The sequence below is a fragment of the Dromaius novaehollandiae genome, chromosome 1, assembly GCF_036370855.1.
Source record: "Dromaius novaehollandiae isolate bDroNov1 chromosome 1, bDroNov1.hap1, whole genome shotgun sequence".
Classification (NCBI taxonomy): Eukaryota; Metazoa; Chordata; class Aves; order Casuariiformes; family Dromaiidae; genus Dromaius; species Dromaius novaehollandiae.
Genome location: NC_088098.1, coordinates 86,732,247 through 86,876,425, shown reverse-complemented (window position 1 = coordinate 86,876,425; position 144,179 = coordinate 86,732,247). Strand labels below are relative to the sequence as shown.

General features: G+C 40.4%; 1 protein-coding gene, 1 long non-coding RNA gene and 1 gene segment (V, D, J or C); 1 reads left to right on the top strand and 2 right to left on the bottom strand.

Moving 5' to 3' along the window:
* Positions 1–810, top strand: part of LOC112990858 (uncharacterized) — a 10,005-nt gene extending 9,195 nt beyond the window's left edge. For all 3 annotated transcript variants that reach the window (XR_010391220.1, XR_010391222.1, XR_003261175.2), the window contains one exon: positions 1–810. This exon is cut by the window's left edge and continues 2,169 nt beyond it. This is a non-coding gene — a long non-coding RNA (uncharacterized LOC112990858).
* A 26,384-nt stretch (positions 811–27,194) lies between these two features.
* Positions 27,195–103,646, bottom strand: LOC112990866 (ephrin type-B receptor 5). Of its 2 annotated transcripts, none has more exons than XM_026112886.2 (17): positions 103,531–103,646; positions 86,231–86,465; positions 75,316–75,380; positions 73,946–74,642; positions 52,140–52,295; positions 49,621–49,959; positions 38,573–38,697; positions 37,368–37,530; positions 36,390–36,504; positions 33,407–33,462; positions 33,173–33,292; positions 32,523–32,770; positions 31,367–31,582; positions 30,095–30,244; positions 29,750–29,943; positions 28,377–28,532; positions 27,195–27,731 (listed from the first exon to the last, which is right to left on the bottom strand). In XM_026112886.2, exons 2-17 carry the CDS (start codon positions 86,322–86,324, stop codon positions 27,623–27,625), a joined length of 3,003 nt encoding a protein of 1,000 aa, XP_025968671.2. In that variant the 5' UTR covers positions 86,325–86,465; positions 103,531–103,646; the 3' UTR covers positions 27,195–27,622. The 2 variants fall into 2 exon arrangements, with proteins under 2 accessions (XP_025968671.2, XP_025968670.2); XM_026112885.2 differs by lacking the exon at positions 103,531–103,646 and adding an exon at positions 102,516–103,349.
* Positions 103,647–136,942: 33,296 nt separating this feature from the next.
* Positions 136,943–144,179, bottom strand: part of LOC112990859 (T cell receptor beta constant 2-like) — a 10,435-nt gene continuing 3,198 nt past the window's right edge. The window contains 4 exon segments of the C gene segment in view: positions 136,943–137,603; positions 138,247–138,353; positions 138,768–138,785; positions 139,102–139,437. Of these exon segments, the coding sequence occupies positions 137,577–137,603; positions 138,247–138,353; positions 138,768–138,785; positions 139,102–139,437 (488 nt within the window).

Genomic DNA, 144,179 nt, shown 5'->3' with positions numbered 1-144,179 from the left:
AAAAAAGCATTAGAGCTTCCCTTTACCCCTTTCTTCTCATGCAGCTCTGAAAAGTTGATTCACCTGTTTTCCAGATCACTAAACATATTATTTAGGAAGAGAAAGACAGAGAAGGGGTGTAGAAGAGAGGGATAAATCCAATCAATTCCTCAGTTGAGTGAATGGAAGCTTCTAAAGAAGCATGTTCTAGGTGAAGTGAAATTGCTAACATCCAGTGTTCCCAGTTCTATGAGTAACATATTAAGGGAAGTTGTTTCCAGCTTTTTGAGGTGGACAAGTCTATTTGAAACAAATTATTGGTTCCCTTCCATTGTATACTTTGATATGATAGGCTGAATGTCCAGTTTGCAGTACAGGCTTAAACTCCACTTTCTTGGATTTCTAATATTTATTTAATTCTCTTAATTAGCATATTTTTGGAAAGTAAAATATTTGGAAGCCATTGACATGGATTGTGTTTAACTTGAATTTCATTAAAATGAGGGTAATTTGGATTGGGATGTGCATATCAGAGAGAGGAAGACATCACTAATAAAAAGAAAGCAGCTGCCTGGAGTCTGGAACATACTATCTGCTTAATATCACTTAGCACTCAGTTGTTCAGAGTATGAAGTTAGCACAAACAACATATAAAACCAGAACAAAAATGTTTAAATAGCCAAGCTATAGAATCACTCGGGTTGGAATTTGGCTTGAGCACAGAATTTATCCAGTTATTTCTGCAAAAATAAAATATGTATTTGAACCTGGGAGTCCTGTTTTGTAAAGATTTCCTCATTGTTTTCTGCAAAAATAAACTCCTGTGTAAAGGGTTAATGTGTATATTCTGTTGATGAGAAGGTTAAAAGACAATATAACTAATATGATTGTCCAAAACAGAAGGCAATAATTTTCTCATAACTGTTTAATACATTACTGGAAAATGCATCATCTAAAATTAAATAGGATGTTTGTCAAAGTAGTTTGGCCTAGCTATGCAAGTTAGAGTATGCCAAGCTTTAGGCAGAAACTTTATTTTACTTAAATAAAATTCTGGACAAAAAATCCTATTAATGTTTAAAAAAGAAAATAATTTCTTTTTGATTTCTATGGAATTTAGCATGGTAGTGCTGAAAGTTAATCCTCACACTGTTTTTCATAGTTATGTTGGACTGTGCCTCATAGGCCCTGTGCCAAGTAGTATGTACTAGGTTCCAGACATGCCATTGACATCTTTAAGAATTTTTGGCAAAGTCTGGCTTCATTTATACCACATAATAGCAGGCATTACATGCCACGAGTGTTATTCCACACCTTCCATACCTACCAATCTTTCTACAGAGTATATGGCCCTCTCTCATTGACTTTATGAATTCCCTTGTGACCATACCACCACACACTACATAAAGGGCCATGCTCAGTGGTTTCCCTGCTGAGCTACATTCTTTCTTGCTGGTGCTGCTACCCGTGCTCTTTGAGGATTGGGCAATGGGTGGTCTCGGGGAGCAGGAGACTAAAACAATCAACAAAAGGTTAGGCAGAATGGACAGTTATAAACTGTCCTTCATGCTAAGCCTTGAGAGAACGAGGTCCTTAGCTAGCACATCAACTATCATCTACCTTCTTACCTTCCTTCAGTTGTTTGCATGACTTGTGCATGCAGCCCAGACCAGCCTCCTCATTGCTCAATGAGAGTTGGACTAGAGAGACCACTGTCAACTCTTGGGACTATATCATTTCTCTTTAGCTGGGATGGCCAGCAGTGGGTACAAAGCTTTATCAAGAGATTTGTGCTTGAGGTTTCTATGAGGACCTTGAGTTTGCCTTGCAGCACTAGTACACCACCTTCACAAGTTTTAGGCTTGTACTCAAGAGGGTTATTATTACTGTGTGGAGCCTGACCACCCACAGCTGCTACGAGTATGTCAAGAACGTGTTTGGAGTCACTGCAACTACTCTACATTTCTGTGTGGTTTGCATCACTGGTATTCTCCAGCTTGTCAGAGGGTTTGCCTGGCATGCATTAATCTCCTATCCATAGATATTCCATAGCTAGGAACCCAGATCTGTTCATTGCCCTGGGTATGGGGTCTACAACTATGTGAATCCTAAGGATATTGCTTCCTGGTCCTCCTAGCCCTGGTCATTTAGATGACCAGGGAATCTTCAGAGACACCAGATAGAGTGGCTGAATATATTATTTCCTTGCTTTTGGCAATTTAGCATCTTCCCCTATGGACAGGTTCACACTCTCATTCAGGCAATACAAAAGCCCAAGGATTCTCACCTGCATCACAGTTGATTGCAAACGAATACGTATTCAGCATGGATAATCAGGGAAGTAGGGTTCTGACACAAAATAGAGTGTAACTGCATCCCAGATCTCTGACACATTGGCCTAAATATGTTTTCTTTTTGGATAGAATCAAACTTCTTAACTCTGTGTCAGAAACATGACTCTGATGCAACAAATGTAAATTCTCTCTTGGGGGCCTGAGACCTCTGCTTCTGAGCACAGGAAGGCTGCAGCTCTTATAAACATCTGCCTTATAAATGAATAAAACTTTACATTTGCTAGCATGTAACCATCTATGGTTGAGGAATTAAGAACAGTTTATGTTGTTCTGTTATTGCTTCTGAACCAGAACTGTTTCGTGGGAAAGCATTAGTCCATCAAGTATGCAGGACATGGGAACTTACCACCTTTCCACATTACAAACGAGGATTAAATAATTTTCTGTTTTGAATGAGCATTTTCAGCAATGACTATCTTCATTTTCAACTGATCACATTTTCAAAAATGATGCATGTGCCAGCTCCTATGCATTCTGATGGAGAGCTTACCTGTAGAGCAATAGATATCACCCACACGGAATAAATCTTACTCCTACCTGCAAGGAGGACAAGTCCACTAACTGTCCCTGATACTGTGAGTCATTGCAGAGAAGCCAGACAGCAACCTATGCATGTCATGATTAGTTTCAGTCATCTGCCTCATTCCATTCTGCCACTGCCACGGAGGTTATATTGTGTCTTAAGTGTCTTGAGGACAAGCCAAAATCCTCTGCTTGTTTATGTACCTGAATTTTTTAGTTATGGAAAGATGTAACATGTTCTATCCAAAGGTGGCAGGATTTTTTCAGTGGGTGAGGAACTCTATAAATTTTTTTTCAAAGGATCCTGGAGTGCCTCAGAATACAAATCATTACATAGAACAAGACATTTGTCCAGGGGGATCACTAAATTCTGATGTTCATGGGCTAAACTTTTTGGCTTAACTTTGAGAAGCATACCCTTCCTCCATCTAAGCTCTACAAATAAATAATAGAAAAGGTTTGAGGCATGGACTTAGCTTAACAAAACACACAGCCAAGAACCTACAGACACCTACATAGCTTTTGAAATACTCCTTGTAAGCCAGACAGTTGTCTTTCCATCAGAGAATATAATCTTTCAGTGGCTGCCTCTTGTTGAAAAGCTAGTTATGAAAATAAAAACAGAACAATTGAGACTGGAAATAAAAATACTGAATGGGCTGCAAGGAGTAACACGTAAAGAGATTTGGAGCTTGTTTGGTTACAAATGATCTCTGGAGAACAGAATACATAACTAGGAGGATATAATGTATGTAAGTACTTAGGGAAGGAGGTTGTACTGTGGGGTTCAAGGACCAAACACATGGCAGAGATAAGGAAAATGGAATAAAATTAGGCAAAGGAGAAAGGCTGCTTTTTTTGTATTACAGGAGCTCTGTTAGCCAATAGGGTAGTCTTCAAAGGAAATGAGGGAGACTTGTTGTCTGAGCCAGGGTGGAGTCAAGCCTGGGCATGAGAGCAAGGTGTGTAGTTTTATGGACAAACTCTCTAAAATACAGATGTAGCACTTGCTTTCCAGGGTTGTGAAACTGATCCCGTAAAGACCGTGCACATTTTATGCTTAAGGCCTGGTTTACACCCAACAGAAATGGCTTAGCTAAAGATGAGACTTTTGATTGGGTTAGATTGATGTTTGTAGCTGTTTGTTTAAAAGCTAATACCCAGTTCAAATGAGTTGTATTTAATTCAAATTGCCTCATATATGTCTTCTCTAAACATAAATTTGCATTGATACACTTTAAAGTGAGATTATGTGTTTGTTTTATTAAGCCAGTGCAAGCGTGTATGGATAATAAAATGTCATCCCTGTTAAATATGAGATAAATTTCTAGAAAGAGTTTTAAGCCAATATAAGAGTCTATAGACAAATGTTTCAGGGTGTCCAAGAAGAGATATGACATATACTTTTAAACTAAGCATCAAAATGTCACTGTAAAAATAGGTGTGCTTTTCTGTCAAGGACTTAGCATCGAAGTTGGACTGTTTAAAAATAAAATCCAAACTTTCCTACATGCCACCTGGATACACTTGTCCTGTACTCTGAGTATAGTTGAAATCTCTCCTGCTTACCTGCTATCAAAAATTGGCTTTCAGATCTGTTTTACAGGTCAACTGTATGCAAGCCGGTTGTTCTTTGCAACCTTATTTGTACTCATGTACTGAGCAAGACTTCCATATCAAAAAAATTCACTCTCAGGCAGTCATGAATTTCCTCAATCCCTTCTTTTTTCCACTCAGATCTCTGCTGCTACCTTGTGGTCATTTAGTAGGATAGGTTTCTTACATTTATATTATGTTCTTATCACAAAACTGTTTTGGGATCTTATAATAATAATCCAGATTGATAGTTGCAGAGACACAAAAAGAGGAACTGCCTTGACTTGTCATTTGACATAGAGGCTTCTGTGCTGAATCACACTAGAGGTTTCTCAGCTCAGCAGGTTCTTTGCAGATTTTACTCTTAAAAATAAAATAGATTAGATTATTGTTCCTATCTCAGACCAAATTAATTACATTTATTTCTTTAAAAAAAAAATCACCTCAAAACCTAACTCTTGAGCCTCTGCATGGAAAGCAAAATGCAGGATTCCTCTTTGGACAGTTAGCAAATTTAGGAAGATTTATTAGTATTAAAATTATTTGCATGCACCTGAGTTTTTGCATCTGTCTTTGCATTTCTTGGAAGTTGTGTAAAGGGGAGACTTGCCATTCAGGCCAACAAGACATTGTGTCTGCCCATGTATGTTGCCCTAGATGCACTTTCTGCCTTCTGGCAACATAGGGGCAAAGTACTTAATCTGTACAGTCTTCTCAGCCCAGAGGGAAGAAAGAAACACAAGTTTTGTGCAAAATAAGTGTACTCCTGTGAAACAGTCAAATAAAGGTTTTGTAGTCTGGAGACATTCACATCCATCTATCCACATCTGGTGCCTTTTCCATCTGGCATCAGATTGGCTACCATTTCCATGCTGGGTTTGTTTTCCCAGGGACAGTATTACTAAGGCATGGTATTACACCAACCCTTTGATGAAACCAAATTAAAGCACTATAATATTAAACTAGTTAATATGTGTATCCTGCTGCAAAATCTGGGCAAAATCCAAACTGCTTAGCTGCCTGTGCTGAACAGAGTTATATGCTTATCTTTTGCAGAGCATTGTTCTTACCAACAACAAACCTGTCAGTCTAGGATGCTGTCAGGCCTGTCCCACCTGGATGTCATGAGGCAGTTGTTTGGTGATGGATGGGTGAATGCAATGGCATTACTTCTGAGACCACCATTGAAGTTTTTTGTCAAAAGATGTGGCTTTTCTACCAGCAGAGAGTAGATCCCCTATTTGTTCAAATGAAAGCAAGGTTGGGCCGTGGGACTTTGGGGGCCTGAAGTTTTATCATTGTGACTTTGTTACAGTATTTAAACAAACACACATGCAATGACAGCCCTCAAATCTGGAAGGGCCATCTGGCAGGGTTCAAGTTACTGAGTCAAATTCAAAATACAACAACCTTCAGACTGCTGTTGTCACTGCTTATAAAACTCTGTCTTCATATTCCAATTGTTTGTAACTACACAATGCTTAAAGTGTCCCCTTTCTTCTTTCTCAGCGAGATATTCATGATGCTAAACAGCCTAAAATGAAATTTTAAAGCCTTTCATTAAAAATTTGTGAAGATTAAGTAAATCCAATATCTCTTAATTAAAATGTTAATGAAATGGCCATAAAATGTATTACATAGTATTTGAAATAATTCTTAAAGCAATGTACGTGTTCTGGGTGGATATGTGCACAAAGGACTGAATGATTGTATAGATCTAGGACACTTGTCTAACAGGACTCTGGTAGAGTATGTATGCACATGCACTGCTTGTAAGGTGGCTAGAAATTAAGAACTTACTTTCTGTTATTAAGAAAGTAAGCTTACTATTAGTGGGCTAAAACTCCAGGAGGATCCATCTACCCACTGGAGAGTAGTCCATAACTGGTGGACACCAAATTGAACATGAGTAAGCAGTGTGCCTTTGTGGCAATGACATTTAACTATATACTGTGTGCAGTATTAGGAAAAGTACAGCCAGCAAGGCAAGGAAGTGATTATTTCCCTATAATCAGCACAGATAAGGCTGCAGCTAGAAGATTGTGTCCAGTGTTGGCCTCTCCAATGGGAGATAATGATGAACTGGATGGAGGAAATACAGTTAAGAACCACTAAGATATTTAGAGGGCTAGAGTGCGTGGTATGTCAGGAGAGGCTGAGGGTAGCTTGGAGAAGAGAAGTCCAGGGCAAATCTAATTGCCTTGATCTAAAACCTAAGGAGGGAAGGATTTACAGAAAAGGAGGAGTGAGACTCTTCTCCGAACAACACAGCAAAAGCAGAAGAAACAACAGGAACAAGTAATACTAAGGGAAATTCTGATATGACATGAGGAAAAATTTATCCCCGCACCGAGGATGGTTCAGCTCTGGAACAGGTGCCCAGAGAGCCTGGGAACTCTCAACCCTTGGACATATTCAGAAATCACCTGGGCAAGGCCCTGAGCAACCTGATCTAGTTTTGGGATTAATCCTACTTTTGAGCAGGAGTTTGGAGTAGAGACCTCTAGAGATCTCTTCCCCCCTAAATATTTCTATAATTCAAACTAGAATAAATTTTCCAGTCCTCCCCACCTTTTTTTTTGAAACTTGTCTCTAAATCAATTTTATGGGCTGTTTTCAAGTAAAAAACCCCCAACTTTGTGAATGGTTAAATAAAATGATTATTTCAACAAAGAAATTCTTTACTTATTTTGATTAAAAATATACTGAAGAATTTCAAAGAAATGAAATCTAATTATACTGAGAATTTTTCATGATAATTTTCATAAGTTTAACTTTAAAATGTTATTACGTGTGAAAAGTGTTGAAAGGCTTTGATCCACCTAAAATCCCCAAATAATGCAAACCCTTGCAAAGATCCTTTTACAGTCCCTTTTTGCTTCATGTTGTTTGGTTTTCTTCCGCTTTGCAGGTGGCTTTTAGAAAGAACCCGTTTCTTGCCTCCATGTGGATGAACCAGTATTATAAAAATGAGATACACATTTACAAAGAATAGGGAGAAACAGCTCAGTCAGGTTGTTTGTGGTGACGTCAGTCAATGCCTTTTGTCTTAGGCCAACTCTCTTCCCTCCTATCAAATCACACAGTAGAGAGATGCTCGTTAGTCTTTAAATAAGGCAGACAGTGAGGAGCTCAGGGCTGTCCTCTATTTCCTTTGACTGGCCTAATTTCGTTGGTAAGGTTGTTTTCTTTAGGCAATTCCTGTCTGTGGAGGGAGATGGTAATACATTCTCAGCCTCTTGATCTGAACTGTGCATGGTACTTCCATGCTCCAAAATATTAGTGCTAATCTGTAGGGAGGTTGCGGGCAATGGAGGAAGAGGCAGAAGAGGAGAGGGAGAAACTCCCTCCCTTTGCGTCCTTCCTACTTTTCAAGAGAAGAAATAATCTCAGCTCATGCCTCACTAGACTTATTCTCATTCCTCCCAGACAGGTTTGACTGATTTATGGATTGATTGACTGATAACATAATGGCAAGTTCACTAAACATAATGGCAAGTTCACTAGAAATTCATATAGAACTGAGTTACTGGCCAATGCTGCCCAGTTACTCATTATAGGATATCAAGATGACTCAAGCAATGGGGTTCTGACACTTCTCTTGGAAGGTTATGCCAGTATGAAAGCTTCTTGATATTTCATGGTTATTCATTTTTCCATATCTGAAGCTCTGACAACAAGGTCTCTCTAGTTGTTTTCACTGCTGGTCTCTGCATGCACTAGAGTCTGTCAGTACACTGTAGAGTAAGACAGTTTCTAAAACTGTTTATATGAACAAAGACCATTTGAATGATTCAAGAGGTAGTCTGAAAATGTTATGGGGTGAAGGAGAAAAATCACTAGGAAGCAGTGATAGGAAGTGAGGCTGTATTTGACTTTTCAATGAATGATGGATTTTTTTCGATTGCATTTCAGGCACCATGTTGATCACTGCTCCAAGTTCCAAGTGAGATATTTTGGCTCTGAGTTATTGAGAAGATACAGAGAGAGCTTTACAGGGACTTGCAGCACTTTGGAACTTACCAGACATGTTTTGTACCCTATTTGTTATTGTGCCTACAGTTCTTCAGGTTCTAATTTGTGCTATAAGCTGAACATATTGATGTGTTTATGTACTGTGACTAATAAATGTATTTGCTTCTATTTCCTTTCCCCACTATATTTTTCATAGCACAAACACAAACACCCACTTACTTGTTTTCACTGTTTTTGTTAGTAAAGCCTGGGCAAGGCGATGCAACTTATATTTGTCAAAAGGTAGAAAAGTTAGTACCCAAAGCCCTAGACCTTGGTATTTGGAGGAAGACAGTAAATTAAAAAGCTATCTGAACTAAAGAGATATATATAGAAAGGACTTTTCCCCTAAAGGAGCTCCTAGTGCTTTTCAGTACTTTTTCAGGAAGTACATGTTTATGAAATTAGGCTGATTTATGCAGGCACACACACACAAATCTTTAGCACTATTTGTTTTTATGCCCTTTAATGGAAGACATATGTCAGTATTATTTATATACTCTCTTTGTATATGTGTATATATATGTATGTATCTATAAAGTTAGATGATATATGCTATGCATATATATGCAAGTGCATGTGTTAATATACATATTATTTAACAAACATGTTATGCATATATTTATATATGTAAACATATACTTTTCATTAAATAGGTATAACCGAAAGAATAGTGCTATGAATGCACAATAACTATATGGGTATTACCTATATGTACATGAAGAAACAGAAATTGTTTAGAGTGGCCTGAAAAACTACAAGGAACTAAGGGAAATAATTAGACAAAAAGAGAAGATTCAGGTGGGATGTTGGGAGATCCTTCTGCACAATTATAACTCTATAATGCTATGGAACACTTACCTGAAGCACAGAAGCCTGATCATTTGCAATATAACTGCTCTGGACTTCAGAAATGACAGAAGGTATGAATGTGGATTATCTACAGGAGATTTGGGCGGCTGGAGATTACAATGATGTGCCATTTTTGCAATTTCAGGCTTCTCTGTACATTTTCTTCTCCTGAGAGGGAAAAGACTTCTTCCAGCTTGGCTCTTTAACCATTATTTTCTTCCTGCCACTCCATGTTCAGATAGTTAATCAGCCTGTATTCAGCCTCCAGTTTTCTTCCTTATCTCATATTTAGTTTAGAATTCAACTTTCATAAAGTCATCAAATTCACTTTAATCTCAGAGATTTACTGGTTTCACTGCTAAAATTCCAAACTGGTTGGTCTATAGTGAGATTCAGGCCTTCCATCTTATTCTCAGGCTATTGGGTGACTAGAATAACCTTCATAATTCTTTGTAGGGTGGCAATCTTTTGTTTTAGTATGGAAAAGCAGATGATCTGCTGGCTGGGTCTAGGGGATATTAGCTAAAGAGGAAAACCATTTTTTTTTCTTCCTCATTATCTGCTCTGTGTCTTCACAGAAAATTGCAGATGACCTGACCCATCTTGAGGATTGGGAATTCCTGTTTGGGAGATCAATTAATTTGGGATTATTAGTTTTGCAGAGAATTTACAATGTGCTCAGAAACTTTCTAGAGTTATTTCTGGAGGGAACCTAAATGCAATCAGAATGGCAAAGCCACTTGGCTCTTGTCTCTCTGCAATTTCTAACTCTCCTCTGTTAGATGTAGAGTAACCTCCAGTGTTCCCTGGGCCATCTCCCTTTCTTGGATTTCAGCCAGCAGCCTCAAGCTGTTTCATGCCTTGCTCAAGTCTTCCCCTGCTTGGTTTATCTACTGTACATCTGCATTTGGGATAGGAGAACGTTTTGGATATTTCCCTGACCAGAAACTCTCTAGGGCAGCTACTATATGGTGACTCACTCTTATGATTTCTGTTCTCTTTTTCTAGATTGACCTTGCTCCTTTTAGTTATAATTACTTTTGAACAGTTGAACTACAACTGAGAACCCAGAAGACTGGCATCTATCCCCAAGATAAACATTGCCCAGAGAGGGACAATGCAGATTTCCAGCCTACTAAGTATTTTGTAAACATTGATTCAATACCTTTAGTTAATTCTTTGCTTTTTGTAGGAGCACCAACTGACAAGACTGGTGATTTTTAAGGCTCGATCACCATTCCTGAGGAACATTCCTGAGTAACCTGCTAAACCAAGTAACATTAAATTATTTCTTAAATGTCATCTATTACTGGCAGTGTGTGAACTCACTGTTCCTTCTACGCTTACCTCAGGCAACTACAGGTTGAAGGTACATCCTAAAATGATATGTTGTGTGATATTTCTTTTTCAGTCACTGCATATCTTGCCTGCCTTCTGCAGCTGCAAGGCTGCAAGCTGCATCTCAGCCTAGAGTTCTTATCTTGATTTGTGGAAAGATGTAACCAACTTTCTTGTTGAAATATTATTCCATGCTGCTCCTGAAGGACACAGCTAGACTCTGCTCTCTTTCTTGTATGCATTGCTGTCCATTCCTAATCACCGGAGTCACCGGAGTCTGTGTGGGTAGAGAGAGGCAGTAAAGCTTTCAGAGCAGTCTCCTTGTCCATGGGGTGCACAGAAACCAAGCCAAAACATACAAAGTGAACTTGCAAGACTCAGGTGGAAGGGTTTCTCCCACCTTTTTCTAGAATACTTAATTAGGATCCCACTTCCCACAGTTGATTTAAGAGAAATGATGATCCCCATGCTTTCCTTTAGTGTTTCATAAATGTTAACAAAGCTTGAGGCTAGCATCCAACTACACACATGTGATTAACCTTGTTTTCTTCTGCTCTAAGCAGCAGTGGAACAGAGGTCCTGGACTGTCTGTATTACCCACTGAGCGATTTAGGGACTATGACAACGATCCTAGTCTGTCTATCTTTTTAATAAAGCAGATATTATGTGGCTCATAAAGCTGAGCAGTGGATAGCACTACCTAAGATGTTACACAGTGCCAGGTAATGCTGGGCAAGTGTACACCGTAATATATTCAAGTACACTTCAGTCCTGCTCTGCATTCCTCCTGTTCTTTCATCTTTGGTTTCTACATGCCTTTTGCAGATGTAGGTCAGCAGAGGGATGTTGCACCATTCCTAATTTAGTTCTTTGACCTCACACAGCTCCAGTGTAATATCTGTTAGCAAGATCCTCTGTTATTCCAACTTTGTCCTTTCAGCAGGTCTGCCAGTAACTTTAGGCTTGACTTGTCAATTTCTTAAGCACAGCCTGATCCATTAAAAGCAGATGGAGTGGTTTTCATTCTCTCTTTATGAAGTGTGATGCTGCATGTTGTTAGTACATTTCCTTAGGCTATCACCTTATTTAATTTTAAGTTAATAAGCTGATGAAGAGGAACCTTTTTCCTTTTTTTCATTTTGACAGCCTAAGCTGACTGGCTGCATATAGGAAGAACTCCTGTGGCTTCCAACATCAGAGATAATTACAATGGGCATGCAGACAACTTTCATTTTTTTCTTAAAATTATTTATTTCTATTAACGATTATGTCTTTATCTTCAAACTTTCCAGAAGGACCATTATGCATTGTATTCAGCTGAAGCTCCCATGCTGGGATGGAGCAAGATGAAATGTTTGAATATTTATTTATGATTATTTTTCCACCCAAGTTTCCTGGTTAGAGCAGAGGGATGGGAGTCAAAGAGAAAGTGTGTTCTGCCAGTGTATTTCCATCTATCAGAAAGAGAGGAGTGTGTTACTGACTTCTGTCCTTTGACAAAAATCAATGATCTAGTCTACATGAGACTGACTGACGAGACTGAAATTGGAATGGAAATCTGGAAACAATGCATTGAATTCATGGAGTTCCTGAATGGAAGCTCAGATGTAGCCTGCTGGAAAATGCTGAAGTCTGGCAGTAGAGGAACTGAAGATAATTTGACACCTGTAACAAAGTCTAGTCAAGTACAGTAAATGCTGCGCAATTACCCTGGAATCATGAATTACCATCTGAGTCAGAATTATATTTCCTTTGTGAAATTTTCACCAGCTCTCCAGTGATTTAAAAAATGAACTGTGGATCTTCTGGTTATGCAAAATCTCTGATCTTTAAAAGGTGGGTCATTCATGTATGTGTCTTGACATTTTTCAAGTGTCTGTTATCTTGAGAACAGAAAACTCTAACTCATTTTGAAGTCTGTTTTGCTCATGTAGCAAAATTTGCTTCCTCCGAATGCTTCATTTGTTGTAAGGCTGTGAATGGGCAATTTTTATTCTTCTAGGATTTGGGAATCATCCCTGCTCCAGGCCTCCAAGAAAATGATGTCCAGGCTATTCAGAAACTTTTTGCTGGTAAAGCCTGTGGTACTCATCAGAGAGGTAGGGCCCCTTCTTGTGCTAGCCTTGTTTGAAACACCTGTGAGAAGAAAATGTCTGGGGCCTGCATGTTTGGACAATAGGCACATAGCTGTATCTGTAGCAGATAATGAACTTGCCAGGGTGGAGTGGAGATGGCTGGATAATGGGGATTCAACACTGAACTTGTTAATTTGATATTGCCTCTCTAGGTGCATTGGGGGAGACAGCCTGTCATGTGGCTGCCTTGTATGATAATGTGGAGACTGCTCAGGCTCTGATGAAGGCAGCCATAGAGCTCGTCAATGAAGTAATGACACCTGAGCAGTATGCAGGTAAGAATGCTGAACTGAAAAGACATAGTTTCAGAACACCCAAATGGTCCAGACTGGTACAATATCTGGGTCCATTTACAGATGTATCCAGGATCCAAAGCAGCCACTAAAAATGATGTACACAAGGAAGTTATATTTTATTGTCTTTTTACTTTGTTGCATGACAACTCTGGATACTCTGCTTTTGCTCCAGGAAGAAACCTGTGCTGATCTAAGGTTGAAAAAAATAAGGAATATAATCTAGTGATTTGTGGGGGAAACCTGAATATTGACAATTTCCAGGTCATTTCCCTGCAAGACTCTGCATTTCTTTGGTGCCTCAGTTCCCCCATCTTTAAAATATCATGAATTTTTTCAGAGCCATAAATAAAGGCCAATGAAAAATTTTATGAATTAACATTTAAAAAATTCTTTTAGATACTTGGATAGAAATTGTTACAGATGTGTAAAGTTTTTAGAATTTTACACTTTTACAGAAGTGTAAGTTTCTGTTAAAGAAGCATAGAAGAATAACTGGAATAAACAAAGCACTAAAACACTTTAATGAGAGATGCTGAGAGTGAATATTGTTCATTCTGAGTGGCAATTCTTTCCAATGTTGTAGTATCTGTCTTTGGGCCAAGACAAATCAAAGACTGCATGGATGAAACATGAGGCCAGATCCTGTGCTTCTTCTCATAAGAGAAAATCCAGAATGTCTTCTACTAAGTCACTCCTAACAAGTGAATGAGATGAAAGTTTGAGCTGAGGATTTCAAGAAAGTCTAAAGAAATTAGGCACTTTGTCTTCACAGTTCCACGCATATTTGATGTTGATTCCCATGGAAATCTTTGAAACTCCTATATTTTCCCAAGCAGCTCTCTCAGTTTTTCACTAATAAAATATCTCTCTCTGCGTTTCTAATTGTTGAAGTGCCTCTGGCACCCTTGGTATGATGTGGTGGACACCAAGGAGATTGTCTGTGATGTGTTGCAGAGGAGACTGCTCTTCACATTGCTGTAGTGAAAAATATCTTCAGTCTTGTGAAGGCGATAGTAGAAAAGCGGGCTGATGTAAACAGTCCTCGGGCCACTGGATATGTTTTCAGGAACAGCAGTTACAGTCTCCTCTACTTGTGGACTAAACTGCTGTGATGTCTTTTTCTTTGACATGCTCAGGGTTTAATAAGCTAGCTGGGTATCTTTGCATCTGTTTTCCTTTTCTTCTTTCTTTCTAGCTATCTCTCCACTGAATAGCATGTCCATAATTCCTTGCTTCAGAATTGCCAGAGAAGGCAAATCTTGTTGGAGAACTGTGCTCCAGAAAATCAGTCTTCATTAAAAAAGAAAAAGGAAGAACTCTTTAGTCCCCGTACTAAAATTTTCCAAAATGGAACGAATTGTTACCCATGGGCAGATGCCTGTCAGAGCCTGCAGATGGCGTGATACAGTAAAAGGAAGTGCCAAACTTTAATCCTGGGCATTAACTCCAAAATATAATGATAACGATACTGTCAAGAACTGTTAATGACTTCACTTTCATCCACTACAGCAGCTTCTTAACTTATCTGAAACTTCATACCATGTTTTCCCATGTGCCCAAGAGCATCAGCTCTTCCATACCAGCAATCAAAAACTTCAGCAACCACAATCGAGAGTGCAGTTATGCAACACAATTCTGAAGCATGTGGAAAGTAATACCAAACCAAAGCCAGCATAATAATGAACAGAAGAACAAAAGGGCAAGCTGTGCAAAAATCTTCTTTTTGTTGAATGAAGTCTTTTTCTTAAATATACCTCTTGTTCTATGTGCTCACACATGGTGTAAGGTAATAGCGTAAGGTAATATCTGATATCAGCCAGAGCTTCACAGTTTGACCCTTAAAATAATGCAGAATGCTTTGTGTCAATGATATGTTCATTCAAAATATATCCATCTCAAAGAATATGATATGAAATATCTACCAAATTTCTTATCTACTGTTTTAAAATTAAATAGTTGCCTCAGAATGCACAGAGACTAGTGATTTAGTCATCTGTCTTTCCAATTTCTTTCTCATGTAAATGAATTTGTTTCTCTTGTTCTCTCTGATAGTGTTCATGTCAAGTCATCTCTGCTTTTTTGAAGCATATGGAAGTTATGGAGAGCAAATTTTTAAAAAGATCCCAGGAAATCTAACAAAAAGTAAAGGAGTGAAATTTAATAAGAAAAAGTGTAGACTGCATATTGGGAAATATTTCTGATAGCAAGTAACTCAGGCTATGAACTATTTACCCTAGGAAATTAACAGCCATTTCAAAGCACAAGTCACTTAAAAGTAGGACAGACAAAGTTCCTGAAAAAAATAAAAAAGTAAAAGGAAGTATATGTTTAGCTGACAATAACTGAGGCTCTCTCGACACAAAAACTCTATCCTTCTGTTGCAAAGAACTGTCTCTGAATTGTTGGAACTCCTCTGCTGCCAGGATTTAGCAAGACAGAGAAGATGAGATCAGAGTGGTGGCTTGTTGCAGGAAAGAGAATCATTGTTTTACTGTACTATTCAGTTGAACTCCCTTCAAGAGCAGAAAACCTCTCCAGGACAGATGGGAAAGACCTCAAGACAGGAACTGTTATTTTTCATCTCCAAATTCTATGATCTGCTTTTCATGTTTCTTCTCTCTTTAAAGTTTAGGTTTTCTCTTAAGGTATACTGGATTGGATTGTCAGTTGATATAAACTGGAATAGTGCAATAAATGTCATTTGTTGATGTATACAAAAATCTAATCACTGTATTTAGGAATTGTCAATGTTACTATCTGTGACTGTAATCAAATGTGTTTAGAAAAGAAATTTACTACCACTGAACCTTCAATTCTTCTTCAGTCAGAGATCTGTGATGTGTGTATATATATATGTACATATATACACACGTATGCGCGTAAGCATGCATGCACTCTGTGGAAGGATTCTTAGGACACTTCCATTTTTCCCCTGATAATACTAAAATCCACTCCTACCGAAGACAGCATCACGGATCTTTCAGTCTCAGAGTTTTCAATTTTCCATTCTAAATCTGCTGCTGAGCAGATTTAACTCAGATTGAGAAAGCAGCAATGCTTCAGAAGAGGGTCACTAATCTCTCCATGCACTTCCTTAATAAAAGTAACAATTGAGAGAATTAGACATTTTCCAGACGAAACCTGCTAGAGATGGTAGGCTTGCTTACTTCCTATACTACTCTTGATTACTTCACTATAAATATAGTGACATATTATTGAAGCAAAGGTACTTCAGGTGAACTGCTTTTCTCAGGAAAAAAAATCATCTTTGTGAATAGCGCCAATATGAGATTGATGCACTCCTTTACATCCTACTCACACTCTAAAATGGAATTGAAGTGGGATGTAGGCCCTGCACTGCTTCCCTGTACACAACGAACTTCTCATACATGAATGCTAAGTAGGTACATCCGCTCAGGTTCCATTTTGCCCTGCTAACAGTGATCATAAGTAGGAGTTAAGTTTATAAATAGGAGCAAAGAATAGTATAAAACATTCCTCTCCCTTTTTGTTTGTCCTTTCTGATGTCTAGGTAATATCTGATGATAAGTAAGTCTTTTCTTTGTTATCCTTCAGTTCAGCTTTAAGGTTTATATTTCATTATATGAACCAATCATCCTTTCCATCCGCTTAAAAGCAAGGGGGGGTGCTTCTTCCACTCCTGTCTCCTTAACGAGCACTAAGATGAAAGCCTGAGAAAAAGCGTGTTATAAATTATGACTCTGGTTGTGCAGACTATCTTCACCGCTGCTTCTATGGCACCGCCTTAACCACAACTGTTTAGCCCTGTTTTTGAGGGCTTTGCCGCGTTTTCAGTCATTTTAAAGCTATAGGTCCAAAGTAGTTTCTTAGTTTCAAAAGTCTTTGTGAATTTGCTCCATGCTGTTTCAAAGTGATTCTTATGTGCTTCCTGCCCATCCTGGAAGGTCTTCCTACTCTCTCTGCCTTCTTCTCTGAAGTACATACATTCCATTTGCTCTCCTTCACTCTAAGATTCTTGTCAAAATCATTTTCTGTCTTTCTGAGGCAATCCCTCAAGATTCCTGTGCTACTTTTGCTCTCAGCAAGTCATTTTGGGATGCTGTTGTGGGAATTTTAAATGAAGTGGTGTTGGGTGGGCAGAGACACTTTTTCGACATGCAGGTTTTTTCTGACTTTTTACATTATTTGTTTAACTTCATGTTATCCCCCCCTCCCTTTAACTACTCTTCAGGGGAATACACTCCATCTTTTGCTGCCTGTGCTGGGAGTGAGGAAGTTATATGGTTACTTACTGACATCAGAGCTGATATCAGACCACAAGGCTCCTTGGGTAAAACTCTTCAGTAGCCTCTTTCAGTTTTACTTAGATGATGTGCTGTCAAACAGTGTATCTCCTATTCTCAGACTGTGACCACAGTCATGTCACTTTAAGAGTATTGAAACATGAGATTCAAAAAGTCAAGTGAAAAGCAGTGAAGAGGGATGGCCATGACTTACACATAGCATATGGCCCTTCCATAAGAATATGGCCTATGTCACAGAATCACAGAATCATAGAATGGTTGAGGTTGGAAGGGACCTCTGGAGATCATCTAGTCCAACCGCCCTGCTCCAGCAGGGTCACCTAGAACACATTGCCCAGGATTGTGTCCGGACGGCTTATGTCCAGGCTTATGGAGACAATCTGTAGGGAACACAGGGCACCTGAACTCTCCAGTTTCCAGAAGTCCAATGTCTGTTGATGTCCAGTGCCGTTGTGAAAGAAACCCTTGTATATTTGTTTCAGTTTAGTCAAACCTGTCCCCTATGGCAAGGCCCAACACTGTAGGGATATGCATATGAAAAATAATGCCAAAGACTGGAATTTCAAAGTTATAAACCCTGCCAATGGAAATGCTGGAGGGGGGAAATAATCTATGCTGGAGAAGCTATGAACCTGGAACTGGCGGGACAGAAAAGTGTTCTGCTCCAGATTCCTATTCCTAAATCAGAAATGAAAGAGGCTTTTTCACTGATAGCCTATCACACCCATTCCAGGTAAGCAACAAGCTACCCTTTCAATGATACTTTTTTGTATGCTGAAGGCCTTTAGTTGGCAGCTGCTGTCATGTTTTCAAGGGGATGTGTTTGTAGCGCACTGGGGGGGATGCAGAGTGCTAACAAATGGCTCTTTCTTACTGGAGCTGAGTGGGGACTACATCAGAGTCTGTCATTTCTGAGATGAGTTTTGTTTTCTTATTGTTTCACAGAAGATCCCATTTTCTGTCTGATCTCTATAGGGAACACTGTTCTCCATACCCTCGTTCTTCAGCCCGGTAAGACCTTTGCCTGCCAGATGTACAACCTCATCCTCTCTTATGAGAAATACAACATAGGACTGGAAGCCCTAGACCAGATTCACAACAACAACGGGCTCATTCCATTCAAGATGGCAGGGATAGAAGGCAACAGCATGGTGAGTATGTGCATAGCATTCAGCTTACCTAAAATTATTGTCACCCTATCACCTCCTGGACTGAAGGAGTTGATTGATTACCTTAATATGAGACCACTTAGCTACTGAAATGCAGCTGTCCAAGGGAAAATGTGATGAGACTGGACCTGTGCTGATACAGAGAGAACTTCTCAGCTCCTACATCATCATTAGCATGTTACATCATATGGAGTATCAGAGTATTGTTCCATCAGAGCAAAACAGTAGGATGCTGAACTTGGGAGCCTTGAAGACGCTAAGAAGGGCCCACTGAAGAGGCCATAGACATATAAAGGAAGCATGTCTACCTTGTCCTAAATGTTTGGGCTAAAATCTGATGCTGTAGTGTACGGAGACAATCAGGTTATGATGGCCAGAGACATGATAACACAATCTTCCCCCTTCCCCCCTTTTTCTGTTAGCTCTTTACATCATCTTCCAGACACAGGACCCTGATGAACTGGGCCACTTCTGCAACTATCCAATGGCACTTTTTAGCATCTTTGTGTTCTTCCTCACCATCACTGATGGACCTGCCAACTATGAAGTGGACCTACCCTTCATGTATGGCATTGCTTATTCAGCCTTTGCTGTTATTGCCACTCCCATTACGCTCAACTTGCTCATCGTCATGATGGGCGAAACCCACCGGAGGGTTGCCTGTGCATGGTATGAGCTTTGGAGAGTACTGGTGAGGAAACTATCCAGCTATGTAACTTCCTGTTGTAAAGAGTGTGTTGGAAAGAACAGACAGCTTGTCAGGTCTGGAAGGGGTGGAGTCAGGGACCCATTGCATCTAAGTCATGTTTATTTGAGAAGAATTGTGGATTTTCTTATGGAGGGAAGAACTGAATTCTTATGAGTGAAGGTGGGACCTCACCAGATGAGCAGTACATGTAGATATTTCATGAATTCAAAGGTGCTTAGAAGGGTATATCGTATTTTGGATACATTGGTCACATTGCAGTTATAAGAACACTCTCCTGTTTCTTCCATTTCCCCATCCCTCAATGCCTGGCAGATATTTATTTACTTACTTATTTAACTACTGCAGATTGTTGCTACTATGGTCATGTTGGAGAGGAAACTCAGATGATGCCTGTGGCCTCACTCTGGAATTTGTGGCCAAAACTATGATCTGGGGGGACAGGTGGTATCTCAGGTAAGCCCTTTTAAATTAGACAACTAAACATGGTAAATTCACGTGTGTAAACTTATTGGGGAAGACTATTCTACCCTGTTCCAACACATCATACCTCATGAAAGAAACCTCATCATGCAGGATATGGTTGTTGGAATTTAATGTAGAGTTCTGAAACCTGAGTGTGGGCAAGAACCGGAAAAAAAGTTATAGGAATAAGAGCTTTAAAAACCTTGCTGCAATTTATTTGGTCCCACTCCCATACCCTAAGTGGAGTATTTTTATCTATAGTTCACCATGAAGTGAGGAACAGAGTCCAGCTCACAAGAGGCTTGAGTAAATGTCTCAACATAAACACATCTCATAAACCCTCATTGTTAGAAAACCTCTCTTCACGTTTAATCTTGAGCATCATCCAATTCTTCCTCACTTACTCCCACTCCTGAATGCTTTAAACAGTCCCTATGTCTTACCTAAGCATCTTGGAATGATACCCAGGTGGCATAGAAACACCAAATTATTTCATGTTGTTTGAGCTCGTCAAACAAGGTAATCTTTTATATTACTTTGTGACTTTATATTACTTTTATATTACTTTGTGATAAAGGGTGGTTAATATATAATAAGCGATATTGTTGTTCTCACACCCTGATCACAGAGAAGCATGCATGGAAAACAACATTATGTAAACTAAAACCAAAATCAACTGGAATAAATTGATCCTGAATGAATTTAGGCTAGCAACTAAAAGTAAGACTTTAACAGTAATAGTGCTGTGACCCACTACAACATCAGGGTTAAAAGAAACAAAAATTACTTTTAAGGTCAGAGTTATTCAGTTTATAGATGGGATCATATAAAATGATGCTCAAAATAGCAAAAGATTTATTTGATGATCCAGGAAGTCCTGGTAGCCTTATACGTGTACATTTTTAAATTCTATTAAAAAAAGAAAAAGGAGAAAAAGCATATCTTCAGACTTTCTGTGGAGAAGGCATCATCTCACAGCCATGAGAAAAGGGAGCATACCTATGTTGGTAGTACTAGAGGCTAACTTTACATTTCAGCTGCCTATTGCCCTGTACCCTGACAGGGCACGAGAGAAGTCACATGAATGGTTCATTGATTTTAAGATGTATATTCTTGCTTAATAACTTAGTATTCTTTCCCAGAGAGATCTAACAAGCATCCTAAATTTGAAGAAATGCAGTTTAGCAGTCTGAACAATAAACATCATATCCTTACTAAATTCTGTGTGCATGAAGTTAAGCAGCTGTTCACATCAACTTATGTACATTTCCTAAGCGGACATTTAGATTCGTAGTGGATAGGTTTGATTGACTGATTTTTCAATTTGCAATAATATTTCTCCAATCAATTAATTAAATTGGTCCTCAGTACAAATTGCAGTCAACCCACCTGTACTGCAGAGTACTGCTATTTTTACTGTAGTTCTCTTCAGTGGGGAAAGCCATGTTTGTTTCTGATGATGATCATTGTTTTTATTCTTTAACACTTTATTTTGCTTCTCACTGTGTTTGAAAATAGATGCAAAGATTTTGCTCTGTATTCTATAATAGCCTCCCCCCACTCATATTAAACCAAGCCCTGAGAAAATTGCACCCGTTCCAGAGGAGAAACCTTTTGGAAGGTCTGTAGAGATGGCAGATTATAATAAAAGCAGTTTTGCAACTTAAGTTATAGTAGAAGCCTTAGGATACATTCTAAATATTGTCCTTTTAATAAGGCAAAACTAACAGATCTATTTTTAAATAGCTTCTTTTAGTGCCTTTTCATTCACATCTGTAAAACTAGCTGATTTTTCTGAATAAAATATATTTTCTTTCCTTTTTTTAATCTTCTGTTTGATTGCAAAGTCAGAGTGGTTCAAAGTGGATTAGAGTCTATTCTTTTGTAAATGGTCGATCTGTTACAGATGTCCAAATGTATGGTCAACAGTAGATTTGCATAAAAGTTAGCAGAATGTAATGTGAAGACAGGTGGGTTGCATGGATGTAACTAAAAAAAATCTAGTTTTAGCCTGCAGCATGTCTAATTTCTAGTGTCATTGTAAGCTAGAAAGAGTCCAGCTTTACTTAGTTTGGCCTGACTTTAAAGGATTAGTTTTCAGAAGCAAACAGTTTATCCTGGTCAACTAAGCACACTTGGTCTGCTATCAGAGACATAATAAACTGCCCTAAATTCATTAGTAATTGAGGCATAAGTGCCAACCCATTATACTCATATTTGGGACAGTATCTGCTCCTAGAGCAGTTGAAGAAAAGACCATACTACTTTGATTGTTCAGGGAACAAAGGCCATGGCAGAAATTAGAAAGCTTGGTATTGTTTCAAGTTGCATATACCAACTGAGAATATTTCAGGAGAGGAGTTTTCCTTTTTCATCACCTAGAAAAAGGAGATAAGATATATAAGCTACAGGACTTATCCAGAGTGGTTAAGCCTTCTTTTCTGTGCCTCAGGTAGCAGGGTACCAGGGGGAGTAATTCCCCTCTAAACAAGTCTGAGAGCTGCAAAATGACAGGCTGTAGAATTGGACACAGCTAATTTCATATTATCTCAGTGGAGCAATTTCACTAATACTGAAGTGGAACTGTTTCATACACAGAACGTTATGACCCTGAATGCCAGAGCAAAATGTAAATGCCGGGGGAGGTGCCATTTCTTCAGTATAGGGTTGGAAAGCAGAAGATTGTACTGTATTTCTTTAGTAGGACATGAAGTTTGCCCTGCTGTGCTACCTTTTAACGATATTCAGATTCAAAACTACATGTGGTCTACTGTCCTTAGGGTGCTCCTTAGTTATGAATGGTTGGCAGTGTGGGATGCATGTGAACAGCTCATTGCTTTGCCTCCTCTAGCCTCAGCTGGTTTCAGGGAAGCAAGAACTAATTGTGTCCTGAACCTAAAGCTGTTGCTTAGCTCCACCTATACGTACAAGGGCTATGTAGTGACTGCAGAGAAACTGTGCCAAAGGCGAAATGGATTCAGGATTGTTACCTTCAGTTATACTACGCCTGAATTAGAATCACTGGCTGCAATCCCTGACCAAAGGAGATCTAGCATGAGGGACAGCCTCACATTTGTCTGCTAAGGCGAGTTCCTTGGTGCTACTCATCATTTCTCACCATACACAGAGGTTTCATTCAGCTTCATAAAATCTGAATTGTCTTGGGCTAGAGGAGCTACAGCAGCTTCTTTCTTTCTAGATAGCCCTAGATGCTAAAGATATTTATGATATTTATACTAAGGGACAGATGATACTCTCAGCTCTCCATCAAGAGCTATGTAGTATTAGCCAGCTGGGGCTTCCCCCACTAGCCCTAGTATAGTACTGTCACAGTAAGCACTAGCACTACATCCTCAAACTTTAAAAACAAAAAAGCAGAACAAAAAAGGGACACTAAGGGCCCATGTAATCTGTACATGCACTTAGGAGATGTGCTTGCCATAACCACGGAAATCACTGTGTAAGTCATACCATCAATGAGTCTTTCTGCAACATCATTTCAGGTGTGGGTGCAAAAATCTTAGCTTAAGAGCTTGCCTTCAGATACCCTGGGTGGGCATGGCCTACTTGTGACATGAACAAGCTGTGACTTGGTGAGGCAGAGATGGACTGACATGTAGCTCCCGACTCAATTTCATTTGGCAGCCTAAGTACAGTAGGTGAGAACTTACTTGGCTGATGTACTCTTTGGCAGCGTGATATCTGAATTGTCACATTGCAGCAGAGCCAGTTGTCTGTTTGGGAGACTGTCCAGTAACAGATACCAAAAAGGCGAGTGCAAGGAATCTCATCAGCAATAATTATGAAAGAGTGTGCTCTAAGGGGAAGTTTCTTCCTGTCTCCAGATAGTGAAAAATTGGTAGGAGAGTTAAAGCAGGAGAGTTTTTAGTTTTTGCAGTATGTTCTTTCCTACTACAGATGTGACTTTTCTGAGTTCCCATACAAATGCCTAATGCCCTCACAAAGGTCTGACCCTTGATACTTGTGCGCGTTACCCAGTCTTCTTACCATATATTATAGATACCATATGGAGTAACTGTGGGCAGTAATTTGTCATTCTGATCTCTCAGCTTCTTATCTGGTAGGGGTTATGAACCTGTAACAGTTCTTTGCATTGTTTATCACTCTTATGGTGAAGGATGTATAGACAGATGTGGTGGACAAATGAGTGAACTTTTACCTTAAACATTTCTTGGATGCTACCAAGGGGAAGGTCTCATCTGCTGTGATCCCTGAAATGGTCTCCCTGCGACCACCTGGGACACACCGAGCCTACGCCGAACCAAACCATTCCTCATCACACCCACCGTGCACTTCTTGGAATCAGGTGGAGACTTTGGGACTTGGACTGTATAAAAAGGGGACCCAGCTGCCACCAAGCAGGACCCACGTAAGATGAAATGGGGCCCCTCCCACCGCCAAGACACCCAGGGTGAAGAGGACCAATGGGAAGCTGCTGGATCCACAGGTGTTGATCTCTCTCCCCTCTCTTTTGATGAATGTTGATAAGATCTGTTCAAAACGTGCGCATGGGACTTGTTTATCTAGTTCAAGGAATCGCCATCGAGTTATCATATTTAACCACATGCCTTGTCTTTCGTGTTAATAAATCATAAAACTGGTTGGCTGGTGTCCTTTCACCTTAATTCAGTCCAAGAGCATCACAAACTTGGTCGTTGTTCCCAAGGGGAGGGAGGTCGTCCTAAACGACTCTTTTCAGGCTGCAACAACAGATAGCAGGCTCCTAGGTGAACCCACTCCTTTTCCTCCTTATTCTCATCCCCACCTGTTGAGGGTCCTTACATACTGCAGGAAATCCTAGTTGATGTCTTTTGGAATAGAAGGTAGGATTTCTGCTTTCACATGGGGCTGAGAAAAGTGAGATAAAGGCATTGGTAATACTATTGCCATGACTGCCTTTTCTCCCTGCTTGCAGAGCCAAGGAGAAATGACAAACAACACCAGATGCATTGCTACACAAGAGTCTTTGCATCCCAGGTTATGGAAGACACTAAGTACTACGAAAATAGAGAACCCTGAGAATAAAGATGATGGAGACACCTGCAGAAAACAGTCATACTTTTGCACTCCATCTGTGACCCCAAGCCTGTCCCTGTGCAGTTCTAGCCAGAACCAGGACATCTTGAAACTTGACCTCTTAGACCAATTGCAGGGCCATTTCAACCTGGCCTTAGAACTTGAGGAAGAGGAGGTCTACAGTGTCTGATCACTACTTGGCTGTCTCTGTATAGTGAGTAAATCCCTTTCCTGTGACTGTAAAAAATACTTTATCATATCCTTGATATGCAAGAGTAAATGTCCTATTGCCTACACTCCCACCAAGCAGCGTATTTCATTACAGCTCCCTCTAAAAGGATAGTAAACCTCACTGGTATAGGATTCAGACAAGGCTTCCATTTTGTCTCCCATTGCATGAACAGCTCCTGCATGTACTTTCAGCATGTAAGCTTCCACTAGCCTAAAAAGAGGCCACAGGACTTGAACTATGTCACTAACTTCTCCACTAATCTTGACCACCCAATATACAGAAAACATAGCCTTCTGTGTTTCCCTACACTGCCTTCAGTAGTATTAGAATATGCTCACATACAAATGAGCATACATGCATTGGTCCTCTGGTCAGTACATACGGAATACATACATATAATACATATGATGCTAGAGACTGCAGGTTCCCCTCAACATCTTGTGCTGGATATGCTTTCTGAAGAGGATGGCACTTACTTGGCCTCAGATGCTGTAGGTGGAACTGACAGTCAGCATACATGTAACTGTGGATTTGTGAGTATTACAAGTTCCTAGAAAACCTTTAAAAAACAATAGACTGATTTTCTAGTGGTGGACTGACTCCAGTCTGATGCTTCTTTTTTTTTTTTTTGTATCTTCACACTCACTTTCTACTGATGTGAATATTTTGTTATTCCTTCCCTGGATTGTTTTTATACTCTTTTATATCCTGAAAGAATGCACTTCTAGTCTCCCTCTTCAAGTAAAAAAATAAAAATAAAAAATCATGTTGTTCTTATGGTGCAATAAAGAGTTTGAACTGTATTGGCTATTCTAGTGCAACTGTTGTGGTGCACCTCCTGTCATATTATGGGACTCTTCATTAACTATTAAGTGTGTTCTCTCAGTCTTCAATTGCTAGATTGACTGGAGCGGGGGGGTTTAAATCCATACAGGAGTAGTATCTGCAGAAGTCGTGCTATTCTAACACTGCCTGGCAGCTGGAGAAATACAAAATGGTAAGTTGATGACTAGTTCACAGTGGGCCAACAGATGGGTACAGATCAGAATAGCCGGGGTGACTCCCTCTCTAGACACAAGGACAACAGCTTTTTATGCAATGGCTTCATGAGGGTCTTGCTTAACAAGGCCATCTCCATTTCCTTTCATATGGGTTGGTGAGGTGGACAATTGCATTATTTATGAGTCTTCCTCTCAAGTTCAGCTTCATGTTCTTATACTCCTGCACAGAGACAAAGAAGGTCTCTGCTCTGCTCCTCTCCAAAGCAGACCTCTCCTTAAGCAGGTACTAGTCTGTCTGAAGGAAGACATAACCTATGTCCTCTGCTCTTCCTCATACACCACAACCAGAGAGCACACCATATGGTTGATCTGGAGGACATTCTTACTCTTTTTAAGATCTGAACTGACTGGATGGACTGGTATCTTTCTCTGAATAACTGATTGCTTTTGATGAGAACTTATGAAAGAGGTTCAACCTCCCTTGATCCAATGGTATATTTGGATTTGAGTATTGCAGGTCTGCACTTTCTTAAAAAATAATATTCAACACATAGTCTGTGCCCAGTGCTGCTCAGTTCATCAGTATTTATTTTAGGGGACTAGCTGGAGAGGGTGAGAAAAGAAGTAAGCATTTTTCAATAGTAAAGGGCTTCAGATTTTCCAGTCACTCTCTTCAGTGTCCGTAATGGGATAAGAAGAGAACAACATGACCCACATTCTGGAGTGTTAGATGACCCAAATTCTGGAGTGTTAGAATTTCCATCTTTCCTCCCAAATATAGGCTGGATGGAAGAAGAACCTACCTGGTTTCTCTCTCCAATAGCCGACAGAATAAGGATGGATTTTGGGACTCCTTACTGTTTTGTTTTGTCCCTGTCCCAGTCCCAGTCCCAGTCCCAGTCCCATAGAGAGAGCTGTGTAGCACCAAGGACTTGCCATTTCTTGTCTCAGCACAGTGGTGTAGTATATGTCCCTCCTGGATCATGGAGTAGATTCAAGAACTGTGCATGAAATAGCATGGAATTTTGAGCCCATTCCTCTCAACCTCTGGAAGAGTTACCAGATGACATGTTTCATCTCTTAGCACATAGTGTGCACTATCTGGAACTTGAGTTCCCCATCGAGCTGGCATAGCAAATGATAGGCTGATGCCCATCACCATCTGATTTATAATCTCACAGATCAGGATGACATTCTTTTAGGAAAAAATGGTAACTTTTGTTTGCCTTTATTATGTCTCACAACTTTGCTGGGCTCCCAGACACAGAATAAGCCTACTCATGGTTTCAGAAAGTTGTCTGATCCCCTTTGCCACAAGAGAAGAGTCAACAGGTGCTTGTGATCTGTCCAAGCTATTATTACATTCCTCCCCACATTATTTTAACTTTCCCTCCCCCAACCCATTCCCGGTATACTACATCAGCCACATTTAAATGCCATCATTTATGCAGCTCTGCTCTCAAACCATGGCAAGACTTTGTTTTTGTTACTGGAATGAGACATTCAATGCACACTCTCTGGCTGCATTAAGCCTCCAAAAAGCATCTTGCCAACTCCTTTTCTTAAACCGAAAATCCCTTTAAATAAACCCAGAACCTTCGCCAGAGTTTGAGACAGGTGGAATGAGGATGGTGTAAACATCACACTTCAACTGGTTCAAGCTGATTCAAATGGATTCGCATGAGCTGGATGCTGTTTAGAATCTTTTTCTGGTGACCAACCAGGGTGATGCCAATTCGCTGGATATCTCTGCAAGAGAATGGAGGGTGTGGAAGGTGTTAAAAATGCGCTTCTTGTTTTGAACAGTCCCAGTCCATCTCCCTGTAGCTCCGTATCAGTTTGTGTGGATTTCATCTTTGTGGGAGAAAGAGTTGATAAGGTTTCTGCTTTTGCTTTGCAAATGTGAGGTGGGGGAGTGGAAAGAGGCTATTTTAGACTCATCTTGGTAAGTTATGCTACAATAAAAAGCAGTGGAAGAATGTTCCTGCTCTTGGCTCCTGTCTTCTACATAACATTTCAACCCAGTATATGGCATAGCTGGTTCTACACATTCCCCTGAAAATGGTAATTACCTATGGCAGCTGTCATGAACATTTTGATATGACAGTCTCTCCATAACACTGACAGTATGTTTTGTAGTGTGCATGGGACCTCTAACAGTGCTTGTAGAAACAGACTGAAAATGTACAGCTGTATGCAGGGTGTCCATAAGCCTAAAAAGATGTAAGAAAGAGTAACTACTTTGGTCTGGATTCCCTCTCCTTTCTCATGTGTATGTTTTCTCCAGATAGTTCTTATTCCGTATCTCTCAGCCTGCTTTTGATTTGCAATAGGGTGTTTTCCGCACAGAAAACTCAGTGTCTGTTATTTTCTGCTGTCTGCCCCTCTACTTACTCCAGAGTCATGCGTGATATGACATCAAATGCGATCAGACCAGCCTCGTCGAAATTCTCCTTGTAACAGCCCATCTTGATGGCATCCAACCACTCATGGGCACCGCTGAGTGAAGGGAAATCTGGAGGAGAGTTGCTCAGCAGAGGCTGAGATGGTCTGAAAAAGAGGTAAGTTCTAAAAGCCCAAGTTATCATCAGCTGACCCCACTGTTAAGCTGAGAGTTAACAGAAGGAGAGAATGCAATCTCAGAACAGCACAGAATGATGTAAGAGAATGGTATTTGTTCTTCATGCCCTGACTTCCAGAGTCCCAGCTTGATGTCCTGTTTCCAGGATACCTGTCTTCCCATTTCTGCCTAAAAACAATCAACCCAACCTAAGGACCTTATGCTTTCTTCCCATTTTATATTTTCTCAGGCATGTTCTCTTCTTGTCACCCCAGACCCTTTCCACATTTTCTGGGTCTAGACCTATCTGCTGAGAAAGAAGTTGCAGTGGGGAGGTTTCCAAGGAGAGAGATGACACCCTGCATTTGTGACTCATTCCTCTTCTCCAAGATGTTCTCCTTAGACCAAACAGTAACCTATGAGAGAGGAAGTGGGTCTTCTGGGCTCCAAAACCCATCTAATCATAACATAACAGTCAAAGGGCAAAGAAACCACTGTTTATAGATGGCATTTGCTGTTTTCCCTGCCCTCTGAATGTGTCCAAAAGCTACAACTCTCTTTATGTCCTAGTTTTTAGTAAACTGAGCACAACTATGCATTTCTCCTCTCCCCCAGCCACGGACTGCACTGCAGTGGGCCAAGGTTTTATACCCATGGAAAAAATCCTCCAGGGGAACAGGACATACTTCCATCATTAGCCTGACAGCCATCCAATCTTGGTTCCATTTACCCCCCCTAGAGACTTCTACTTTGCTGAACTTCGACCTCTGGTTTCATCAGGCTGCAAAATGCAGATGGGAAAATATGGGATGCAAGCTGCAGTTCTAATTACAGTTTTAGTTACAGATTTCCTTTCCTCCACAAGCTAAGGTCTTCTTGTCCTTGATCACCTCTTCTAACACCTTGTGCAGCTGCACCCACAGCTGTCCTTCCCTTCATCCCCAAGGTCCCTCAATCATGTTCATCCTAAGTGCACCTCATACTCAGCACTCACAACTCCTAATTCATCCTGATCACCAGCTAAGTGAATCAGATTATACAGTTCTTCTTCCAATCCCCTCCCTCATTTTTTTTTCCTTCCTGATTGGTCCCAGTCTCAGATGAGAGGGCTAGATAAAGACTGTATAGCCTGATTCACTGTCATCTTCTCCTCATGATGCCTACCCAGAGACCAGCCCTAGTATTTTGCACTAAATCCTCATCTTACCTGCTGCTCCCAGTGCCAGTGGCTTTGAGTGCTGATGGCTTGCGGATCATTTTATCTAGGGCACTGACTATTTGCTCAAATTTGGGTCTCTGGACCCGCTCCTTCTGCCAGCAGTCAAGCATCAGCAGGTGCAAAACAGTTGGGCAGTCTGGGGGTGGTGGCAGGCGATAGTCCTGGTCAATGGCATTTATTACCTGCAGGTAAAGAACAATGCTTGATCATGGCTGGGGGGAAAAAAAAAAGGACAAACAAACTGCAGTCACTGGGCTGTGTATGACATTCTGCTACTCGAACTGATACAGAGGAGAGAGGCAGATGAACGTTCTCACCACTTCCAAAACTTACATCCTGATTGGACATGTCCCAGTAAGGCCTCTCGCCATAGGACATCACCTCCCACATGACAATGCCATAGCTCCAGACGTCGCTGGAGGAGGTGAATTTGCGATACTGGACAGCTTCAGGGGCAGTCCAACGGATGGGGATTTTGCAGCCCTAGAGAGCAGTGGGAGAGCAATCAGAAAGTTAGTGAGATATGGACTATTTGAGGAGGTGACATTACCAAACTGCTCAGAAGCCAGCAGCATGGCACAGCCCTGAGCACAGGATGCCATCTCCATTAACATTGTCTTGTAAATATTGCTGGTTTAAATTCAAGTTATGTTTAAGGTCTCTATCTTGTTCTACTGAGACATGCAGATGAAGAGCTAGGATCAGCCCCCTGACTGCTGTAAATTCCATGATTTAATGGAATTTAACCTTTAAAATTCTGGTGGCAGATAATCTAATGTTCCTGAAAGTCACAAGCATTAGGACACCTGCAGTCGTTTTAGACAATCCCAGCTTGTAATACCAAGGAGAGCTACACTGAATGACTAGCATTAACTTCTTCATCTTTCCACCTTAACCTCTTTGCAGTTATGACCTGCCAGATGGAATATAATTCAGATGATGGTTCTTCTAAGCATATACACTAAAACTTGTCTCCCCCTTCAGCTACTGGATTCTTCTTCTCCCCCCACATACCAAATGCTGGTTTTGACCTGCCTGTTATACTCCTCCTGCTTTTGTGGTATACATAACGACTGACAGAACTTCATAGGCAGTAAGTTCATTTGATGGTTGGTTGTAAGCCCCTCCAAGGGATATATCTGATGGGTATCTTGTCTACAGGAAAAACCTACTCTTTCCTCAAAGAGTGGTAGTATAGGACTTCAGTCTCCCCTGCAGTCCTCTATACTGTACTTCATGTAAGCAATCAATGAAAGGGAAGATAACACCTATTTCAATTGATGGGGTTTGTCCTATTCACCATCATTCCACAAAGAATTGTACTGACATCTCAGTTCACATGGCAGAATGGATAGATTTTCAGTTATTCTTGTTCTTTGCTGATTTGGAACACACAACCCCAAGGTGAAAGGCTCCACCCCACTTTTCTCTGGTCTCAGGATGAACTAAAAAGGGTATGCCAAAGAATTCTGTACCACAATCTACTGAATGTTCTATGGGTATGAAGAACACACAAAGGCTCTACATAGATCTAACCAAAGGGAAACACAGGGCAAATTTAGGCTTGGCAGCACAGCAGTAGCTCTCTCCATAGTGGTAACTCACCAGAGCTCCAGTGTAGGTGGGGTTTGAAGCATCATCTTCCAGAAAGCGGGACAGACCAAAGTCTGAGACCTTGCACACAAGGTTGCTGTTGACTAAGATGTTACGTGCTGCCAGGTCACGATGCACATAGTTCATGTCTGAAAGGTAGCGCATGCCAGCTGCAATCCCTCGAAGCATTCCCACCAGCTGTAGCACACTGAACTGTCCTTCCTTCTGCTGCAAGTGAGGAGGCAGATAAAGGTTTTTATGACTACAGGAAATGAAACCAACAGGGAATAGCAAAAAGCAATATAACAAGGTGGATTTATGAAGTTAGAGTACATATGTCTTTAAGTTAAGCCAATCTCTGAAGGTTCAAGGACAGCAAGTAAGAAAGGAGGATGGGCTGCTTAAGGCAAAAAATCTCCAATGAAGTCAGACATCAGCGATCTACTTCTGAAGACAAATCTCATCTTGTGGCTATACTGTCTGTTAGCATTTTGTGCCTAGAAATTCTGTGCCTTTTTACCTACTGAGTTGGCTAAATGAAGGGGGGCAATCCATAGACAACTCTGCTCTTTACAATGGGTTCTATGCAATTCTATACATTGGTTCATGTGCTCTTCCAAATGTACTTGCCAAAGTAGTTGTGGTTGAATCAGGATCTGATTCAGTAAAGAAAGAAATGAAAGAATCTGCACTACAGAAATACCTGTATTTTTGTTTCATTATTAGGAAAAAAAAAAAAAAGAAACCGAGAGTGCTAAAAAGCTCTACAGTTAATGGGAAGTTTAATTACTTGAAGTCACCTGAAGACATTCAGTGGAATAAAGCCTGGAAAACATTACTAGAAATGCAAACTTTGGAGCATGCATACAGTAACCGGAGGGCCATGAGCAAAGGAAAACAATTTAGTATTGGTTATCAATAAATATGTGAGTTGGAGAGGTCTATCAGAGTATAGAGATTTTATATGATGAGTTAGCATTATCACTATGTCGGTCCAGCAAGCATTTAATCTGATAACTTGCTAATATTTCTATTGCACCTGCAGAGAGCAATTGAGATGTTACGGAGACAGGGAGGAAGAGGAAGGACAGATGAAATTAACAGATCTGAGAGTGGCACAGAGCAAGATGAAGAAGGAACAGTTGTTGGGGACTCCAGCTTGTGGTACCCTGAGGAAGGAATCCAGTGATCCATTCTCCATGAACTCTGTGACAATCATGACTGGTCGGCTCTTGGTGACCACACCCTCCAGGTGGATGACATTGGGATGCTCAAACTGCCCCATGATGCTGGCCTCGCTCAGGAACTCCCGCCGTTGTTCATCTGTGTAACCTGACTTCAGGGTCTTAATAGCTACTGTGTATTCACGCTTCCCTGGGGGTTTTAGGCGCCCAAAACACACCTCTCCAAACTCTCCTGCCACGGAGGGAGAAAACACAGCTCAAGTAAGACAACACAGCAGAGAATTTTAGTTTTGTGCAGTAAAATGTTCTAATATGAAAAACTCCAGGCACTACTGGGGAATAGGGTTACTAGGCTGTTACTGAAGGCTCTGAATTCAGCCAGCTTGGAGGCTACTGTGATACATCTTCAGGGTTCAAATGAGGCACCCTGGATCTTCTCAGGGCGTTTTCAACTTGCCTTGGGCCAGCATCTTAGGTTAATTAGGTTAAGGTGGATTTGGGTAAAAGTGTAGCCTAGCTATCCAGAGAGACTTGATGTGTCAGCAGGAAGGGTGGGGTCCATTTCAGGCCAGCAGGGTCTCTGCTCTCAAGGTAGATAAGAAGGCGTTTCAGAACCTGTAGTTTCTCACGCTACCTGATCCAATGACTTCCTCAATCTTGATTAAGGACACATCAATCTCCTTGGCAAACTCTCTAACAGCTTCGTTGGGATCTTCATAGGTTGAAGGGTCAATGTAATATTTCACTCCAAGCCCTGCAGTAAAGAAGACAGTCCAAAACATCACGAGAGTCAGCCCTTGAGAAAAATGGGTGCTAGTGAGTCCTGAAAAGAACAGGCCCTTGTCATCTGTTCCTCAGGAACACTTACCTCGTGCACTGATATACTGCTGCAGGCGGTCTGTGTATGGAGTCTCTCGTCTTTTACTGCAGGACATAAAGGAAAAGAAAGTCAAAACACACAGAGGAATCTCCCATAGGAGGCTGGAGTAGGCTTCTCAGTGCAAGGCTCAGACGATCCTTGAACTTCGGGATGGAAGATGGGTATAAAGATCCCAGCCTGCCCATCTTTCATTAGCAATGCAATCTTGTTTTCTACATGGTAGTTTTTATTAACACTGTGTGCAACCCCAGTTTAGATAGGTCAGATGACAGGGCCTCCAACACTATCCTGAGAAAAAAAAAAAAGAAAGAAAAAAAGAAAGAAAAAAAAAGAAAAAAAGAAAAAAGAAAAAAGAAAAAAAAAGAAAAAAGAAAGAGAAAGCCCTGTAGTTTAGCATTAGTATTTTGGAAGCTTTCTTTCTATGGAGGCTAAATTTGCCATTTAATCTCATTCAGCTGCTACAAATTATTCCTTTTAATACCAACCTAAGCCCTTTCCTTCAATGCCTTTTAATTTCTTCAAGAACATTCTCTTTTTAAGAGCCATTTATTCAAATTTCACGTACTTAATGTGTTTAATTTACCCCAGAAAGTCTGATTCTTTATTTCACTCTTTGCCTCTTAACAGCATTTACTTTGGTTAACCTTTGCCTAAATGTGGTACCCAAAACCAAACGCACAGAGCCATATGGACAGAAATAGGTTCCATGATGTGACCTCTGTGTGCAGCTCAAAACAGGCATGATCTTTATTACTGTAATATTTTTTACAAAGATGCATCTGATTTCCAGTCAGCACAGGTGCTTCTCAGCATAGGCTCTTCTCAAATGTTGTCATCCTATTAAACGTGTGTGATTCAAGATATTTTTCCCACATGAGCTAGCTGTTTTCCAAGTTTCATCCTATTCTTGGCTTGCTGTTAATATTTTCCATTTTCCAAGTCACTTTCTTTGTTCCCAACAATGTTTACAGTGCTTTCCAAAAAAGTATAATTCATGCAAGTTTACATGCTTTTCTAAATCGTATTAATTAGACTAGATCCCAAATCAAACCTATGGTATCCTGCAGTATCCCTGTGGTATCGCTGGGTTCATGTCAACTCATATGCTTTGCTGTTTAATATTCATCTCATGGTTACAGTTCTCCAGCCTCTTTTGAGTGAGCACAAGATCTTCTATTTGCTTCAGTTAGCATCTGAAATCAGAATTTCCTGAAACGTGATGTAATTTGGCTTTACTAACAGGACCAAACCTATCATTCTGCAGGAAATTTTGTCCATTTTACACACTTCTGAGGATTTTTTTCTTAAAATTCTTCTAAAACACCATAAATGGAGTTATTTCTACCTTAAAAATCTGTTCTTTTTACTCTGGGAAGAAATTGGCACGGGGGCCTTTACCTAAGATCTATAAATTCGCTATTGCATCTGGCAAGTCAGGTCTACATTAGGTTTTTTCCTAGGTCACCCATCACTAAAACAAACAAACAAACAAATAATTAGCTTAAATAGATGTCTTTCACACTGTGCATTGGCAGGACACTGTGTACTAACCATTTGCAAAAACAAGCTAAAATTATTGTATTTATTTGTCTCTAAATACATTCAACCTTTTAAAAAGCTCTTTTTATATGGCCTTCCTCATTTCCTACATCTTCAAACTTACTCTTCTAGACAAATTTAAAATACGAATTTGTTATCTCAGCTCTTTCTGGACCACTGTTGATTGCACATGCTCCCTCATGTATAAATGAATCTACTTTTTAATGATCTATCTTTTGTGTATCTATATTTACAGAATCCCTTTGACACCCTTTCCCAATGCAGTTTTGGTAATATTAATTCATTCTAGTTTAGGTTTAGGGTTTTTTTAGAAAAATATATGCTTTATTGAGTTGTGCACATAATACCACATTTCCAGCTGTAACAAGAAATTATATTTTAACAGTTCAAAGCTACAGAAGGAGGCAACAATGTAAACATAGCAATATTTGATAACTCGCATCTTTCCAGAAAGAAAAATAATAAAATAGAATATATACAGAAGAAGAAAACAAATACAGAAAGGGGGAGAGAACAACAACCCCCTCCCTCCCCAAAAAAAGCTAGACGTCGCTTTTTAAACAGTTTATGAACTTCTTTAGCTCAGCAGAAGGGAAAGCTAATAAGTCCCTCCTGCTTAGAGGCAGAGCAGAGCAAAGATACAGAAATCCACTATTGACAATCTAAGGGATAAAGTTCAAAAATCAGTAAGTTCAAGAAGTGGGTGATGACTGTTTCTTTTCTTCAACTGTCAAAAACTTCCATTCCTTACTTTTGTACCCCTACACAGCTCTGTGAGTGACCCTTATTTCTCTTTCTGCCTTTTAAAAATTCTGTCCTTCTTTTCCATCACAGACTATCTCTGCATTGACTTATCTTCCTTTTTTTCTTTCCAAAATGGCATGTGTTATTTGCATTTTTCAGCCTAGATTTTATCTGAGCCTGTGTTTCATGGAACCATCTGGGATGTACAGCTTTTTTTTCTTCAGCAAATGATCTATGGTCTTTCATCATTCTTGATTAAAAAATAGTTTGCAGCTTCTCAGCATCTTCTAAACAAGTGGGTCTAAATGCTTAGGCCACCAGTCTTTCTTCACTATATTGTTTCATTCTCCACTTGCTTGCCTATGACTTAATTTACAGTCCCTTTCTGAAGTAATTCATTTAAACAAATTTTAAGCACTAGCTTTAAAAAGCTCCTAGCTACCTAGCCAAGTCTCAGCTAAGTACATGAGTGTTTTACCAAAGGACAGGCACCTCAGGTGGGAATAGTGAGGTAGGATCTTCCTTTAAATTCAGAATATGGTCTCAAGGGCATTTGAATGAATGTTGATCAGGCTGTCTTGCTTGAGACAGGATTATGTAGCAGGGGTAAGTAAGTTCCACTTTCTAGGGTGCAGGCACTGGCACATGAGCAGGTCAAGGAATTCACCTCTTGAAGATGATGGCAAGGATGGCAATGGCAGCAATTACCAAGAAGGCTAGACCACCAAGTGCTGAGCCCACGATAAGCGGCAGTCGGTCCTGCACCATCTCCAAATGCTCCCCTAGCAAGGGAGACACACACACACACACACAAAAAATGCAGAGGACAAGGGCTGTTAGAGTTTCCCTTCTACTCGGTTAGGTTTCACCCATAATTCCATTCCCACCAGTCCTCTGCTTCCAAGGCTATTCCTGGTCTCTCAACATATACTTTATTTGATTATTCTTCTTTCCCGTCAGTCACTGTGCTTCTCCAGTGCTTCCCTTTCCACCTCTGAAAAGCCAGTGTTCCCTCCAACCCTCTTTTCCCTCCCCGATCCATTGATACCTGACTAGCTATGTTAGTACAAGCAACCAGTAAACTTGGTCTGTGAACCCACTGTCTTTTCTTAGTTTAGCTTGTAGATGATGTACATAAGTACCTTTGACCCAGACCAAAGCTTTCACAAGATGACGTTACTCTTCGCGTGAATGGATGGGGATACTGTTGGAAGGCAAGGTTCTGTGTATATGTCCCTGGGGTCCCACCTGTCCTTGCACAAAACGTTTAAGTGTAACGTCCTGTGGCAGGTGGAGGCCAAATCACAGCAGAGTATAGCACTGTGTACTGTAACACTTTCCTAAAGAGAACTGCTGACACACTCCCTTCCTTCCTGGCCAGAGGCACAGAGGAATATGAAAACAAGGAGTAGGAGTGGGGAATATGGAGGTACCAAAGACTAAGGGTGTGTAAACAAAGTGCTCTGACGGCGTGAGGTTTCTGTGACTGGACAAATTTGCATATGAAAATCATGGTATACAGAAACACAACATGAGTGGGAGTGTCAGGTAGCAGTCTTCTGGAGCATAAAGTAATATACTCAATGGCACACATAAGTGAAAAATTGAGTTTGTGCAAGTCTGAGTACAAAATAGCAGCACTCACCTCCCATTAGAGTCTGGAAATACATCTTTCCACTGTATGGCCCATAGCCCACTGCTGTTCTGGCTCGTACTTGGAAGGCATAGATCTTGCCTGGACTCAGATTTGAGATGGTGGCCATGTTGGTCTCACTAGTCAAGGTCAATGAATTATCCTCCTCATCTGCCTGCAAATGCCAATGACCAGAATGGAAAATGAGACCTCTGCCCACACCACTGGCTCATCAAGGAAAGCTAGATTTCATGTGGAGCCAATAGTCCTTGATTCTCCCTCTCCCACCTGCTCTTGCAGACCTGGGTTCCTGCCCTCCATTCCCACAGGTCTGCCAAAGCCCTTCAATCCTGATCTAAACAAAATGAGACACAGAAGTATCTTGTGCTGCGGTTCCTTGCTAAGAACATACAAAAACATCCCCTAACCTGTCCTGAAATTTTGCTGTCTACAAACTGCAAGCTCATCCACTCTCCTTGATGAATCCAGTGTGAGAACATGTGTAATATTACATCCAGGAAGCTGCTGGACATGTTATAAATTAGAGGCAGCTTTACTGCTAGAAGAAACAGTAGCCCTGCATAATCCTGCACATATGTGGAAATGTGTTTGAGCAGCCCAATGGACCTCTTCCCTCAAACCAGTTAGACTGGGAGTCATGAAAGATGTGGGTGAAAATGAACTTCATGTTTGCCGCCCTGTAATTCCAGCACATAAACATGTGACTGAGACCTGCCACTTAATGAATGAAAGAGTGCACTTCTCCCCACTGAATTTCTCAGCGATGTTTCTCCAGGCATATATGGGGACACAGGACATCACTTCACAACCCATGATAAAATGTTGCAGTGAGTCCAGCTCCAGCATACACCACATTTAGAAAGTTCAGCTCCTTTTGCTGTTGCCTGTATCAACCGACACTAAACTTATTCAATTGTTTTAGCCACAGCTTTTTGCTTAGCTACATATGTCTTCTGCTTTTTCTGTCTGCATCACTAGATGGTTCCAAGCTGGGAAATGCAGATGGATGGATGTTAGATGACACATATATTATACATTTCAGTGTTTGCTACTGTGCACCCTTCCCTCAAAATTGAAGCACTTTTCTCCACCTTATTCATCCTAATCCAGAGGGACATCTCCCAGACAGAAGATTTTCCTGTTCTTTCTTGCATTATAGCTATATAACAGCCTGCATTGCATCATTCTCTGCTCACCTTTTTGAAGTAGCGAAGCTGGTAATCCAGGATGATCCCATTAGGTTGGTCTGGCTGAGGCCAGGACAAAGTGATGCTACTGGTCGTGCGACTCACCTGATGCACCATAGGAACTGCAGAGGGGACTAAAATAAAAGAAAGAGAGATTGCAAATGGAAAACCTTAATGAGGAATGAGGAATGATAATTGAATATTTACTATGATATGCTAATATGCTGGTTCATCCCTTCCTTTAATTTCTCTTAATTTACATCATGAAGTACCTAATAAAATAGCCCAAAGAAATCCAAGTACAATTTCATTCTTCTGGGAGATAGAGTCACCTACAACTTGGACAGAAAATGAAGAATCCCACAGTCAACTGATAGTGCAGATGAATTTTAAAATGATCTACAATGTAATTGGGACATTATTCTGGTCTTAAAATTTGCAATTTGTACATGCAAGTTAAAATACCACCTTTGACATTATGTTCAGTGACACAATCCTGTTCTGGGATGCCCCTCTCGGATAACAGTGTGAGAACTGTAACAGCAAAAAGAAAGCACAACACCTCTGTTCTGCTTCTCCATCATATTATAATTCTTTTTTCCTTGGAAAAAAATGAGGTTTGGGCTGTCTAAGAAATGGAGCCTTTCATTTCTAGATCACTGTTGCAAACTAAAAGATGAAGGAGGATGAGAACACTGGTGACTTAAGAGACAGACGTTGAAGCCTTTCTCAGTTCGCTGATCCCAGTTCAGCTGTTGATCCCAGAGAACGAATGCATCTTGCGTTCCTATCCTGATATTCAAGACTAGATCCTGAATCCCAGGCTAATCCCTCGCATGACATTTGCCCAGATGGCAAAACTATGTGTTTTTTCTATTTATTCTTATATTGCCTGCTAAGTTTCTATCTTTTGGAGAATGGGCCAGCCTGGTATACTACCCACTTGGAGCTGCCACCTCTCATGATTCCATTATGATATTTAGTGCCTAAAGTCTGTGGCAGATATTAATTATTGTGGGAAAAATTCAGCTTTCTTTTTTGTCCAAAATAAGGATCTGGTCCTCAAACATAAAAGAGAACTTTGGAAGCATGCACCTAAAAGCAAGTAAGACCTTTGTGTCTATTACTTTTAGAGATCTTTTGATTCACTTTAAGCTAACTATTCTAAAAATCTGAAAGTCACTTCAAGATTTTGGGACACATGGAATTGCCACTACTTCTCACTACTCTGAAATTCATTAAATCAGGAAGAAGAAAACAAAACATTCTCTTGAAGACAATAAGCTAATATGGTTAATGATTTCAAACACTGCTTAGTGAATTAAAATATTAAAATTAGAGTAACAACCCAACTACTTTTTTTTTCTTTTCACTTTATTGGTGTCCTAGAGGCACCAACACCATTTACAGGTTCTGAAGTCAACTGAAGTAGGTAGTATTCTTTACAACAGGAGGCCCTTTGCTGAAGGAGGGTCATACTTAGTTCCTCTAAAAAAGTTCTCAGAGTGGGAAAGGAGATGAATAGATGTTACAGCCACTTACTAGTGAAGCTTTATGGAGAATTAAAATCCACTTCTGCAAAAAAACATCCATGATTTTAGGAACACACACACTCCATATTTGGGCTAAAGCTAAAAAAAAAAAAAAAAAAAAAAACACGAGTTTCTTCGTAAGAAGAGACTTCCAAACAAATATTTCAGGACAATTGAAAGAGGATCTTTCAGCTTGCCTTTTCAGTCTGCCCATGGAGTTGTTCTCAGTTTTATTTTCTCCCTGAAGGCAAAATGTCGTGTTGACATGAGACCTCCAGGTAGACAGCTAGGGAACCCTCATTTCCATTTTCCTAACGGAAGTAACATTTTCAGCAGCATTTAAATCTTCAGAAAGAAGTATACCAATGAAAAGTTACCACCAGCTCTGCTAGTTTTGCACAAGAGACTGAAAATTCCTAGACAGGAGGAACAAAAGGCAAGGACATTTGGCAAGTGATCAAAAACTGCAGAAAAACATCTTCTCCCTTCCTAATTGTGAAAAAGATAAAAGGTTTGCTTTTAATAATGAGATACAATTATTCTGGAAGTCACAACTCAAACATGCTCTAACCAGGTCAGTCAGGTGGGAAACAGTTAAATACATCAATGAAACAACAGTGTGAGTTAAGAATAACAAAAAATATTTTCTCATCCTTACTCCTTTTATTTCTTACAACCACTTGAGTTTTAAACAGTTTTGCACAACTGCTTCACTTTTTCATTACGATGTTGCTGACAAGGATAGAAGAGGGCAACAATTAAACAAGGTCTTATGTAGAGTTTAAGACATGAATGAAGAACACTGTATTCAGATAATAGTGTGAGGAAAACAGGATAACTGTCCAGTGCATATTTGATCAAGAAAGATTCCACTATGTTGTAATGCTTGTTAAAAGGTTGACATCTTTCTGATGGGACATACCGGACATACGGGAGAGGGAGGGGTGCAACCCTAAATATGCAGGTATACTGCAAAGGAAGAGCCCACTTCCTTATTCTAATTTTGACTGAAGATTTTGCAGAATGATCAGTTAAATGTACTCTCTATTCCTGCCCTCCACCCTCTTTCCATTAGTCCCCTTTCCACCCTGAACAGCTATTTATTCCTACTCTCCTCATTTCTTCCAAAGTCATGCTTTTCCCCCTTCTTGAAAGGCATATTCAGGATGCTTAACATAAACTAGTGGTATTGACCTATATTTTAGTCAGTACATATCCATTCTGATATTAGCATATACTATCAACTCTCAGGTACCCATGAACAGGCTATCTTTTGCAAAAGGTACAGAGACATCTGAACTGACTCTATGTAAATGACAGTGCAGCAAAGCCTGCACTAGAGCAATGATAATAAATGGCATTCTACCCAGACGTGCTCTACACACAGAAACAGGTTACATCTAGCAGAATCAGAAATACTGGGAAGCATAAGAAAAAAAAATCACTGGAGTGGCTTTAGCCTGAGTTACAATGCGTGTATCTCTTGACCATGCTCCCCAGCATCCTAGAGTGCCCCTATCATCCGGGTTTGTCCATTACTCAGGCTAAACATGGGGTGGATACCAGGAATAATCCTGAGTCTGCTGTATTATAGGTGGTCATTTTAGTGACGTGCATCTAATAAGAAGATATTTCTTAAGACAAAAAGCATAAACCAGCAAAAATGCTCAGTAATAAAAGTATGAATTAATCCAAGACTAAGTGTCTTTAACCTACCTCTGAGACAGAGTTTTTAGACTTTGATACATACATTTGACCATTATTAAAGGGTAAAACCCTCCCACCAGCTCAAGTGAGACCTCTCCCACCACTTCAAGTAAAAGTTATACAAATTTCTGCTTTCAAAAAGCATATATCAATATTAAAGTGATTTGAAGTGTGAACATATTTCTGGGTGGAATAAGAACATATTTCCTGTCAAGGTTTTGAATAAAATTCCTCTCCCAGTAATAAATCATGGAACATAAAGCTGAAGGTTGTATGCCTTAAGCCAACTCCCGAAGTACCCTACCTCTGCTGACACAGACGTGCTAGATGAATGTTTTTCTTTCTTTGCATGCAGACTGTTAACACTGCTTATCACAGAACATTGGTTTACAAGCTTGTTTCATGTATATGTCTCGAGTTCTATGCTGATTTGTCAGTTCCATGCCATTTTGCTTTTTACACGTAAGGTTTATAAATGGAGACATGCTAAGTCTGTGTCTAATGACACTTAGTTAATTGGCTGAGAGCTGAAATCACAGGGTCTGATTTTATTATTCACTGAGTGGAAGCAACATGTTGTGAGATCAGACTTCTAAGGAAGACTGGAAATGTGAGTGCTTTTTAAATTTTATTTGTCTAAGCATATATATGGAAAATTCTTGTACATATAACATCTAATGGAAGCTGTAAAGAAGTCCAGCCACTAGGTAAATATGACTCCCTGGTTCTACTTTTGGCAGACTGTGGGTTGCAACTCTCCCACATGGGTGGACATAATACAATAATTTCCCTGGATCTTTTCTAGTAGCATATGGGGGTGGATTTAGGATATTTAGAGTACCTTGAATATGGTGCATTCTCTGTGTTACTAATGTTTGACAATTTTCTGCTTTGCTTTCTTTTAATGCTGATGTCTGTGACAGTAGTATCTGCTCAGATCAGCAACATGTGCCTGCAACCCTAAAAATCTACAGACCGGGGAAGGAAGGAAGCTGAAGGGAAGGAGGCTGCATCCTCCTTTGCTTCTGCTTCTTCGTTGTTGCACAAGAAGAGCAGACTGCCAAAGACCCTTGAGAAGAAAAAGTGTTCCTTAGATTTAGGAAGTTCATTGGAATAGATCTTCACTTGAATCAATATATCTGCTCCCATTTAACCTTTATGGATATAGCTGGAGTTACACAATGCAAGTTTGCTTTAAAGACTATGATGAACTCCCTCAGCATTTTCTCCATCACCCAAAGAGGCCATATAGTTAGGGTTTGCAAGCACTAAGTAAGAGAACAAGTCCAGGAGAGATTTAAGCTTTTGATGGGAGAAAAGTGGGAGTTCTGCACTGTTTTTAGCTTCATGAATGCAATTCACCAATAAATAAGTGTTTAGGAAAAGGAAAACTTTTTCTTTTTTATTACATTGTACTGAAGATACAAAGAAAAAAATGTTTTAAGAAAAGATTGCTTACCTATCAGTATAGGTAGTACACAAACGCTACTTTCCTGTAGACCTGATAGACACATCTTTTCCACAGGATGAATTGCAGGTGAAATTTAAATTCACTTTCTCTTCCAGACACTCTCCTTTTTTTTTGATCGTGTCACTCTCATCTCCCTTATTCAAATTACCTCTTTATTCCATGTCTGACAACTCATTTCTCCCCTAGAGGTGTGTCTTCCCCACCTTCATCAGTGATGACTGAGGTAGACATGCTGATGTCACTTAAGAATCCTCTTACTGAAGTCTCCTGGCTATCTGATTCTTTAGGTGGGCTCAGCTTGAAAATAAGAAGACTACATTTCTTTGTCTTCCCTATGTGCTACTTATTTAAATTCACCTTGTAATCAGCAGAGATCTAGAGTTTAATATGGTTCTTAGGAATAGACATTTAATGCTATTTGAGATATCCTCTGAGATTCAAGACATGGTGCTGGCTGATTTGACATAGGACTTGCAGGAGACTAGTAAACTTCTAGAGAGCTAGCTGGAGACAGGATACGCAACAGTGCCTGAAAAGGCACTGTATACCTATGATCATCCAGCTGAATCCCATCACTAGTCAGTACACTCAGTGGAGCCTAATAAGCAAGGCAGCTCACTCAAAAGTAAACGCTCAAGGTACAGCTCCATCACACATACATTTGAGAGGCCCGTCTTCCAGAGGCCAGTAGGTCCTGGGTCTCCCTGTGCTCCTATGTCATACCTACTAGCCCTGGACAGATGTTTTGGCTACCCTAGGGTGTCTCAGATGGCCCTAGATGCTTAAATGTGGACAACTGAATGGAGCTGACTGGTCAGTTGAATCAGTCGCTCAGTACTACTGACCAGATCTCCACAGACAACTACAGGAGCTCAGACAACTGGATCACAGGAGATTGCTTAAATGGGATTCAGACTGAATCCTTTCCCTTTAGACCAAGAGTCTGTGTATCCTGTACAGATATCTATGCTTTTGCTTTCCCTTTTTTCACCCCAGAACCTTCTAAAAACATCTGCATTCTTTACATAACCACCCTGTCCCACACCTGCTTTAATTTTGTCTCTCCCACTATATCCCTCATTTTGTGATCACCTTCAGTTATTCCTTCCTCTCTAATACTAGCCCCAAATCTAACACTCATATTTTCTCAGTTCTCCATGTTTACCTCCTCAGCTATTTTCTTATCCTCATATTCTCAGCAAATGGCATGAGGACCTTAAATTTTTCCCCACACCTTCCCACATACCATAGTCCTGAAGGGAAGTCAATTGGAATGCAGCATAGGCACTTCCTTCTCCATGCATTTAACATCTTCTCTTTCTTTCTGAAACTGCCCTCTCTGTGTCTTTACTACAGACTTCAGTTTAGTTCTGCCCCTTTCTCTAAAATATCTCCATCCTGTAAAAGCCTCTTGCATTCTCTTCCACCATATTCTTGTACTTTAACTCCTGTAGATGAAGAGTGCTTTAGAAAGGCAGGTTGGTTAGTTATTTTCACTGTCATTATCTCTACTGTTTCTGCTGGTGTTCCACTCATGCCTAATAAACAATGGAGAATTTTCCTTTATACCACAAGGTGCTGTCTTTTACTATGCACTTCCTATTTCCACTTTCTCAGAAAGCTTCTGTCTTCATTTAAACAACCACTGAAATCTAAAATGTGAAAGCAAGCACATTCATTCTCTGCTCACACTGCAGAGACAAGACACACTAAAGAGAAAAAACTGGAATAGATCCTTATTTTGGAGTGACCACAGAAATTTTTATTAAGTCCCAGTCGCACCTGGGCAAATCCTCTAAAGACAACAAAGCTGAAAAATGGCACTAAAGGAAAAATGTAGCTATAAGGGTATTTCTGTTGTTGCTGTCTAAGAAGACAACAATCCAGTTAAATTCTCAGGGCCCTTTGCCGGTTGTTCAGGGCTGGCAATTAGAATCAAAAATAAGTAAGTAGATTGTTACTTTAGAAATTAGTGTAATTCATCCAAGGGACAACAGACAGAGAGCTCACACTCCATTTCCTTTACCTGACTGTTTCGGTCTGGTAAAACTCAGTAGCATATAGGTTCTGACAGCTCTCTTTCTTAATCTTTGATCAAGAGAATACCTTCCCTGTGTCCCTGTTCCTGCCAACTAAGTCCATTGGATTGTTGTGCCTCACTGTGGAAAAGCAAGCATCTTCAAACAAATTTCCCTTATCAGCTCAGCCATTTACATTCATAATCTCAACACAAGCCTTGACATTGAAGTCTTTTCCTCCTCTCACACCATTCCACCTAAAAATCTTCTGGCAGGTTCTCTTAAATTGTGTGGTACTACCCATAATAGTCCCTGTCTCCATCCAGCCTCTTAAATATACCTTCGCACTCTCTAGCTTTGATTTCTGTGGTTCTGCAGATCTGTGGTATTGCCAAGTTCCACTACTCTGAATCCAACTGGTGTAGAAGGCTGCTGCATATAAAGATATCCTTTTCAAGGGTGCAAGGCAGCCTGACCACACCACCTTTAACCTCATACATCTCCACTAGCTATTATAATGTCTGGATTCAATCAAAAAAAAATTGACTTTCTTTTAAAAATCCCTATGGACTTGCTCCAATAGTTGAGCCCTTACCTTCCCTACTACTTTTGGGAATGTAATAAATGTCTGGATGAATAAGTTAAATAGAATATCTCTGGCAACAGACATTAATACATGCTTCAGTGGAAAGTGTAGCAAAAAAGATGGACAGACAATTATGGTTATGCATATAAGAGTTTTTTTCTTGATCCTTTAAACGAAAACCTGAATTATGTCATAAGGCAGGAGAAAAGACATTAATACACTTGAAGATGCTAAAATCCATTAAAATTTCATCACTTTTTTTTTAAATAATATGACAGTTGTTTTTTAAGTTTTTTTGGTTTCTCTGTATCAGGCTCCCTCTCTGTCAAGAAGCATAGCTTCACTACAATCATATGAAATCCTTCCTTCCTGCAGCTCATGCTGTCTGGGATGGCTTCCCAGTATCTTTCCAGATACCCTGACATTTAGGTGTACACCCTTGGCACGTCACATCTGAGCTGAAAGAAACTCTCTTTTCTCTTGCTTCACCTCTGGACAGTTTTTCTTCTTGTAATTTACCTTAGTAAGCTTGTCAAATTATTATTATCCAAATAGGTCTGAGATGCTTTGTGCTATAAAACACAGAGTCTTATTATTGTAAAGTAAGTTTTTCTATGCTATCCCTTCTAAACCTATTGTGAAATAGAGTCACTGAAGAGGAGGGACATCATACACAGGCATCACAGAAAAATGTGGTTAAGTAACACATGGATCCTATTGTACTTTGAAGCAGGGTGAGCAGGCTGCTAGGTATAAACAAACTCTTAGAGGAAGGAAATTTTGGAGACAGAGATGAAGAGTGAATACATAACAAGTGAAAAAGAGAAGCGGAATTGTTCTAGGACAGAATATTGTTCAATGTATCTCTAACAAAGGGGCAGAAGACAGGGAGGAGGATTTTATGGATCAGCAACTGAAAGAGGTCAGAGAACTCTGACTGATGCAGGAGTTAGAGGAATATTCAGAAGCTGCCAGGGCTGAAGGGTCACTTTTAATTCAATGGAGAGCAAATTAATGTAATGGCCATTCATTCAGAAAGCTTGTCATTCCCCAGCTTTTTCTGTTTCTCCAAGCCCTCCAGTCCCCTCTCTGTCTCTACTGGAATATAAGAGCCCAAAGTGTCCATCTCTGTGGGTATAATAATAATAAAAAGCTAAATTAAAGTGAAAAGCTGCTGAGGGGATTAAAGGAAGGGGGGCATGGATGAGACAGGCCACGTGATGGAGGAATCAAGGCCTTGTTAGCTTGAGCTGTCACTATGAATCAAGGGCAGCTCATCTCAAGCTCACTGTTAATGATCTCAGGGAAGAGCAAGAAAACACACACACACACACACACACACACGCACGCACGCACGCACGCAGCCCAGCCACAATAGCCATCCAGGATACACTGCTGCTTCAGAAAGCTGGCCTCTGCTGAGACTGCTTCAGTGCACAAGAGACCACCTTCACACACTCAGGGGGACCAGAAGGGGTCATAGCAGAGGACTGAAAAATCAAACAGTAGCAAAAGAAGAGGGAACATTTGGTGATTACAGAGCAGGAGGAGGAAGCAGCTACTCCAGATTACATGGCCTCAGGCATAAATGAAGGAGGCTGAGATGAGAAACATGGAAAAAGAGAATTCTTTAGGATGTTAATAGAACACCTGTCTATTTCCAGCAGAATGCAAAGAAATTACCTGGAATTACCATAGGAATTACCCAGTTGTATCTCTTACTGTAAACTAAATTAGAGCAGCCACTTGTAGGCAGCCTCTTACAGGGCCAGGTATTCTATCCGTGCCCTGCTAATCAGTGCCTCTCAGATAGTGTTACAAAGGGAAGAAACATCTATTGTCAAACCCCAGGCATCTGCTAACAATAGGAAATTACTTGGCATATGTGTTCTCTTCCTTTCCTTGGCATAGAAGAAACAGAAGGATTTTTAACGGACGTCCCGATCCAGTCAGAACACTTTCCTGCTCTTCCACACTGCTCAAACAGCACTGTTCCTTCCACTTTCTTTCCAAAGCACTACACTCTGCAGAATCCAGATAATCCTAGCTGGACTAGGACTACTGTTTAACCTCACATCTGAGCTTGCAGCATTTCTCCTGAGCTTTACTGAAGCCTGGTTTTGCAATTTCCACAACTACAGTGTGGAATCTAATTAGGGATTTGAGTTAAACATTTATATTTCTGTAAATGTTTACAGATGTTTTCTATCACTCGGTTTAAATTGTTACCCCTCTTTCTCCTCTTCATTACTTTACTCCTCATTCTATCCTCTTGAGTAAGCCGGCACAATTACTCTCCATCCCATGCTCTTTATACATGCTTGTAAAGAATAAAAAATGCTCACTTTCTTATTGTGGATATTTAGCTGAACTGTACACCTATATGCATGTGGCTTTCTCCAGTTGCCTCAGTAAGTCAGTCCTTGTATAGAATTTCAGAGTTCACTTCATGCTGTTTTCCCTTTCCCCCCATATATAAGCCTTCTGGATCCTATCCATCAGTCTGACAGGCTCTTCAAACCTTTAATTTCTCTCTTCCCTTGACTGACCACACAAGCCACTAGTATTTTAGGTCCTAGTCATCCCTGACCACACAAGCCACTAGTATTTTAGGTCCTAGTCATCCCTATGGCTTAATTCCTAGCTACCTGCATCACAACATCTTTGTTACAACTGTAAGACACATTTTAATACTTCTACCATGTGAAAGCTAAAAAAATCGCCATTTCACATTGACAGAAGAACAATATTCCAAGAGTGTTTATCATAACAGTGAGGCTGAAAAGGCAAGAACAAGGAAATGCCTGGCTTGTGGAAGAAATCAGGACAACTTTAGTAAAACAGTAATGTTGACTCTACTTCTGGATCCTTTATCAAACTCCAGGCTAACACCTCCCCACCAGTTGTGAAAACTGTGTATTTCGTATCCATTTATGACCAAAGGCCTGTATAGTATTAAAATGTGCCCTTCCAGGGTCAGGTGTACTTCAGTGATGAGTGAATGGGAACATTGTTTTTTCTTCATTCAGTGCTGTCTGTCTTTTTATCTTCTTCCTTCTTACTTTGATACGCAGTAAGGCAAAGGTGGACAGATTTGATGAATCACTCAGTACCACTTGTTAAAGTGCCATGCAACATGAATTGAAACAAAGAGGATGGGGGATGTTGTATAGGAACAAGAGAGGATGGAAAAACAAAATGACTGAAAAATAGAAAGACAAGGAAGAAAATTAGAGAGTTAGTGGAGAAAAAATGTTAGAAAGAGTGAGTGAAGTATTAGAACACAAAATAGAGAAGAGTAGAAGATAAAGAAGATGAAGAGGAGATGAAAAGGTGAAGAAATGCTCTCTAGGCGCTACGGCAAGCTGATGCTCACAAAACCCCCATCAAGCCCTGATAGTGTCCCTTGTCTCACACAATGAAGCAACATGCTTTGTCTGACCCACAGAACATCTCCCATTGCTCTCTCCTCCAGGGAACCTTCTACTTTGACAAATCCTCTCCATGCACAATCATATCAGCTGCTAAACTCAGTTTTTCTGCCAGGAGGGGAAAGAAGGAAAGCCCATTCAAAGGAAAGCAGGAGAAAGAAGGGCAGAGATGAAACCATGGAACTGGCAGGACAAGATAAAAAAGGGCACAACATACAAGCAAGGAGGCAAAGTTGCAGGATGTGAAAGACAAAAGCAAATTATATGAGACAGAAGTGAAAAAACGGAACTCAAATAAAGGAGTCTCCTCACCTGACTGGCTGGTGCTAACATTGATGGTTGCATAGTGGGGTGCTTCTGCACTCAACTCAGTCACCAAGTTGACAGCCTGGATCTCAAATGTGTATTGCACACGGGCCAACAGGTTGGAGACTTGCACACGACTTTCCGTCAGGCCCACTTGGCGTGGTTCGAATTGTACACTGTCTCCGCAGCGCACACATGGCCCTGGAGACCCACCTGGGCACACTTTGCAGATAACATTGAAGAAAACATCCTTGCGGCCACCCAGGTCCTTGGGGAGGCGCCAGGTCAGTAGAACGTTGGAGCCCACAATTTCATAACTAAGATCACGGGGAGCTGAGGGAATGCCTAGAAGACAGAATGAAAGATCAAAATCATGAAAGAATGGAACAGTGTTTTGAGGGAGGAGAAGATGAAGCAGTGGTAAAAGAACAGAAGGTGCTGTTGCTTCTCATTCTCACTCTTCTTCAGCTCTTTCTCAGAACAAGGTTAGGAAAAATGTACTCTTTGCAACACTGAACATAAAATTACAGACATTGAGGAGCAACTGTACTACCATATTTTAAAGAGACAAAATGAACAAGAAGGGTCATCTGTTTTAAGGTCGTGGCTTTTACTTTTCCCTTAAAGAAATTCCAGTAGCTAGGGAATTTCCAAACCTTTCAAAGTTTTGATTTTGCACAAGCTCAGTAAAGATTTCTCCCTGTGGAGACCTCTAAAAGTCTTTCATTTGGTACCCAACATCTCTGAATTCTCTCAGACTTCAGTGAGCCTGTTGCATCTATTGCAGAAGCTCAGCAGCATTTTCCCTATGATTATTCCTGCCATCAGCCAGATTCCTGAGTGGCATCAGGACTAATAGCTGAGAGCAGGAAACCTGCCTATTCTGTGTGTCTAACACTTGCCCTGCTGCCACATGTACAGTGAAGAGAAGGAGGAATAGGCAGACGGGTGAGAAGATAGCATGGGGATGAGAATGGAACAAGAAACTGGAGGTTTAGAAAGTGAAAGACTCAAAAAGGTAAAAACAAAACAAAACAAAAAAGCATCAGTGCGGCACTGCTAAACCCTGACATGGAGACAAGGCGAGACTGGAAGGGGAAGAGAGGCTGGGCTTAGTAACAGGGAGGGGCAAGTGAAACATGAACAGAACACTTCCTTCCAGAGGCTAAAAGGAAATCCAAGAATTCTCATTCTCACCATTCCTCCATTATCAGCAAATATCCGTGAAAACTACAGGCAAAGCCTTTTCTCTGCCTACTGCTGATCAATGTAATGTATGACACCCTCTATTACTGCAAGTGAAGGAGGTCTTTGTGGGGCATGCAATCTACTTCATTTCTGGAGGATTTGAATATTTTCACTTGCTATAATTTCTTGGGTACTCTTTACTTCCAGTGTTGCTGGAAAAAAAAAATTATGTTGGAAAAATTGCACACAGAAGTTTCTGTTAAAAAAAATAATAATTACAAGATCAAGCACCTGGTTATTAGGGAATGCCAGATTTAAGCTTGCCTTTGTGAGCTTAACTGGGCACTCGGCATTTGTACCACGATATAGTTTTTAATTGCATAATCACATACTAGGTTTTCCTGAGGATTCTTACCACAGTAAATACAAAGGATGAATAACTGTTCAGGAAGTAAATATGTGCTGTGAAGTAAAGATATTACTACTTGCTTGATGATGCTGAAGATGGATTCTGTGCACTATAAAAAGCAAGGGATTACAGAAAGAAAAATTGTCATATTTCTGAATCTCTGAGCATCTAACTTTGCAGCCATAATGTGATTGCAACTTGCTTTAAGAAGTGGATTCTTTCTCTGTCACTTCCATAAAATTCATAGGTGATGTTGGATGTATTATTTAAACTAGATTTTTGAGTGCTGATCAGCTACCCTATTTCATTTTCTGGGGTTAGTTATTCCTTCTAGAACAACTAAGGTTTTGAGAAAGTACCTTTATTGTGAAGGAGTTATAACTGATGAGAATCAAAGATAAGCCAATGAGAAAATTGATCATTTCCCATAAACACAAATAAGTAAATAAGGTCTTCACACCTTCAATGGCAAAGAAAAGAAAATATTCGTCAACTCCTTTAGTGAAATATGTTTATCCTGTATATGAAATGAGGTTAACATTTTGTGAGAAAATCAATGTTATTCTCTCATCAAAAGTTGCATCTTACGCGTACTTGAAATGGACTTATTTAAGGTTGCATGAGCTATCTTAGATTTGGCCTTTTTCATTTTGAGTGTTTGATATTGCAACACTATAGTATTTCTCAAACACAGTGCCACCAGTGTATCGGCGTTGTAGATAGCACATGAGAGCACTTCTGACTTCTCATCTACATTTAGTAAGTGGATATACCCTACAGTTAGCTGGAGATGCAAAGGGAAGTTTTGCTCTCATTCTTCAAGGACCATGAGAGAGGATGAGTCGGAACTTCTCTGCAACATACAGGCACATTCCCTGTCATTAACCACCCTCCTCCTTGCTTTCAAACACTCTATCCAAATACTTACCAGTGCAGGGAGCATTGGAAGTGTCAGAAGGAGATCGATAGTAGCGGTTCTGACACACGCATTCACTGGAGCCTGGCACTGGAGCATGGCTGTGGGCAGGGCACAGATGGCAGGGATCGTCTCCCACAAATACTTTAAAGGAACCAAGGGGGCAGGCTAAGGGGAAGAAAATGAGACAGGTAAAAGCAGGAAACCCATTAATTCAAATTCCACAAGGAATGTGATCTTATTTACATTTATGTAATGCTGCCACTATTGGGAGAACTTCTTACATAGAGTAGCTACTACAGGTTTGGTTGCGTTATGACAGTATAGATGACACCAGCTCTGGGCTAGGGGATGTACTGTTAAAATTTCAAAACATTTTTTTTTTTCTGTAGAAGGCAACAGGTGCTTGAACTGATTCACTGGCAGATGAAAAAGGATCAGTCCAGAGAAAAAGCTTTGGCAATCTGAAGTATTTGTCCTCTCGTTACCCACCAAAAAACATTAGTATTGGAGAAGGCAAGGAGCACAGTCATGTGATTTGTCTCAAACCTGTCATAACATTTACAGGTGTTATCCACACCTCCTTCCCCTCACCCAGCAGAGCCACAGAAATGGATTTTTTTTTTTTATGCTGTCTTAGACAACTTCATTGCTGAAGGTAATGGAAGCTACCATGGCAGATTTTACAACAAAATGAAGAGGCAGCACTCAGCAGTCCTGTTGTTTCCCTCTAGGTCTGGAAAATTCCCAATAATGGATAGAAGCCTCTTAAATTAGCACATTAAATTTCCAAATGCATAGGAATATGCCTGTGAAACACGCTACAACAATGATGAAAATCCAACCTACAGGGAAACAAAATGAATAAAATACACACTGCAGAAAAAATAATATCCTATTAACAATATGGCAGTAAGGCACATTCTAGGGTCGGAAAAGATGCTGTGCTGAATCACCTCACCTGAGGTGCTCTGATCTTACACTGGTTGAGATACAGCTTTTATAATTCTTTAAATAAAGTTTTCTAAAGCTATTTTTCTATATAAATAGATACAGCTCTTTTAGATTTTATGGACTAATGAGATCAAGTGAAAGTTTGTTCATGGACTGACATTTACTTAGTTAAGTTCACAATAAAGAAAAAATCCAGGGAAGGGGAAATTTTCAGAAAGACCCCAGATGAGTATTTGATTTTAGAAGATGCATAGGAATGCTGCTTGTTCCACTTAAGAGAAGAACTCTTGTAATGACTACCCTAAGCAGAACAACCCAAAGCATTTGAGATATGTGTAAGAGAACAATATTTTACACAGATGTTAATATGAAGCTACAGTATGTAATGAGCTCCAAGAGCTGTGGAATTAATCCATCTGGGAGTATGCAAGTAGGCTGTGGTGAAGAAGAGTAGGCGTCCACCTCTGATGAAAACAATTCTTTGGAAATATTTCTAACTCACACAGATGCTGAGAGGCCATTGATTCATCATTCTTTTCAAATAAATAACAACATAAATCAGAGTAGCTGGCTTATCTGTCCTCCTTCTTGTGTGCTCATTTCTCTTCACTGCCAGCTCTGGAAGTTCTGCACAGACTCTTAGACTCAAGACTCAAGAGATCAGACTCAAGACTATGACACCTTTCCTCACAACCCCTTCCTCTGGACCATACATGATTATGTAGCTTGTTTCCAAAGCTGGGTTTTAATTTTAAAATGTCGGTTGATGGTAGAATAACATTTACCACAGTTTCAAGGATTTTAGGAAAAGAAGGACCATTTTCAACGAAGCAGTTCAGACTGGCATGACAGAAAATGAATCACTTACAATTCCTGCCTCAGGCTCATGACTCCTGTTTAGTTATAGCATCTTCAGCCTGAGATGTAATCTTCATTTAAAGAACTGAAGTTCTGTTATAGAATAAGACCTAGAATGATAACTTTCTTGAAAGGAACTAAAAATGCAAACGAAAGCATCCAACACAAAGAGTAGTTCTGGTGTTCATTTAAGATATGAGAGACTTTAATCTCTGTTCTGCACACTCTGCAGCAGACACTTTAACTGTATCTTTTCACACATTAGACCATTAATCTGATCTAAAATCTGGGTGTAGACTTTTGTTTGGCTGTGTTTTTCCTCTATCTAGCTCTGTCTATTTTACCTCAATCCAATCTCACTTCATCCTAAAAAACTAAATCTTGTACCTGCAAAGCCTTTCTGACTAAAAAAGTTCATTGAAACCGATATTTGAGAAGCTTATCTTCAATAAAAGAACATTTGCTGACAAAAATAGTCCAGTCAGATGTATTTTTTAATTGCAGACACTAAAACTCCACAGTCTTACTAACACCACATGATGTTCAAAGATAAGTCCACCTCTCCCAAACTTGCTCATTATTTCCTGGTTTACAAACTTAACACTGACTAACAGTCTGAGAACCTGCTCCTCAGGAAATTTGCTATCCTGTCTAAATGCAACTGGAGAAAGGTCTGATTTCAAAGCCCATCCTGGATTTTTTTGATGTATACTGTGGACATGGTAGGGATGCAAATCTTGGCAAAGCTGGAAAGGTTACAGTCACGGTGTAGGCATCACAGCCAAACAGCATCTGTGAAGTTCCATCAGCTTTAGGTTATCACTTCATCCCCACTGCTGGAAGTCTTCTGGCTGCAGTGACCTCTACATGTGCTGTGATCAGAAGTCCTGGAACAGGTCAGATTGTAAAGACTTGAATAATGGTGAAAAATAGTCATTAGACAGGAAGACAGCCATTATTCCCAGCACTCAGAAGATGACTACGTCCAGCCTGTGATACATTGCCGTGTGGAAAAGAAGAGGGGAGAAGAGATTGCAATTTTATATATGATGTATGATGGTAAGGAAAGAGCAGCTGCCTTTGCCTTCAGACCTTTATCCAGCAGAAAGGCAAATTACACTCCTATGCAAAAATCTAACCTTATGTTCCTATGTACAAAAAAAGCAAACAAGATTTTCTCCATATTTTTAATTGCATTACCTTCATTCTCCAATTTGACACTCTGTTAACAGCTACAGATATGGAATACCCTTTTCATGTTTCTTGGCAAATGCACCTGTACTGAAACTATGAATATTATGAATGGGCGGTTCTCACATGAAGCCCTGCAGAGAATAACTTGTTCAAAATTTACCACCTTTTCAGCAATCTTCCTTTATTTATAATAATAAACATGAAAATACTGAAATGAATGTGAATATGCCTATTGTCTTTCAAGATATTTTACCTTGCCTATTTTTTTCTTGCATCAGAGACCTTCTCAAGCTTTTTCCAAGGCTTGGAACTAATCACGCTTTCATTCCACTTGCCAAGGTAGACTCTGGAGAATGGTTCTGTTTCTTCATTCAGAGTCCTAGAGCCTGAGATCAAGTTGGTCAATGACTTTGCTGCCAGCCCCAGTAGTGAAAACACACAAATGAGCAGATGATCGTAATGCCTGCAGTTTGTGTGATGCTAAACACAGTTTTTTAGAGGAAACAAACTTTTTCCCCATGATATAAAACTATGTTTGCTCTACAAAGGTACTGTTGAGAGAATTCAGGTAGATTCAGCCCTAGCCTGCAAATGGAAAGCTGGGCAAAGCTATGAATGAAGGGTTTTTTTTTGTTGTTTTCTATTCAGTAAACAACATTTATTTTAAAATAAACAGTTGTTTACTTTGAAGACTACTGATGACCTGCTGTTAAGCCTGAGAATGCAGGGATGAGGTCTGCAGAGACGACACACTGTTGGGGGTCAGACAGAAGTATTAAGCAAATATGCAATGTTGTAGATTTTATGAAGTGGAATGAACATGCCGATAGCACCACTGTCTCAGTGAAGAAAGCCAGTTTTTCTGAGGCAGAGCATGTGTATTGCTTAAAAGGACATGCAAGATTTCATTAGCGCTGTGGACAATCACTCCAAATGACCAGAAGCATTCAACAACCATTAACAAAAAGAAACCGACTGCCCCATGCAGCAAGAATACAGATTTATGTCTGGGGAAATGGTGTCTGCTAATGGATAACACTGGCATCTGCTCATACTACAGATACCATACAATAGTACAGAGACAAAGCTTTGGAAAACATGCTCACATAACAAATACTAGAGGTCAAATGCTTAAAATTATTCTTTCAGATTTGCCTGACTAAATCTAGTTTCTGCACCATGCATTGTGCCTGCCATTAGCTGTCTTGTACAGGCAAAAACAGGTTACCACTGCCTGCCCTGCCACTCCATGCTTTCCATGCAACCACAGTTATGTGGTTTTTTGCTGTCTATCCCCTCTCCTAGTCCCTGAGGCAACATCTGCTCCTGAATGTAATCACGGAAATGTAAACTTAGAGAATAAGGAATCCGTTATTTAAGCTGAACAGCAATGCTACGTGAAAACAAATGACTATTCAAATGTTTGAACAAGAAGACTGTTTCCACCTATTAAAGCAGCAGGCTTCTGAGAAAGCCTTTCAATACACGGAGATTAAAAAAAAAAAAAAAAACTATAACAACTTTTAAGATTGAACTTGGTCTGTTTCTAAAGTGATTTTGTGATGTGGTTGCCATTGAGAGAAAAGTACTAGACTTCATTCAAAAGAACCTGTAGTGTCTCCAGGTCTCAATACCCCTTGTTCTATATTTTGCTCTCTGCAAACCAACTAGAGAGAAAGCTTGCATGAAATCTACAAAAGAAAATTATGCTACACTGCAATGAATTTCCATGACGGGATAGTTGCCCTGCTTTTCCCTGACCGTCTCCCTCATGCATGCTCTGTCCCATAAAAACAAAGAAGTTTGAAGAACAAGAACCTGGACATCTGGAGCTTCGGGGTAAGAGTTCCATTCTTATTGTAATTATGAAGTTCTCAATGGTTATACAGAGCAGTGTATACCTTGACACCTTGGGCCCATAAGATTCGTTACAGTATTTATGGTGATGATAACTCAACTTCTGTGAAATCTGATGAGTTACAAACAGCCATCAGTTCTGAATCAAGCTGAATTTAAAAATGCAATTAGTATGTGACATTTTATCCTTGAAACTTCTTACTCATGCAGTAGCTTTCTAAAATAAAAAGCGGAGAAATGCTTCAGCCCACAAGTAGAGTGTGAAGCAGCCACACAGGCTGACCTATAAGCAGCTGGAATCCCACCACAGCTGGGTAAAGTTGAAAAACAAAATTCCAGGTCAGCCCCTTTTCACTAACAAACACAATGTCACTAATATGTTTCTACCCTGACATGCTCCTTGCCTTTTGGGAGGAGAGGTGAAATTTCTGCCGTTTTGGCTACCATGTTGCTCCTCAGTGACCCAAAGAACAAGATGAAAGAGGGGTTCAAACAATGAACCCAAGCCTCCACTTAGCTGTATCACAAGGTGATACAAAGTAAGCTGCTGAGTGAAGTGCTTAGAAACACTGACTATGATGGCTAATTTGTTTTCTAACAAAAAAATCTGAAATGTTAAGTTACTGCATGACACAAAGAAAGAGAAGGGCACTACAAAGATCTGTAAGAAACAATTAAGAGGGCAGACGAGGATAACAGTATGCAGTGATGTATATACCCCACTTATTCAGAACACTGTCAAGAGCCTTTCACAGTAGACCATGTGGATCTCTGGCTTACGATGTTTAGTCTACACTCTGGCCAGGAGTCCAATAGCCAACAAAGCTGCATTGACATATGCTGGAATGTTTCAGAGATAACACTGACTTAAAATCAAAACGAGCAGTCAACACCTTTCAGAACATTTTTTTTTTCCTCTAGCTGCCCCAGCTCTGGTTGACCACTAACTCAGTAAGATTCACTTCAGAGTGAAAGCTACTGTCACAATCAAAAAGTCAGGGGAGGAATAGGAGGAAGGAGAGGAAATTTGAAAAGGGGAGGGAGGAGTGTATAGTTTTTGTTTGTATTTTATTTGTTCAGTATTTTTGGTATTTTAAGTCAAAGTGGATGCAGCCATTAGGAAAAGGGCCTATCACTAAAACCATCTCAGACTGATCCCTAAGATTAAGACAGTGATTTGGGTGTAATCAGCAACAACTGTTTTTATTCTCATACTTGAAAAGGAGCTACAATCCTCTCTTCAGACATGTTTGCACAGCACTGAGGACAGAATGAGGAGGCTTGGGTAAAGTGAAACACAAAGAGCCCCGACCCTTTCATTTAATCTAGATTAAAATCTCCATCGGTATCTAGATATTTGTTCAGGTGATGCCACCAATCATTTGAATGCCTTCTAGAGAAACCATCACCAGTACAGCTAAATGCTTCACAGCAAAGATAGTTTTTTCACAAATTTTCAATATTTATCTCAAAACCATTTAAATTTGTAGTATCATTCCCAGTCTACAATGTGAGATGTGAAAGTGCTGAAGGTATTCCACAGAGCTGTCCTAAACCCAGGCCTGCACCCTGCTTACTAAGCCAGGCTTCGTTTGCCACATAGAACAAAGTCACAACTTGCAAAGCACAGATAGTGGAGATCACACTATTTTACCTTTTGTTGATTTAGATTCTGCACATATGAAGCGAATACACACAGGCATCAGAGATCACATCAATATTTGGTATTTGCGGTGTCTACATTAAATCAAATAGTAAGAAAAAGGAAACACACTTTGTATGAGCTAAGTTGATCAAGCCCTAAGTCAGTATTTTTGCTGTTTAATGCTAAATCAGAAGGAAGTCTGTTGCCCTCTGAGAAGGGCACTAAACACAGACTTTTTGCACATCCATGACCCCCACACCTGGAACTTTCCCCTAGGCATGGGCAAATAAAACCATCTGGATCCCTGTGGTCCTGGCTGCTCCACTGCCAGAGATTCCACCATATATCTGGTTGTGGAAGTACAAGGAACAGTGAAAGGGAAAGCTCTTGCTGCCCTACTACATTGCATTTCAGATTTCAGAAGCAAAACGAGAAGTGGAATGGCAGATCCTCTCTGAGGGAGGTACCTGGGAAAGGAGCTAAAAGGAGACAGAGAGAAAACCAATAGGACAGAGACCTACCTGGCCAGTTCAGCCTGTAAGACAAAAGTGGAAGCAGGAATCCAGGACAACTTAGGAAGAGATCTCTCCAAAATGATTACTTTTCTATTGCCTAGTGACATAAATTAATTACTACCCTGTTCTACATCCGCCTGTGAACTCAATGCTGGTATTTCTTGAAGAGGTGGCAAACACAGAGAAAGGATCAGGCTTTGAAACCCCTACTTCTGCCCCGTCCCCTGAATGTCTTCTTCCTACACTGAAGAGGAAAAACAGCAAAATAGAATTATACTGCATAGCACAAGCAAAGCCATTTGTAGAGATTAAACATGATTCACAGGTGTGCCATCTTCCCCACCTTCCTAATGAAAATGAAAAAAAAAAAAAACAAAAAAGAAAGACAATGACCTAAAATTTCTAGCTGCTTATATTTTTTCATTTGCAACCTTAATGAGGAAGGCGGGACTGAATACAGTGGTCTCTATGTAGCCAAAGAATGGTGTCCACAGGCAGAGGCTGCAGCTGTCATATACCTTTCGCCTCCACCTAAACATTGACCCTTGCCAAAGAGATACTTTCCCTGCATCCAGTCAGGGAGCCAGTTATGTGCATGAACACCTCTATCCCTCTCCAAAACTGTGTGAGATCTACCAGCGCACTGCACTCGGGACTGTATGACTAGCCCACATATGGCAAAAATAATTGTTTCCATAAGACGGAGCATTTTCTGGCATTGCCTCAATCCAGTCACTCTATAAATAGGATATCAAAGGTTAAGTCTGAAGGAAACAGGAGAAAAAAAATTCCACTGGCAACTTAAGTATTTAAAAGCTATCTCCTTCTAGTACAGCAGTTACAGTGAGCCTAGAGCTGTCTTTCTACACACACACACCCACACACCCACACACACAGACACACAGACACACAGACACACAGACACACAGACACACAGAGTCCAGCTCAACTTGTTTCTGCGGGATCCCTTATTTCATATCATAATGAGATTTTTCAGTTTTTGTTTGCCTTACAGTCCCTTCTTAATACAGATCATGGCACCGCATTCACTTTCTGTGGACCTAAAATATCTGCTCTGTGCTCACTGGAACCAGTCATGAGGAACACTGAAGCTGGAGGGAGCCCACCTTCCTCAACGGAACTAGCATGTATTCCTTTAGTGAACCTCACCATCTTGGGACCATCCCAGAGAAAGTCTGAACAGGAGCAGCTTCTCCACCACTGTACTCTTGCAGAACAACTTCACATAAAACAGCAGCACCAGTTAAGCCATGGGCCTTGTCACTGGAGATAACATGATTTGATCGTTCCCTAGGCACCAGTAACTTCCAAGAAAGCACAGATTTAGCTTTCACTGATTCAAAATATTCAATGCAAGGACAAAGGGTTGCAGTGCTAGCACCTCAGGGGCAGAGCAAGCTGCCACTTCCCATTAAGTCAAGGCTAATATGAAAGGAGAAGACAGAGTAGGAATTGGGTAAGTGCTTTTCTCTCAGCTTGTCTTGGTCTTTTTTTTGTATCTTGCCATGGTGTTGAAGTGCCACTATGGCTCAGTTGGGCACAGCTCATCTCAGAGATGCTGACCCACTTTTCCTCAGTTCCACCCTAGAGCCCTCTTCCCCACATTGCTGCTGTTTGCCTATTCATTCACTGGGGACAAGTTCCACTTGGGAGGCCAGAGGATTACTTTCTGAAGGACTTCTAACAGTGACAAGTATCAAGGACATCACAGAACAGTGCTGCAGTCATGGACTGTGAATGTGATAGGCGGGTGAAGAAAATGGAGAGAGGACAACAAGATCCAAGAAAGTCAAGACAGAGGAAGAAACAGAAAGGAAAACTTACTCAGGCAATAAGGGCAGAGTGGAAAGCCTCTGAGAGCAAAACACAACGCAGCAAGGAAAGAAGGATGATGAAGGGCAGACAGAAAAACAGAGTTTTTTTGTACTTCCAATAGATATTTTAGAGTATGGAATACAGGTAACACTGTGACTTTTTGTGCCCAGGTATGGTTTGGAAGTGAGCTGGGACAGAGCAGGGCATTAAAAGGGCATAAAATATCTCTCTGCTTGACTGAGGTAGTGACAGGAACTCTGAGGTGAATTTCCTTTCTACACCTCCTTAGAGAAGAATACATGTTTTGCTTTTAAAATGTGGAGTCTTGTTGGCTGGTAATCAGTTCTAAAGCAACAGACTCACACGGGAAAGATGATGGGCTTTGACTGCAGTATAGGAAGAAGAACAGTCCAGCAGCTAAATTGCCAAAGCAGAGAGAAGACCAATATGCAAAAATAGAGAGCAAGGGAAGAGGTAGCACATCTGGGCAGTTCTTGGTTCTCCCAGAAAACCAGATGCATAGGGAAGGCTGTCCAACTCTTTCACACGTATGCGTGCTTCGCACAGACACCTTGGCACAGAAAATAGCACAAGAGGTTTGAGTGGCAGGGTAAGGGGAAGTGAAGGGTGATTATTGGATAGGATTTAACAGCTTTAATCAGAACATTCTCTTCAAACCACCAACCTGCTTCCATCTGTTAATATATTATGAGGGAGGGCAGAAGAGGATTAAAGGACAACTCCATTGGGAGATCTGGTGGAAAGGGGTCTAGAAAGAGCAGAGGGATCTACTAGCTTTGATAAAGATTTCACACTCACGAATTTGGAAAGATTTCTCATTTAAGTTATATTTGTAGGATTAAAAGAATGAAATGAAGCTCTTCCAGTTACGGGAATATAAAGTGGAGAAGCACTGTTTTTAGGACTGTGTCTACACCCTTTTTTGAGTCCCTCAAGGATATTCACAGAATCACAGAATGGTTGACGTTGGAAGGGACCTGTGGAGATCATCTAGTCCAACCCCCCCGACAAAAGGGAGCAAGAAATTTAAAATATATATATAGAGAGATAGCCAATCTAGCACAAAACTTTACTATTATCAAATGTGAGTTTACCTCAAAATTAAAGATGTTTTTTCACTGCATAGAGGCTAAGAGCAGGGTGTTCGTTCAGTTTTAAGAATAGAAGGTTGTGGGGGAGTCTTACTGCTAACATCAACCACCTAACGGGAGGGTAAAAGAAGATGGAACCTTATATCTCTTGGAGGTGCATGGTGGTAGCACACAAAGCAATGGACATAAGCTGTGATAAGATAAATTTTATTCATATATTCAGAAAAAAAACAAATTCACCATGAAGGTAGTCAAACACTGGAATAGGTGCCCAGGGGGATTGTGGAATCTTCCTCCTTGGCAATAACCTAAACTCAACTAGGAAAGTCCTTTGAGTAAGCTAAACCAAGTTGGCCCTGCATTAATTATGGGATTAGACCACATGACTTCCACAGGTCCCTTCCTAACAAGATTGTTGTACGATTTTAAGGAAGCATCTTGTAAGTGATAAAAATTTGCAAGGGCTTATTGTGCATTTTTTTTACTAATAGTATATGCATACATTTAACAGGCTATTCAATTAATTGAATTAATTCATATTGATTCATAATAATTGAATTAATATCATATACTTAAAAAAATACTAATAATTTTAACCAGGCTGTTTGGGAAGGAGATCTTTTCATAATACAAAAACAATCATGCAATATTATTCCATAATGAGCCCTCAAACATCTGTGTGCACTGTCAATAGTTTCTGCAATTCCCAACGATAAAACTGTGTGTCCCTACTGTGACCAGAAAGGACCACGTATGGCCAGAGAGAAAGGGCAATTTTATAGAATCTTCTTCTCAAGTTGACTTTTTCACACCCCCCTACATCCTAAAAAAGAAGAGCTAATTACAGCTGCTACAGATGACAGGCAGATATATTGCTCTCTCAAGACTCTTAGAAATGTCTGGGGAAAGCAGAGAGGAGAAATGGCTATGGTACTCCTTCAGCAAGGGAACAAGCACATGCCCCCCACAAGCTAACTAGCTCCCTCCTCTCCATCCTTCCTAAACATGGTTCAATCTGCTGTGTTTTTCCTACACTCCTGCTATCAACTCTCCCTCAGACATCACAGCTGGATGCAGGGAGAAATCAGACTCTGAGGTATGGAAACAACAGGTGGATAGCTGAAGGGTAAATGGCAGATGTAGTGGTACGTTGACAGGGAAATGACACATTTTCAGTGATGTGGGGCAAAGGACACACTGGATACTGCTACAGGCCTGAGGAGAAAGGCACAGAACATGGTTGATGGAATTGATTTGAAATTAATTTTTATTTGGGACTTGAGGAGAAAAAAGATAAAATCCATATTAATAATTTAGTAGTTTTATTTCACTGAGGTTTCAAACTAAGAACTCACCTTACTTCTTCATTTAGAAGCTAGCACTTTACTGAGTAGTCTTTCCTTTATTTTTTCTCCCTGCATTCTCATTTTTGAAATGTTTTAAAAAATGCTTTAGTAATTGTGAATTCTAAGTACCATTTTTAAAAACATCTGGTAACTTAGAACTTAAATCCTATGTGACTTCTAGCTAAATGGCCATGATAAGCAGTTGCCAGTGCATCCCAAGAAATAAACTGTGTATGGTTTGTGGGCATGGAATCCAGGAACAACTATTTTCATGTAATGAACCTAGATGGCTTGTGAGACAGTTTGGGAGAACAGCTTATCAGCCCAGAATTTTGGAAACCAGTGACCTAGGATGTCTAATCACAGAGAACTTTCCACTTCTGGCCCTTTGTGTGAAAAATCCTTACAGTTGCAGGAGTACCTTGCAAGGCAAGGCAAGTCAAGGAAAGGTACCTTGTTTGTGCACATCTACAGAAAGAAAAGGAGCTAAAGTCCTAGCCTTCCTTTCTCCTCTGTAAACTGTCACTTTCCTTTCTGGTTGTTCATCAAGACAAAAAAACTATTTGGATAAAGTCAAAAGTGTATGGACACTACATCCTGTACCACCTAGAGAGGTTACTTCTCTTGGATGTTTCACTCTTAAATTTAGCTGGAGAAATTGGACATACAGTAAGAAACAGCAGGCAGACTTATGAAAGTAATGAAAGAAAGAATATGTTATCTCATGGTAGGGAGCAGGAAAGAAGGCGGCTTTCTATCTGCCCTGAATGCTTCTTGTTCGATTCTTTGTACTACATAAAGAGGTAACAGCTGGTCCAGGAAGGACTCCGCAGGCGCCCATATGGTGAGGGGGCAGGCAACGCCCACACGCTCTTCTACTGAAGAAAAAGACAGGAACTTGTCTCTCCTTCCTATCCCTGGTTCACTCCTCAATCTTACTATTATTAAGAACAGCTCTCTGTAGGATCTTCAGTAGAGATCTGCCCTCAGGCAATTACTTTTGCCTTGTATTTCATAGAGAACATTGTAGCAACTATGTATCATGGTATCCTTCTGTTCTTAGAAGGGAGAATATACACAGAAGAGAAGTCCTGAAAAGGATGCCCTGCTGAGATAACACAAATGCAAGAGCACAGGCTACCCTAACTGAATGTGTCTCCATTCAGACAGGACAGCAACATGTTTTTAGCAGGAGAAGAGCTCAGGAATGGGGATCAATCCAGAGGAGTTTATGAAAAACACAAGGAGAAAGAAAATGTCTTCTAACACTCCAGTTCACTGTTTGGTTGCTGTTGGCTGTTCTAAGCTGCTCATGGAAATTCAGGAAGCAACTGATGGAGCATGTTTGGTAGTTTTGGAGATTCTCATTATTTCAGTTACAAACCATAAATTATTTACCATTCTCATCTGTGTCCAGCTCCTGCAAAAATGGGGCTGCGAGGGAATATCAGATTTCCTAGAACACAACAAAAAAGGGAATCTTCAAGAATCTAAAAGACAGACTTTTAAAAAACCCTATATTTATTTGCTAAACCTAATTTCTATGTTATCAGAGTGCTTAAGACTAGTAACAGATACTAAACTATTTACTGGCAGTTTATCTGGATTGTAGATTAATCATGCAACAGAGGCAGAAAATGCTAATGCCATCCAGAGCTGTCTTAGGTCTGTCTGGGCTTGCTGTCTCAAGAGCACCACTGTACAAATGTAGCTATATTTCTTTCAGGGCTACTTTGCATGGCTAGTTATCTAGCTAGCAGCATTTGTGTGTGAATGAAACCAAACTTCTATTGGTTTCTAGACCAATTATAAACATGATGTGACTCTAGACCACTCTAGACCACTTATAAACATGATGTGGCTTTGAAGACACATTATTTGTGGCATCAAGAATGGCATTGCAGAAGTCAGCCTGTGGGACTACGCACTGATCCTGGGCTGGCTTCACACATTCAAGCATTCCTGCTGTGTCCTCTACAATATCTGCACTACCTTCTTCTCCTCATTTCCCCACCAATTATCCAGTGCATTGTAGTTCCCCTTACCCCAAGCAATAGGAAATTACTGTACTAATTTTCTCTCACTAATGGTCAGGCAAAAGGGATTTCATAAATAAATGCTGCTGTAATTTTCACTACTTTGTTGTTTCAAAGTGTTTTTATGCAACAATAATAATATAACAATATAACAATATAATTTATAATGCTCACATACTGAAAAGAACAGTATTTAGGTACATCATAACAAAGAACAATGAGACTTAATAATATGATCTGGTGACATACTACTTTTCTTGATAGTTTCTGACAGTCAGAACATAATTAGAGGTGTTAGAAAGAAGGAACTTTCATTAGATCATCCCATTCCTTTCTCTAGAGGCAATGCAAGATTATTCTTTGCAATACTTTGTTTAGGGGTGACTTAACCTTACTTTTAGAAGTTCCAAGAAACATGTTCTCATCCCTTTCCTTGAAAAATAATCTGTACCACTCACTGTCAGAAACCCTTGAATTTTAAACAGCTCTGTATTGGTATTTTATGGTGAAGACACAATGCATGTATGTGTCTTACAAAATACACTAGAGAAATCACCACGACTGATGCTGACATTTCTGTTATCTCTCCAAAAATGCTCCCATGCCAATGCAACAAGCATTAATGAAGATTTCAGTGACTAATGTTCATGGTTTGACTTGTTTCTGTACATTTCCTAAAGGAATACAGAGAAGAGGTGCTGCTGAAGCTACTTTATGCAGTCAGAAAAACCCACGTCCGCATACTGAAAATTATTCAACCGTTTTCAGCATTCTCCTGCCATTTCTTCCAATTTCAAAAAGGGCATTGAAGCTGCAGTTTAACTATACTGAATTATCATTACAAAATGAAGTGGTAGGCAACACATTTGCAAAGAGTAGATTAACATGCATTTTCTTTTTAAACCAGTCTTACTTGAATAGGACTAAAGAAATTGCCATCTGAGTTTCTTAACACAACAGATGATTACTCCCGTCTCAACAAGAAGCCCAGCACTCAGATTATCCTGAATATTTAAATAAAAATTAAAAGCCAAGGAAACAAAATTTTCTGTTAAGCAATCAAACAGTTAAGTATAGAACAAGTTTAAAAGTCCTTTTGGAACATGTGAAAAATGGTGGATTTGGTGTTTTGGCATATACTACTCAGTAGTAGTTACCCTGCCTCCAAAAAGAAATATGATAATATGAAATTCATTTACAAGTCCTAGCCGAAATATACCAAGCAGACTTCTTTATCACGAATAGATACGGAATAGAGAAGATGAGGCAGATGACTTCTGTAGGTTGACCTGGTAGAACTCCTTGGCACAAAAGGAGTTACAACCATAAAGATATGTATCTTTGCATAAGAAAGATAATGACTTGAGTGTTGATTTCATTTACAATAGTGGAAATTTCATGAGATTTTAATAAAGCCCTAACTTCATGCTTAAGGTCTTACAACACAGAATATCCATTAGGATATTCAGAAAGGAACTGTTGTTCAGCTAAGAGATTTTCTCTATATTCACGTGAAATAGGTGGAACTGACCACTGTCAGAGACAAAACAGCATTGTTCCTCACCACCTTATTCTCATTTTCCATCTGTTTGGCAGCCAGTATCTTTGTCACAGCATAGCAAAATACTGTTTTGAATGGAAGTAAACCATATCATCCAGTAATGTGCATGTGCTAGTTACTCCAGCTGATGAGCATGGAGGAGCATTAAAAAAAACATCCTTCATGCAGAGCTGAAGATCTCCCCTGTGTATGTATGTGGCTATGTATGCACTACATATGGTGCTGTTTCTGATGCACTTTAGATTTCTTCTGCCTCATTTCTAAAGAACAATAAACTGAGCTGGCATCTTTGTATCTATGAAACACAAAGATTTTCAGTGGAAGACAGTCACAGAGCAGACAGATTTTACTGCTTATTTGTAAAACTGGGAGGGAGAAATCATACATCTACAGCTATTGAGAAACAGCTATGCCATAATCATGAGCATCGGATCTCTGCAATAAGAGCAAGAGAATCACAATAACTAGTGAAGGAGCATAAACATCCCTGTGATTCAACTAGTTAACAAAGTATTTCCATACCATGCACCTTAAAATGTCTGTTTCACAGACAATCATTTGGTTGGAAGGGATCTCAAGGTATCATCTAGTCCAACCTCCTTCTCATAGCAGGTCGTCTCTGAGATCAGATCAGGTTATTTTGGACTTTGTCTAGTCAGCTCTAGAAAACCTCCAAGGACAGAGAATAACATCCAAGGACAGACACTACACTGTCTCTGGACACTTATTCCAATGCTTGACTGTCCTTGTGGGGAAGTTTTTTTCCTTATATCCAGTCAGAATCTCCAATGCTTCAGTTTGTGACCAGTTTAGGTTTATCGTCTGTCATTATCCTGCTACGCACTTCAGGAAACAGCTTGCACCTTAGGTCCTGCCTAAGCCTTCTCTAGGCTAAACTCTGCTAGCTCTCCTTGACCTCTTTGGAGAGATCACACGCTCCAACTCCCAACCTTCTGGGTGACCCTTCACTAGGCTCACTCAAGTTTATGAACATCTTTTTCACACTGGAGGCACTAAACTTAGACATAATATTCTAGATGTGGTCTAAAAAGGGACAAGGGGAAAAAATCTCCTCCCTCAATCTATGGGCTATGTTTTTGTTGATACAGCCCAGGATGCTGTTAGTCTTCTTTGCTGCCATGGCATGATGCTGATTCACATTTAGCCTACCGTCCACCAGGATTCTTGGGTCCTTTGCAGCAGAGCCACTACCCAGGCAGTCAGCTTCCAGCCTGTATTTCTACAGGGGTGTAGTCCCTGCCAGATGCAGGACTTCACACCTGTCTGTATCAAATTTCATTAGGAATTAATGAACAGCTGAATAAATACAATGCCAATGTGGAAAGCTTTTGTAAAGGCATGTCCTGCTTTCCAGACCTGTAGAGCTCTTTGAAGGAGTCAAAAGCATGCTGGAAAAGGGCAATCTAGTTGATGTTGTGTATCTGGAGTTCCAGAAAACTATTGAAAAAGCCCCTCAAAGACTTTTAAGTAAGCTAAATGGCCACAGGAAAATGAGGGAAGATCCTCGTTGAAAGCTGGAAATGTTCAATGGAAGTATCATGTATTCTTGTCTTGCTCTTACTTTTTCCTAAGCATCTACTTACAGCCATAAATAGAGACAGGAACAGGGCTAAATGAATGTTTTTCAAATAAATGGGGATGCAGGTTCTAGGACTTGGCAAACTGATGTTAAGATGTACTGCTTATTTGTGATGGCAGACAGAGCAGGAGATTCTGATTTATCTTTTTCCTGAGACACAAAAGTAGTTCTTGGTCACACAGAGGAAAATCAAGGGAAAATAATCTATAAATTGTCTCTAAGGACAGTCCTTCAGAATAGTTAACCTCAGGGGACTCAGGTGAGTTTCTTGTGGTTAGATAAATGCAAAAATAAACCATAGGAAGTGAGTACATTTGGGCCTGTATCCAAAGTGAACATAATCCACATAGAATCTGCTCCAACTCTAGACATCCTCTCATTCATATTCTCTCATGCTAAGATTCAGAAACAGGAAAATCACAGTCATATGACCTCCTACATCCTAAAGAATGAAACATGAGCTCTGTACAATATCAACAACTGACACATATTTACTTTACATGAGTCAGTGGGTCTTCATTGACTTATTTGTTGTTTTGGGATGAAAAATGTCTAAAAGCCTAAAAGACTCTCAGAATTAAATTTTGTGTTTATTTTAGATTCTCTATCTTAATTCAGTAGCTATCTAGCAATTAATAAACAAACCCCAAACCATGCATATTGGAAATCATATGATGCCGTATATTTCTGTATGAATAATCAAGATAATACGGAATTGATGAAGCTCTTTTCTTTAATCTAGCCTGTCCTAATGAAAGACCATGATGACTTAATGAAAGCAAATACAAATCATAATACATTTTGTAAAAATAGTCTACTTGTTTTTTATTTATAATGTTACTTTTATGACAAAAAGTCCTTAATAAGTGACTCATCATGTAAAAAACAGCAGCAACAACACAAAGTACACACTTTCTGCTTTGTGTTGACTCAGGTTAAAAATTGTTCTTGGAGGCTAGATGCAATTGTTTCACAGAGGGCATACTGGTTAAAGTTTAACTGCAATAGCACAGAGAATAACTCAGGAAGAAAAGATCTTCTTTTGTGGAAACAGATACAGACATAAAAGGTAAATCAGGTCACACCAACAAGCAATATGCAAGTCAAGTACATAAGTAGAAGATTGCATACAAAGTTTTCATAGTATGTTTGAGTTTTTTTCCCTGAACACTACAAACTGAGAAGAAAACATAGGACATGATCTACTATCAAAAGTATGACTGTTGTTCTCTTTCTCTCCCTCAGATGTTCACTGTGTGGGATGGAATCTTTTCCTCTGTAATTACCTGATTTTACAGCTTGAAATTAGTGACAAAACTTCCACTAAATTCAGTGGTATGGGATCATGCTATTAGGGTAGATACACAGAGAAGTAAAAGTAATGTGGTCTTTTAGAAAGTTCAAGGAAGAAATATTTAACAAAGAAAAGTTGTTCTTTTTTTCTTCCTCACGAAAGGCACCCAGGATGCCCAATGTGCTTGAAATATTTAAAGAGCAGAGCAGCAAAAAAGGTATGAAATCCAGGATTCAGTCAGAAATCAAGCTGATGCAAAGTTTGATGGTACTAGGAAAGTCTGCAAATCAGGAAAAACAGGTGCAAATAAACACATGATATCTTAGGAAACTTCTCTAATCCTGCCATGGAAGTGGTTTACTGGCCTGTATAGGAAAGAAAGGAAGAAAGCACACGAGTATCAACCAATGAGGAGGACAAAATCCAGTTTCCTACAAGTGTGTCCTGTCATTTTCAGAGTTTAAAAACAACAAATATATCAATCTGCTGTCTCATCAACAGGATCACATGCATGCTTAATAACACTTAATCTTGCAACTTTAAAAATGTAAACCTATCATTAATACTTAAATCAAATTTCAATCAAATCAAAATTCTGAAATACATATAAGCAAATAGTGCACATGGTAATTGTTTTTCTTTACATGGTTATTTTGGAAAAACAATGTTTAATGAATGTATGCATATTTTACTAAATATATTAATTCAAGTCTAGCTTGAGAAGTGATTAATGAACAAATATGCAAGGAGCTGAGATAAACCACAGGGGCCTCAACACATCATTTCAGGAATAGAACAACTACCCGTAAAAAAACCCAGCATTTGCTTGTGTTTCAGCTGATGAAAAGATGAATGAAGTTCTTTGGAGAGCAATAATGTGGGGATCATTGAAACTGTCCAAGATAAACACTTAAAAACAGAGAACTCTTAAAAGGGTTACTTGAAGAAAGATGTAAGAATAAGTTATATTTGTAAAGTCCTAAGGTTTTATACATTTACATATACTTTACCTAAAATAAAGAAATAATTATTAAATGAAACAAGTTAAGAAAATATTAAGGTGAATTGACTATTCTCAAGGCAATGGCACAATCTGCAGGTGCAGTTTGTCTCATCTGAAACCCTACCATACTCTAGCTTGGGGAATGTATGCTTCATCTGAACAGCATCCAAAAAAAAAATCAAGTACCAACTATTTGATGGTAAGTCAAATTGTTGCAGCACTGAAACAAGCATGTTGGAATTCAGAAACGCTTAGTATATCAGAGCTTCAATGGAAATGTCAGATGCTGATTGCATGTTTAGGTGCCCTAGCATGAGTTTAGGAATCCCTTTTAGGCACCTCTTTTTTCAGGAAGTTGCTATACTATGCATAGTGCACTGAAAACTATGGCTACATATTTTCAGAAAACAAATAAATAAAAATCTCAAGCAGACTTTCTCCTGCTATGTTTTCTTTAAAGCATTAAAGAACAACAAGATCCCAAACATTTTTCTAGGAGAAATTTGATTATGTGAACAAAGAAAAATACAATTATTGAGCCTATCTAAAGGGTGTAATGAAAAAACAAAACAATGGAAACACCAAAAATATTTGGAAGACCAGAATTTCAAAGTGAAAGATCCATAAATGAATATCCTGTAGGCTGTGGAGTAATTTGTAGCTTCTAATTCCAAATAATTTCCTTACAACTAACCATCACAGCTGAAAAAATTCCTCTAGTGGTTCCTTCCAGTTGTGTGCTATAAATATATGAAAGATCAAAGAAAATTGAGCTACTGGGATCACCTTTCTGCTGAAGTAATTTGCTTTTGGTCCTGTGGTTCATATAAGAAGTCCTCTAGCTACGAGAAATACATCCCTTCCATGCCACACATTAAATAGCATTCTAAAAAAATAGTTTCACACAATGAGTGCAGGTTTAGTTTCACTGCAGACTGAGTCTTCAGTCACTATCACTGCACCCACCTGCACCCAGATTTCTTCCAGGGATTAAGAGTGCTTCAGCTGAGGCTGCATCTTTGCAGGATTCCTGCAAACTGTAATATGGTTACACAAAATAAGTATCAAAAGTCTTTCAAAGTCATGTAGAACTGATCCCTGCTTTCACGGACAGTAGTTTCCTACTGTTTTACCTCCTTCCTCTTTGGAGCTTCAAGGCAGTGTTTAAAGTCCACATTCCAAATGACTTGCTCCATTTTTTTCACAGTTTGACTAGAGCGGAAATGTCACTGTACAACTTCACGTACCTCTAGCAACTCTAAGTTCCTCTAGAAACAAATGATATTGTAGGATGTTTCTGATGCAAAAGACTAAGTATTATCTGGAGAGGTATACATATCAAACTGACCACCCATTGAAGAATACTTGCAAGAAGCCAGCAGCATAAGATCAGATGGCAAATTCAACAGAAGGCAAGCATAAATGGCACATATCACAGAGCAAGCAAATCCAGCACCAAGCCTGGAAACCCACAGACAAACTACCTCTGTACCTCTGTTAAAGACTTTACTAGATTCTTGATGACATACCAAGCGCAGAGCCAACTCCTATGCTATAAAGGCTTTGAGAATGAAAAGAATATTATTTGACAGGAAAGAGACTGGGCTAAGCAAATTACTGATCTAAACCCGACGGAGGTTTCAAATAAATTAAGACAGCTTCTCTGGACTAGCTCTGAAGTTAAGCACCATGTATACCGATCTAGAGAAGGCCTGAATTGGCCAAGAAGCCTTCTAGCAAGAGTGAGAAGAAAATGAAACTCATCTTTCCAGCTATTTTTAAGTTAAAACAATGAGCAGGATAAAAAGCCACACACATTGTAATCATTCTTAAAGCATAAACAAATGAAAAGCACTTGCCAAATTTAATTCCCTTTGTAAGTCCCCAGCACAATGAACTCCATGACTTTCAGAGTACTGTCCTTTAACAATGTTATTTTGCATGACTCCAATCACTTCATAAAAAAGGAATTTTAAGTAACATATAGATAACCATTAACTATATCATACAATTTTTCACTGAGAGTTAACCAGAGTGTTTGTAATTCTCAACATCCCAGGCATATTCTTATTTGAATATATTACACTCTAACTTTAGAATTTCCCCTGCAGTTGAAACTGGGTTTCACATTACATTTAACTTTTTCCATGAGTCCTGAATTGTGGTGGAACAATATTTTCCGTTGCTAAGAGATCCTGGTGATCTATTAACACAGATGCCTATCAAAGCCGAGGAAGCACCAGAAGCACATTATACCCCAAATTATATATATGTAAGCAACATATAAAGCAGTTTGGTCTAATGGATTTTCTTAAGCTTGAAATGGATAGAGAGTCATGACATTAGACTGGCTGTCCATGTCTGGCCAGATTTTGGTCCAACACCATTACTGGGTGATACGCAGATGATCCTACTTCCTCCTAGGACCATTTCACACGAAATGCTGTGTGCCCCAGGGCAGAAAGCACTTTACAGGTCTCATGATAGCATCATTGTCATGGCTGTTTCTTACCCACCCAGTCTCACAGGTCCCTGCTGTATGCTCCCTGTCCCATGATCAGGTTTTCCTCTTCTCTTGTTACCACGGGTTCCAACAGTACTAGCAATGGGCCCAAGCCAGTAGAGCATATTAGCTCTGGGCTCAGCTCTGCACCCTCTGGCATCTCCCCTCTAAGGACAGTGCAACTTAGTGGAGAAGTGGAACCACTTTACAGCTGGCTAGTTACAACTTTTGACCATTTTGCAGATGTAGCCCAAAAGGTTCTCTCTGGTCATAGCTGGAACAAAGCCTTGAATGGAGTTTCTAACCACGTTCTTAAAACCAAGAAGTGGTCCCTCCACCTTCAGTCTGCAGCACTAAGTTTGAGAAGAGGGGCTGTTAGTAAGCACTCTCTGTGAGAAATGATTTCACTTCCTAGATTTGTCACCTTTTGGCAAATACCAAATACTAACACAGAGATCCAACAAGGAATGAGCTGCCTAAGGGGTGGGGAAAAAAGTCACTCACCTTGGCAGGCTCGTTCATCATCAACAGGCTGGTAGCCAGCCTTGCAGGTGCATCGTCCAATGGCCACCATCCACTCGCCTTCTCCGTTGCAGTGCAACCGAACACCTGAAGATCCAGTTGTGCTTGCCTCTTCAGCGTTTGCTACACATGTCCCTAGTGACTCTACTAGGGAGGTCCTCTCCCCTCCAGCAAATGTTTCAGGGAAGGAGGCAAATCCTTTCACCACAGCTGGGCACTTGTAGAAGAAGACCTGAACTGCTACAAGGGACATGCAGGCTCCTGAGTCTTGGAAGGCCAGGTAGAAGCCACGCTGGGTGAGTGGCCCAAAGCTACGGACTTTAACATTCATCTTTACCACCTTGCCGGTGCTGTCCACCTGGGAAAAACTTTCATCGGCTGCAATAGTATCCACCTTGGTCCAGGGGCCCTCATGCCACTCTGGCAACTCCTGAGAGGCTGTGTCAGCCTCTGCCTGGTGGTAGTAGAGCGTGAAAGTCTCCTTGCAGGAAGAGGCCACAGTACGCATGCTGGCACAGTCTCTCACTGAGAAACGGAGGCGGACATGTACTCGGTGGGCACCATGACGCTCAATGAAGTGAGTACGCAACCAGTTATTCTGACCTGGTTCAGCCACATTACAGACTTCAAAGGTTCTGATCAGATGCTTCTTGTCATCCAGGACACTTACCTCGTCCCACTATAATGGATATATGTGAGAAAAAAAAGAAGAAATAGTAAAAAATGGGATTCAGTGTTCGACTGTGCCAAAAACACAGAGAGGGCTTCTTCTTCCCTTTAGAGGAGAAGGTTTCCACACCTATGACAGGACTTGAGCCTACTGCTGGCACGTGCAGTACAGCACTCTAGACAAGACAAAGTATGATGTTGTAAAGAAGGGCTGTTAAAGGCTGTAAGGAAGGACTGTTTCCAAGCAAACCTGTCATGTGATGCTGAGGATCATAATGTCAGAAGTTCTTCCCACCTCCTTTCCCATCTTTCCTATCTCCAGAAGCAAGACACACAAGACAAACAAATGAGACAGAAATGACAGACTATTCTTTGGACAAAACATTACAGCAGAAGTCCCTCCCACCCTCTACCAGTTAGACTGTGTGGGGGAGCACTGGAGATCTCATGAGTACTTCTGAGGGGAGGGGGAAAGAAGAGAGTAAGGAGAAGGCAGTAGTATCCCACCCAATAACCTCCTCTCTTAACAATCTGTTTTTGCACAATGATATCCAGTGTTCAGATTGTTTAGATGCACAGAAAACATGAAACAAGCCTCATTGGCTCCAGTCTCCCTTTTTTATTGGCTACACACTTGAGTTCCCACCAGAGATGGGGAAGAAGAGGACAAGGGAAATGCTTACCCCATCAGGAGGGTGGGTGGTCCAGCCGATCTCCGAGGTTTCGCTGGTGGTATCCAGAAGTATTTCTGTTTATATTAAAAAATAATTAAATAAAAAGAGCATTTTGTGCTTTTCCAAGTCATGGTAAAATTTTATTTTTCCCTCACAGGACTCTCTGGGGAAAACAAAACAAAATGAAACAAAACAAAACAAAAGAAAAAGCTTGCTTCTTTTGTAGAGGACTTCCACACACCCAGAATACACATTCATGTTTTGAGATGAAGTATGACAGACTATATCCATACTAGTAAATTAAGCAGGGCCAAGACAGGGACTTGGACACTGGCACATGATCATGCAGTTCCATAGCTAGCAAGTTGCTTGGCATTATTTTGGCTGGACAAACACTCTTGCAGGCAGTGTGTAGGTACACTCACAGCACGGGCCAGAGTTATCATAATTAGCAGTACAGGTGAGGTCACCCTTTTTTTGGAAAGGGTGGGACAGAAAGAGAAGTTATATGGATATGTGCCAGGCTATGCCATTCCCTATAGGGCCTCACTTGCCCATTTTATTTATAGGTATAAATGTGGACACAAGGCCAGGACATCTTTGTTCCCAGCTCTGTAACCAAATATCTGTTGGAGTTTAGGATGATGACCCAGCTGATCCTCTAATGGATTCACTTTGCTGTGGGGCTGGGCATTAGGCTGCAAGCCTGTGTTCTAGTCCCAGCTTTATCAGAAACCAATTATTAAATAGCCTTTTGTATTATACTGCTTGGGGGTGGAGTACACATAGAACCTCACAGGCCTACCTTATTCCCAGAACTAGTCTGCGTTTCCCTTGTAAATGAATCTGCTTCTGGAGATAGGCACCAGACCAACAGCTCTTGGAGATGATTCTCCATTCCGTTACAAAGCAATACAAAATAGGTTGTGACGTTGCAAGCTATACACATAATATTCTCTGCAGGGAACATCAGCTCTGAGACCACTCCAGAAGGTACTGGTATGCAAGCATGCGAGTGTTTATATGTATATTTATAGGTGGGACATAGGAAAAAACTCAGTCATGTAGGTATTTACACGTGGTGATACATACTGTAAATGTCAACTTTTTTTTTTTTTTTTGTAATTCTGGAAAACCTATCTCCTTTTCTTTGCTTCTTTTAATCTTCCTTTTTCTATCCTGTTGCCTTGTGTAAAAAAAAAAAAAAGAAAAAAAAGAAAAAAAAAAAAGAAATGGAAATGGAAATGGAAGTGGAAGTGGAAAAGTAAAAAAAAAAACCCACCAACAATTCTTGCAATTCTCCTTTAGGATGTGATTGTCCCATCTTTTATGCAGGTATACTACATTAGTAGTTGCTATTTTCAGATTACTGGATTGCTGATTCCACTGTCCCAATCAGCACTCCTTGGGATGCAATCCACACTAAGCAGCATAAAGAACAGGCCAGACTCATCCTAAAACAGAGATGATCAAGGGGTCAAGTTTATCTAGACCTCAGGCTTCCCCAAAGCCCCAGAACTGATCTTTCGTGTATTCCTACAGGAGATCATTTATTTCTTAGCCTTTTCTGAGGAACAGCTGCAGCATGTTCCCAGTTCCCAGCTTCAACAGAAGAGTAAAATATCTGGGCTGGCTTGCCAGAACTGGAAAGATCTACGGCTTACTGCTGAACCAAACCCCTTTATAGAATTACCTAGCAGATCTCAAGAAATACTGAGTAGCTCTGCACTCTAGGGTAACCCAGCTCACATGGCTCCTCTGAGCAACAGAATGACTGGGAAAGATCTATGGACCTTCTTGAGGCATAATCCTTCCCCAGGCTGTCCCTGCAGCAGAGGGACTTTGCACTCCCCCATGCACACTGCAGTTGGGATTGCACAGTCAGGCTAGGTAGTTGGACTCTGTCATGTCAGTACTTTGCCACTGGCTTCTCAAACATAGCTTTGGTATGTTGGAATAGTACACAAGGTTATTTTTCAACAAATAAGCAACATTTTCCTAATCAGGTCTGAGTCATTCCTTTTACCAAAGTGTAGTGTAACTATCCCATAGAAATTCTAGAAGAAAATAAAATAGAGGAAAGAGGACCAGGGCAGGGAAAAGCAGGTAAAAGGTGAGAAAGAAAGGAGAAGAGAGAAAATAAAGACAACTTGTTCAGCAGCCTGGGCTCTGCCACTGCTGGCAGGCAGTGTATTCTCCATACAGTTTCTCTCCAGTGAGCCAGGTAACCTTTATCGGCCCATGAATATTAAACAGAGGAACAGATACAGGTGGCCTGAAGCAGACAGGACTCCCAATCCAATGGTGAATATTTAAAAAGCCAGGAAGCATTAGAAAGATGAGTATACATGAATATTGTGTGCATATATCTCATTTGAAGGCACATGGTCAGAAGTCCCTGACTATTTTCATCTTTCCCTCTCCTACTGGCTATATCCTTGAATCAGACCCCTAGTCACCCTTACAAAACTAACAAGCCACAAACTGTTCTCTATTCCTGAGGGAAACTCACACTCTACAGTTTGTGTTTATATGGCTAAAACCTCTGTGACCCCGCAGAAATGGATGGTTGCACCGAAACCATCTCTCAGGAATGGTCTTTGGCCCATTCTAACTTCTGACCTATGCCTAGGCACTGCTTAGGAGAATACTAGCTGGAATGGTCCAAAACCATGAAAAGGGACCATACTAATAATTTAACAGTATGGATGACCACATGCCAGTGCTTAGGTCTAAGCCTTCGCCTTGTCAGTAGGTCAGTAGTACTGATGGAGCAGTTCATATCCCCAGCACACTGGGACAGACCATTCTGAATTCTGTTGCTCTTTAGGGAAGAGAGCAATGGTCTCTTCAGCTGAATTTACTAGCCTGGAAGAAAAATGGACTATACTCTTTCAGTCTTTCTCAGAATCAAGGATATGGAGATTAGATCAGACCCAGGACTAGGACTGTCCATGATACTGCTAGAGACAACACTTTACCAGGTGATCTCAGAGCATCAGCCAAGTAATATTCCACACTGGCTTAAAATTGAGGAATAATCAGGATATCTGAGCACTCTGGAGGCTTTAAATGGATGAAATGATAAAAATTCTTCCTTGACTCCTGTTTTAATCTTACATTTTGAACAATGAGATTCCATTTTCTCAAGACTGCTATTTTAGTTCAACCAGGAAAAAAAAAAAAAAAAAGCTGATGAGAAATTCTCCCCTATTTTGCTTCCTAAATTCTTCTGCAAGATCTCATACAGCAGTGAGTCAAATGGATTATTTACACTCTATGTTAAACACATTCAAAATTGACTACACTTTCATTTCACAATGAACCTGGTCTTTCAAACCAAAGAGGGATAAAAAAGTGCCGAAGACTTATGTTGGTACCACACTATGGTCATGCTATGAACCAGTCGCTTGGACTGCACTGTACTGTGATGTCAACACAAGGCTCAACTAGACAGAGGTTGGAAGTTACCACTGTAAGACCAGGCTGTCCAGGATAGACATGTTAATAATTTTCAGATCTTGGATACACCATACTTTCAGCAAGACACTTTAGTGCCTGTGTTACAAGCAGAATGTTTCCCTGGATACAACATGATGACAATTTGCCCAAGGATGACTGATCCTGGGATGATCTCTATGAAGGCAGAGACAGCCTACCAGCTTTCTGGATTGATGAAAACTTGTCCTCAGCATCAGCCCACACTTCAGTGGAGCAGTATAAGGGGGAAACCTGTTTCATTGCATGTCTATGCAAACTACAGCCACTGAGAAGAAAGCTGATCCTGAGAAGATGAAGAAAGAATCCCTTTATCTGTGGGATTAGAAGTTGGTGTTAACAATGACCAAATCACTGGAAGGGAGGTGTAGAGATCATCTGGTCCAACACCCCTCTCAAAGCAAGGCCAAATTGCAGTAGGTTGCCCAAGTCTTTGCCCATTTGAATTTTGAATATCTACAAGCACATGTGTGCATTGGAAGATAGGATCTTTGTAAGTGGCACAAGGGTCAAAGCTAACTTTCAGAGAGTTTGCTTTGGTATGCAGCTGAATGCCCTGAGCAGCAAAACCCTCTGGCTTAAGCGTGCCTGAAAAGAACTGAAATATTACTTACTCTTACTCTGGGCTTACTCTGCCTTATACAACCATGCCTTGAGCATGCACAAGGGGGAAGACTGAGCCTGGCCTCTAAGACAAAACATTCTCTGAGCTTGTGTGATAATATTGTTAGGGGCTGCTGAATCCAGGAGCCTGACAGAAGCAAGGCTGCTGCTGCTCCATAACCCCAGGTCCAACCAGTAACGAGGCTGGGTGTATATTCGCAATAGACACACAGACATACATGCGTATACAACACACATACAAACACATACAGTCAGCCACACGGATCAGGTTGGACAGAAACACTCCACAGTCATGCAAACACAAAGAGCACCAATGGTGTCATGGTGTTTTCCTCCCTGGCTGATCAGGATGAAGGTCTGTTAGAAGGAAATACATATACATTTATTATACAATGTGGATCCCTCCAGTGACTGGCCTTAGACTCTCAGTCTACCTAGTAGCTGGACCTTGGATTGTTTTGCTTCCATTTACAGACAGATACAAATATACAAATGGGTCTATCAATCAACTCCCAGAACTTGCAGTCTGCCCAGGAATTAGCCTTGACTTCCTGGTCCCCTCAGTAGCTGACTCCCCCAGTTGTCTCAGTAATAGAGACATGTGCATACAAACAGGTCTCTCAGCTGACCTTCAGGACACCCAGTTTCCCTAGTAGCTGGCTTGGACCTCCTGGTCCCTCCAACAGCCAGCTCACAGACCCTCTGGTCTCTACCTAGCTTCCCAAGCCACTTGTCCTGCTCACCAGCTTAGTCTGACTCTATGCTTGCTAGCAATCACACACTGACATATGCACTCTCACTCGCTCCAGTTGCTGGCACCACAGACACAGAGGCCATACATCCCATGGTCCAACTCTCACTGCTGGCACCTGATCTTCATGCACTCTTGTCTCCCCAGTTGCTGGCACCACAGACATACGAGCCCTATGGCTTGTTGTCCGACTCCGGTAGCTGGCACTCGGACTTCCATGTATACACTTAATACAGAGCACCCTCACCCAGAGGACTGGAAAATGGCTAGGAAATGGAGTTTAATAAGACAGGACAGACTACACTGACCAGGCACAAGGCGTTACCAGACAAGCATACTGACCAACTGCCTAGTTACAGGCAACCGGCCCCTTTTATCCACTTATCCCCCTATTTTCCTACCCTTGTTCCTCCACAAACCGCCTTGATCTCTCCCGTTCCCTGCCTATGGTTTATCCCCTAAACAACCCATAGTAAGTTTTGTACAATCCTCAAATGCTCTTCCCCAAATCTCATAATAAGTTCTGTAACCCTGTTGGTAGTAACCCCCCTTAGTCTGAAAGGTGCTCCAGAGAGCATTTCCCATTGACTCATCTTTATGAGTTTCATCCCCAGAAAATGGGAACAATCACTGTCTTGTGAAAGCCCTGGGAGAATCCGGGTCAGGGTGCTCATTTCTCTGATTCAGTTATTCAGGTTCCCATGCCTGTCTTTCATCCTCTGTGCTCCTTTGAGTGTGTGGAGACAAGCCTTTTATCATATAACCTACCAAATTCAATTATATAAATGCAGGCTATCACTTGGAGACAGAATACAGCGAAACCTTTGGGAAGCCTTAAGCATACTAGAATTCTCCCAAAACTAAACAGCAGCATGGTGAAATAAATAAATATATCAATGGCTAGTGACATATGCAGTTGTAACAAGTATTTTATTTTTTAAGAATGAGTGAATTAAACAAGTAAAAAACAAGCAAAAGTAGCTGTGCATAGTTCAAAATCCCCGCTTGTTCATACTTACTCTATACAAAGATTGCTGTTTATTTATGTAATGAAAATGTCTTTATATAGTTCAGCTATGATTAACATGACAAAACAATCTCAAGTTATAAAATATGCCTCCTTATGTAAGAGAACATATACATGTCCAACTCACACGAGACACATGAATATGATTTAAAATAAAAGATAAATCTTCTTTAAAATATTGCTAAGTCATTCCTGTAATGAATGTTCCTGCATCAGTTCTGTACTCACATTCAGTTAACAAGAAAGCAATCTGGAGGCAATGGGACATGCATTTAACGAGTTCCATGAGGTATAATTTCTAACTACTTGTTATGTCAGAGCAAAATGCTGACACTACCAGAACATCAAAGTTGTCATCGGCATGGAGAAATTATCACACTCCAATCAGGAGTTATGTACCATCTGTCAAAGACAGTAATGTCAGCCAACTAGTTGAGGATATGGAATGGTACAGCTATTTGCAATGTAGCAGAGCTTTTAAGCTTTGCGAATTACTATCCATTTTTCTCTTTGCCTTCCCTGTTCTTTTGTTAAAGCTCTTAGGAAACTGATAGGATTTAAATGCTGCATAAATTCTTTTAAATCCTTCAGAAAATGCTGAGTTAAGGCAGGAGAAATCAGGAAATAACAAAATTTGATATTAAATGCTTCATTTCAACTTTGCATATATAACATAATTAAATGATTACATACAACTTTTCTAGTAATACAATATATTTTTTCCCTGCTTAAGGGCTTCGTTGTGCAAGCACCCACTATTGAGTCTAGAACTTACCCTTCTGCATAATTCCGCTACTGTCAAACTGCTTGCTTCTGATGACTGTATGATGTGATTTTTAAAGTTTATTTATGTTTTTCTGCTTATTTTTTGCTTTATAAACAGCAAAAATGTCAGTTTGGGTCTGAAGCATATAGTCCCAGATATTGCATACTATAAGAATGTAAAACTTAACTGAGAAGCTCTTCCTTTTCTCTGAAGCTTTAATTAGGTTTGAACATAAACAGTTTTAGTAGCATCCTGACTAGCTCTCTATTGTCCTCCAAACAGTGAGAGCTATCCTGCTGCTCTTGAACAGTTTCATTATGGAGCTATGACATATAGCTGGGAACAATGATGTCCTGGCACAGGAACTACCAAGTAATCTATTATGGGAGAAAACGAATCAAGTGTGGTTGCTGAGATGGACATCTGGGATACCCTGGACTCCCGTCTGCTTCCAAACAAGCTGTCCATCCAGCCCAGTCCCATCCATCTCCCACCTGTCTACTCCTGGAGGTTTCTCTACCTTGGGCTCCCCAAGTATGTGGCAAAGATTTTGGCATGCAGGGTAGCATCAGGAAAGAAGCGGGCAGAAAATAACAAAAAAACTTTGCTAGGATTTTAATAACTCATGGGAATCAAAAGCAAGGCAATTGAAATTTAATCTTTTTTTTTTTCTTTGAAGAAAAGTAATATACATTTCCAACTTTATTTCTATGTAACAAAACAAAGGTAATGGCATGTTTGACTCTGAAGGTTACCTTCAAGAAAAAAATACAGTTTTCCTCCAGCTCAATGCCAGGCCAACTCCAGCAATCAATAAATTATTTTCAATTACCAAAGATGATCAACCAGTCAACAGAAGAGTTAGGGGAAAAAATAAAATAAAACTGCCTGACCCCATGATCTTTTCTGTGCATATTCCCCTTTGCCAAGGAGGCATTTTAGTGGGAAAAAGTGCTACTGAAACAGCAGAATTAGCCTTTTCACCATATCTTGAACTTGCTGAAGATGCTTAAAAAGGCTGTCCAGTCATTCTGCGGGTTGGACAGTTTTCTTTAAAGCAGCTGTAGTCACTTAAACATGTAGAACACATCATTACTTTGGCATATATTTAATGAGTTCAGCAAAATGAACTTAGCTTGTGTCTGCAACTGCAAACATTTATAAGTCAGACAAACCAAAACCAATATTCCACAGGAGAATTCAACACTGTGCCATAATAAGAGGTATTTCATTAGCAAGTTATGACTTGTTTTCAGCTATTTTGCCTGTAGCCCGTCAGGCTTTCTTGAACTTTATACTTCCCTTTTACACTGAGTAAGGTTAACTTAGCAAAAATCTTTAATGATAAACTGTAAACAGTAATAACATGCGTATTTAGCTACTTACAGAAATTGAAATTCTGTGCCTTTCCTTCTGTGTTTTTCAAAAACAGGAAAATGTATCTTTTTACTCAGCATGTAGCTCAAAAATAATATGCCAAAAACTAAAACCTTAAAAACTCTTGAAGAAAGTCATAAACTTGGGCAATGCAATTTTAGTGAGAGGTGCTGTGCCATATTGCTTCCTTTTATAAAATCAAAATAACAAGGTTACAAATGTGTTCTGTTTCCAAAACAGTTTTATCTCATTCCTCTCATGCAGGTTATTCCCTAGTCTAAAAGTCATACCTGGAAAATTCTGGATGACATGCTCATTCCTAGTGAAATCAGTGTATGCAAATACTAGATCTGTATCAAATCAGTTCAGCCTAATGACTCTTTTTTACATATTAAAAAAATCCCCCTAAACCTTAGGGTTCATTTTAAACTGCCTGCAAGAACTTCCTTACTTCTGAGTCATGAAGGGGTTTAAACTCCCACTACGTCCTGTAAAAGGGTACTAAAAAGCATTCTGCATAAGAAGCATTTTCTGTCTTTATAATGCATAGAAACATGCTTTGCAGATTTTGGCTATTCCCACCCACCATGCCTCCTTTCAATTCTTAACCATTTATATGAAGGTTTTATCAGTATTTTATCTAGATTTTTTTCACTACTAGAAATTAAAAAAAAATCTTTGATTTGAGAGAAAAAGTGATTTGCGTTCAGACTGTTCAAATCAAATTCAAATGCCTGAGAAACACTTCCAGGAAGAATTATCCTGACTGACTTTTCCCATTGAGTCAATCCTCTTCAGTCAGAGGTGAGATATATTATAGGCACCATCTAAGTCTTCTAAGGAACCTCCCAGAAAACAAAGATCAAACTTGATATTCCATATATTTTTTCAACTTAAATCTGAAATCTGAAGTTTCAAGCTTCTATTGTACAGAATCATGAATCAACAATACCGCCATTGGCCTATTTTCTCCCTATGGGTAAGTCTGTAGCAAAGGTAAGCTTTTCACAAAATTATCAGCAGGCTTCCTTTCCTTCTCCTAATGCAGAATTTTTCCTTGCCTTCTGACCACAACAAAAATGCATATCTCTGAAATGCAAATTAGATTTGGAGTGCTATCTTAGGACCATGCAGTACTGTCACAGTGCAAGGATCTGACTCCCCAACCCAACCCAGCAGCTCACAGGCTATTGCACTTCTTGATTTGTAGGCAGAATTTCACTTTCCCATTCTAATTCAAGAGACTCAAGCGTGTGATCTGTGAAGTTGTTTCATGCAGTGTTCTCTAAATTCTTTCATCACTACAAACTTAAAGGAATGATGACTGAATTCTGAAAATGTCAGTTTCTACAGGAATTGGGTTATTCCGTAGCTGGAGAGCATGGACATTTTCCGTGCTTTCTCTATCTCAGTTTCTCCATCAGTTACGCTGAGGAATAAAAACACTTGCAGTATTTTGTAAAACCGTTTAAAATTCTGCAATAAATAGAGCTCCAGAGATCTAAGAATTTCAATTACAATCATGCATGCTATACTCCCAGTGAAATGATATGAACTGAAAGGCAGAAAGAAAAAAAATATGTAACACTTGTTTGTCCCCTGTTAAGCCAAGGGGCTACAATGGTATTCACTTTCAGCAATTTCCATGAACCAGGAAGTCTATGGCCTGAAGACTCCATGAGAAACCTCTTCCTCCATGATAAATCCTGAATGGCAAGGTCTGGTGACACAGCCTTGGATCGCAGTGCAGAGACATTCTTCCTTCCCCTTCTTGGGTCTTTTATTGCCATTTCAGAAGCAACACATAATAAATACATAACAAATCTCCTTCCATTGATTATCTTCTCTCCAACCCCCCTCTCCCCCCACACACACTCTATTCCCTTCCTATTAAGGGGTGTTTTAACAGCAGTCTTTCCTCTCAATTATTGAAAATAAATAAGCAAAAAAATAAATAGGTATTTTTTCTTCCCAAACGTTATTCTCTTTTTCTCCAGGTCGCCCCACTCCCACTGCTCTCCTTTCCTTCCCTCCACATCTTTCCTTCTCTGATGCCCTCTGGTTCCTCCCACTTCCTCCTCTCCTCTTTAGAGGCTTTCACCTATGAGAGATGAGCATTCATCACAAGGCAGTGCTGTTCAGTGCACACATGTGGCTGCAAGGATATTTCTTGGAACAAACAAGAGGGTTGTTTACAACACCTCTACCATTCTCTGATTCTCTCACATACCTCTCCTCTTACCACTCCTGCACTCATCGCCCTCCATCCTACCACGTGTCCTCCCTTCTCCCCTTTTCTTGGCCTCTTTTCTTCCCTGCCCATCTTTTCTCTACTTTGCCTCCATTATTCTCTCCCTCCTCTCCTCTGCTGGTTCAGCACAAACTGCCTCTTCTTGTTCGTGCAAAGCATTCCCTTCATATCTATTATATGGGGCAAGTGGTTCAGATGGCAGAGGCAAAAATTCCTGATTTCAGTCCACTGAATGCAGCCATGTAGAACAGCATAAACCTTCAGAGACTGTTTCACAAAACAAACAAGGTACAAGAACAGGAACACAAGTGTCAGATACATGCAAAGCATAAAGAAGCACCTTATTGTCAGAAGTAAAAGGTTTATTCTCCAAGACTGTCTTACTTCTAAGATAGTCAGTATAAATGCTCATTAATGAGACAAGTTCTTCGTATAAGGGGTTGCCTGTCCCAATAGAAACAATACTAATATCTTTCATATCTCATGAGACAGTGAGCAACCATTAAACAGAAAGACAGTTCTTAAAGCCCATCTAGACTAGGATAAGCATACTAGAGCATACTAAAAGCATATCTTTTCTCTGCAGAAGATGTTTGGAAAGTCAATACATTATATTAAATCTGCTCTTACCTTCCAGAGAGGTGACTAGACGAAAGAAACAGACCATCCACAGGCAACCCATTCCCGCCACTCTTCTTGGACTGATGGCAGCATTAGAATCCATGAAGATTATCTGTGGATTCCACCATCTCCAAAAAAACCATCTCCAAAAAACCACACCTCAATCCCTTCAAATGTTCACAGGCTTCTTGGGATGTTTCAATCCCTTCTCAAGTCAAAGCAGAGAGATCGTCCAATGAAAGTGCTGGTTAAAACAGAAGGTGGAAACAGAAATCAGGTCACAATAATATAGAATTGGCTGTTTTTATACAGCTGCCCCATCATTTACAGCTTCTGAGCTACACGTGAAGAGAGAGTAGCACAGACCCAGTATGAATCATGTTAGTGCTTTCCTACATGCCCCCACCTCAGCCTTTGGTCCCAGTCGTTTTGTACACTGCCAGTAAACACAGAGACATCCACAGCATCAGTGGCAGTGGGGTTCCCCAGGTCAATGTTAAACTAACTCACAGTATAAGCTGTATTCTTACTGAACGGTTTAAGTCCTGACCCTCTGAAACTTCGGCAAAGTCACTTGGAAGGTCTCCATTCCAAATCCCATGTACGCTTTCCAAAGTCTGTCTCTAATAATTGTATTTCGCCTGTTCAGGACTCTTCAGCTCAGTATCGATGACAGGAGAGTTCTTGCCATTTATGGCAATACATATCTGCACTGCTGATATACTTCACCCTAGAAGTAACTGCATTTCAGATGTAGTCATTCATTCCTACAAATATCTGGCAGTGCAACACTTTCAAAGGTGGACAGCATTATTTCCATAAATACGCTTACAGATGAGGAAGCAAATTATAGATGAGCATTGTTTCAAGGGAGTATGTATCACAGCCAGGAAAAGAACCCAAACCTAAATTTATTATCTTAAGTAAAAACCAAACAAATAAACAAAACAACAACAAAACAAACAAACAAAAAATGCTGTTAAGAACCTGACATCAAAGCCTGGCTTCACAGTACCTGGAGGAGCATGGAGCCTAATCCAGCGCTAAATTGGATCAACCCAGCACAATAATTTTGCTAAGCAAGGTATTTTTGCGCCCCTCTACCCAGTTCCCAGTCTGCCAGAGAAATATTATGGTAGTATGTAGGTTATGTGAAAAACAGTATGTTTTGTTTCTTTAGGTGGTCTTTGTGCAGAGCATTATAAACACTTCAGGGATGCCAGTTAAGTGTAGCTAATGAGAAAGACAAATGTCTCAGGCAAGATAGAGAACAAATGACTTAATAACTCCACTGACATATGGGAGGGAAGAATCATAATTAAAACAAGGAGCTTCACTGCAGTGGCCTTGCTGTCTCTCCTCTACTGCCCCTAAAGAAGACCTAGAACACCAAGTACAGATGAACCAGTGGCACCTCAATGAGCAGAAAATGATAAGGAAACTAAAGGGACCTCAGTAAGAAGCAACAACTTTGATTCAGGGAAATGATTCATGAGGAGAGAGAAAAAGAAAATCAGTTAAGTATGACTGAGGAAAAACAAAGACTAAATGAGATAATTGGAGGTAATACAGGCACTGCCTTCTAGTTTAGGAATGGTGTAAATACCACATAAGAAATAAACACTGAAGAATGAAACTATGAAAAGGGTAAAATTTCAGGATGAATGATCAGAAAACCCTTCTTTACAGTGAGAACTATCAGAGTATAGAACAGTGTCCTCCAGGAAAAGGGCAGAAGATCCCTGAACCACTTGAACCACTTCAATCTAGACTGGGAAATGTCTACATGAATACTTTACACAGAGATGTAAATATTCAGCATCTGTGCTCCCAGCTAATCTTTACTGCCATGAGCCTAAAAGTCCATTTTTAGGCTAGACAAATCCTGAGACATGAGCACTTATAAACATTTATTTTGAAGGACAATAAATGCAGAAATAGAGGCCAATTCAACTGAAGAAAATTCTCATTTCAGTCAATGGGACTTCATTCACTTTTATAAGGTTTGAAAACAACCCACAGTTCAGTGACTTTCTCAGTGACACAAAACATACCAGTGTCAGAGCAGGGAACAGAACCCATGTATGCTCTAGCTGCTGGGTCTCAGTCCAAGTCTTTAAATTGCTAGGTAATGGGAAATCAGATTGCTATCACAAGATAGATAAAACTATAAATCCCTATTACCAAGAAGCAGCCACAAAATCATTTCTGGCCCTTAGAAAATCAGCTGTTCTCCTTCCCTCCCTACCTGCACATCCCCCTTAAAATGTCTGTTCAGTTTACCCTGCTGGGCCCTGTATCCCAGTGAAGTTGCACTGTGCTTCATGTGGTAGCACACACCCTTGGTCTGGATAGATGGGACAACCATTTTCTCCCTTAAATAAATTGTGGCTAATCCAAAAAACTGGGTTTGTTTTAGCAGTTAAAAACATAAATATGTCAGTTTTTTTGTGTATGTATTATAAATACATACACATACACATACATATGTGCATATATATATAGTTACCTCTTCCTCTACGCAATGAAAAGTGCTGGCCATGAAGGGTGGAAGAGAACATTATGGAAGCATTTAGGGAGGAGTGGGAGGGAAACACTAGCCTCTGAATAAAAGACAGCCAAACCCTTGAACTGCTAGCTCCTGTCCTGCTCTTCCCCCCAGCACTTGATATGTGCAGGGTTTGACTACACCTAAAGTCGCTCATCTTTCACAGTCACCTACTAGCTGTGAATCTTTCTTATGCTAACCCCTCCATAAGGTATTCAAAATCATCTCTGGGCATGTGGAATTCCACCAGTATCCTTAGCTAGTGGAAGGATCTCCAACACCTTAGAAGTTCTGAAGACTATACAGCATCTGAAAAGCATGGCACATGATAAATCTTAGAGGGATTTCCTCAGAACTGACTGCTTTTAATCCTCTAGATTTGCTTTGGACTCTTGAGACTGATCAAGAACAGTGATAGCTTGATATACGCTATTATTTCTCTGCTGGCCTCAGGTTCTGCTGAATCTAAGCTTTAAAGAAAACACCTCACTTTCTAATCCTTTTGATTGCACCCATAAATATTTAGATAGGCCTTTGCTGCAGCACATTCTAATATAGTATGCAGACAACCTATAGCCACAGGTCCAAAAGCAATCCACACTGCTCCTATTTGCCTCTGAAAGACACCACTTGCAGAACCTGACAACACCAAATAACTGTCAAATGTTAACCTGAATCATGCACCTATCTGGGTTCTGTGGGAGGAATTTAGGCATGCCTTTAGGATGAAGAAAAGAGAAAAGACTGTTTGGGCACTGCAGAAGCCTCTCAGAGAGGAGATGAGGGCCTGACAGGTTCTTCTTCTTCAGAAATGGCATGCAGCCATTTCTTTGAGTTCTATATTTCCCCATGAAATTAGCAGAGTAGAACAGAGGCAGCAAGAAGAACTGAGTCTCACAGTCCACTATCACTATAGGAGACCTAAGATCAGCTACATTATTCCATTCTCTAATAGTTGACAGTAGCTTGATCCACTGCAGAGAATGCTCCCAAGGGGTTATCATCCTACATTTCTTTGTAGAAATCCTAACTCCAGGATTGGTCATCCCCAAGTATCTCATTCCCAGGAGACATGGAGGCAATTGGAAACAATGGGGCTGGCAACACAAGGAAGAAATTATCAATTCTTAAAAAGAGTTCCTGACAGCCTAGTTAAGAACACTAGTTGTATTTTGGGATATGAAGCCAACAGAATAACAGTTCTCATGCTCTTATGCAAACTAATTTCAGAACTCAATAAATGCCCCTCAGAGAACAGCAGTCTATCTAACACAGTTTTCTGTGCCCAGCAGTGGCAGAAAGAGATGGTACCTGGAGAGAGCTTGCAAGTCTGGCTGCTCTGTGGTAAATTCACCCAGCACTCCTCCAGCATCAACAAACACAAGACTAGGGTTGCTTGAGCAAGGAATTTATCTAATCCCTTTTTCTGAACTTGCTGATACTCCTCTACATACACTTCTATGGCAACTGATTTCAAACAATCACTAATCCTGTGTAATGAGGTTCTTTAATGTATTTTAAACTGATCTACTAGTAGAAGGTGAAATCCTAACAATGCCAAACTCTTTACTGCTCCCGTTCTTCCAAACTATCCTAATAACTTTTCCAAATCATCCTGCTTTCTTCCATGGGAGCAGTATTTCTTCTCCCTTCATTGTTAACTGTGACACCCTCTAGAGGTCTAGATCACAGTAGAAATCATTACAGGGGTATCATTATAGCCTGCCTCTGCTATGCTTGATCCAACAAATTTCTTTTTTATTTGTCATGCTTCTTTCTCACACAAAGCATCTAGATGCAAAAGAAAGGCTACTCAAAAACTCTTCAGAGTTGAGAAAATGCTTTAAAAGACTTTACTGGCAGTTTTGTCTTCTCTTCCACATTTTGCACCATGACTCTTAACAGCCTAGTATTATCTGTCAGTGAAGAGCATTAAAAAAGATAAATGAACACATTCTCTAGGAGAGTCAAAAAACTACTACGCTAGTTAATTTGTGCTGTACATTGATTCATCATATTTAGGCAGAACAGAGTAAGGAAAATGAGAGTTAATATTTCATCTGGTTGATAAGCAAGGAATCATGCTAGTGTCATACATTAGGTTGGATGCCGTTTTTACTTTTTTCGCCAGTTCTCTCCTACTATAATTGCTCTTCTGCCACTGAAATGCCCTTGTGGCTCTGGACCACTCATCTCACTAGGATAAATCTTATCTATCCAGCTCATGAGACTGTTGTGAAAAACTGTCATTCAATGCCTGTGCAACGCTTTGAGCACAGACATAACACTGCCAGCTCTTACACTTTCATTTGTAGACCACAATGACAGTAACTGCTATTCCTATCTTTCTGCATCCTCAACAGGAGACCAACTGGGGGGAGAGCAACACACAATCTACTGATCAGTGTTTTAATATTACAGTACAGAGTTAACACGATTTTCTTCAAAATTTATCCTTGGGGCATATATAGCAGCACAGAGGAACTCTTAATTCAATATATAAATCATTGCAACAGCTGCTATATATCCTTTTGTCCTCCGTTACTATAAGATGTTATTATTTTAAATGACTCCAAAATACTTTAAAAATAACTCAAAGGAGAGCAAAATTTGCAACAGACCTTTGGCGATAATTTTATGGTTAATGTAGTTTATTAATTTAATATATAGAGAAAAATTCTAGTCACTAAAATATAAATAAACTTAAAGATATTCTTTCTTGACAGTGCAATTCATGATAAATTTCTTTTAGCTTGTTTGATCATTTGTTTATTACAGAATATCTGCAAAGCCAAATGGTTGAGTCTATGCATGTCGTTTGGGATTTTTTAAAGTTTACCACGACAATCCAAAGGCTGGTTTTGAATGTTCTCTAAAGAAAGGAATTTACTTTCTTGTTTACCATGGAAATATCAGCACTATGGAAGCTGATCCTCCATGCTCTGATTATAAATTTCTTAGTAGGATCCAAGTAAAGAACTTCCATAGAACTTAAGGGGAGGAGGTGCTTATTTTAATGAAGTTTTATTAAACCCTTGAGGCTCAGATCCACTCCATCAAAGGGGGTGCCCAGATTAGGAGAATAACTACTCTAAACAGTCTCTACAGTCAGTGGCTGAGCTGAATTCTTTTCAGTAGATTCAGCAGATTCCTAAGATCTCCACCAAATAAAAAAGGGAGCTTTGGACAGCCCAACCCTCTCTCCAGGTGCCCCTGTAGGAGCTGCCGAAAGCTGTGTGGGGCAATTCTTAGCCTTTGTGTTTTCTTCTAACCCATCCTATACATAGAGAAGTGGCCACTTCAGCACTTAGCTAACCACACTACTTTCCTTTAAGTCCTTTTTCTCTGCTATGGCACGTACACTTGGCCAAACAAGCCTCACAGCTGGGACTGTGACCCCAGTTTATCCTTCTGCTGCCCCATGTTTCCTCAGGCACTCTCAGTGCTTCCTCAGACACTCTCAATGCCTTCCAAAAATATTTCTGTCATGCCTAACAAGATGGACACTTATCTCTCAGTACTATTGCAATAAACATACCAAATATATATATATTTTTAATTAAAGATTCAAAAGCAGATGCTTTCTTCCACATGCTTATTAGGTATTTGAACTAAATGCATATTAAATATAGTAAAATGTATTTTAAAGTTCCTAAACAAAATCTCTTCCCACCTGAGAGGATTTTACTTACTAGATAGTTTTTTATCATGATTCATGAGTTCCTCACAATTTTTTTCAAAGAAGTACCGGTAATCATACTGAAATTTTTAATATTGAAACCTGTCCAAAAAAACCCAGCCCTAGAGCTTTAAACACATTATAGAGAAAAGCATGTGAAGAAATTCATTGCTGTGCACATTATCCATCACTTGCTTGATAGAAACTGTCCTAAAATATAATAGGAATTGGATGGATACAGAAATTATTCCATTTGAATTTTCATACAGTAAATAAAGGAGGCTGTCCAAAGAGAAGGGAGGAAAAGAACCAGTGGCTGCCCATTGCATTTATCTTCTTTGATGGAAAGAGTAGATAACAGCTGTACCTAATGGCTATGTCTTCACTGGGCTCTTACACTTGACTTCACCCTAATGTTTCTCAGGAAACTTCTCTCAATACAACAGTGCACAGGCCCTTGAAATGCAATTTTATATAAGTGGAAATAAACATGATGTTTTCAGCTTAAAGTCTGATTTACCTTTTGCACAAGTCAAAGCATATCTGCAAAAGGAGGGCACTGAAGCTAGAGAAAAAAAAAGATAATTTACAGCTTTTTGGACACTGCATTAAACCTTTCTCAGGCAGTGTGTAAAAGGTTATATTTTCAGAATTCTCAGCATAGACCTTTTTGTTAAGGGGATCTGACTTAAATATTCCTGAGGCAGATCACGTAATTAACTTCTAGATGAAAAAAGTTGAATTTTGTGCTAGTGAAAATTCCTTGAAAATTGACATTTCCTTTTCCTGTGCGACTGGCAAGAACTAAGTGTGAGAAAACACTGACATTTTTCACAGTAATTTTATGGTAATGACACCTACAATTTATCATATGAACAAGTTTGAAAACACCAAGGAAAAAATTGCATACTCTCTTGACATTAAAATAGAAAGAAAATAAACCTTTTCCACAAACAATATTCAGACAAAGGAGTCTGATGTAAAGAGTGCAAGTCCCTGAAATCATGTTCTGATCTTTCCAGTGATGCTGATTTTGCTTCTTTTGTCCCTGAAATTAATATTTTATTATCTATCAAACTCTGATTGCTGATGGATGGAAAATGATATAGATGGCAAGCAGAGTATTTGTAATGGCAAGACAAGAAATGCCACAAATCAGACAAATAACCTTGAGGTTTGCTGTAGATGTCTGGGAGATCATCTGCAAACCTGCATGGACAAATCACGTGGAGAGATGCAGAAGGGCCTTAAATGCACTGTCAAGAAGCTGGAAAAGAAACCAAGGGTTTGAAGGATTGGGCAAGGGGAAAAGGGAGGAGGGCTTAAGTGGTAAGATTTGGATTATGAAAGCTTACAAGCCTGAAAAGGGGGATATTTTATATTAATACATTCCACAATTTCTCCTTTTAAATTAAGAATATAGCATCACACTGCATGTCTGGACATATATGAACCAAGATACATGCACAGGCACTTAACAATAAAATAGGAAAAGTAAATCTGAGAATATCTTTCTTTACTTAAACTGCTCTTTGTGGACAAAAGTTTGCAAAGCCCTTTAGTAAGGATTAAAAATTTGATAAGCCTGACTTTTGAATGTCCTTTAAGATTCCAACAACATACAACACACTAGAATGCTGAAAGGGAAACTAGCTGTTTTCCTGAAAGTTAAAATAACTTCTCCCTGTAGGGCAAGCTGTAGTAAAGTATATTCATTTAAAATATATATATGTATGTATTTACTCTTTTATAAGAGTTTTACAGGAAGGAGTATTTAGCATAAGCAGCAAGTGTGTTATTCATATTCACAATATCCAAAAGTATCCTGTCCATTAGGAGACAAAGGTAGTACTGGCAGCTGGCTAAAAGATAATGTTCCTCTTTCATGGGGAGTCCCAGCATTTTGAAATTGCCTTTCATTCCAAGAAAGAAAGTGAAATTTCAAAATCGACTATGGACAAGACTGCTCTTTTTATAAACTTAAAGAGCTTTCCTTTCTGGCTCCAAGGAACCACTTCTGTGTTTTAAGAGAACCTGCTCTGTGATTTAAAGGCTAGATTTAATTACAACCGCTTTTTGCATTTTAATAAGCTTTATGTCCTTCTGCTATCATATGGCTTGGTTCTCGAAGTGTTGACTGCAAGCACTTGCAGATAGAGGCTGGTTTTATTTTTAAAACTATGCAATTATTAGCATTATTTATCACTGCTGTTCTGATTCATGTTAAGGGAAGCAAGCAGAATGCTACTTTGTAAAACAGCAAGGCAGAATGCACTGAAGCATAATCTCTTCACTAGCTTTGCTGTTACCCCGATCTTGATGTATCAGTCTCACTGATTCCCTTAAATTTTCCTGACTGTACCAACAGGCTACACTATACACAAGCTTTAGCTGCAACATGTAAATTAGAGTGTTTGATGTGGAAATATATGCACAAAACTAGGAAGCTCTGAGGGAGGGAGAAAATGGCTCAAAGATAAGTCCCATCATGCAGCTAGTATCCTTATGTAATCACTGCTTGCCAAGATGGGAATTCTGTCTGCTCTACGATTAGTAAGAGCCTCACATTCCCATTAAGCACTAAGGCACTACAACTTAATCCTGCACTGCATGGAGGTGCTCCACAGAACTGCACACCAGCACTAACTATAGTCTATCTATAACCACTTTTGGAGGAGGTATATAGCATTGTGCAGCAACAACCAACCAGTGAGCTAACTCCTCTGTAGCAATCCCTCAGGGCACAGTAAGAACGCAGAGCCAGGGACTGTGAAACCAACCACCTATTCTGGGAAAACTGTGAGAAAATAGATGATTCCTCGAGGATTCATCTCTCTGGGTCCAGTCTCAAAATCCAGAATCTTCAGTTCCTTCCCTCATGGTACTTTGATCTCACTGTTCAAATAATTGATCTGAGCAGAAAGTACAGAGAATATGAGGGTCCTGTTCAACTTCAGAAACATGTTACTTTGTCTTATTTTCATTTATCTTTTAGCAATGACTTCCATATATTTATTTAAAGGACTAAATTAATGATTCATGCTGGTTCATGGCTCAGATCAGACTTCCACATCTATTTAGACAATCAGGTTGTCCAAAATTGGCTCTCATCTAAGAAGAGACGGTTGAGAGAGCAGTGAGGCATAAATGGCAGCTTGACGAAGAGAAGTGAGATCAAGGCAGTGAAGAAAAGAGAGTTGGCTTGAAAAGGAACAACTAGGCGTAACAAGTACCTCAGCTAAGTGAAACATCATAGGGAGCCCATGTGTACGGGAGATGGGTGAGAGAGCCCCACCAAAAATTTGAACTTGCCACTGGCAGAGCCTGCAGAGCAGTGAAGTGCATTCTCAGATCCTTCCCTCCTACTCCTCCTCCACCCTGCATTTCCAGCCCATTTTCTCCACCCACAGGAAAAGAGACTGTTATGGGCCACTAACAGTTAGGGAGAATAATAGAACAAGTCTTAAGAGCAAGAGGGAAGATCAAGTGGATTAAGGTAAAAATAGGTATTTCAGGCTTGTAACATCTCTTTCTGATGCATGTCCATGTTATTTTTAGTGCCAGAGACGAGTGCAATAAGGTGTAAGTCTCAAAGCTCATTCTGCCTCCTCTGTGTCTCAAAGGCTCATTTATATTTCACTGTGGATGCTGGGGCTCACTGCTCTTGTTACAGGCACATCCAATTTCAAGTGGCATATACCACTTCCTCTCCCTGGTTACCAGTCTTGGATTGCTACAAAGCATGTCCAAGATAGATCTGCTGTCAGGATGGCAGTCCCTCCCCCTACTTGCTGGGAATAATAGGAACTAAAAGAGGGGGAAGAGCATCTTTATTTAGATGACATCTGGCCTACAGTCCCCAGCCAACTGCAGTATTTATTCTCTGTATATTCCTTAGAACTTTTCTAGTCATATTTTTAAATGACACAAGGAACTGGGGTTCCATCACTTCCTCTGGGCTACCTTCTACAATCTCCTTAGACCCTCACTGGAAAAAAACATTCCTCAATATTGAACCTGAAATCATCTGCTTTGGGCATTGAGCCAGTTCTATTACTTTAACCAGACTGCCTAGGATCCCATAAATAGCCTCCCAGGGACTGCAGATACTCTGGAGCGATGCTTTTTCAGTCATCATTAAGATAATACCTGCAGCTCTCTTAACAGCGTGTCATAAATTCCCTACAGTCTCTTAATAACTTTTGGTGCTCTTCACTGAGGTCCCAATTCATCACTGTCGCTGGCACTGAAGCCCACACAGCCAAATACAAATACTCCAGGTGCTTTTGCATTAGTGCCACAGAAAGAGGGACTGTCTGATTTCAATACCACAGTTCAAAAGCAAGAGAATGAAAAAACAGCAGAAAACACTAGACTAACCTGCTATGATCTGGGAAAGAAAGCAAAGCCTTTTAAAGAGAATCATTTAAAAACTCATTTTAAAAGAACTTTCTAATGTTTTGGGCCAAGTTCCCTCTTTCCATTGTGGCTTCTATCTCCACAGCTGTTTATAATGCTGTTAGACAGGACGATGTTATGGACTGGCATACAAAGCCAGTCAGGAGAAGCACCAGAGGTTCGATAGTGTTTCCATTCTTATCCTTTCAATTAGAGATGTCTAGTAGGTGGCATTTTACCAAAGATGGGAAAACTCACTCTACTTTAATTCTTTCTTTTCAAGGAATAAAAGTTTTCATTTTTTACTCTGTTTTCAAAGACTAATTTGGTTTCTTTACCTCACCCTCTTTTTTGGTAATTAATTTGAGAGTTGAAATAAATTAAAAAAAATTATTTATGAAATAGTTTTTTAAAGCCATTCTCTCCAAGGGATAGTATCTAGTCACTGACTTGATTTCCTGAGTTGCAGAAACCTGCAGTTCTCTCTGAGACCATCCAGAGCCACTTCTAATTCAACACAGATAAATTTATCCATGAGAAACATGCAATTGCCAGGCTGATTCTTCAAGTCAACATTAGGAGGACTTTTGACTGAAACAAGGAGCACAGGTCGTGAATCATTCCCATTACATTACTTCAGCAGATGCCTTTCTGGTGCACAGCCTGCGGCCCTGCGCAGAAAGGTGCTATACTAAGACACCAAAAGCAAACTGATTACTTTTCACCATCTAACTCCACCTCTGTGTCCCTGCAGAACACAACACCAAGACAAATGCAAATTGTGGAAAACTCGCTTTCAAGACTCTAACTGCCAGTATATATGCAGGTCAGCACAATATCTTCTCTCTCTCAAATCTTCAACATGCCTTACTGCAACTTTGCTGATTTCTAACACAGAAGACTGCTCAGCAAGGTACTGAAGGAAGAGAAGGCTACAGAGATCCTGTCTCTACCAATAATTAAATTAATATTCCCCAGCAGAACTATTCCATTCCTGACACCATAATGATGGCAGCAATAACTGTGGATATTGTGGCCCCTTTATGAACAACACATATTCCAAATAAGATTAGCAAACTCACTGAAAAGTGAAAATGCAAGTACACGTTTGCATGTCCATTGCTGCTGGCAGCAGCTCAAAGCGTTCTGACATTAGCATGGGAAGGGACAATTTGGGAGACAACTGCAGGCAAGCAGCACAATCTGGCTGTGCTTCCAGCAGCAATTCTTCTTCCTGACTTAGAGCCAAGGGGGAGTAGTTTAAAACAGCTTCTCTGGTTTAGAAAGTACTGAGATCAAATTGACCCTAGCAGTGAGTGAAACTTGACATTTAGAAGTTCAATTTTGATAAATATTCCAAAGCTTTGATTGCCAAACTAAAACCTGTCTAGAAATCTCTTTGTGATAACACTCCCTCTCTTGTGAAACTCCATCCATTCCTAAAGAATAGTTTTGAAGAAAAGAAGTTCTGCCAAGGAACCCTGCTTCCAGTTGCAGACATCCTTAGGATCTGATGGAATCTGTGGTAAGCCTGACTCAAAGGTCCCCTCCACAGAATTCTGTATCCCGCATAGTGTCTCTGAAGTGGTCAGCTGGGTCAAAGAGGTTCATATAATATGGGTGGCTTGTGGTAAATGGGAGAAAGATCAGGTCATTCAGGGAGCTTTGAAATCCTTGCAGTAACTTGGAGGAACATCAATACACCACATTTCACCTTGCAAAATCAAAAGCTTGTTAGAACAGAATTCAGTAAGAAAGAGTTAGTAGTCCTCAATCTATAGCTTATAGCATGTAATTACATGATTTACACATACAAAATATTTTTCAGAAAAATGGCACAGAGAAAAACTGCATTTAGAGACTGGCAAACCAGCAGAGGATTCATTTACATGACAAGCTTGGGGAGGGAAAAAAAAACAAAAAAGAAAAAGACTGTCTGGAAATGAAGTGGTATGTGTTTCCATATGCAGGTCTGGACAGGTGAGAATTTCCATCCTAAAGTGAATCCTAAGGACCAATGCTTCATATGTAAGGCTACATTTTGCAGGTAGTGGTGCGTTCTCAGTCTGCCCGGCATCTTCTCTACTCCCAGGATAGCACTTCTATTGTCCTCTTTAACTGTGTATTTGTGCATGTACATGCACGTGTGTGTGTTTGTATGAATCATTCCATCAGAAATTTCCTTGACAAGCAAGCCCTGAGTATCAGAATGTACAGAGGCCTCTGCAGGCCTAGAAAATTGATACCAGTGCCTGGAAGAAGTTGAATCCCAAAGCTGCTGCTTTTCTTGGAAGTGGTCTCTAGAATAGTCCTCAGATAGCACCTCCCTGATAGGAGAGGCCTGCTCCATGTTGACTTTTTAGAGACAAGACAGCATTTTCCATTAAAAAAATACTGTATCAGTATCTTTACAAAATATGTTTGCCTTTTTAACAGCGCATGTATTAATAGCACACTTAAAATAAAATGCTATTCCCGGAGGCAGAGGAATATTTCTTGAAAGTGCAATCCATGCTTCTGAGAAGAATGCATGGGTCTACTTCTCTTTGTTAAACATATAACTTCTGGTATTAACCAAATGCAAGAACAGTGACCACATAAAATGGCAGATTTGCTCTTCATGTGTCAGAGCACACTGGCTGACATCATGAGTAATTAAGGACTTTTTTCCTCCTCTTTTGGGATCTGTTTCTATTGCACAGCTTGCACCACTCAGGGGACTGTTTCCTGCTTGTTCATTCAACAGTTCTGCAATTCAACAGAATTACTCACTAAACCCCTATAAGTTAGGCTTGTACACACCCACTGAAGTCCATGAGGTTGTGCAGTTGCCAAAGAGAGCAAATACAGAGAGAAGAGGGATGTCTGGCCCCAGACCTGACACGCAGAAACTTAATGGGAAGGTTTCAAGAACTGGAAAACTGCTGAATTTTCTTGTTAGAAAAGCATGTTCTTAACTATATTGCTGTAAGATGATATAAAGCTTCCTGAAAAAATAAAGATTTTCTTTTTTTAACAGCAAGGTACAACAGTAGCATGGTATTAACGCAGGTTTAAAAAAAATAGAGGAAATAAAGGCAAAATTGTTGAGGCAGGCTCATCAGTTTCTTCCTTAAGCTTCTCTTTAGTCAACTTCTCTTATCATCGAAAATACTCATTCAGCATTTTGAAAAAAATCATTATATGTTTATGAGAGAGGGCACCCAATCTGGAGAGTTCTTAATAAACATGTTTTCGCAATACCACCCTTTTTTGGTCTGTGTGGCAAAAGCGTGTTATAAAGATCAAGCTTCACCATACATACCAACTTCTTGCATCTTCTATTGTTTGTGTGTACAGTAAACATACACATTGGACTCAATATGGCCACAGAAAGGAGAAATTAAAATAAGCTGTGCAACCTGAACTGCGCAACAGTAGCACTTTTGCACTCATTTGCAAGGTTTTTAAGAGAAGTTTCCCCACAGGGACTGCAGAGGGATAATGTATGCATACCAAGGAAGAGCACATTTTAGGGGGAGAAGACAGGTAGAAGAAAGTATTCATGAGGCCAGAGGAAAAGCATGCATAAATCTCCTAACAATGCAGGTAGCTAGCGAAGACAAGCCTGACACAGAGGGACTCTCTCTTGATGGAGGCACACAAGGTAAGGGAAAGGAAACCATAATGATCTCTACAAGATTCTCTGCGCATGCGGTGTCTCAAACAAGGTGCAGACATCTGCACGTGGGTACAAAGAGGAAAGTCCGTAATGAAGCTGTACAGGCATAAAGGAGATGATCCTCAATAGAATAAGGGAACAGGTTTCTTTGCCAGACACATGCTGGCAGCCTGTGGGGGCAAGGCATGCTGGAGAATAAACAGCTGTCTCCTTAGGGCCACCAGCTTCTTTTCCCCCAAAAGCATGTCATTGGTCAGACTGCAAGTCAAAGACAGAAGGTGAGGACAGTGGCAGCCCTGGGCAAAAGAAATGAGAGGACCCATCCCTTCTCCAGTCCCCTCCAAAAACAGTCTGTATAAACCCAAGCAGTTCTTGCTACTGATAACAGCTCGGAAGAGCTGAGAGCCTGAGAATAAAGCAAGAATGCAAGTTTTTCTCTGCAGGGTTTTAGTGCTCAAATTAAAGAGGACACGATCCTGCGTCATTACAAGCTGTAATGCCCAGCAGAAAAAAAGCAAGTCTTCCCTAGTATCTAGACACATGGCCATATCTACAATTCTGTGTAGCTCAGTGCAAGATGTTAACAAATAAGAGGAAACTAAGAAGACAGCAAGAAAGAATATTTAGAGGCTAGAGGGGCAGAGTAATACATGACAAAATTAAAAACTGCACATGTCTAACTTGTCTAAGAGCACATATGTACAAAAGGCAGTAGAGGAAAGGATCCAATCACCTGCGGTTATCTGAGGCTTGCCAAAAGCCTAGCAAAATTAGTTAAGGTGGCACAAGGGGTTGAGTTCAGGGAGCAAACTTCAAAGAATTTTTTTTTTTTTCCAGGACAGAGATCAGGTAACATCTAACAAAAAGGATTATTAGATTGTGGACTGCCTCCTCTCTTCCTGCCCCCAAAGGAACCTCAGCACTGGAATGATTTCAAATTAGTAGTTTTAGTGTGGCTCAGGGGTGGGTGGATCAGCTATGATTAAACATGGGTGCAGCCATGTCCAGTTTCCATGCTTCTGGTAAGGACTGATGTAAGAACAAGGAGGAAGGAAGCCTCCCTTATTCAACCCAGATGAGGCAGCAAATCTGTCTCTGTAACAGATATGACTGGTAGTTCCCACTGTCTTGACTTTGTTGTTTCTATTTGTCCTCTCACTCTCCTTCTTGATCAATCTGCATAACTTTATACGACTGCTAACAAAAGATGATTTGGAGAATCATTCTTCATTGACCTTGGGAGATTTGCTTCACCATCTTTACTCTCTTTATTTCTAGAACTTGTGGTAGAAGCAGGTGAAATTCACTTTTCTCCCCAACTAAATGTATATGGTATTACCAAGGGAGACTTCAGAGTAAGTGAAATCTTCTCAGTGGATCCATGAAAAGCAAAGCTAAAACTACCCATTGCAGCAACAACCCTCCCACATTCACAGATTTATTTAGCATTAGTAGTAGTAACTTTTACCACCTCTTTGAAAATAGGTTAGCATGGCTTTTTCTCTGGAACAAATAGTCATACAGTCTTCTGTCACCCACAAAAGCATTAAACACCCTTGCCCTTAGAAAGGGCCACAAATCTTTCCTACTATCATTCCACCAAGATCAGAGAACAGTATACACCACAGTATACATCTACCCCTGCCTCCCTGTTTCAGGGAATGCAAAGGCAGCATTTAACTATTGCTCTTAAAGGAGTCAGAGAGAGATGAAAAACTGCAAAGGAGAAGACCAAACGAATCATGCATGCGTGAACAGTGTCTGCTTTTGATAGTAATTTCCATGAGCAGCAAGCCATGACCTGATTTCATGCAGCTCGTCTCTCATTGCTTATACAGCATGACAGCAGAGGGGCTGGGGAGGATCTCCCTGGGCGCTCCAAGCCCCAACGACACAGATTTTAAACAGCACAGACACCGGTAAAGGGGGACAAAAAAAAAACCCAAAAGCAAAAAGCCCCCACAATGTCCACAACGTTAGGAGTTTTAATTCTGTTCTGAAGTAGTACCTGGTTTGTTCTCTCTCTCCCCCTCTAGGGCGGTAGAGCCCCAAGGATATCCTGGACGATGGCTCTCCTCCTCAGACCTCTTTGGCCGGGTTCACAGTGCCCTCGCCCGCCTCAATACCTTTCCCGAGTTCCAGCAGCACCCCCTTCTCTTCCCAGTGTTGCTCAGCTTTGGTAGGAACCCTTCCCGCTAGAGCCGTGCCGCGCTGCCTCACGGCATCAGAAAAGTTGGACAAAGACCATGTTCTCCGTGTGAGCTACACCATCTCGGGTGCCCCGCACCGGCCCCCTCTCTCGGCGCTCGCTGCCGCTTTGTCCCCGGGCGCTGGGCACGGCTGCGGGGCTGCAGTTCTCGCTCCCCGCCCGCGGTTCTTTAGCGACGGCTTTCGCGCAGGCTGAGGCGTGAGAGCAGCCCTAATCCTTGAGCTCCTCTCCAGCTCCTTCTTCGGGATCGTATTTTCCCTCCTCTCTTGTCCACCCCTCCGCTCACTAGAATCCGCCGCTCTCCCTTTCTTCGGGCTCCTCTCCCTCGCCGTGCCCCTCCTCCCCTCGCTGGGCTCCCCCCACGACCTGTGCAGAGGCCTAGGCAGCAGGCGAGGAGAAGAGAGGGGCAGCCTGTGCGACTGCGAGACTCCGCACTCGGGGGGGGGGGGGGTGTCACTCCGGTGCTGGGGTCACCCCCTTCCCCGGCCCCTGCCGCCCCCGGCGCCCCTTTGCTGGCCCCGGCAGCGGCGGCTCGCGGGGCGGAGCCCGGTGCCGAGCCGTCCCCGTCCTCCACCCTCTCTGCCGGGAGGGCTCTGCCGTCGATTCATGCCTCTGCCTCTCCCGCTGCTTCCCGCTGCTCCCACCCCAACCTCTTCCCGTGGGGGAGCCCCCGTCGGTGCTGCCCTCGTCGTAGTGTCCGAGTTGCCGGCTCAGATTGGGCCCCCGTGCTCCTGTGGTGCAGTTTTGGTGGGGACTCCGAAGAGCACGCAAGGGTGTAGCTGTAGAACCGGCAGGCATGCCCGTGCTGCCTCACCTGACTGCCGGGATCGTGCAGGGAGTTTCAGTGCTCTAGTGCGGGAGTAACCGCACGGACTAGTGATCCTCGGCGGGTCTCTAGTGGCACTGCTGACATCCATGCTGCCGTATGGCATCTGCTATTCTTCTGCAGCAACACAGACTAAAGTGAGCACGCATTTGTTTACCCGTGCTGCTCCCCCAAAGCGCTGAGGATAAAGTATCACGGGGGGGGGGGGGGGGGGGGAGGGAGGTGCTTCTCTGCTTCTAGGTACCAACAAACCTCCTCCACTCTGCCTTAATTCCCAGCCATGACCTGGATCAGCACAGGGGATCCTCAGGAAGAGGAGAATTCCAGAAGAGTACCCCAGCTTCCAACGTAGAGACACAAAGGACTGAAAGTATCTGTCTGGGTCACTCCTGTGTCTTGCTAATGCAAGCACATAAACAAAAGTCCACCTACCCAATCTACAAATATCACTGTGCTGAATCTGGAGAGAGGCTAGAGAAAGAAGCATGCATTACCTTCTGACTCTGCCTACCCTCCTGACTAGCAAAGCACACGAAAAGGAAAAATGACAGAAAATGGCAGCTGCCCTGAGCTATAGTGCAAGCACGGTGTGTCCATTAGGATTGAATGGGAAATATGGCAAAAATCAGTGGCTTACAATTTCAGCAGATAATTTTCTGATAACAAAGAGTGTAGTTTTGGGCTTCCACTCCCAAGCTAACCTCCTTTGGTTTGAAGTACGAGCTTCATGACATACACAATACAAAGAAACCATGATTCCTTTTGGTGTAAAACATGCATGTGCACAAATGCACATTAGCCATCTCATTGCACTGAAAAATGTATTAAGTTCCTTTTAAAAGAAGTACTATCTGTAGATGGGGTCACATCTCTGATTTCAAAAAGTTAGGGCTATTTTCCATACAACCCAGTATTTTCTAGCAATTTTGTATATATGCAGCATAATACAAGCTGCTTCATCTTCCCAGACAGCATAGTTTCTTTCTTTATCCTCTTTGTGGGGGTTTCTAGACACCAATTGCTACAACTCTCTATCCTCCTGCTGCTGTCACAGCCTGATTCTGAAAGAAAATGACTTCAGGAGGTATTTCAGGTACTTAGCTCCTCTCAGCATCTGGCCTTTACTCAGTTCTGCAGTAAATTTTTGCAAGTATGTTTTCCGTTTTGCCTCTTTTTACTACCAAGAGGAGCATCTGGCCGATAGAAAGAAGTGAGGCTCTACCATAGAACTGGGGGCAGAAAAAAGGATCACCAGCTAGTTTACTCAATAGCTGCAGAAACAGTGCCTCCCCTTCATGGTAATGGAATATTCCCCCCAAACCTCCTCCTCCTTGTGGAACGGAAGCCAAGAGTTAAAGAGCTACAGCTCTGAATGGGGAAGTTTGGGCAAAGTTCCTGGGCTACAGGCGCACACACACACATGCACCATCCAAACCCACTGTTTCAAATCTCACTATCTGTAAGGGCAGATAATGGTGAATCCCGCACTGGGGAGGGGGGGGGGATTAACTTTAAGCAGTGTTTAAATTAATTTTAATGCCCTGGAGGGGGGATTAATTTTAAGGCAGTGTTTAAATATTCTCTCTCGGCTGCTGCTGCAGGATTTTGCAGTGAGTGCATTTATATGCTTAAAAATGTTTCCACTTTTTGAAACCTTCATCTGCTAGGCACATAGTCACATCTTGCCACACAAACAAGCAAGCAAACAATCAAACAAAAAAACCCAGAACCTTCTCCAAAATGTAAACATTCCCAGTTCAGGCATGAGAGAAAAAAGAATCAAAAACTTTCAATCCCAAACTAGCATGGATGTATCAGATGCTACTTCCACTCCAGTCAATGACAGAAATCTTATGTGTGACAAGAATAGCACACCTTATGCAACTGTATGTTGCCTGAGATAGACAAATATGTGCCCCAACTTACATAGGCAGGCATTCATTTAATAGATACAAAATTCCACATAATAAAGTGAGACACAAATATGCAGACACACGTACAGATCTCATAGTATCTAGAACAAAAGAAGGCATACTTATTAAAACAATGCATAGAACAGCAAAGCATAATCCATCTCATAAATTTCTCTGTGTGAAACATGTTGGGTCCTGAAGTGAAAAGAGATGGAATTTGCAGGGCAGACCACACAAACCAAAGAGAAAAAAAACACCCATGAGAGAATAGCCGAGGAGGATAAAAGAGGAGGGGTGGGACTGAGACAAGAGGAACGGAGTTTCAAAGGAAAAAGAAGGGTGAGAGAGAGAGAGAGGTGGGAGACAGGGGCAGAGAAAACAAGATATGCACAGAGGAACCATGAAAAACTCACAGGGAAAAGAAAGGGAAGCAAAGAAGAGAGGGAGGAGCTAGGAATAGCAAACTTCAGGCAGGCGAAAGAGTAAGAAGGGAACTATTTGTATATGAGAGGACATATTTGACAATCAATTTTGAAGCAGAACTGTTTTCAGTGAGTAAGTTCTGATTCCAGAAGATTTTTTCAAGGGCAGATTTATTCCTCCAGAAATCTAAAAAAGCACATATTTCTTCCCAGATTAAAAAAAAAAAAAATCCTACAGATGATGTATAATAGGTGTAAATTAAAAACTTATTATTTTACCCTCCTGGGTATCAGGATATCATATATCATATGATATATATATATATATAATATATATCATATCAGGTATCATACGATGGCCTTCTTTTGCATTGGTTTGTTTGATGAAATATGAGTATATTTTCTCCCTAATACATGAAGAAAGCCCAGCATAGAAAGAAGACAATTGATAAGAGATAATTGAATAGAATCTGAGGAAGCTCAAAAGTGTACAAGGACTAAGGAACAGCACAGGATAAGGTAAAAGACCATATCCTACAGCTTCACAGTACCTCTAGACTGGCTCTTGGTAGTCATTAACATCCAGTCCTGCATTTGTTTGTTTATTTTTTAATCTTTATCACAGATAATGAGATGTTCTACAAGCATGGAGTGGCTTCTTGTAGGTTTCAGCTCTTCCTTGAAAGAAGCAGCATGTTTCTACTTACAGAGCAGACTATTTTCCACTTTGTTCCTCCTCTGCCATCCCTCATTTCTTCTTACAGCATTAAGTTTCCTGAGCTTTAATGGAAACAAATCTAAACCAGAGATGGAAAAAACAATCTGTGTTAGCTGAATATGCACCTACCTGTATTTTTGATGACCACTGTTATTAAGCATGTGTATCGTTCTCCAGGATGAATAAACAGCTAGAGCAGTATCTGTCCACTGGAGCCTACAATCTAAATGTCTGTGTATCTATTTTCCATCAGTCTATCAGTCTGTTGGTCTGCCTATGTAATCCAATCATTTTGACATATGCATCACACAAGTTGATCGCTGCTCTTCCTGTTAGTAATACCCAGAAAGAAGCCCAGCCATTTAAGCTCTAGCCCAGGATTTTGAGAAAACAGCAAAAGGAAAGTAGCTGCTTGGTAATCCATGCCTGGTTTTACAAGAGGCCCAGTTCCATGCTGAGACTGGGCACTTCTGGTGTATTTTGTCAATTCTGTGCAGACCCGCAGTCCAGCCAGGTGTGTTCAATACCAGCTGCTGGCTCTTTACCTGAGTGCCCTGACCTAGTGAGTTAATTCAAAGCTTGCTGGGACATATGATGCTGCAGGGATTCTTCAGTTGCAAAAGGGGGAAAGAAGGAAACCCAGAGCCCCACAGTTATGGATAAGTGACAGAAAGATGTATATTTGTCTGCTTCAATAAGAACAGTTTGGAAGTATTCTGTACTTAGAGTAGATCTGTACTTAGATTCACATGATTCAGATTGCTAATCTATATTTGTGCATGCCATTACTGAAGCCTTAGAATGCAAAGGAAGTGTGAATGTAATGGTATCTCTCTTACAAACACCATCTCTTCCTGCTTAAACTGCTCAGTCTCCTCCTTAAAAGGCTCTCTAGGCACTCACTCCTTAACAAGAATTATAACTTTGATTTTATCTGTCAAACCTTCTCTGTATTCCATCAAGAACTTGAGACTAGACTTTTCTACCTGTTCATCCACTTTGATCCATGTTCCAAATTCCACTTACTTCCCAGGTTTTTTTTTCTTTTGGAAGTGTATTGTGTCCCTGATGCTTGAACAACGCTTGGGATTTCTGATTTCTGGTGGATTTCTGAATAAAGGAACTATAAATGCTTGCTAGAATAACAGACAAAGTATACTGTGCCTTTGTCAGTATTGTCCGTTCAACTCAGAGGGAAGGGGGCCTGAAATAAATTGCAATTTTGCTAGTGTTATGCTGCTTCAATAAGAACAGTTTGGAAGTATTCTGTACTTAGAGTAGATCTGTACTTAGATTCACATGATTCAGATTGCTAATCTGAAGGATGACTCCAGAAATCTGTTGAAGATTTCAAAAAGCTCTGTTTTCTATTGCATGCTTATGCTCAAGCAGAGCAAATAGGCCAACAGCTATGTAGATGGGAGGGACAGTTACTTTTCTTAAATGCCTTGGGATTTACGCTGCCACTTGTAAATGACCCTGCCAAAAAGGTTTCATAACATAGGACATTTTCTTGGAAGCCCCGTGCAAAACAAGGACAGTAAGTTACTGCATGTGGAAGGACAGAGGGGAAGAGGTGCATTCAAAGTGAAATGCTTTGAAGAAGATGACTGTGAAATGGATCTGGGATTTTGTGCTGATGGCTGTGAAGAGGCTCTGTAAGATAACATAAGGCACATACTGACTTTACGTTTCTTTTTGGCTCCAATGTTGGACAGAGCTGCTTGGACCACTCTGTGTCACAGTACAGGGCATCTGAGTCTACTCAAGGCTACAGTAAGGGATTAGATAAATGACTGCAGTTCCAGTTTATCTCTTGGCTTAAAAATGTGCATGAAGGGAGAACTAAAATTTCAGTTTGGAGTGGATTAATATTAATATTTGTTTCTGAGAGAAAAAGAAAAGGGGAAATGTTAAACTTAACAATTCATTTTGTTTAGCATGAAACACTCCATTTAGTTTATTTATTTCAGGAACTCTTGAAAGGAGGAAATGAATGGTTAGATACATAAAGCTGCTAGAGGAAAAACTGTGTGCCATGAACAGAACAAGCCTGTAGCCTGGTAGCTACTTGCTTGCATCTGGCAACACAGGGAACATTTAATTACTTGTAACAAGTGGAAACATCTCAACAGGAAACATTAAGAATATCTCCCTTCACTCATCCAACCTCCCACACACAGACTGGCATGCTCAGGAGGCTGGTGGTGACAATATATTCATATAAAATTTAAAATCACTTTTGGGCAAAATGGGAACTGCTTCTAAGGCTGTGATTCCACAAACATTTCAACCTCACAAGAGTACAAGCTTCTGTGAAAATAAACCTTTCTTTCGCCTTTCTCTGCCCCAAGCCATCTGTCCTCACCACCTTACCTGTGCTGGAAGCAAAGGTTTGTGCAGGGATCTGGATCAGAAAGTGATCTGGCTGAAAAATAATTCAGCAAAAATATTTGGAAAATTTTGAATCAGGTGTAGGAGACTTTATGGAACTGCAAAGCTGCCACAGCTGGAATACAGGTGGGAAGGGGGAGGATATGCACATTGGGTAGGAATAGGCAAGACTGCCCCTTTAGGGATCAAACTGATGTATGTTTGAAGCGGCCATAGGTCAGTCCCCTGAGCATGAGTTCTTTAATACTAAGTATCCCATGATGGGAAAGAGTTTTCACTGTCTTTTGCCCTTGCACTCTGTGACTCTGAAACTATTCCCTTCCCACCGAAAATAAAATTGGAAAAAGAAAGAAAATCAATCTGAAACTGTTTAAAAAACTAGAATTAAACTTGAAAATAGGTCCAGAAATTACTGAAATGGATTGTTCAACAAATCTTCTAAATACTGGGGGAAAAAAATCACCCAGGTTTAACCACAGCATGAGAAGTCTAAAAGCTCCTATGGATTATGCAGCACCCCTGCGGGAGATGAGTAAGCATCTTGGAAGTAGTGGTAGCAATGAAAAACTAGCTCCATTTCTTGTGGCTGGGGAAGGCTTTATTGTATCATCTCAGTTCTCTTTCTGCTTATCTTTCTGAGTGTTTAGTAAAGGAGTCCAGGACGTAAGTAGAGAGGACTAAGATCTGTGAAAAAGGTAGAAAAAAAAATTAAAGAAGAGCTTTGGGAAGCAAGAGTACTTTTGAATTGTATCTCAAGGGAACAGAGAGCCAGGAGAGGTGTTTGAGAATGGGTAGCATTGGAGACTGGGTAATTGCTTCCTGCTTATTCTGAGCTCTAGATACAGGGGTTCAGAGAGTCTAAAGATAACAGTGTTAATGATCAGACTGAGAATAATGTGGAGGGTCTAGCATTTCTCTAGCTCTTTCAAGAGAGCATGGATTTATAGTTCACTGTGGATATAAACATCACACAAAACACATAATTTAAGAGTGGCTCTTTCATTTCCCAAACCACACTTGTTCGGGTAGGAAAACTCCACTTTGAACTTCTGTAATAGAGTAGTGTCCCTCAGTGGACATAAGTGGTATTGTTAGGCAACAGAACATTGCTTAACATGCAAACATCTCAAAGCACATCAAAACATACAGGTACGAATATCAACCTGCACTGACTTCCTGCTAATGTTTTCACATGACTACTGTTTACTAGAAGGAAAGGCATAAAAGTACTAGGTGAGAAAAACAGGTTTAGAAATTCCATGGAAAAATAAAACTGGGAAAAACACTAACCTTCTCTGCTTAACAGTATGTGGTAACACTGCAGAGTTCATGGTAGGTTTTTTTTCTCCTTCAAGCAACTGAACTTGGTGGAGGAAGAATTTCAAAACTACCTACTGGGTCTCTAATGTTTCAGGGTTATCCAGGAATTCCAGCTGACTATCATCAGTCATTAACTACCACCCTGCTAGCTTTCTGTGTATATTGGAGCAAAGTATGCTCTCTGTTTAATGTCAGTATTATCCCAGGGACACATTGTGATGCTATACTATGCAGAATTAGGTGAGTTAGTTTTTAAGGAAGTCTTTTTTACTATGAGTCAATCCTTTCTATTCAGTAATTGGGAGGAACTGTATGCTGCCTGCCTGGAAGGTTCTTTATGTTATGATGCTTGGTGAGATGTACGATTGCTGTGCAGATCCTGCTTTGCCTCTGTCCTTAGAAAAAAAAGGTGGTAGTGATCTCTGAAGTGTAATGTGGAAAAATAGACAAGTTCTCTGTTCTCACACTGACAATTTTGTGCTTATTTTCCTCTCCTACTTAGTGGCCACTGGATTGGTGCAAAAAGGTTCTTGGGAGCATTTTAAAGGCAGAAAGTCAGGCAGGAAAAGCCAACTCAAGGTCTTTGCTGATGACACAAGGCTGTGATACTGTGCCAGGATACAGACATGGATTAGGACCCTTCTCAGGTTGCATTAGCATTACTGAGATGATAATCTAGCCCTTGTATAAGCAAGAGCAGGGACAGGTCATCCTAGAAATACAGTAGCTTTCATAGGAAATCTTGTGGATCTTGTTCTGCTAGGTCTATCCATGAGGGCAGTGGTTTTGAGAAAAGACAACAGTTAGATCATATCTGCAGTTATTTAGCAGATTCCAAGGTGCCAGGCAGAGACAACGGCTGGCAAGGACGTAGTCTTGCTTTTGATGTACACTTCAGCTTCCCTGTTTCCCTTATGTCTGAAAATGTCATTGATCTACTAAGAAAAATACTATATATAAGCCCTTCCTTAGGCCTACCCATACCCACCCGTAAAGGGGTCAGTCCTGAAGACATGGGTGAGGAGGAGCTAGCAAGGTGGTCAGAATGGTCAGAGCAAACACGGTGTGCAGCCATATCCGAAAACTGAATTTGTGCCATCAAGAAGAGAACAACTAAGCCTTGCATGATACCTAATGTATCATGTGAATATCCTGTGGGCTGTGCTTTCAGCCAGTCATATGCTTGCATGAACCCCCAGCACTATAAATAGCCCACGTGTCTTAGCACCATAGAGAGCTCCCCCACAGACACCCGCTGTGTGTGCCCGGCTCCTCCTCTGCAACCCTCTGCACATCCACTGGGTTCTCCCATGTTGATTGGAGTGTAAATAAATAAACTCTGTCTCATCCCAAAGCTGTGTGTATCAACCCTCCCCGTATCTGAGCCTTATTGATGGGCCTTGCCTCCTTAACATTTTGGCATAGTTGGAAGGATACACTTAGTAAATGAACATGCCTTTGTGGAAAAGAGGAGATAGAGATAAAGGCGAGGAAATGCATCGCATCCCCCAGTGGCCACTGGCCAGCAAGTGGGCCCCTGTGGTGCAGTGCATGGTAGGGCTGGTTGTCCCTGCTGCATGGCTGGAGCTGGAGAGAGTGGAAGGGGTCTCTGCAATAGCCTTGACTGACTTCATGGAGAATATCTACCTGGAAAGAAGGGGGTGGCAGAGCAGGTAGCTGCAGGGGAGTTGGGATGGCTCTTACCTATGGCACTCCATGCTCTGGATGACCAGGTGCTGGACCTAGAGGCCCAGGTCTGGCAAGCTGAGGAGGATTTACAACACGCCTAGGATTCCAGTTGTCTCAGGAGGTAACTGAAAGTGCTGCTGCTTTGGCTGACACAGTTGAGATGAAATGTGCTCTGTTGACAGCATGGTTAGTAGATCACAAGGGATGGAAAAGGGGAAAGGTTGATGTGACATCTGCAGTAGTGCAGGTATTAGGAAGGTGGATTGGGACCCTGAGACCTGGGAGGGTGGCACTCGATCATCCTCCCTGGGAAGTTCTGAGGATGAGGAGGAGATCCTTGCAGTTGTGGCATGGCCCCTAGTAGAGACTTGTTATCAGGGGCTGGCTCTCCCCAGAGTCTCGCTTCAGGGTAATATAGTAGTCTGCCTGTTCAAACCTAGTGATTTACAGTCCATTGGTATCAGCAGCAGCCTGGGGAGGAGGTATTGGCTTGGCTAGTCCTTGTGTGGGATTAAGGGGCTAAGACAATTATGTTAGAAAAGGAAGAACTTACATGGCTGGGCTCCCTGAGTCATCACCCAGGAATGTGTGATAATTTACGGAGAGTACAAGCCCCACAGAGCGTGCCCTACCCCTCCTTGGTATATTATATGCAGCCACTGTTACTTGGCTGAAAGTGTCGGAGTTTGATGATGATCTTTTAATTCAGAACTCTGTTTGGTAAGGAGTGCAGCTGGTGAGGCAGCTAGGAATGTTAGCAGCAGTTGGGGCGGGTGCCACAAATGCTGTCCAGTCCCCTGATTATTCTATGGTCACCTGAGTTATCTATACCAAAGTTGTCAAGCTAGCAGCCCTGCATTTGAAATTGATTGTACTACCTATAACAGCAAGTGCTGTAAGGACTGTAGGAGACCTCACTAGGATTCTCCTACAACTTGAGGGGCTAGTGCCCACAATGGCGGTTCCAAACCTCAGTCCATGAGAGCCGTGTGAGATAAGCACGAAAGAATCACGTGCCACAGAATGTTTTTAGATCTGATTCGAGCAGGGGTGCCCAAGGATGAGACAGACAAACAGCTCAATGCCGTATTACTGAAGCGCTGGTTGGGGCTGAAACTTCAATAGAAGTCTGGACAGAAGGGACAAGCAGATTTGACTGGGGCAAGGACAACACCATCAGTGCCCTCAGATCCCACAGTCCAGTGGCAGTTACCCAAAGCTCAGCAATGACAGTGAGGTGGGTTCCCAATACACCTCACCCACATTTGCCATCTAATGGTGGGGGACCGGTGCTTCTATGTCCCACCAGAGATTTACTGGCGGGAGGGTTGCAGGCAGTGAGTGAGTCATGGCTCTGGTGGACACTGGAGCCGAAGTCACTATTCTACATGGGAATCCAAAATTGGCTAAAAATCAGCAAGTAGATGCACTGCTGAGTGCTGCTGTATCTGATACGGTAACCCTAATGGAACATCTTGCCAAAGACACGGGGCAATGGCATGCTGTAACAGACTTAGCAAACACATTCTTCTCTGTTGCTGTAGAGGAGGAGACCCCAGACCGATTTGCTTTTACCTGGAAGGAAAGACAGTATACATTCCAAGTGCTGCCCCAAGGCTATAAGCATAGCTCAACCATTTGCCAGTTATTTTTAAATGCATCTGAACATGGGAATGGAACTTCTAAAATTCTACTATGGCCCAATGGGTATAGAGAAGGATATGGCCTGAACAATGATGACTGTTCAAAGAGAGGCTGAACTACCTGCAATGGCACATATTTTATCTGTGGACACACTACCTATCCTTGGTTGCCACCCAAGTGGGGAGGGAGCTGTTATTTAGGATATATCCATCCTGCAATGGATCACATTACTCAGCTTCATCCTCATGCTCCTTTCTCTTTCCATCCCCAACATCGATGTGCCATTACTGAAAAAGAACAATATTTTACTGTCCTTTTCCCAATGCATGGTACAGCTCAAACCATTAAGGGAATTAGGCTGTTATCCAGTATGCTGGAACAAATAGCCAACAAAATAAATACTGAGCTAGTAGCAATTAGGACAATGGTATTATAAAACCAGCTAGCTCTTGACTATCTCTTGGCCAAGCAGTGTTGTACTTGTGCCCTTAAAGGAGCTGAGTGCTGTGCCTACATACCTGACAACTCTGTGAATGTCTCCAATTTAATCCATCATATCTGAGAAGCCTCCAAACTTTCACACCAACCTGATCCATGGTGATGGCTCAGCAACCACCCTCTTTGGGGGCTGGGAAGCTAAAATCCTCATGATTGTTTGGCTGTTATTTCCGTTTTAATGCTAGTGTAAATATGTTGTATGTGTAGTGTTAATCCTGTGACTCTCAGAATACCTGTATACTCCTTGTGGACATGTTATCCACACCCTAATATATGTCTAAGCAGCACCTAGTAAGATCTGACCAATGAAAGAGGGGTGGAGTACAAAGGGGTCAGTGCTGAAGATACGGGTGAGGAGGAGCTAGCAAGGCAGTCAGAACGGTCAGGGCAAATGCAGCGTGCAGCAATATCCTATAACCCAAATTGTGCCATCAAGAAGAGAACAGCTGAGCCTTGCGTAATACCTAATGTGTCATGTGAACACCCTATGGGTTTGTTGCTGGGCCTGAGCGATAAGGTATGGTGGCTCCATATGCCTGGTCTGTACTTTTAGCTGGTGATACCCCTGCATGAACCCCCAGCACTATAGCCTACGTGTCTTAGCGCCATGGAGAACTCCCCCACAGACACCCCCTATGTGTGCCCGGCTCCTCCTCTGCAACCCTCTGCACATCCATGGGTTCTCCCATGTTGATTGGAGTGTAAGTAAATAAACTCTGTCTCATCCCAAAGCTGTGTGTATCAACTCTCCACGTATCTGAGCCTTACTGATGGGCCTTGCTGCCTTAACACCCACCACACAGAAACTCCAGTTCTCCTACAAACCATGCACTGCATCTCACTTCCTGTATAAAAAAAGTAACAGCTTTGACATGGTGTAGTTAAGTAAACAATAAACAGCTGTGGAAAAGAAATGTGAAAACAGTGAATTTATATCTCTGCTTGGCAATGAGATTGGCACAGGCACTCAGTTGAGGTGGTTTTTGCCTGTCTATTCAGAAATGCTAAGGGTATTTCCCAGTCATGGAGGCTAACCTGTTGCAGCTCCTGTGAAACTTTGGCTAGAAAATAAAGAGGACTGTCAGGGCTATAGCTCTATAAGCACCAACTGTCACAGTGGGCATGTTCTGCTTCAAAATTATGGCTATTCAATTGTGCAATCTCTTTATCCAGAACTGCTTTGTTCCCTAATTTTTATCCTGTGTAGTATTCCTATGGGGCTCTGCCACTTCGCAGTTATGTGTGCATTTTGGCTACATTGCTTCCTGTAGCCTCTTGTAAGACTAGGAGAGTAACAAAAGCAGAGGAAGCCTCTTGCACCAGAAATGTGCCTTGTGGAGCTAATCAGGCTATTTTGTAACTAATTTGCTGGCTTCTATCCAGTTAGGCTCCCACAAACAGCTCCTGAAAAGCATTCTAATACGTTGATTTTGTCAGCCAGGTCTCAATATCCTTTACAGGTCAGAGGTGCATGTAAATTATAGGTCAGAGGTCATTTGTGCATGTTAAAAATGTATGGTACACTCCTTACAAGTAATTTTGTGGCTGCATGGAAAGGAACAGAATGGAGAGCTTGTGTGTGCCCAAAACGCAGATGAGGAAGGGGATGCATCTCCTGTAGAAGATGAGTAGCTAATATGGTCTACTCACAGTGAGATGCTGCCTTCTAGTTTCACAGTCAACAGGATCAGCATTTATATGGTTGAAAGACTTGCTGTCTGTAACTGCAATTGTTTACATCCTTGATTAAGCATTCTCTGGCCCAGCCAGAGGAAAAAAATAGCTCCAGAAAAAGTCTGCAACTTAATGCAAAATTCAAGACTGTTCTTGAGACAATTATGGAAGTAGTAAGGACAAAGGCCAAGCTCACATGGCATCTTTGACCTGTTTGACCTTTGACCTCTGCAGTGGTACTGCTTAGCTGTGGCCTCCAGGGTCTAGGCAGGTGTTGCAGAACAGAATAAATCCTCTTTCATTTAAGGAATGGTCAAAGGCTCCTCAGGCAGGCAGTATGTTGGGTTCTGGGCTAGGGAGCAGGGCAAGAGTTTCTACTTTCCAGGCCTCACCCAAGGATAAGCAGAAGAACAGCTGTTTGTCATGCTGGTGGCTAGCCATGAGGCTTGTTTTGGCAGCGTTAGGGCTAACAGTGGAATGATCAAAGAAAATTTTAATGGCCTCCCTCAAGAATGACACATGAATTGGTGAATCATTCTGTATTAAAGGGAAAAATGCTATCCAGAAGAGGGGTTTTCAGGCTCAGGAGCAAAATAGAAAGCTGACAAGTCCAAAATCATGTTTCCACAATCAATGCAAACTGATGGGCTAATAAAAAGGTGGTCCCTAACCTGATAGGATAATAGGCACTCACTTTGTGCAAACTGCATCTATAGAAACTCTGTGTTGCAGCCAGTCCTGGCCTCCTCCTCTCTGCTCTGGCCCATTTTACCTCAGACACACTGCATCTGCATTATCATGTTACCTGGTGGTATACTCTAAGTCAAGTGACTGCTCATTCAGTGCTGATGTTGGAGCACACTTTGGGATATGAACCCCTGCCAGGAGTGCTTCAGAGAAACTTCAGCATGGCCTGGCCCTTACATCACTGTCTAGTGCTCTCCTGCAGCCATTCTGGATGATCATGTCCACAGTTACAAGGAGAGAGTCAACATGATGGACCAGCAGTCTTCCCTTGCTTGGACCATATGCAAAGCTAGCTCCTCCAGAAGTTCATTCCTGAGTTAGGCCAGAAACCAGAGTACTGGAAAGAGCTCCTGGCCTGGTGAAAAGTGACAAGCCTATGAGGCCTATGGAGTGTTTGAGTGCTTTCCCTTGGAAGTTTTCTCTATAGGCCAGGCTTGCCCTATATTGCTTTCCACCAGGTCAGTTCTTTGTATACCTTAGCAGCCAGACCTCAGTCTCAGGTTGGGGCATTAGCTGGCAGATCAGAGAAGCTGTGATCTTGGGTTGGGTCCTTGATTGTAAGGCTAAATACTATTGCCTCAGGGGCACAATTAGTACAGTAGCTTCAATGAAGGATTCTGACCAGGGAGAATTCTCTTAACATTTCTGGACCCTGGTGGAGTCTTTTCTTTGTGGCGCCCTCTTAGCCTACGTCTTACTTTCCATTGGCTGTCTAGTTTCACAGTATTCCCATGCACCTGCTGCCTTGTGTGGCTTCTGGATGACTGTAGGGCACTGAGAGGCTCTGAGGGCACTGTTCTCTGTGGCCTTGCTGTGAGGCCTTGTTATTTGACTATGGGTTGTGTAAGTAAGGAAATAAAATCTATTTTATTCTCAGAACAGTAATGTGGTTTTGCCTTTTCCTGTAAATAAACCAGACATGTCTTGCCACCTACCTAAGTTTCTTGGGGAAAGGCCTTAATCCTAAACTCTCTTTCTTTGGATTCTACAAATCAATTTCTTCTCTCTCCCTGCTCTTTTATCTCAAAAGGTGGCCTGTGTCAATCTGCTTACCTTATACTGATATTAACTCTATGATAGTCCAGTCAGTCTATTCACTGACCTTCTGTTGTTCCCTTGATCTAAACTGCTTTTCTGTGAACTGTTGGAACTCAGCATTTTCCTGGGCTTTCAGTTAGGACTGTGCAAGACCAAAGCAGCAATTATGTTGAGTAAACAATGTAAAAGGAGAGGCAGTTACCATCTGGAGAGAGATTGATGCATGACTGTTAAAGAAACTACAACTCTGCCCAGTAAGTTCAGAGAATCGGTATCCTAGATGCAAGTTCTTACGCTAAGAAAGAAATGAAACATGAAGAATTTACCTTCAGAGTACATCTGTCTATTCCCTGAGAAGATGGAACATAACTACAAAAGGAACATGCCAGGATATCTGGACCAATTTGATACCCAGTTTCTCAGTAGTTCTCTGATAAAAAGTTTCTGTGGGAGATGAAGGTTGAGAAAGCAGGACGGGGGAGGGAAAAAAGAAAGGAACTTTGACTTATCAGGATGAGGGAAGAGGAATGGGGGTGGGGGATGCAGGGAGGAGCAGGAATGGAGGGAGAGTCCAGTAAAAGAAGGGAAAGTAAGAGACACACCATGACCAAATAAATACAGAGGAATGAGTTAGTGGAGACTGGAAAAAGGAAGAAGTAAAACCAAGGCAACAGACAGAACGTCTGGCTTCAAAGTGCCTAATATCTCTCATCTGATACCAGCACTGCTGCAGGAGAGGAAAATGCTGGCATGGTTGTTGCTGTTCCTCCTTACAGTTGCTGAATATAGGAACAGAAATGAGCTGTCAGGACCAAGAGAGTCTCTTCTCTGTTTTTCTCCTTCCTTCTTTCTTAATGATATGGGCACTCTCAGGCCCTCTTCCTTTTTCAGCTCCAGGGATCATCAGTCCAGTACTGCCTCTTGGAAAGTTACAGCAGCAATGCTTAAATGTACTGATATCAGCAGCTGGCCATGAAGAAGCTTTCTAAACTCTGGTGGTTTGTGTTGCACCAGATAGTGTGTGTGTCCTGGACAAACACTTCATAGTCAGTTGTCAGAAGAGTAACTTCACACTTAGCACAAAAAGCTTTGTCAATAATGACACAGGGGGTGTGTTACTGTGCTTGAAGCTTCATACTGAGCCAAATGGAGGCAGCTCTTGCACAAAAGCTACCCCTAACCCAGCTGAGCAGAGCTCAGGTTTCAGCCAACATTTCTTCTACTCACTAAGGATAAAGGGCCCCAGAATGCCTCCTGATAAATGCAGACACCTCTTGCTAATCCTGGATGCTGAATGGAAAAGGAATCCTTCATTGCACAAGTCTTCTCAAAAGTTTTATTTCAGATTATAAAGACAATTACTGTAAAGTTCCAAAGAAATTCTGAATGAATCAGAATGCTTTTTACTGATTTTGCCAGTATCTTTGCTCACTGTGATCATTTTTTTAATCATCATTTTACATTGAAAAATGGGGTTCTATGGAAAATATCAAACTCCCTCCTCCCTGAGAGAGTACTCTAAGGTTAGCCTTGTCAGGAATGTATGGATTGCAGTTCACCTACCTAACTCTAAGGAATGCTGGTCAGTGAGAACTCCACAGAAATGTAAGACCCCAAGCATGCTCATGCCCTAGGGAAAATAGGGTGTCCTTTCCATCAACCTCAGTTCAGGAACAGTTTAATGATGTGTGGAAGGGACAACTCCTGCTCATCCTGCTCATATTTACACAATGAGGTTTTATTAATGAATAGGGGACAGGTTGTCCCTACATCCTTATTTGGACCACCCACTTGATATCTCCTTGAAACTCTGAGTGCATCCTTGCAATGAACTACTCTGTGCCTTCCCTTCTAAATATACTTGGTGTTTTCCCTCAGGTCAAGGATGACAAAAGGGTAAATGATAGGTAAGGACTTGTTTTAAGGACAGCAAAGGATTGAAAGTTTACCAGTAGAAAAATAAGCCTATAAATAGTATCTTCACTGCTCTTGACTATAATAGTTACCTAATAGAAATAACCTGCTCTCTAGTTTTTGCTTTCTTTTAGCATGTCTGCATGCGAGCTTAACTATAATGAATAAGATGAAAGAAAACAAACAAAGAAACAAAAAAACCCTTCCGTTGCTCTTACAAGTGGCAAGAATTCAGCCTAGCTGTTTACAGGACATCTTATGTAACTGCAGAATATTCATATATATCTTTATAAATAATTTTATTGACTTATATTTGATGCCAGCTTTATTAATAGTCTATGTTAAAAGTGTAGGCAGGTTCATACAGCTTGATTGAAATAAAATTCTTTATATCATTTTCACAGATTACAGGTACATCATTCTAAGTACATCTCTATAATCATGCTGATGCCCAAAGTCTTTTTAACTTCAGGCAAACAACTAAACAGCATTTGAAGAAAAGATAATAAGGATTGCTCTGTGGTTTCAAGTATGTCTGGAAGAGTCAATAGCGTCAAAGCAATGGAGAAATCCATGTTTACTTAGCTATTGAAATTTATTACTGTGTATTTAACATCCTTTATTTTGCTATATCAAAAAATCAAGGCTCTCAAGTTTAAAAAGTGAGCAGTGAAGATAAAGTTCTATGTGTGCTTCAGCTTCTGGGACATTTTGCTCTTACAAGAAGTATCATGATTAGTAACAGAACATCACCATGAATGCAGGTGTTTATGACCTTGTCTTATTTATGGCTTCCTTCTCCTCTGGCAGAGCAGAAGTGTCTTAAAATCAGTGTATCTAAGAGCATGAGCTATTTTATTGGGGTATAACAAGCATTGTGAAATAGAATAGGGTTTGTGTACATTGTTGCACAGTGAAAGGCAGCCTGGCAAACAGATTTTGCTTGTCAGACTAGGGAAAAGATATTAATGTCACTCAGATTCTGTCCTGCCCTCCTTCCTCTCCATGTATAACTCTTAGCAGAACTGGCTTCTAGTTTGGTTTACCCAGTATGCAACATTTTTTTTGAGATAATCCAGACAGTGTAAAAATGGATAGTTGCAAATGAGATAGAAACAGTAGTAGTATTGTCCCTTCCTTCCTCCCTCCTTTCCCTACCTCCTTCCTTCTCTCCTTCTTTTCCTCCTTCCCTCCCTCCTTCTTTCGCTCCTCCCCTCCTTCCTCCCCTCCTTCCTTCCTCGCTCCGTCTCTCTTTCTCTCTCTCTTTCTCTCTTTCAGTCTCTCTTTCTCTCTTTTAGTAACAAGCACATTTTGAATGCACATATCAAAAATACATAGTTGTTAATCTTTTAATCAAAAGAACCCTAAATATTGCCAGCTTGTGCATCTATCTTCCATATAATCAGGAAGAAAGATTTCCTCCTTCTCCACATACAATTCTGCTGATCTCATACAGTGCAGATTGTTTCTTTGTCCTGCTAGTGGACGACCCTCATTTTATTCATTGCTTGTCTGTAAATTGTCTTTGTGAATGAAGCAAAACTGTCAAAGGAAATTGTCTGCGGATTCAAATGCTTTGATTTTAACCATTTTTGACCTATTGGCAGGACTGGGGACAACAAAATGAGTTCTGGCTGGCAGTCATCTGGGAGGTTTTCACATGGGTGTCAGAAAGCAAACTCTGTTGTTAAATACATGTATCACCATTTGATAAAATGATAGTTTCAGGCTGATTCCAAGGTCTTACTGACTTGCTTCACTTTCTTAGTATTGCAGTAAGTTGTTGAATAATAAATGAGCATTCTCTTTTACTCAACAATGCGTGGCAGCCACGCACTGATGCTGATCTTCTAGGTTTTATTTGCAGCTGTGCTGTCAAAAACATGCTTCTTGACTTACATGAGAATTAGGAGATATGCAGCTTTTGCTTCTAATGCAATGATGGAAGCTCTATTAATAACTTCAGTGGCAGCAAACATACTTTGAATCAGTTTTTTGAATGTTAAGTATTGCTTGTTAGGTGAAGGACATGTAGGTATATTTGCTGAATCATTGATTATGCCTATCTTTCTCTTTTAATATTCCATCTCATAATGCTGTACATTCTCCCACTGGATGTCCTTTTTAAAGCATGCACAGACTGGTCTGTTAAACAGAATCAAAGGAGCAGTAGGCCTGCAAAAATTTTGATGCTGGTGGTTAAAAGAGGAGACAGAATGTAATCAGAACTGGGATCAGCTGTCCAATGAGGCAACAGTCCTGCAGGACAGGATGTTCACAGCTCCTAAGTAGTGTGGTATGAATGACTCAAAATGAAGGAATGGGAGAACATGGTTTGTTGTTCCAAATTGAACGAGGCCTATAGTATAACTTCTCTAATATTGCATGTGCGTTTGAAAGAACAGAAAGTAGGATTTGTAGGAAGAAGTCATGTACTTCATCAGACCAGCTGAGAGAGTTGGCAAGAGCAAAGACTTTCTCATGTTCTTAGGCATTTACAAGATGAGAAATAGTAGTCATTTAAACATATAATACCAGGTAACATTTTTAAAGGCTGCTTTATTATCTGGAGACAACTAAAACTACATTCTGGTCACAACTGTGAAGTTTGATGCAAAAGGATTGTGTAGCTGATACAGGCACAGAAAATACATTTGTAAATGATGAGTTTTACCTGAGTGCAGAGAGGAAAAGTAAGGAAAAGAAAAGAGGTGTGAGGGACAGAGGAAGTCAGCTAGAAAGGAATGTTATATGGGAATTGTAGAGCATGTGAAGGATTAGCAGAAGGACATCACCACTGGCATGGAGAGAGGGAAAGCCTGAAATGGAATTTGATTTCTGATTCAACTGTTGTATAGCTTTACCCCAGCCCAAGAAAGGCAATCTGTATGAGACCAGGGACATTACAGTGAAGAAAGATGCCTGGGTAACCATTGCTGCTCCTATTTCTGGTGACACTCTCACTAAATACATAAGCAGAAATAAGCTACCAGACTTTTCCCCTTTTCTGCTTTTCCCCCTCCTTACATTTTCATTTCTCTCTTTCTTTCTTTTACAGATGCACCCCTCCACCAGGAGGGGTACGGAGGCAATTGTGCGTGTACTGGTCCCAGCAACCAGCTTAGGGAGTTCAGATATGTGTTGCAGTGTCAGACAGCAAAAGCAGTATAACTTTACACTGAGCACAAAATCACCTGAACAGAAAAATTATGTGGGCACATTATTATGCCTGGAGTCTGAGTATGACCAAGCACATGCAGCCCCAGCACAGAAAATCTCCTTTGCTCCTGACTCTGAGGAGCTGAAGAGAGACTGAGTTTCAGCTGGTAGTCCAGTTTTTTGCCCTCCCACCCTCCAAAAATTATGTTCCCTGGGATACAGAATCCCAATCCTTCATCCTATTATATGGTTAGTTTAAAGACCCAGCTGTTAAGGAACATTTTATTTACTTCAGAAATCCATCTCCCTTCCTGAAGGGCTTTCTTGGAAGCTGAGATCATTTCAGTTTACAGCTAAGGACAAGACTCTTTTTTTCAGAATCAGCAGTGCAGACCAGTCTTCCCTCTCCCTCTTTCTCCCCTCTCCCATCCAAGACTTTCTTTCCCTGTAAGGGATGATTCTAATTTATCTTACAATTCTTCTAACTGTTAAAAAACAAATTTAATCACAGAGAAACAGTGAAAACTGAAATGAAACACTATGGATCTGTTTCTAAAACACATGTTCTTGGAAGCTCATACACACAGCAGAATTTTACAGCTGTTACCTCTAGAGGAATATGACCTTATTCCACATACAGGCTGATGTGATCTTGGAGGAAAAAGACCTTCCCACTCCACTGTGAACTTGCAATCTTGTAATTAAAACTGTGTCTTTTTATCATCTGTGATGTAGTTGATGACCTGTGGGAGGAGGGTAGATTGTTCCTCTGACCTTGTAAAGGGCATGATATTTGTAACTTCTGTGAAGTGTCAGATGTATGACTTGGTGAGGCTGATTATTATTGTCCAGCCTTTTAGACTAACCTGGCAGAAAAAAAACTAGGAAGTTGGCAATTACTTAGACACCTAGACTAAGAACAAGAAAGAATATCTGATACTTCTTAATTGAAAATGCAGCTTCATGTTAGAACTCATTGGGTTTTAGAGCAGGTTTCACTAGAGTGAGTGGTTTTCGTTTCCTGCCACCTCCAGTTGCAGATCCTCACCCTTTCCTTGCCTCACATCTATTAACTAGGGGGCCACTGGGTGGCCTAAGTCAGCTTATTGCTCACACAGAAAATGAATAATTTTGATGTGTGAGTATGCACATCAGCTTTCCATGGTCAAAATGCTATTCTGACTCATTATAAAGCCACATAACATTCCAATATGTTCCAGTGCAGGAGTCTATTACTAGGGGAAGAGCAAGACTATCCTGTTCAGCTGTTGTGCAAGGTTTGGCTCAAGTAGCTATAACATTAAACTGCAACTTTAGATTCATCTGTGAATGGATAACAAGACTTTTAAAACTCGTCCTCAGTATGACATCATTATTTCAATTCCAGGGTAACAGAATACACAGAATTTCCTAATTTGAAAAAGTAATTTTTAGTTTTAAATGTTATTGTGTAATGTAACAGTATCTATATAAAGGCTTGTCTGCACAAACACAAAGTAGCACAGAGGAACAATGACAGGCAGTGGAACCCCAATAACCTAATCAGAAAAATGGAGTACCCTGATCTGGCTCTTCCAGGGCTATCACACAAGGGAGAGCAGCTCCAAAGTCCAGGTGTGAAACTCATCCGGATGAGTAAATGGTGGAGGCAGTCAGAATCACCTTACTGACTGAGGGGTGCCTGATCAGTACAGACTGCTCTGTCTTCCTGTTAATTTCCATTTCTAGCTATGATCTTCAGTGAGGGGGGGAGGGGGTCTCTATTCTGTGTGCAAGTGTGTGTATGGAGGTCCAAATGCCAGCAACTGGAGTGGGATTACAAGAAAAAGGGCTTGTTTGTCTGGGGTGCCAGAAACTGGAGAGACCAGAGTGTGTACATATTGTATGGGTGAATATGTCAGTGTGTGATCTCTAGTGAATATCAAGCCAGACTAGCTGTGAGTAGAATAATTGCTTTTGGAGCCACCTGTCAAAGTGGCCATAAGTCTGGGCTGGCTACCAAGGAGACAAAAGGCTCTGCGAGCTGGTAACTGGAGGAACCAGGAGGTCCAGGCCAGCTACTGGGGAGGCCATTTGGCCTGGGGGTCGACTGAGAGACCCTTTTGAATGTATGTTTCTCTGTGCATGAAACAACTGGAGATGAGAGGATCCAAGGGCCAACTACTGGGTAGACTGTGAGTCTAAAAGCAGTTACTGAAGGGACCTGTAGTGTGTGTGTCTCTCTGTGTGTTGGTATAAGCAAGAGGATCTCTGTACCAGCAGTTGAAGTGGAGTTGTGGGCTTCAGGGTCTTGCATGCCCAAGTGCCAGCAACTGGAGTAAGTGAGGGTCCAGAGCCAGCTATGGAATGGACTGAGTGTCAGCTCAGCCATGCTACTGGAGGGATCCACCATGTATAGATGTTTATGTTTCCCACTAACGGATCTTCAAGCTGATCAGCCAGGAAGGGGCACAGGGTGCAGGTCTGTTAGTGCTCTCTGTGTGAAAGTTTCCATCTGTGTTAAATTTGTGTGGCTGACTGCATGTGTATGTATGTATATATTGTATTGGTGGGTTTGCCTGTATGTATTGGGAATACACACTCAGCCCCGCTATTGACTGTACCTGGGGATATAGAGCTGTGGCAGCCTTGCCTCTCCCGAGCTACCTGATTCAGCCAATCCTAACAGGTACCTATGTAAGTACCTAGAGGGATCTATTAATTTATTTTGCACTGAGATCTCAACTATGTAAAAATAATTTCATGTCATGTTCTTGTAATACATGAAACTATAGTTGATATATTGCTTAATTCTGATAGATGAAAATTATTATAATGAAGTGTGATTATATAACTTCCCGAACTCCAAAGAATTTTTAAGTTTTTGCATGCAATACTGTGGTGAGAAAATACAATTGTAGTCAAGACAATATAAAAAGATGCAAGAGAAACAAGCCAAGCTTATCCCTTTTCCCAGTTCAGTTATCATAATAAAACTTTACCTCTCCTTACAGAACTGTATTTCTGATTTCAGAAAAAGGCATTGAAAACACACTTTGATTTGAAAGAAAATCACTAAAGCCCATGATGTATAGAAGTAAAAATCTATGATGGCTAAAGCAGTAAGACTGTCTAATCTTATCTTTTTGGCAGTGCCTGTCAGGTTTAGATCTCGTGCCATGTAGCCACAGGTCACAATTCTGCCCACTTTTCATGTACCTGACTTTATTTACAGAAAGAGCAATATTGAAACCAATAGATTTGCATCCAAGACTGATGGTGAATAGGTCACCATTGCAGATAAACAATGCAACTATGTTCTAAAATAGATGAAAATTATGTGATAGTCTCTGTTATGTAGGAACAAAAATACACTTTGAGAACATGCAGCAACAGAAAGTGAAAGACAGAGAGACCAAACATATCTGAGCTGTGAAGGAGCCTTAAAGTGAGTGAGAGTCAGGCAGTGATAGCAGTGATTTGGACTTTGATTATCTGGCATTATTTCTGGAACATAATTTTACTTCATAAGATACAAAGTGATAGAAAAATGTATAATTATGGTATGTGTAAATATATCTTTTGCCTTTAAATTAAAAAAAAAGTGTATCTTATTTTTGTATGTATACATGTACGTCTGTATGTATATATGCACTACACCCACACAGAATTAAAAAAATACAAAATTACGGTCATTTATTAAAATATAATCACCATTAGTTAGCACACTCCGTGTATACTACTACGAGTCACAACTGAGAACTACTGCTCCAGGCTTAGGAAGCTGCACTTCTCCCCTGTCAGTATGTGCCACTCTTGTGCCATTAACTCCTCTGCTTAAAACTTTTTTTTCAGCTTGATAGGCTGAATGAAACATCTTCGTGAGGAGAGCCTGAGATAAAATGTAGAACGCAAGACAGTGCTGCCAACAGCAAGATTCCACAAAAGTTCTCCTGTGTTCATTTCTAGACTGGGTTATTGCTAAAATCCCCAGAGATGTCTGAAGCACTTTAACTGCCCATTCAAAATGGCTCATAGGGATGCACCACGTGTCTGTGTCAAAGGGCAGTAGCTTCTGTTTGAGGAAAGTGTGAAAACAGTAGGTAGGAAGTTCTTTGTTCACTTGACTTCATGGTTTGGGTTTCTCTGTGCCTCAATCTGTAGAGCAGATGTATCTTCTAAGGGCTGTTGTGATGTTTGCAGCTCACTGTTGGTGCCTCTGGTTTCAAGGGTAAATGAGAGTGAAAACAGTGTAAAACAGCTTGCAACAAAACAGTGTACAAGAGGGGGTTAGTTTAAATAGGTGATTTTCTAATCCTTGTGCCAAGATGTAACGCTATAAGTAGAGGCCAAGCCGGAAAATACTGTTGTTACTCTAGTACTATTTTTATTCTTCAAAACATAGATTCATCCTGCTTTAAGGTTTCCATGCACTTATATTCCCACCACAGACAGAAAGTGGCCTTCTTTTTGCAGCAAGGCTTGTTTAAGAATCCCCTACTTAAGAGAAACTTCCTTTTGTAAAAACCTTCCTAAGGGTTTTGTTGTATCACCTGGGAATCACAGCTTTTCAGTTTGGAGGACATAGAGCACTCAGAGTCCAAACTCAGGCAGTTAGTGTGCTTTGTGGGAGATGTTTAATGCCCTCGCTAGTTTAATGTCCTCCCATGCCAGGAGTCAGATAATAAAGTAATTTGATGGCCCTTGTCTGCAGAAGATAGTAATTTGATCTTTCTTTTAGCCCTGCTTTGCTGGACTACTCAGATGCAAGGTGCCACGCTCTCAAAAGTAAGTAAACTGCTGCCCCATCCCACTTGCTTCTGTGTAAAACATTGCAAATTCCATTGATAAAGGTCTGGCAATTCTGCCATTTAACACTGTGTGATATTGTTACTAAACAGTATGTGACTATGTCGCCGTAAGATTCTCTTCTCATTCCTGATATTACTCTTGCCTTGGTAAAATTCCCTGCAAGTTCCATGGGCCTTTCTCATGTGTTTCTCCCAGTTGGAAACAATGAACACTTTCTTGACTGTAGAGCGGTGACTAGGCAGTGCCGTCTGCATGTGTAGAAAAGACAGAGTCTTTTCAAAGTGAAGAGATCAGATCGAGTGCAGAGGCCTATGAAATAAATGCAGATGCTCCTCATTAAAAAGAAAAACATACAAAATGAAAACAGAATCAACCCCCCAACTCCTCCTCTTCCCATCCATTGTTTCACTATTGGGCAGCAGTGGAAAGGACCCTGGAAGAGCCGATACCAGATCAGTACCTTTTTTGGGAAGGATCCATTTATGCCAAACACGAACTATCTAACAGCCATAAACATGGCCATTAATGGGATTGAGGGGAAAGTGGAGAAGTTCAAAGGATGGTTTGAGATGATGTGTCTATTATGGGTGAAGTCATGGAAATTCTTTAACCTCAGGAGAGGACTAGATCAGATGATGGAATTAAGCAGATAGGAAAGAGAAAAGCGAATATCATTCAAATAAGATTCTGAGACAGGAACAAAGCAGAGGTATATTTGCTTTTACATATATACAGGAAGTCTAAAAAATAAGTTGAGGAAGATGTCTAGTCCTAAGTAAAAGCCTTGGCATAAGTCAGATCAGAAATTTGAACAAAAAATAGAGTGAATAGGATAGTATAAGTACCAATTATTCAGCAGAGATAAACTGCGCTGCTGATGAAACAGTACTACCTCCACTAAGAATTTAGAAGTGGTTCAAATGAAAAAAACCAACAACAAAAAAATAACTAACCATCTCAGTGAATAACACAGTCATGGTGGACTTAAAATCTAAGATAGAATGGGAAGGGGATAGTATCAGATTTACATTGCCAACTGCCTAACCATGATGACAATAGTCTGTGCTGTGCTGCAGCTTCCATGACACCCAGGTACATTGAACAAATATCACTTTCAAATCTGAAACAGAGACACTATCAATGATTAGGGGACTCCTGAAAGGAAACCTTTGACTCAGCCCTGAATTATAGAACTGTTCAAAATTCTATCAGCAAAGAGCTACTTGGTAACTGTGACCAGTACCTCCTTAGTTTCAACATTCCTGTGGGAGTAACACAAATGAAAATATTCTCAACAGTTGTGCTCAGCTTCAGAAGGGAAAAGAATATAAAACTGATGAGGCTTGTTGAAAAGAAGTTAAAAAGAGTGGCTGGGAAAATCAGGTCCTTACAGGCCATGTAGAGATTGCTAAAAGAGAGTGTAATTCAGAAAAAAAAAATCCAGCATGTCCCACCTTTTAGGAAAAGGTTCAGTAAGGGTAAAACGCAACTCACATGGCTGATGAGCAGAGTAAGAGGGCATATCCTGTTCAGACGCAGAAAATGGCAGAAAGCATGAACTCTGGCAGATTAAATAAAAAATACATTTAGAAGAATGGAGAACAACTAGCAAAATGTTCAAAACTAACACTAGATCCTTCCTGATGTACATCAGGAGCAAAGACTGCAAGAAATTCAGTAGAACTGGTTGATGACTTGAGTATGGAAAGAGTGCTAAGAGGCAGCTGCAAAGAAGCTAAATTATTTGTCTGCACCTGTGTTCACAATGGGACAGATGAAATCCATGATGAAACCCATACTGAAATCCTTCTTCAGTGAAACTGATTTTCATCAGAGGATTTGTCTGAAATTGAATTGACTGGAGAAGAAGTTCTGGAACAAATTGCCTAAGCAAATGTTACTAAATTGGTAGTATCACATCTTATTCAAATAAAAGTCACAAGACAACACAAGACTGAAATAGCTGACTTACAGACAGCAGTGTGTAATCTCTCATGTAAAATGTCCTTAATACCTAGGGAAGGTTACAAATGTGACAGCATTATTTTTTAAAATAATCTGGGGGAATCTAAAAAAAAAACCAGCCTGGCTTTCTGCACTTCATCCTGGCTTTTTTCCTGAAAGGATTATGATTATGGAATTTAAAACAAAGAAACTTTTTCACAAAAAGAAATATTTTTGCTAGGCTTCTTTTTTTGTTAAATTGTGGGGATAATTTTTTTATTAAAAAAGGTTTATATTTACTGAAGCAGTTCTCAACATTTTTGTTCATATAAACATTAACCTTTCTAATAGTATTTTTTTCACATTTTTAAATTCCAAAGATTCCCACAAAAATCCCCAAATAAGTGGCTCTCAGGATAAAGACATTATTTGCAGAAAATGGTGCAGTTATGGAGATTTGTCCCTTGGGACAGGACCATAACTCCGTTCATATTTCTCCCAGGTATACAGGGCATACAATCTCTGAATAAGCTGGTTCAACTATAATTTATAGCCTGTTATGATCTTACAGTGTTTAGTAGTCAGGATCCAGTGAGAGTAGTGCTGCAGCTTCTCAAAACAGTTGCTTTATATGCACTCAGACATAACTTTAATATGTTCCTGGATATCAGATTCATGAAGACCATAGCCTAGGCAGTCATTCCTACTAAGAAGAAAGTAAACCCACCAGTCACTATTCTGATGATTACCTAGGCCATGTTAAGCTCAGAGCTATGGGAAGGCATTTTTATGCCTGAAACATCTTTATTGTTATTTACACTACAATGAGGCCCCTCCACCTCAATGCACTTCCATGCATCTGATGCTGCTTTTGCTGTGGCATTAGCATATTTGTCTCCATTTGACATCCCCTTTCTACATCTCCAATCCAGTTAATGTCAGGAAAAGGGACACTAGAGAAAGTGTCATAGCTTCCTGAAAGGATTCACAAAAGCAAGATGTACAGAAGAGACATAGGTACATAAGTGACTTTTTAGATACCCAAGGCAAATTTGAGCAATCATTAAGATGCTTAGAACTTTGCACTTTCACTTTGGAGCAACGTGGCATTGACTTAAACATTGGTGTGTTACAGGGTACCATTGGTCAGATTCTTCTCTTGAAATTCTTCTGTTTTGTATTACATGCTTAAACACTTGTTGATCAAATGTAGAATCTGCCCCATGTGAAAGATCTAGATTGTAAATTTATATTTACTATAAAGTAGAAAAACCTTCTATATTAACCACATTAGGATACTCTACAGCACTGCACACTCTAGAGAGCTGGGCCATCTGAGTTTATGCCCTGGCTTGAAGCAAGGGAGATAGAGGAGTTGAATCTAGATACTGTCCTTAAATGTTCTAGCTACTGTATTAGTGCAAACCATCCCTCATTCCTCCCCTGCCCCAAATCCCACATAAATCCAGAGGAAAAACCATAATTATGTATTCTGTGTAAAAGGAGGTTTCTCCTTCCAGCCCAGTTAACTGTATCTTAGGACCACTTTTAAATCATACGTGCCTTGCTTACATTTCCTGTCAGCTATTAGCAATTTCACACATTGTCTTCCTCCCTTAGCTGCATATGTTGGCTTTTGTGAATAACATTCTTAACATCAGCTCTGAGATTTTTCTTGTAGTTTTTCCCTTTATCTCCTACAGAGTTAAAAGTGTATTTCTGACACAACACTTTCAATGTATTTTTTCACAGCCACCAGTTTAAAGACACGCATACTTATCTCTCTGATGCAATAGTTGCAGCCCCTTTTCCATGGAGCTCAGCCAATGCTTTTCCACGTATAGAGAACTGTGGAAAATTTAGCCCTTAAGGATCAATGTAAACATCCATTCATTCCACCAGATGGTACTCTTTCCTCACTTAAATAAGAAAGAATGGTTTCAGCAGCACAGATGTTAGATTTCTTGATTTTGGCATTAGTCCCTGGGGCCTCTTTTCACAGCTATAGATGGCAATTACGGCTGCTGTGATTATTCCCACTGTGTATCCAAAATCCCATGGTGGGAGAGCAATCAGTGTTCTTAACACAGGGTAAGAGATTGTGTCAGAGACTATGAGGTCACTCTGAAATCTGGAAGTTGGGTTTATAATTAGTACAGGTACTGCTGGGACACTAAGGGGGAAGAAATTGTTAGGTATTTGCTTCAGGAACAACCCACGTTTCCTTCTGCTTTGGTGGGTGCTCAGTGTTCAGGCTGGAGAGAGTCCCATACAGAGCTGTCCCCAAAACAAGATGCTGGATGCTGGCTTTTCTGTATCTGACAGATAGAGAAGGCAGAAAAATAATTTAGGTGTGAACATGATATGTTTTACATTTTTTCATAAAATGGCTATTTACTTGTGTTTGTGCCAAGAAGATCCATCTTGCTCTGTGGACCTTGAAAATACAGCTTGTTCTTCTCATAGGTCCCACAGAATGTGTGTAGACTCTGGGATCTGCAGCCATGGGAGTTTAGAGTGACTAGAGAAGGCTAGAGTTTTTCAGAGAGAAAAAATACCAGCAGTCATCTATATCTATATATATAAAAGAAACCTTTCACCTGGTTAGGTTAAAAATGTTCCATTTGATCCTGCAAACAAGATATAAAAAGGTAAAATAAAATATATGAAGTTAAAAAAAATAATGTATAACAAAACTCTGTCATAGAAACAAAAAAATTTCCACCTGAGTCAGTTTGAAACTTCCTGTAGGTTTTGAACAGCTACACTTCAAACAAAGAGGGTTTTTTTTTGAAATTTCATGCAGGAGGAGGCTTGTTTTTCAATGTAGATTTAGCTGTTGCAGAGGTCTGTGCTATTGGTTTTAAAGAAACATGCAGAACGGACTTACAGAAGTTTCCTGTAGGGGTATGCTCACTGACTACTGAGACAGAAATGGAGATGTGGACGGCCTGATGTGTGGTCATGTTCTTTCTGGGAGCAAGTAAGGCATCAGCTGAGCCATTTTATCTGTTCTGCTGCTTGGAGAATGTAGCTTATTTGTTTTATCGTGTTTATTTCTTTTCCTTTGTCTCATAAGAGCCAAAATCACCCAAACCTCAGGACTAGTACTGAAAGAGGATGAGAAAGCTACTCTCACATGTGTTCAAAATGATAATCACAGTTATATGTCCTGTTATCTACAGCAGCCAGAGAAGGGCCTGCAACTGGTCTATTATTCCACTGGTGTAAATCAGGAACAAGAGGGTGATATTCACAGTGGATACAAAGTTAACCAGTTAAACCTCACAGACTTCTATTTGCATATTGTATCTGTGAAGATGAACCATTCAGCCCTCTATTTCTGTGCCAGTAGTTTGGACACAACACTTCAAAGTCACTTGCTTTCTTTACATAAACCTCTATCCTTTCATCAGAATAGAGTATCTCTCAGTTCCTCAGCAGGACAAGACTATGTAGGCCAATAGCCTATATACAAACAAAATGTTGCTGAGTAGTTAGATCACGAGAGGCAAAGTAGGTTCTTGAATTGCAAGTTATTTGCTGATCTCCTGTCTCCTGATCAGTCATTGATTCTATATCCCATCAGAACAATTATTACAGATTGTTAATTAAATGCTGACATAAGGAAAATGGAAGTTTCAGTCTCCACACAACAAATGATTCCCCCCAAAACCATTTGCTCACCTGATACAGAACAGTTAATTGAAATATGCATGTGTGTAAGTCTGAAATACTTTGGAACTAGTGACTTGTATGTGTGCTCTCATTCCTGTCCAGATATTACCAAGCAGTGAAAGCTACAATACTTTTCTCTGCACTTGGAAAGGTGACCCAACAACAAGAAATCAATATGTTTATAAACTCAGAAGTCTATCAACAATAATGAGAAGAGGCCTGTAGAAAATATGGTATAAGAAAAAGAAAAAAAAAGCTTATTAGAACTAACACTCTACAGATTGGCTCAAAATAACAAAACAGCAGCCATTACCCTGGTCTCCAAGTGCAGATCCATAGTCTGATAAGTTACATGTGTATGGAGAAAATAAAGAGAAAAGCAAGATGGTATGAAGTAGTATGCAACGCAAGAGTAGTAAACAACAATTCACATTCAAGAAAAATACTGCGTAGATTTCAATTTTTTCAGAAATTGCTCTGACCATCCAGTTTACTCCAGGCTATATAGTGAAGCATGTACCACCTTGAGTCATATCTACCTCTGTATGCTTCTTACTCATACCTCCCTCACAGCCCGATAGGCAACAACATGGTCTATATTGATTTGATTTATTCCTTCTCTCTATGGATGAGCTCTTGCATTGTTTATCCTAGACAACTTTGTGATGTTCCTCTTTCAAAGTCCCCAAGTTCTTTTTGATTCTGAGCTAAGCCCTAATACAAATATTGCCCCAGAGAGCATTCATATCTTGAAGACAAAAAATAGAGGGGTGAACAAGCAGGAAGTTAATGTAATTGTATTTACTATATGATCTCTCCCTTATGAAATATTTGAGACTCATCAAGAAGAGACTTATGTCTCTCACACAGAAAGACGTACCAGTGTCTTTTCAATTACGGAGCCTAAAGCACCACCATTATCCGAAGTGGTATCATTCATGCAGTGGGATTAGTCATAGCATGAGCTACTCTTCAGTGTAAGCGTTCCATGGTGTATATAACAAATTGTCCTAAATTCTAACAAAGCAAGAAAGCACCAAAGTCTTTGAGATGCAATGCAAAGGTCACTAGTGTAACCTGTTTTTTATGAAATAAATAAGAATCATCATCTGTTTCCAACAAGTCAGAGGTTTTGGGGAAGGTTTAAAGAAAGAATGTAGAGCATAACTGCAGAAAGAGCATCCACATTTTGAGATTATTCTTATCTCAATCTGAACTATGTCAAATTATATTGTAGGTGCTGTAGGGCAAAGAATTATCTATTAAATAAAATATTAAGCATAGCTTTCACTCTGTTTTACCAAACATGCATGATAATCATGCTGAACTTTTGGGAAAATTTCATGTTTAATTATCAGGCAGCATTTCTTCATTGGGAGAAGACCTATTGGATTACAAGAACATCCTCTGGGTGAAAGGTGAAAGAGCGTTTATCTGAGTCATTTAAATATCAGCTGACTGGTCAGGGAGTAGCTTTGCAGAAAATGACCTGCAGGACGTGGTGCTCAGCAACTGAACAGGGGTAAGCAGCAAGTCCTTTCATCAAAGTTAACTACATTTTGGGATGCATTAGCAAGAATGTGGTTAACAAGATGAAGCACTTATGAGACTATGTATGGAATACAATCTTCAATTTCCACACTTTTCTGCCTAAGCAGAGCCAGAGTATTAGAGGAGCACAGTCAAAGGACAATGAAAGAAAGCTGCAGCAAAGGAAATTCTGACTACATTGAGGAAAAAATGCTTCCCCTAAGGTTCAACACTGGAACGGGTGTTCAGAAAGGCTGTGAAGTCTCTGAACTTGAAGATATGAAGTTGCCTGAACAAGGCCTTGAGCAGCTTGATCTGGCTTTGGAGTTAGCTCTATTTTGAGCAGGAATTTGGATCTAGAGACCTCCAGAAGTTCCTTCCCATCTAAATTTTTCTATGAGTCTATGATTTTTTTCATCTTCCTTTGTTGTCTTGAGAGACGTAGAAATTTTTTTTGAAAGCAGGTCAGTAACCTACAAAAACCCACAAGTCTTTAGTTTTTTTGTGTGTGACACAACAGAAGCAGCAGCTGCACATGCAGAAACCACCTGCAGACTTCAGAAACAAGAAGATTGTGTGATAACATGAGGCAAAACCACCCATCAGCTTTCAAAAGGCACGTATGTGTCACTACTTCTGTCCAACCATGATACAGTAGGCAGATAGCTGCTCCGCATGCCTCATCCTGGGGGGCTGGGATGGTGCTGTGGTAAGAGAAGCTGATTAGTTCTCAAAATGTTTTTTTGAGTAAATGTCAGACCGCATCCTGTTTTGGCTAAACTCAACTGTTGTTCTTGTAGAGAGATATTTTCAAGCATATTTAGGCATGTCATCTGCCCTGCTCCTGAGGTACCATTTTCTGCTGAGGCTTTCTGAGATATTTTCCTGTTCTGCAGCAGACTCCAGTTATTTTAGCCAGAGATTTGCCCACTTTATGCCTCCTATTCCTTCTCCCTTGCTATTCCATTCCTAAGTGTCCTGCTTCCAACGCTCCACTAGTGCTCCTGTATCTTGGCCTGCACTATTTCTACCTATGTTTAGGATACATCTCTACATACAAGGTATGCTTCTGCTGTCTTTGTTTATTACCGAGTAAGCTGCCTCTCAATCACCAGTTGTTTAGCTTGTACCACAAGGTATTAGTTTGATGAGATACAAAGAGGATGAATGATCTCCAGAAACACTCTCCAGGATTAGTAATCCCTTGGTTTTACTGTTTATATTAGGCATAAATCCCCTTGACTTGTATTTCCCTTCTAAGGATGGCTGCTAAAACTCCTCTCAGTTGTTACCTTAGTATCCCCTCTTCCTCCTTCCTGTCTTCCATTTAAAAAATGATAGACTGTAATGACCTCTTTACAAGAAAAAAGAATCTCATATCCTTGAGCAGTATCTCCTTCTTTCACTTTTCTGCTCTCCCCATTCTTTCTCATGGGTCCATAGCATAACAGTGGGTAGCACAAAGCTTCTATTTGGTTTGCACAGTACTATCTAGCAGGGGCCATATTGCTTTAACTGTTTGCAAGTCCAAATACTGTTCAGGAAAGGGAGTGAACAATCATGCTTATCTGTTGAATATGGTGCTTGCTTATTTTCATTATTTGTTGCATTGTCTGCCAAATTCAAGAGCAGAAGGAGCTCTCAGATAGGCCTTTTATTTTTTTATATCTGCAGAGAACCATTTGTTGCAATGGTGCAGGAAGGTCAAGCTTTTTGATCTGGCTTTCCACTTGGCCAGAAACAGGTGACTAAATGAGCTAGAGCATTAAGTTTCCTGCATCAAAACAGGAAGATAGAAGCAGAAACTGATGCACAAGGATCACATGGTATTATATGGAGACTTCCTTTTATAATGTCTAGGTAATTTAAATACATCAGGAAAACCTGGGCTCAAGTGCCAGGTTTTCAGCTCTAGAAGCACAGATGTACTTCATTTCCATATCAGCAGGAAGTAGCATTAGGCGTTTTAACCCAGTGCTAGTCCAACAAGCAGAGACTATTTCTGTTCACTTATATATTCTCCCAAAAGCCAATTCAGATCATTCAGTTCTTGGAGAACTGCAGGAGTCAGTGTAATATTTGTGTCATGCTATCATGGCTGATAGAGGAGAACACAGAAAACCCTATAAAGAAAGGAATTTTATTAAAAGTTAGTTTTTAAGACAAACAGAAGTGGTTTCCCAGATTTGTCAGAATAAAAGGCTGGTGTCCGAGGTAAGTCAGCACTTAGGTACAAAGATCTGAAGGTTTTCACTTGCAGTATATCTCCATCCTCTTCTTCAGGCCTGATCTTTTAGGGCAAAGCATGTCTAGTACATTTTCTAAAGACAGAAGGAAAAAAACCCAGAAGTTAAAGATGAACCACTGAGAAATACTAGGTCCACGTAACGATTGTTATGTAAGTGCATCTCTGAGTGAGAGATGAAAGGGAATGATCTAGTTTTCCACAGTTCAGTCTGCCAGGGTTTCAATTCTTATTACAGGTGAGGGACTTAGATTCATTTGCAACAAAAATATTAAAGCATTTAGAACACATATAGCTAGAGAGAAGTAGATTACTTCATTTGTGTTTCAGTAAAATGGTTGATAGGAAGGAAGGAAGGTAGGAAGAGATGGAGGGAGGGAAACTGGGAGGGCAAGAGAAAAAGAAAAGGAAAGAAGGAAGGAAAAATAAAGAAAGGAATGGAAGAAGGAAGGAAGGATGGAAGGAAAGAAGAAAAGAAAGCAAGATAAAGATTTTGCTTTTCTTTCCCTTACATTATTATAAATCAAGGGTAATTTAATTTTAATTAATGGGAGTCACTTGGACAGAAAACGAGTGACAGCGTATTTGTAAGGTTAATGACATTTTATTCCTTGAATGGCTATTGATGAAGAGAAGGATGTTAATAAAAGTATGTCTTTTCCGTTTTGAATGTCTCAGATTCCTTCAGCTATAAACTCAGTTTACAATAGTGGGATTCAGTACTGCTTACTCAGCTGACATGTCTGTAGAGTGAAAAGAAACTTTTATTTTTTCATTCATTCAGTCACACCTCAAAAGAAATGAAGTGGTCTCTATCCAACCCTCCACTGAGGCTTCATATGTTAAAAAAACCAAATCAAACCAAAATATCCCTACAAAATTAGATCAGAAGATAATAAATGTTTTTGATAAATGAATAAATGCTGCCCACAAATGCAGCCCTAAAGAAACAATCTCCTTTATATCCTTCCCCTCCTTCTCTCCCTTCCTCTTCCCTGACAGTTTACATTCTCTAACCTTATTCTGAGTTACAGCCTTTTCAATTTCCTCCTTTGCTTCTCTTGGTCTTTCTTCATGTTCTCTGTATTCTCCCTCTTCCTTTTCCCTCTCTTCTTTAAAGAAACCATACTTTTCTGTGATATTTCATTCTTTGTGTTGTGCGATATCTCCCTGGCATTATTTTTCTCTGTCTTTTTGTCTAAAGCCCTTGCCTTCATCCTCTCTGTCTTGTTCTCTTGAAAATGGTGAAATACACAATATAATTTTTAGAGGGGTGGGTTTGTATAAGCATTAATGGAAAACCTCATTTTGTCCACACTGGTCTCCAGTACAGTTAGAATGAGTTAGCAAAGCTGTGCAGAACAGAAGAACAACTCTGTTCCTCACCTTGGACCTGAGCATCAGCCCAATCACAAACATCCCATACAAAATGCTCTTGAAAATGAGCATGATGTACACAATCTTCCCAGCTATAGCACTTCTCTGATAGTTTTCTGAAAAGTAAGGGAGAAAACAATAAAGAAAAATTTACAAAGAAAAAAGGCATTTCTTTAGGAAACTATCCTAAGCAAGGAGATTTTTTTTCATCCTGCTGATCAGAACAACTAGTACAATGGCAATATGTAAACTGCACCAGTCTCATGGAATGTTTTGTGAGAGCAGACAGAAATTGGATGTTCACACTCATGTGTGTGTATCCAACTAGCACATGAGTGCATGGGTCCACACATATACAGTCCCTCCCACACCTGTGCACACAGCCATGAATAGCTGTGACTGCCAGCAAAAAAACCCAACAGGACACTGACACACATGCACAAAAAAGGCATCTCTCTTCACACATGTGTACACGCAGATAAACAAACTCACTGATTTCAAGGGAGGAAAAGCTCAATGGTTTAGCTCACCTTTGAAGATAGTACAACCTGAAAACAGAAGGAAAGAAATAGGAGTTATTATTTGAGCCCACACAAGTATCAGCTCCTCTTCTAAAGAGCTCTGTTCGTACAATCACTTGTACAAATGTAGGAATGAGAATTATATGGCTTTTAGCCAGTTTGGAGAAGAATGGGACTGGATTCTTATGCTTGGTTTCATTTTCCAGGGATGGTCAGATCTGAGTTAAATTTAGTAGGCTGGTAAGAAATGTGACTTCAGTTCTGACTGCTTTCTCTTGGGATAGGAACCTTCAGATAATTACTTCCCCCCCTACAGCCAAATATATTCATTTTGTTTACTCACCAGCATCGCCAGAGATGAATTTGTGTATCGATTCCAGTGTCTCATTCTTAAAGAACGTGGCAACACACTCAAAACGATTCAAAGGATTGAACCATTCCTGGGCTGAGAGCCTCAGTCGGCTGGTCAATGAGTAGGTACTCCCATTCCACGTGGAAGACTCATCTGTCCCCACCCCTTCTGTCCTCTGAGCACCGTTCACTTTCCAGACTAGATTGAGGTAGTCAGGATAGAAACCAGAGGCCAGGCATACCAGTGTGGCCTTGCTCTTCTGTTGGATCTCTTGCTTTGATGGGGAAAAGATGGCCACAGCTGGTGGTATGATTTCATCATTCTCCCCTGGAATAGAAGGCAATGTGGCCCAGAGCCTCCATTACTTCCTTCACCCTCTTACATCCAAATATCAGACCATGTTTTTGTTTGTACGAATATGTATAGGGGAAACTGGATGCTGAATATTGAGATTCAATGCAACCTTTTGCACTGAGTGTGCAGGATCATGATTTTTAATCCAAAAGACAATTACATTTATATTATATTCTAAATATAGTACAGTAAATTGTATGTTCTAAATATGTTATTCTATAATTGCCATTTACATTAAAATCAATAGGTTATATATACAGAATCTGGCTCCAGAATTTAACATATAAAGGTGCAGAGCAAATAGAAAACTGTTTTGTTTCTGGATACTTACCAGTTAGCCAAGCTAATTAAAGCTAAAGTGCTAACTGAAAAAAAAAAATTAATTATCCCTTTGGTTGTCCTAAGCTAGACAATGAGCAGTGGGTAAACTTGTTCCCTATATTAGTCTCCTATTATATCTCTGTCTCTCTCTCTGCATGTCTGTCTCCTCAGGACCTGAGCCAAGATTTTTCTGAAATGTCTTGGCTAATTTCACCTCAAAAACAAATCCTTCATTAGCTGAATCGAACTTTCTAAGCCTCATGCAATACTGCTCCTTATTCTGCAGTTTTAAAAGGAAAAAGAAACATGCAAAAAGCAAATAAGCAAACTGCACACCACAAAACCAAAATCTTTAACCTACAGCATTTTTAGAAAGAAACAAGAATGTATATGTTCTGTTGTTCAGCAAAGAAGTATTGTAGGTCATGTTTTCTCACCTAAGTCAGTCAGTTTATTTCCTGAACAAAAATCCTGCTCATACCAAACAGACAAAGACATAATGCAGTAATAAAATTCCCCCCTCTGTCTACTGAACAAAATATGGATTTAAAATGACAGGCCTTCATTAACTAATGCCACTTCCATTCTGATTTAAGGCATTAGGAGCTTTTTGGGGAGAAATAGTTGGACTAGATCCTGGGTGTCTTTTCCTGGTGCCAAAACCCCACAAAATACAAGTTCATTTGACTATAAAAAAAGCACCTGAGGCTTCAACTGTATTTCTTGTGCCAACATCATAGGACTTGTCAGCACCATCATTTCCATTAAAACTGTCTATTTTTTCCATGCATAAAACCACGACAAAGTGGAAAAGATTGGAGTGCAGGAAAAAAAAAAAAAAACACCAAGGTTAAATGCTAGAAAATATCTATTTGCCTATGTCCACAAATGAATGTTTGAGCGGTTCTTGTGTGTGCACATGTATGAAGATTTTCTCTGCTACAGAATCCTTCCATGATATGGTTTCTTTAATTCACATTCTTCACCTTTGTATTTTCTTATGCCCTCATGGATGATATTATAGAATTATCTCCACCATCAGCATTTACAGTTTTTCCTGGTTTTATTTCTGTGTCATTTGGTTGTCTACCCCTCCTCTCTTTCCCCATTAGTCTGTTAGGAATCCAGTGTATACTTCTTAAATGCAAATAGCCAGACATTATGGTAGACAGCTTAGAGATGTCATGATAAAAATGACTTTTAATGACTCCAACTAGTGCAGTCAGAAACCAAACAGAAATTAACAAGTAGAGAGTTTAATCTTGGCTTAACTGAAATTAGTGGAAGATTTGTCACACATTTCAATGAAACTAGCATTTTACTTTCTTTTTTTTTCCTTCTATTTTCCTTTCCTGTATCCTGTAGTGTAGTTGAGCACCAGTAAGTGATGTTGCCTGCACCTAATTGGATAAAAATTGCCTTTTGCCAATTTTCCTGTGATCGGACAGGCAGGTCACTTCTCTTTTCCTTGAACTGCTATCTGAATCCCACCTTGTGAAAGCATAAATGCTACCAGTAAGGGAATACATAGATCATATCACACTATCTACAGTTGTGAATTGTTTTTCTTTGGCAATATATTGCCTTTGACCAGCCATAGTGGGTTCCTTCACTCATGCACAAATACACTTTTTTTGGCACCACTATTCCGTTTTGCTTACCTGTTCTAAAATGTGCCATGTTGCCTGGCTTTTCCTCTTTATCTTCTCTCAGTGAATCCCAGTGAGGATCATGGAATTTTATTGATCTAGATCCCACCAAAAATTACCTTTCTTTTTATTTTAGAATCTTAAAGAAACTCTCTGATGTTTATTGGATTTCCTTCTTTCTTACCTAGAAATGTTAGTCACATCCCGCCTCTGAAATGCAGCTTGTCTGTTCCAGAACATACTATCTTAATGCCTCTCCAAAACTGCCATCCTCAAATCCATCCCCCATTCCCTCTGTCCATGCTCCACCATAACCACTCTGCAGGTCTATGTGTGAACACAAGAGTGGTCTGGATTCCTTTGATAGACTTGATGAATGCAGCCATTTTCACTAAATATCCTTATAGGTTAAATTTAACTTAACATGTTCCAGACAGAGCTGGAATTATTTTTATATTCCATTCTGCTGTGCAGTGCTGTGCTATGTCTACTCTAGCTGTATAGAGTATGAACAACGAGGCAACTTATATTTTCCTTGGGAGATGATTCTTAATCCTTCGTCTGCATCCACAGACTTCCCTCTGTATTTACCAGTGCTGCACTCCCAGAATCTTGCCTTTTCAACAGCTTAACACACTCCTCCACACTTACCCAGAACTGCTACTTCTGTTCCTTCTCCAAAATACAGGATATTGGCAGAGCATAACCTCACAATGCAACAACAAAACTACTCACAGTGCTCCTCTCCAGTGATAACCATGTTAACCCTTCAAATACCTTTTTTTTCAAGAGCAGTAGTTCAAGCTGTGCTGAAAAGATAGTGTATCAGTCTATCGAGATGATATTTGGACATTATATATTTTGCCTTGTTTTCCAATGATGATTTGGATTACAGCACAAAAACTACCCCTTATGTCTCTGTCTTCAGTAAAACACTTCATTGTCTGTTGTTGTACTTCAACTTCACTATCCTCACACAGTCCTAATTCTTCTGCCTTCTTTTTTCATGGACACATTTTCCATTTGGATATGACAGTAGGAGATTATAGGAATAAGGGGGAATCATAAGGATTGGTTCATTCTGCTGGCCATTTAATTTCAGGGAAAAGAGTTTGTCAGGTGTAGGGCTCATCTGCAGTGGAGCACAACCAGTAGACTCAGTGAACACTGGGTAGAGCCTCCGGGGACTTTTTCACTGTAGAGGTATTATAATTCTCTTACCTGACTTGAGGTCTCTTCTTCTTTGCTCTTCTCATCCTTTTCCCTCCCTCCATTTTCTTCCATTAATCTTGCTTGCTTGCTAGCTTTCTCCATAGTTTTATTAATTTAACAAATTAACACCAGTTTGTCTATTATTTCTTTGAAACTCTAAGAAGCAAAAATGACCTATTACTATGATCTTTTACTATGATCAGTGCAAATGTGACAAAAATTAGTTATGAAAATTGTGACTGCAATTGTGAGATTGATCACCGCTCTCATCGGTACATAGAATAACTTAAACATGGCTGGGCTAAAACAGATAATAGTGATTTAAAAACAAATAGCTGTAAAATTCTCCTAAGTGGGATTTATGGGTTTCCTTTGTTTTGTTTCAAACACACTTTGTAAACAACATTTTCTTATAACAGTCAACCTGATCCATCATCCAAATGGCGGTGGCTCTCTGTAAGCACAGCGAATTTTTCTGTAGCTAAAACCTGGGGAGTAGCGGTCCAAATGGCTATGATCGTTACTCTGCATTGCCTGAGTTTGTGTAAAGGAGAAATCAACTCAAATTTCCTCCCTTAGAGGGAAGCAAATGCTAAGACTCTTTGTGAATTACTGAGGGACATTATATTGTTTAACAGATGATATTAAAAACATTTGCATATCTTGGGAGTCTGAAACACCTAAAGTCATTTTTGTAAAAAGTAGTTTCTCAGAAAACAGTTCTTACTTTTTGGTTGGAACAGCCATGATGCTACCTAAGTAACAGTTGAAATCAGAACACAAATCTGATTGCTCAGTACAGTATTTTCTCCTCTTTGAAGTGTTTTGAAGAGATGGAGGAAATGACAAGCACAGAACAGGAAAAAATACTCCTTTTTATGGGATCTATACCCATCTGTCCCTTAGAATTAATATATTTTTATCATAATAATGACAATTATGATCATGACATTATCATTAATAATCATCATAATAATTATGATAACATTAAGAAAGATATGACAGAGTCCCCTTAAATCTGTTGACATATCCTTTTCAAATAAGCAAATGCATTAACTGAGAAGTGACTTACAATCTATTCACTGAAGCAATTAATTTTTCCTACCTGCCACGGAGATGCTTGTGCCCTGACCAAACTCAACTCCAGAGTACAAACACAGTGATAGAAACAGCAGCTACAACCATCATCCTGCTCTACCACCCTTGAATACTTGATCTTATTTTGAAAATCAGCAGATTTTTTACTTGCAGATGTGTGAGGATTTGGTTAGATGACAGACAAGAAATGGGAGAAAGCTTTTTCTTGTTACCAGTCACACAGACAAATCTAATGGAATATATTCTAAGGCTTTGCCCCTTACTGATTTTGCTGTACTGTTTTTAAGTGGGAATGGAAAAATGTCAGAGTAGCTGTGTTACTCATACTGAAAGGTTCTGCTAGACCTACATTATTTCTCTGAGATTCATGAAGAGTGAATGTCAAAGGAAGACTGTAAGATTAATGAAAGCATGTAATGGTTACTTTCCTAAAAT

Excerpts from the sequence above, each read along its gene's own strand:
- LOC112990866 (XM_026112886.2), bottom strand. The coding sequence starts at position 86,324 with ATGGATTCTAATGCTGCCATCAGTCCAAGAAGAGTGGCGGGAATGGGT. Across the intron at positions 37,531-38,572 it reads AGCTTCGCTACTTCAAAAAG|GCAGATGAGGAGGATAATTC; the intron begins GTGAGCAGAGAA and ends TGGCATTTGCAG. Across the intron at positions 29,944-30,094 it reads GGGACATGTCCAATCAGGAT|GTAATAAATGCCATTGACCA; the intron begins GTAAGTTTTGGA and ends CTTTACCTGCAG.